Below are 144,179 nucleotides of genomic sequence, written 5' to 3'. Positions count from 1 at the left end.
AAACTAATATCTCGAAAACTATCTGGTTGAGCAAAAAACAATGTATGATGCACTTATCGCAAATTTTATCGTCTTTCCGATTCTGTAAACCTTTTTGAATTGCTTGACCTGTTCTTGAGACATACGTAATTAAAGCGAGCCATCTTTTTGATTTTTTCGAATAACGGTTAATTGCAAATATCTCAAAAACGGTACCATAGAATCAAAAATGAGCTCAATTTTCGAAATCAGGGGGTGATTTTACATACGAATTTCGTAACGGCGTTTCTGGTAAAGATAAAAAGTTGAAATTCGTGGTCCAGTGATATTAGCCATAAACAATTTTGGAATGTCAACATAAATAAAATCCGTGAGATCTTAAAAAAAACAATAATTACCCGCATACCCTAATAGAAAATCTTATACAGCAGAAGATAGCGCAAATAGAAAACAAAAGTAGCAGATTCTCAACAACAAACACTGCAAGCCAAACGAAGAAGTTCTTCGGTGTGACTTACATACCTAAATTAACAGAGAACTTCGGTTCTGATATACCATACAATACAAAATAAGCCCTATCCCCCGTTCACAACACAACAATATAGTATACGAAATACCATGTGAAGGAACCGAAAACGAAAAGTGTAATAAAATATATATAGGTACAACAAAGCGTACTTTGGGTATTCGACTCAAAGAACATGAGTCGGATATAAATAAAAAGAAAAATAATAAAGCACTATCGCAACACACAACGGAAAGCGGACACTCTGTTAATCTACGTAAAGTGAGAATATTGGACAAGGAAAGGCGGGAAAAAGTGAGATGCACAACAGAAAGCTTAAGAATTATGCAAAATAGAGAGAGAACTGTCAATAGAAAGGAAGACACATTTTCACATTCTTAGGTATTCACTGAACCCATCCTTTCATACATACGCACAAATGTAAACAAAACATACCAATTATGTTTGCTGATCAAAGTCCAGTTTAATGACAAGTGTACTACATATTACTAGTACCATTCTTATACTTTTAATTTTCATGCATAACTTAGTTAGTTTATACTAAAATTGTGGAATTTGTGACGCCTAATATAATCTAGGGATACATACATTTATATATGTAAGTTTTTTACTAAACAATCTGTTTGCTTAATTCTAACCAAAATTTCTTTTAATAACTTTCTTTCATGTACATTGTTGTTGTGATAAAATTACTTGTATGTGATAAAAATTACTAAATAAATTTAGTTTCACTCCTGATGAAGCTAAGGTGCTTAGCGAAACGATGAGCCGAAATAGTGGAGTTTAATTTAGCTTCGCACTAAGCAAATAATGATCAAAAAGCCTATTTATACTGCTATTAATTATAACATTAATTTGTTGTCTTCAAGACTAAGCATATTATTTTTGTAAAATGTATACATATTTTACAAGCTATATTATATTAAATTATTATACATAGAAAACGAGTAAATTAGAAAAAAACAAAATTCATAGACTGTATAGCCGACTATTTCAAAACCCATCACGGTTTATCATCAGCGATCCACACATTGAAGGCTTAACGTTTAGCGCATCAGGCCATCACGTTTCTATTTATAACTCGTTTTCTACTGTTTGTTGTGTAGCATAGCGTTACAATAATATAACCCCCCTGTACCTCTTTTCTTACAACCAACATCTGATGGAAGGCCAGTTGTGTATTTCTCCAGCAACAAGTGGGGTATTTCTCCAGCATTTTTCGCGCAAACCGTATAAATGGAGTGAATGCGCATTTTGCAATTCATTCCTCGCAGGTGAGCCAGCGGGAGTGGTTGTCTTTTTAAAGACATAATTACCACTCCGGCTAGCTAGATGAGCGGAGGGGGGTGTTGTCCTGGCGCGGGTCACCCTTCATCTGGCCTGGACGACAGGAGTGGTGTCTTCGGACTTTCTCCCTCCGTCGTCCTGGTTCGGTGGGGAGTGACTCGCCGCCGAACGACCGCATTTCTCCCTTCCCGCATCTCTGGTTCCAGCCGTGAACGAATGCGTGCGCGCAAGGGGCGACCGCTGTGCCGTTAAGGTGCACCTCCCCTCCGCCCACGGATCGATCCACGGTGTTTCGGTTTGTACAATCACGCCCCTTGCGTGCAAGTAGGGAAGCGGGAGTGTCCAGCGGTGGAGCCAGCACTAACGAGTCCTCGCAGTCTCTTCCGTAGGTCACCGACCCCGCCGACTACATATCCCGCCGACAAATACCGATCCATCCACCACCGTCACTGAGTGCGCCAATCAGGTGCTATTATATTTTTCTATAAGCTTTAAGAATAAAATGGTGGGAAATGATAGAAAAGTGCCAACGAGTTGGAAAAATTATTTCACGTGCAAAGTTTGAATGCACTCATAGCCAAAATATTATACCCTTTCTGTGGCAAAATATGCCGTTCTCTATGCAAATAGTTGTAATCCGTCAATGCGTGATGCTGCACCAAAAATCTTTTTTGACAGGGAAACAACGAGATAATGGCGTCGGAATAAAAATAACCGTAATCTTGTTCCAAGACTTCGATATGTAGCTCAGTTATAGGCAATTTGTGTAAATGATGGCCAACCAGCCGCAGGGGATTTCTTAAGAATTTTGAAGTTGCATAGCGATAGCCCACATAAGTTGTCTTTGTTACGTGGTTATGGCAGGCATTCCTGCTGAGCCAACTATCGTCGGCAATGTAGGTAGAGGCTCGTGTGCAACCGATACGAACAGAGAGTCATTTCCTAACACAACACTCCAAGGGAGCAAAATTCTTGTCTTGTTTTTTGTTTTTTCATACTTAAAATTCGACAAACACACCTTATACAGCACCCAGTCCGAGTGATGTTCACTCCTCCTGAATTTATTAAGGGCTGCCCACTAGAGCTCTAAGGTCGTCAAGAGATTCCGACCAACAAGTGGCCTTGTCCTGCAAAGCCCGGCAACCAGAGAAAGTATTCTCCTAAAAGGTATTCAAATTCTGGCTACGGTGGTAATTTAGACCGACGATTTTAAACAAGCCTTCCACATCCACACCTCTCATGTGATCCCCGGATGATGGAGCCTGTACGTTTAATGATTTCGCTGAATATCCCAGTGTCCCCACCTACTCGGCTTCTCTTATTCAAAAAGGTGTTGCCCTCACTTAACCTCTGCCTTTTTCAGGGCCGTCAAACAAAGGACGCTGCTGCTCACCCGCATCATTCGGCAGGTATGTTACCTTGATTACATAGGACGCTCCCGGCTCAGTGTCTGGGCATGCTTCTTAGACATGTGAGAGACGTCCTTTCCATCGTATCGCTCCAGAGAGAGCCGTCCTTCAGGGCATCGATCGTTTGCACCTACCGGTAGTCTTCTGCATCGAAGCACTAATGGCCGTAGCGCAGTTGGATTGATCTTAACTCTTTCTTCACTACAAAGATTCTCCCACTCTATAAGACTGGTTCGTCGCATTCGCCAAACCTTGCCTAAACTCCACCGAATATTGGCCAGGTTTTAGCCGAGCTACTCAGCCCTTCACACCCGAGGTTTGAAGGGGGCCTGATCCGTAACGTCAAACCTTTTGTCTTGCCACCAAGGACAAATTCCGGAGCCTTTTCACCGCTTTTTCTGGGTCGACAAGGGACCTGGATCCGCCACTACAGGACACAGGTGCACCTTTTGCAAGAAGTGACATCTTATCACTTTGGTCGGTCTTAACTGATCCGTATGAAATCCTGACATAGCACCTTAATCCCCTTATGTTTGTAAGCGCTACAAAATAAAAAGAGTGGCCTGTACTAAAGAAATCGAAGTGAATGTAGCTACCCCCTGATCTGAAATCAATCCGGAAAAAATATCGGGATCACATCGCTGCTGATCCATTTGCATGTAAAATTTGTATCGGGATCTGCATCACTGTCCATTGGGGCCGTTTTCACCATTTTCGGTTAACGCTAACTTGTACTTAAGTTATGTTTGGTGGTAGCTACCCTGATAGGGGAGGCTTACTTGGACAACATGAATGTACGCTGTGATACCACATACAATAAAATAAAATAACGGTGACGTAGATAAAGCTACTTAGAGAATCGTTGGGTAGCAACGATAAAGATCCGAATGATACCGACCTCAACATTGGATAAATCCTAGTGAGATCCAAGTGAATCGCGACCAAGGTACCTTCGCCTTGTTCTGGCAAAAGCTGGGCAATCAAGCATAAAGTGATGTGATGATTCCACCTCATCATCCTCCATACAGCTGCAGCATGTTGGAGTTGGCAGTATATTGAGACGTACCGCATGGATACCCATGGGACAGTGCCCTGTCAAAATGCCAATTACCATTGAGAGGTGAACCTTGGTGAACCCAAGTACTTCGGCAGACCTCCTGCCATCGACTTTCGGCCAGAAAGATCATGCTACCCTGCAAGAGGTGGTGTCTGCCCAACGCTGGCTGAGCTGACTCGAGGCCCAGCTATGGAGGAACAAACCACAGTTGGCCAGTGGAATCCCGAGATACCTACAGCCATTTTAATCCGGTTCTGTTGTACCGATGCGGGCTAAGAGATTCGCTTGACAGTTTCCCGGGATATCACTATGGCCCGGGACCCAGAAAATCTTAATTATAAAATAGTTCGATGCAATCGCAAGCGAGGTCAGGCACTCCCAGACCACCCTCGATCTCACTGTAGTTGACCTCAAGGCCTTGATAGGCGCTTTGCTATCAGAGTAGATGTTGAATTTCCTAGCCGTAGTAACACTGGATAGCATTTTATCCACCGCATCCTTAATCGCAGCAACCTCCACTTGGAATACACTGCAGTGATCAGCCAACTTAAGCTTGACGCATACTTTTAGCTCTTGACAAAAGACCAGTTATCGGCATACAATAGTCCGTTCTGTCCGGGATAAAATCGAAACTGGTAAGAAGGCCAGAGTGTTCTAAGTCAGAAAGCCCATAGCCCATATCACGTAGCCTCACTTATGACCGGGGCGCGGTCGCCTTTCCCGCAATATCTACTGGATATATGTTCCGCATGACGTTCGGTGCCAAGGTAGGCGTTGTTCTGAGAGCGCCACTGATACCGATCAGCGCCGTCCGTTGCACTGACTCTAACATTTTGGAGGTGCTCGCAGTGTCAAGTGACTTCCACCAGACCAGCACCCCTTAGAGCAGAATAGGTTTGACTACCATCTCATAAAGGTAGTGAACTACTCCTGGCGAGAGCCTCATTTCTTTCCGATAGCCCCCCTGCGGCAGTACAAGGCAACCGCGGCCTTCCTGGCCCTATCTTCCACATTAGGTCTCCAGGACACTTTCTTGTCCAATATAATCCCCAAATATTTATCCCTATCCGAAAGTAACAACGGTACCCCTCCAATCTATGGAGTTCTGAAATCGGGCATGTTATACCTCCTTGTAAAAAGAACCAATTCCGTTTTTCCCGGGTTGACCGCCAATCCGCATTATTCAGCCCACCTAACCACAGTATCCAGATAGCCCTGCAGAACTTCGCGCAGGGCGCCCAGAAATTTGCCTCTCTGCATAGCCAACCACGCGACATCCATTGGCTTCCAGTTCCACAAGGAACCCGTTGACTACCGCAACCCAGAACAAGGGAGATAATACACCCCCCTGTGGCGTGACCCTGCACTCCTTCCTCTCAATTATGTCCCCTCCCCACTCCGCTGCGACAATTCTGCTGCATAGAAATTTTCTAAGAAATTCAACCAGAGCCCCTCGACTCCTAAACCCACCAGAGCTCTTTCGATTTCCCCCGGTAAGACATTGTTAAAAGCCCCTTCGATGTCTAGAAAGGCACACAGAGCAAACTCTTTGTGTTCTAGGGACACCTCTATTGGCTTTACAATGGAATGGAGAGCCAATCGATCTGCCCTTGCAGTAGGCATGCTGTGAAGCCGACAGTAACCCCTGAGGGATCCTTTCACATAGGTACTGGTCAATCAGCCGCTCAAACGTCTTAAGAAGAAACGACGACAGACTGTTTAGCCTGAAGTCCTTAGGTGATACATGAGAGCTTCTGCCGGCCTTCGGAATGAAGAAGACTGTAACCGCGTGCTAAGGCTTCGGGATATAGTTTAGCCTGAGGCAGTTGGTTTAGATAATGGCTAACCAGCGGCAGGAAATCTCTAAAGACTTTTGAAGTTGCGCATGAATGACGCCATCCGCCCGGAGACTCATAGGGCTTGAACGAACCTATAGCCCAAGTAATTTGGCTTTCCCGTAGTGGAATGGCAGGCATTTCTACATGGCCAGCGACCACCGACCATGCAGGCGAAGATCCCTGCGCAACTGGGACATCGGGAAAATTATTGTCCAGTAGAAAGTTTAGGGACTCCTCGCTACTCATCGTCCATTCCCCACCATCATCTCTCAGATACCCCAGAGGGGCGGGATTCCCAGAGAGTATTTTTCTAAGCCTAACGGATGCATTGCATCCTTCTACGTTTTCGCAGAAACTTCGCCATGAATCTTATATGGCTATCCTTATTTCATATTTATAAATCCCCAGACTCACCTTATAGAGCTCCCAGTCCGAGGGTAATTTACTCCTGCTGTAGGCGCCGCAGGCAATAGCTCGCCCAGCTTCCTACAATACAAGTCCCAGTTAGTACTTTTAGGGTTCCTAAAAGATATTTTACCGGGACGTTGTTCGTTCACCGAGAACTGAAAATATCGATGATCAGAGAAGGAGTGCTCGTTGAGAACCCTCCAGCCAGATATCCGATCTTCCAGTTCTCTGCTAACCAGATTGAGGTGCAGGACATCCTCCCATACCGCAGTAATAAAAGTCGGGTCATTCCCCCTATTACATATACAAAGTCCGTCATCTACACTAAAAGTATATAAAGACATACCTCTGGTGTTCGTATTCGAGCTACCCCAGATGCTATGGTGGGCATTAGCATCGGCACCTATGATCACGCCAACACCTCTCCGCCTTGCTTCAGCGGTGATTTTGCCCAGTATCGCAGGTGGTGGTCCCTCTACGTCCCCATGGGGCATGTATGCTGAGGCCACCTACATGTCGTTACTGCCTCACTCGAGGCAGACCTTGGTTAGGTCAGCATTGCTGAAATTAGAGAGAATAAAAGCTTTAAATTCCTTTTTAACAAGCATACAGGCTCTAGACCTACCTGCCTCCCCATGCACGAAGGTGTTGAATTTTCCCGTCTCTAATCCAGAAATCTTTCTTCCTTTACTACTCAGCCACGGCTCCTGGACATGAACTATATCCACTCCGCCTTTCTCAAGGCAGAGCAACAAATTTGCGGAAGCCGCCTTAGAGTGCTGAAGATTGATTTGACGGATTGTCATCAATACCACTCTTCTTCCGCACCCCATCCTTGGCGGATTCACCCTCGGAGGATCGGAGATCCACCTCCCGAACAGTCTCTGGGAAAGAGGAGCCATCTCTCACCATCTGGAATCGGTGTGGTAAATTTTGAAGACCACATGCTCGAGACCATAGGAGATTATTCCCCTCATGTCAGAGAGAGGACCGGTGGAATCTGCGTTTAGCAGAATCAGCACTTGCCGACTTGGCCCAACGGCCTCCTCCACTCTGAGGACCCTCCTGTTATACGTCAGAAAGTTCGGGTTGCAGCAACGCATCAACTCCAATATTTTCTCCGGCTGAGGGGGTCCGGCAGGAAACCACACTCGAGCCCTTGGTCGAGAGGGGAGATCCCTCCTTTCCACGTCCTCGAGCCTAGCTTCCTTCAAGACCTCCCCAACCAAAGAAATTATTCTCTTGAAGATGCAGGCCGACTGCTCGTCAGCACAAGTAATCAATCTGAACCCATGATACCACCCCGAGTATTCGAAGCATGGCCGAGGGCCTGGGCTCTCCATGGCAGCGGTTGTTGTTGTTGCTGTTGTTGTTGTAGCAGTGCTTCGCCCCACCTAATAGGTGCGACCGATCACAACCAAAGAAATTATTCTCTTGAAGATGCAGGCCGACTGCTCGTCAGCACAAGTAATCAATCTGAACCCATGATACCACCCCGAGTATTCGAAGCATGGCCGAGGGCCTGGGCTCTCCATGGCAGCGGTTGTTGTTGTTGCTGTTGTTGTTGTAGCAGTGCTTCGCCCCACCTAATAGGTGCGACCGATCACAAATTGTTATTGTATAAAATTCACTTTATTTAAATATTTATATACGTGTTTATAATTCACTCACAATTACACATTTATAAATTATAAACCAATTATGTTAATTAAATATTAAAAACTTTTATTAAAACGAAATATTGCGCGACGGCGGGCGGGCGATAAAAAACTGCACGAATGATGCGGGCACGATCCGTGTTCGATGATAGTTTTAGGTAAACTAAACAATTGATAGTGAGCGCGGTGGTGGTTGGCAAGCCACAGCTGAGCTGCACTGCCTGCGCTTGGCCGCACTGGCCGGGTGTTGCCAGACGGCGGGGGCGGACTTAGTCCGAAAACTCGATCATGTCTTCAGAGGTAGGGTTGGCATTACTAGGAAGTTGGTAGCACGCACAGTTTGGCAATATTTCGGGTTATTAGTCCGTTTTGGATTTTTAGTTCCACAACTCGAACATGGTTATCCGATCCAGGGTGTAAAGTGATTACCCGTCCCAAACGCCATTCGTTCGGGGGTAGTAAATCATCCTTTACCACGACTAAATCTCCAACTTGAATATTGCGTTGAGGGCATTTCCATTTGTACCGCTTATGGAGCTCCTTGAGATACTCGCTCTTCCATCGTGTGCTGAATTGGTGGTGAAGCACTTTCAGTTTCTGCCATTTGTTGACCAAGGTGAGATGCTCTGCAGTTGGCTCCGGTAACGACAAGAGCGGCGCACCACGTAGGAAATGCCCTGGGGTTAGGACTAGGGGATCCATTGGATCTTCGGACATAGGGGAGAGCGGTCGGGAGTTGAGGACCGCCTCTATGCGTACTAAGAGGGTAGTAAGCTCTTCGAAGGAGAACTTCTGGTTTCCTGCTACTTTCGTAAAGTGTATCTTGAAGCTTTTCACGGCCGCTTCCCATAGACCACCCATGTGGGTAGCGTATGGTGGGATGAATTTCCATGAGAATCCGTGAGTTGCATACTTTTCGGCGACGTCTGCAGCGACTTCCTTGAGGAATGTGGTGAATTCTCTTTGTAATCCGCGTTGTGCGCCGACGAACGTCTTTCCGTTGTCAGAATATATCTGGTGGGGTAGGCCACGGCGGCCAGTGAATCGGGCAAAGGCTGCGTTGAAGGCATTCGTGGCGAGATCAGAGCACACTTTTAAATGAACAGCCTTTGTGGAAAAACAGACGAACACACAAACGTAAGCTTTCACATACGAAGCTCGGCGGAGGGAAGAAGTTTTTACCAAAAATGGTCCGTCAAAGTCGACTCCTGTTGTATGGAAGGGTAGAGAATATGTTGACCTCGCGGGTGGCAAGGGTGCCATTATCTGCGTTTTCATCTGCTGTTTGTAGATAGATGGTGCAGGTTTTGCAGTGGAGGATGAGCTTTTTGACATTTTGCTTCAAACGTGGAATGTAGTACTGTTGCTATATCATTCGGATCATAAGCTGTTTGTCGGCGTGCAGCAGTTTCGAATGGAGAAAGTCAAACAGAAGAGAACAAAATCGAGAGTTTCCGGGTAGGATGATTGGGTGCCGCTCATTAAAGCTACCTGTGGCATAGGCTAATCTTCCGGAAACTCGCATGATTCCTGAATCATCTAGCACAGGGTTTAATGTCCGAAGGGTGTTCTTTTTGGGTAAGGGTCCTGCTGTTTGAAGCAGCTCTATCGTATCTCCGTAATAATTTCGTTGAGTGTGAGTGATGATTTTGATTTTGGCATCATTCACTTCGGCATGGGTGAGGTTGAGCGTGGCTGGGACTTCTAGTTTCTTGGTTTTCGGATAAACCGCAACAAATAGGCCACAACTCTAAGCGCTCGAGAAAATGACGAAAAACGGTCGGCGACATACGTTTTCCAGGTATGGGGTGGTTTTTCTAACCAGGCCAGTACGATGGCAGAATCGCACCAGAGAATGAGTTCGTGTGGGGGTAGATTCAGCTCACTTCGCAGCTGTTTCACTTACTTGGAGAGTAAAACTGCTCCACAGAGTTCCAACCGTGGAAGTCTTATGATTTGGAGGGGTGCTACTTTGCTTTTAACAGCTAGCAAATGGGATGAAAAACCATTTTCATGGGTTTGTACTCGTAAATATATACAGGCACAAAATGCCTTTTCTGAAGCATCTGAGAATCCATGCAGCTGGATTAGTTTATCGGGGGAATACTGTACCCGCCTAGGGATTTTAATGTCTCTGATGTGAGGTAAATTTTCATAAATTGAGATCCATTTTTGGAGAGCTCCGGGCTTCACGTCTTCGTCCCAATCCGTTCCTTCCATCCAGAGTTGTTGCAGCAACATTTTTGCAAGAATCATTATTGGCGAAAGCCATCCTGCGGGGTCAAACAGTTTTGCAACTGCTGAAAAAATCTGCCTTTTTGTAGTCGTGTTTTCTTCTGATGGTGGATCATACGTGTAGGTGAAGGTGTCGGTTAGCGCGTTCCACTTAATTCCAAGGGTTTTTGTGGGGCTCGAATCATGGAATTTAAGGAAGTCGACGTCTAGCAAATCAGGGTCGGGAACGGGTTTTAAAATTTCAGGGTGATTTGCCGACGTCTTCCTCAAAGGGAACCCTGCCGATTTTAAGGCTTCGATAACTTGAGTCATAGAGTTCAAAGTGGACTGTATATTATGACCGCCGGACAAAATATCGTCAACATAACTTTCATTCAATAAAATATTTTTAGCGAGCGGATATTCGTCTTGACAGTCGTGGGCGAGTTGGTGTAGGGTTCGAATCGCCAAATATGGCGCGCAATTTACACCAAAGGTAACTGTTTTTAGTCGAAAATCTTCTATCGGCAGATTTGGGTGTTTTCGAAAAACGATTCGATGAAAATATTTATCTTCTTCATGGATGAGTATTTGGCCATACATTTTCTCAATATCGCCGTTAAAAACAAATGTATAAAGTCGCCATTTAAGTATGACGAGCATTAAGTCATTTTGTAGAATGGGGCCTGTATGAAGCACGTCGTTCAACGAGTTGCCAGAATGCGACATTTTTGATGCATTGAAGACGACTCGCACTTTTGTGGTTTTGCTGTTGGGTTTTATGACAGCATGATGGGGTAGATAGAAAGATAGATATTTACCATCTCTAATTATCTCTTGTTGGGAGGCGGGTTCCATGTGATCCATGGTTAAATAAATAATACAACGAGTTCCACCTTGGAAATTAAAACAGGCGTACCGCAAGGATCAAAACTAGCGGCAACTCTGTTTATAATATATATTAATAATGTACTAAGACTAAATCTAAAGGTGTTCCCCAGTTTTATGCTGATGATGGAACCTTCATGTACTCTGCAAGTACGTTAGAAGAATGAATCACCAACATTAGGACAGATTTGGATGAGATAAAAAAATGGTTTGATATTAATTTATTAAAAATTATTTTGGAAAAAAAACACTTCATTATTTTTAACAACTTCAAACCCATACCGAGCATTACAGATTTTCCTGGTTTCGCATTTGATAACAAAATTATCACGAGGGTATACAAGTTGAAATACCTGGGAATATGGTTCGACACGAATTTAAATTGGCACGAACATATAACTAGATTGAAACTTAAGTTAATACCGCTAAATTAAGCAATATATATAAGTAGAAATAATATACCCAGAAAACAATTGTGGCTATTATACGATGCGTACTTTATGTCACGTTTAACATATTTAAACCCAATCTGGAGCAGATGTGCAGAAAATAAAATAAATAAGTTACAAATACTTCAAAACAAAATAATAAAAAATATCCTGTTACTACCCAGAATAACTCCCACTATCAAGCTTTATGAAAATAGGTTAGACGTTAGAAAATACAGTATTCAACAGACACTGCTCATTGTTTTCAAAATCAAAAACAATCTGATTAAACATAGTCTTGACTTAAATTACGCAGGAAATCTAAGCTATAACTTTAGAAATACTCTATATATAAAAACCTGTTTTTTCCGTATTTAAAGAAGCACAAATTCAATACGTAGCTATGGTGCTAGAATGTTTAATAAATTGCCCGACAATGTTAAAACATGTTCGAATTATTTGCATTTCAAGAGGCAAGTTAAAAGCCTCTGTTACTAGATTATAACTTTAACCTGTAAAATACAAATATATGTAATTTTTTCTTATATGTTTTTTATAAAAAAAAACACAGTAAATAAGTATGTTAAAATAATTCGGCGCCAGTATATTTAAGCTGGCACAACACACTTGTTAGTATGTACTAAAATAATTTAAATGTAAACTAGTGTACTTAACGCAGTTGACAGCGTAGGAAGCAAATATGCATACATGTTAAGCTATCTTCTCATACAAAATGTATTTTTTTCGAGAAAACATTGTATTATTTTTAAAATACGCCATCAATAAAGAAAAAAAAAAAAATATTCATTAAGGACTTCAAAATATCTGTCTCTTAATTCGGGTTTTCTTTCGAGGGTTCGTTCGATGCTGATATACTGCTGTTGTGCTGCGGGTCGTGAATGACCGAGTGCGAGATTTGCTGGAAATTCCGATTTGAATGGCAGTTTAACTCTGTAGCGTCCATCTTCTTTGCGAACTGTGGTTTTCCTGTAGAGTGCTTCACAGTATTCGTCCTCAGCTGATCGTTGTTGGGTTTGGTGAACTTCTTCCTGTTCCCAAAATTGTCTCAAAAGTTGATTGATGGGGTCATCGGTGCATTCCGTGACATGAGTGCTGAAGGTTGATACCTTTTCAGCTACAGGGCCGCATAATATCCATCCGAATATTGTGTTTTGGGCAAGTAATGTTCCACTCACATTTCGTAGGAGCCCTTCGGTGAGGATTTGCGGGGTGATATCGCTGCCGATTACCACATCGATTTTCGATGGTATCGAATACTGTGGATCGGCTATCGGTAAATGGGACAGTTCTTCGAGATCGATGCTTGAAACTGACTGTGGGCAAGAACTGCGTTAGTTTTGGCAAAATTATTGCTTGTGCGTCTATCATTTGGGTTAAGTCTGCTAAACAGAATGTTATCTGGCAGACTTTATTGGCATTTTTCACAACCGTTCCGCCCATTCCAGATATCTGGTGGAGAGACTCTTTTGTGGGTAGACCAAGAAGCTTTTGTATACGGGATGATACAAAGGTTTTTTGTGAATCTTGGTCTATTAGGGCACGAATTTTATGAAATTCGCCAGCATAGTATATTGATAATACTGCTGTTGGTAGTAGGGTGGTTCCATGATTACTTGAGAAGAGTGTAGAAACCGGGTTTTTGTCTTGAGACTGTTGGGAGGAGGTGGCTCTTGCGGCGGCTTTCGATGTTGAGGCTCGCTCGTCGTCCGTTCTCCTAGAGGTGCCGGCTTGGGCATTTTGAGCTCTGGGGTTTGGTTGTGATTGTTGGGGTTTAGGCTGCAAATGCAGTAGTGAATGATGACGCCTTTGGCAATAAACGCACGTGAAACTACTTTTACATTCGTTCTTGGGGTGTGACGTTGATAAAGAGTTTTCGCAGTAACTATTTTCTCTCACAAATTTGATTCGGTATGATACCGATAAATTCCTAAACCTGACGCAAGATTTGACTACGTGGTATTGGTTGCACAATCAACACGAAGCCGTTTTATTGAACTCGGTGTGATATGCATGGGTTTTATTATTATTGGGTTGGGTCGAGTTTTGATTCACCATTCGTGGTGTAAAAATCGAAAATTGGGGCTTCGCCTTGCCTGGTCTGTAGGTACTTAGTCTTTCTACTACCTCGTATCTACTGGTGAGGAATTTTTTCATGTCCTCCCAAAGGGGCAGCTCCTTCCGGGAGATGAGGGATTGTTCCCATAGTGAAAGGCTTTCACTTGGCAGCTTTGATGAGCACAGATAAACGAGGATCGGGTACCAGTCCGTTGTCGGGATTCCTTGGGTGTTTAAAGTTGACATGCAATTGTTGATTGTTGTCTGCATCTTCTGGATTTTTTTTAAATTTATTTGGATTAAAGTCGACACAGACACAATTCGGTCGACTACTAAGATATATAAAACATAAAATTAATGTTATAATTAAAAATATTTAAATTCAACCATACATAGGAAAGAAAGTACAAAATATCAGGCCAGACGTGACAGTATTAAATTATGCAACTCGGAAAACGAACATTCAAAACTGATGCAGTTATACAAGTTGTTGTAGTGCGAACACCAACTTCGCAGTGGATTATTTTTGGCAAAATTTTGCCGGCAAAGTGGTAAATAAAAAGGCACAAAGTGCCTGGACGTTCTACCAGGAACAGCAAAATTTAGTCGACTAACAAGATCAGATGAGTCGATCTCGCCCATAATGAGCTTGTGAATGAACATTACCCCGAGTAAAGTTCTTCGATTTTCTAAAGTTGGCAGATTTATAAGGAGAAGCCTATTTCTATATGGTGGCAAATGCACACTAGAATCCCAGTTAAGATCACGTAGTGCAAATATAATGAATTGCTTCTGTACTGACTCAATACGCTTTATAAAGTTTTGATACCCTGGGCACCAGACACACGAACAATACTCTAAGATTGGTCGTACCAACGATGTGTAGAGGGCCTTAGTCAGATACGGATCATTAAACTCCTTAGCCCATCGCTTCACAAAACCGAGTATACGCGTTGCTTTGCTTACCATTGATGAGATATGCGTATTAAAAGTCAGTTTAGGATCAAAAAGAACGCCTAGATCACTTACGACAGATATACGCTCCAAAGGCGTGCTGTTTAACGTATACGATGTCAAACTTGGCTTTACTCGGTGAAATGTCATTAGTTTACACTTCGAGCAATTCAAAACTAGTAAATTTGCAGTACACCAACATTGAAATGAGTCCAAGTCTGCCTGAAGAAACACCACACGGGAAGACTCCGAAGGCAAGTATGAGTAACAAAGGTTAACATCATCTGCATACATAAGAGTTCGGGAATGTATGAGAGTTTGTGGTAAGTCATTTATAAACAAGGTAAAAAGTAACGGACCCAAATGACTACCCTGAGGCACACCAGACGTTACATCAAACAACCTAGAAAAGCTGTTTTTAAACAAAACTTGTTGAGTCCGATTCGCGAGATAGCTTTCGAGCCATGCAAGCAAATGCTTTGGAAATCCAAGTAAATCAAGTTTGTAAACTAAAAGCTCATGATTGACAGAGTCAAACGCTTTACTGAAGTCGGTACAGATCACATCCGTTTGCCTATTGTTTAAAAATCCACCCACTACAAAAGAAGTAAACTCTAGCAAGTTGGTAGTAGTTGATCTACGCTGCACAAACCCATGCTGGCAGGGCGATAATATGGAGCTACACATGTGTTGAAGTTGACATGTAATTATTCGCTCAAATGTTTTGGGAATAGCTGAAAGCTTAGCTATACCTCTATAGTTCTCGATACTAGACCTACTACCTTTTTTGTGTAAAGGTATAATAAATGATTTCTTCCAAATCAATGGAAAAGTGGCAGATTCCACAGATAATTGGAATAATTTATGTATCGGCTCAGATAAGTTAACTGCACAGTATTTGAGTACACAACTAGGAACACCATCTGGACCCGGAGAAAAAATCGGTTTCAAACCGAGAAGGCTCTGAAGAACAGTATTCTTATCAATTACTGGATTAGGAATGCAATTAAAACTTTCCAAGTTGTAGGAGTGTTGACCGGGTTGAAAACGTTTTGATGAGTAGGTCGACCTGAAGAATTCTGCAAATAATTCCGCAATATCATTATCAGAACTAGCATTCTTGCAACCAGAAGAAAAAGTAGCTGGAAAACCAGATGTTTTCCTCTTGGAATTTGTTCTCCGTTTTCTGTGAATATTGTGGGCAGGTTGAACAGCGTCTTTAGTTGATTGTCGACGAGTATCCTTTTATTTTCGTACCTCGATCTAAGTGCTTCCCAGGCAAGCTCGAATTATCATCGCTCAGTGGGTATTGTTTTATAATGAGTCCTGCTTGCCCTTTAGTTTTGAGGCGTTGGTGGTATAATTTTTGAGCGGGTGATAATTTAGGGTGGTTTTTATAGACTGCCGTTAACATATCTCTAAAGGATGGCCAGTCTTCGTATCCACCATGAAATACTTCGGTGTCGCTTGGTGGTACTTTTAAATAAAAACCGTTTGCGTTTGAATTGTTCATTGGGTGGGCGGGTATTTGTTGTTGTTTGGTGCTAGCAGTATTAAAAAGCTGTAAGGCTTCTAAAATTTCTGATTTGCATGTTTGGTACGTTTCCATTCATAAAATTCAGCCATTTAATTACACCATTGAATATACCATAAATAAATCGCACTTAGTCGCGACAATGGTTATTTTCAACAAATCATAAAGATATCGGAACATTATATTTTATTTTTGGAGCTTGAGCAGGAATAATTGGAACTTCATTAAGAATTATTATTCGAGCTGAATTAGGTCATCCAGGTAACTTAATTGAAAATGACCAAATTTATAATATAATTGTTACATCTCATGCTTTTGTAATAATTTTCTTTATAGTTATACCAATTATAATTGGAGGATTTGGAAATTGACTAGTACCCCTTATACTAGGAGCTCCTGACATAGCATTCCCTCGAATAAACAATATAAGTTTTTGATTATTGCCCCCATCCCTTACATTATTACTCATCAGCAGTATGGTAGAAACTGGAACTGGAACAGGTTGAACAATTTACCCTCCTCTTTCATCTACTATTGCACATAGAGGGGCATTAGCAAATTTTTGCTCAACCGAGCCGCTGACATCTGCATAATTATCAGAGAAACTTATATCTCGATGGGACTCTAGCACCTTTGCCCATATTTTATCTAGGTCTTCTAATTTGACCTTAAGCATACACTCTGATAAATCGGTAGCTTGGGAGGGTGACCATCTTGAGCAGTAAACTTCTACTTTGTTACCGTCATATATGAATTTCTGCAGGCATTTATCTGCAGTGGTCAATTTTTGGGTTTCGTCCGACGATTTCGGCATTATAAATTAGTTTGGTTTATTAAAAGGGGAGCTTTTATTAAGCTGTGAAAATCGAAAAAAAACGTTGTCAAAAGGGTTTTTAATACGGGCTTGTCTCAGCGCTTCTGAGTACAAGTAATGTGAGTATATAATAATATAAATATTATAATATTTGTTTTCACTGGGTTTTTTATTTTTTGAGACCGGCCTAATGTGTACCGGCTTTTTGGTTTGTTATATGTACTTGTCTCAGCGCGTCTGAGCACAAGTAATATGGGTATATAGTACGTATGTATGTATATATATAAGTGGGTAAAATATATTTGCCGGTAAACTGTGATGTACCAACAACCTTTTGTTTGCCGTGCCAATGCACTTGATCTGTATTGACAAAGTAAATGTATGCAAAATATGTAACCGATGATCTTTTTTGTTGCTTCCTTCTATTACGTAGTTACATATGGCCATGCAATTACTCTGTTGAGGGTGGTTTTTGGCTTATGCAAAAAGATATAAAAGTGCGTGTGGATTTTATGGGTGCATATACTTGTAGATTTGTATGCAAATTTAATCTTGGGTGCACCGGTAAAATAAACTTTAGGAAAAGTGACAAAATTTGGCAAAGTTCGTTGCTATGGGTTTTTTATAAAATGTATTTTATGTAATATATGTATATATGGGTAACTTGGGCAGCGGTGAATTTCACGCTGGAAAAATATATATAGGTCGTGGATGATTACCGAACTAAGTGGGTATATATATATATTACATATATACGTATATACTTTTATAATTAAGTAGGTACGGGAATGCAAATTTACTTGTTGAAAAATTTATATGGGTTTTTTGAAGGGACTGTACCTGTTGGTAACAGTGAGTAAGCAAATGAAACATTTTGCCGTTTAGGCTTTTTGATGTGGGTTATATACCCAGGGTCCGGATCTTTAGATCGGAGGGGTATATAAATTTGGGGATTTTAGATTTGGGGTCCGTACTTTAGACGGAGGGAATATATATGGGAATATATTGGGTAAACGGTGTACTCACTCTGACATTTTTTGTTGGTTTTATGTGTGACTTGTGATATGCTGTGTTGTTCCTCCTTGATGTTGTGTGTCTTTGGTGTAATTGTGATGTTCTTTTGATGTATGTATGTGTTTTTTCCAATTATGTTTTTCAACTTTTATTTTATTTTAAAAATTTGTATTTTCCTTTGATTTTTTTTTTTATTTATAAAACGTGAATTTTTCTGTTCTTTTCTTTTTTTCTTCAAAAAAACCCTTTTTGTTCAAATACTTAAATTTTTTCTCAAATAATTTAAATTTTTCCAAACGTATTTTTCTTTTTCTTAAAAAAAAATTTTTTCTGTTTCCACCAAACTTCTTTTTTTTCGCACTTTACTTTTTCTCAACTTTATCTTCTATTTTTTTTTTTTGTATTAATATTTTTATATTTTCCGTGTTTTGTGTTTTTGTGCAAAATTTATATATATTTTTCCGAAAATTTTCTTTCTATCTTTTCTTTTGCTATTTTTGTTGAAACATCCCCACTTTTTCCTCCTTTGTATTTTTGCAAGGATTTTATTTTCTTCTCCTCAAAATTATGTATATTTTTTTCTTTTCACCCTAATGTGTCTTTTTTTTTCGTGTTTCAGATTTTGTTTTCACTTTTTTGTATATGTATATTTAAGTACATAGTTTTATGTTTAAATTTAAGCACTTTGTTTTTTTTTGTTGTTACGGTGTCCGTATCGGCCCGCGTTTTTATTTATTTTTATGTAAAATTTGTTATTTTTCTCTTTGTCTTATTAAATTTTTTGATTTCTCAATTTATTTTTTTTTTCTTCACGCCTTAATGTTTTTTTTGCATGCACATATATGTACGTATACTTTGTCTAATTTATTTTAAATGATTTTTGTTTTTAACATTTGTTCTCACTTTGTGTTTTTATTGCCAATCGCGTTTTTTTCGTTTTTATATACAAATTTGTGTTTGTTTGTTTTGAATTTTAATTAAATTTTTTCTTTTAACTTTTAATTTTTGGTCGCTGGTGAAACTTTGGCCGCGAAAGGACCATGTATATATACATATAAAACCTTCGCTAACACAGCACTTTTCCAATTAAAAGAGGGCACACATATATGCAAATATTCAATATATATTGTCAAACACACCGAAAGTATAACACTACGGAAATGAAATTAAATTGAAATATAAAATAAAAAAAGACTGAATTTAATATATTTAAATACAATTTGAGCTGCGCGACGGCGGGTGGGCGATGAATAGGGCGAACGATTGCGATTCGGTCGATACGTTTAGTTGGGCAGTTTTAAGCAAACTAAACAATTGAGAGTGAGCGCGGTGGTGGTTGGCAAGCCACAGCTGAGCTGCACTGCCTGCGCTTGGCCGCACTGGCCGGGTGTTGCCAGAGGGAGGGGGCGGACTTAGTCCGAAAACTCGATCATGTCTTCAACAGTCATCAATGTCCTCTAAGGGGAGTCCAAGGAATCTTGCAGTTTCAACAGGGGTGGACCATAATGAGAGGGGTGTTAGAGGCGTTCGTTCCACATTACAATTAAAGAGATGGTTGGTGCCATGTGAGGACATTGTAGCATTATGCGTTATGCCCATCTATGCAATACATTTGCGGCATTATGCATTATGAACTTCTATTCCAATGCATTTTTTATGAACCTACCACACGCAGTCATAGTGCAGTCATATTACAATATTGTTCTACATAAATTATATTGACCCGATACAGCGGGAAGTCAACATCAGTGGAATGCCGAATACGAAACCCATGTCATTTCACACCTTCATAGAATTTTGGGAATTCTGCCGGCGGGAATGAAGCGAGCCGAGGCGAATTCAATGATCTTGCGGAAAGCACGATTCCCTTGGCGGGCACCAGTCGGGATAGGGAGGGCAGCAGAGCGGTTTTCTGTAAAGGATTTGTATTCGTCCCACTCTACTACGGAAATTGTAGGTATGAGTAGGTGCGCCTGTATGTGTTGGTGGCGCCGTGGGGCGAGAGCATCAGCGGTTACTTGTTGTGGCTTGCTGAGCAGCGACCGGGGGTAGGAGACGAACCCGGATTGGGTTCGATACCTTCCCGGAGCAAGAGAATATGGAGCACACCCGCTTCTAGGAGCTGCTGGGAGGATGACAATTTGTGGGAGGGAAATGACAGTCCTTGGTCGGGACAAATCCCGAGTCGCTCCGGTACATAGAACCGACTGCCTTGGGAAGCGCCATAAAAGCGGTCATATAGGCCGCTAACATGGTGCTGGCGGCCCACAGCCACTTCTCTCCGGAGATGGCACCATCCTCCCTACTCCTATCCAGGACACCGAGGGTGATGGAGCCCGCTCGTTTAACGATTTCTTTAAGCGCAAGTGCGTCCCCACCTCTTCGGGCCTTTTTTGGCGTTGAGGCAATCCGCTCTTCCGAACATTTCCGCTTATTTGGCCCCAAACCCTGCTGATCACCCGAATTGTTCGGCACCAGTGTGTGATCGTCGCCAGCTACAACGCTCCTGGCCCACTCCAGCGTCCGGGTATGCTTCTCAGAAATCTGAGCTGCATCCCTCCCGCCGTAGCGCTCCAAGATCTTCTCGGCCAGGCGCCGATCACCCAGAGCTTCCCCAAGTGGCATCGATCGTCTACCTTTCCTGGCAGAATTCGACCCCAGGGCTTCCTTTGGTATGCTCCTCGCGACACGACCCCCTTACTGGTGCTGGGCTGGTCCGTCGCATTCGCCGGACCTCTCCTTTCCCAGTCACATCCCCATATGGGTCTCCATTGAGTGTCGGTTTCGACCTCTCCTCCACTACCCGAACTACCCGTACGATCCACCTGATCAGCCCTTTTGATCTGCCTGGAGTTTTCCCGGCTGCCAGCGACCTGCTTCGGAGCGGTATCCGCGCCTGTCGCGCCCTGTGCTACGCAGGGAGGCCACGCGAGGGTTGACCCATTACCTTATGGGTAATGCGTTCAGAGCCAGAGCGGACGCAATGCGTCCTACCAGCCGTTCCGATAGGGTTTCACCCCGAATGGCAGAATACCGCACCTACCAGCCCAAAGTCATCAAGTCCAAAAACAATGTCTAAATCAAAAACCCTAACAATCCAGGTCGTCACCGTTGTGTACCGATACTGACACTTAACAGAGTCATCCCTCCCCTGAGCTCGGCACAATGGCTCAGGGGTGCGGATACGCCATTATCAGTAGAGGCAGGGGCACCTCGTGCAGGACGTGATAACTAATCACGCGTGTCAATCCGCCACTATGGCCGGTCTAAGATTGATAACAGTCCCTGATCCAGAGCATAGAACCATGTATAATATCCAAGCCAAGAATCTTAACCTCCTTAACTGGTACTTTATTTGACAAAAATCGTTAATACATTATCGGCACTATTTATTAGGATTGTAAGCCTGATTACATTTACGACAGCGGCTATAAAGCGACATCTGTCAAATTACACAGGCCGACAAGAAATTCGACCATAAACCAGACCATACTTTCCTAAAGGTTTTCGATGCGCTGAATTCAAATCTGGACGCAGAATTGCTCTATCACGTCAGGATTTTGAGAGAGAAAAATACCGTTTTTGCCTATTTTTGAGGTTATATATAAACGACAGACTTTTTTTTAAAAGCACACATAGTATATTAAAGAAGAAGTCTTTCTCTAACGAATGGCGTTGAGTTTGCTGAAATATCTTTTGTTTTCGCTAAGATAGAGCAATTTAAAGTTTATAAATTTGCTAATTTTCCTAAAGCTGAAAACCACTGAATTAACGTAGATATGATGCAGTAGTAGTGTCTGGTTTATGGTCAAAAAAATCGGTCTTATTTTGTCGGCCTGTGTTATTTTTACACATTTTCTTATGAAGGTCATTATTTTCGGCGCGACATATGTAGCAGCACGACATTCAATCAGGAATGCCGTCGTAGCCAGGTTAAACCTAATTATATTTTTGAGTAGCAACAGTGAGCGGCGTTCGATTTATTTTGTCAACAAAACTAAAATAGAAGTAAATAAAAGATATTAAAAGCTAAAATAGTTCTTTTGGGCGTTTTTAAAATATAACGCTGGTCGACACAGGTTCTGTTGCATGGGATTTTATGCGTGATTTTTAAAGTACTTATTTCAAATGTAGAAGTCGTTTTTCTCCTGGCAGCACTACCTTTAGAAATATTGAATTATAAACCCGCGATCTTATAAAAAATACAGATAATAATATTGATATAATAGTGAACAACGGAAGTACTGCTAATAAAGCAATACTATAAAAAATCCAATATTACTAAACTCTTAAGCGCGCATAAAAATAGTCCACACAATTAGGATTAAAAGAACAAAAAACAAACAAAAAGCATATAGAATTAGTATGTATCTACCTAAATGGTGAGTACAGGAATAGCAACACAAAGGCAATACTTAGGGACCAACCGCAAAACGAGCAGCGGGGCATTCATATGGCTGAGTGGTTAAAGGCATCTGCCTTTACACTAGTATAAAGTATGAATGTTGGAGATATCGAGTTTAATACTCAGCTCCCGAGAAAGTAGCTGATGAAGAAGTGAAATTCTGAAACATGTCCTAGTAACCATCGACGTTTGTAAACTTTGCAATTTTTCTCAAATATCAATTATAAAACTTTTAGTAAAAATAATTTATTTTAATAAATAAACTTTTTTAATACCCATTGCAGTGAGTTATACTTTCTTTTATGAGTAGCTTTAGGACCACTACTCTGAATTCTTTAGCAGAAATCAGGTAACATTGCGCGTTCAGGTATCCTTGATATCGTTCATCCATTGTGCGGAGGTCCTGGTAAAGCACTCGACCTGCTCTGCACTGAGATTTTCCAAATTTTCAGGGAAACGGTCCAGGTGGATATGGAGAAAGGGCATCTTGATACTCATGTTTACATCCAGATGTTAAAAGTGTGCCATCAGTTGGTCTATATGCTCAGGCAAGTTGGGCAACTTGCCAAACGACCCGTCTCATGCAGATTTTTCAGGTTCTTTCATATGGCTTGGGAACTCTGGATAACAAAAAAGATTTCAAATCTGAGTCTTGAAATCAAGGGTTTGTTATTTGGAGAATAGAATAAGTTTATATAAATTCGTTTCACTAGGTCCGACGGACTCAAACGAAATTCCTTGAACATATACGCGCCAAAAATAAAACAAAAACTCTATTGTTTACACACATTCTCCCTGATGAATTCACAATTAATAAAGCAATGGATTACAGAAGTTACTCCCTCAGCGGGTTAGGGGCTTGGCATATACCCGCGGCAAGTATACCTGTCGTAAGAGGCAACTAAAATACTCAAATGATTAAAGGGGTTGTGTTGGGCAACCTTTTCAAGGGGCTGCCAGCGCAATTGCCAACCCCACCAGCCCATGGCGTATCCTGTTTCTACAGCAGCCAAGGCTCTGGTGTCCCCGAGTTCCTCATGGAAGTAGGAGTTGGTGGCGGGTGGCCTAGAAGGTTAATGGGGTCATATTAAATCGATATTAAATGGTCGGGTTTGTATTTTAATGGTACTTGTTACCAGAGCGTATCGGACCTATATCCGACAAAAGACCAATAACGTGGACAACACTCCCCAAAACCTTGGGGCATGTTTTTATTACAACAACAATAACACCACCAGTTTCTACATCTACTATGGTAATATGACAACTGATAAGTGTTTTTATATGATACCTGTATTTCAAAAACTCCAGCTGCTAGAAGAAATTTGAGGGCGGATTTGAAATCAGCGACCCCAAATTAGTGAGGAACAAATGGAAAACTCGAGGCAACAGATAAAAAGTGCGATTTTGTCCACCAGGGGAATTAAATTTTTTTTTTTTAATTTTTCGCTACAGTTTGCTATAATTTAAGTTTGTGGTTGCAGCGTTCAAGGTAATCAAGTAGCCAATGCTTGGCTACAGTTGTCGTCAAGCTTCGCAGTGTTGAATGTAATCAGACTTTGTGAATGTGTTAGTAAAAATATCATTGTCTCTTGTAGGGTCTACATACATAATTTTAAAATTTTGTCAATAGTAAATAAATGTTTTTCTTTCAGATAAGCGACATTCATCAATTTTACACAAGAAATCACGACCTACTTCTCGATATAGATATGGAATACAAAACGGGGATTTCCAATGGGACGAGATATTCGTTTGTTTACCTTATTTTGAATGGAATAGTTGCTTGTCTTTTTTTTATTGTTTTTTAAAAGAACATCTGTACTACTTAAGAAATCTAGTAAATTACTATTTATTAAGAAAATGTGCCTTACAATTCAATTATAAATTTCATTAAGTATTCAGTTGGGCTTATTGTATACTAAGAGCAATTTTCACTATATTAACTGAGTCAATTTTTTCTAAGTAATCGAAATTATCATTTTCTCCATGCTAACTAAACATCGACTGTCAGTTAGGTGCAAGCAGGGTTCGCATTTGCACCCAAATTACCAGCACTCCTGCGGAAAATAAATTGTCACTGAGTTAAATGCTCATACACATGAACTGTGCAAAATTGAATAAGCATGGAGCACACAACTCGTGTGCGCCATATGAAATAAACCACGCGCGCCCAGGTGTCTTCTTTGATTCAAAAATCGTATGTCACGCTGGTGTGTGTGCTGCTTAATTCAATGCAATCGCTCAGATAAATAAGCCGAGTGCAGTTAAAATTTTGCACAATATCAGTTAAAAAAGCGTAGCCTGACTTTCGAAGGGAGATGCTGATTCTGAATACCTTAAAGAATACCACGAGATTATTAATATTTCAATACTGTGGCGACGCTATAGTCATGAAAGAATACCAATAGGCAGCCCAATTGAAATTTTTGGAGTTTTCTCCTCTCTTCCCTAGAGTCTCAAATCCAGGGTATTTAAAAGGCTGTACACAAATTCATATCATACATATTTGATTGAAAAAAATTAAACTTTTCTGGCGGATTTTGAAAAAAAAATGGTTTGCTGTGTTATTTTTTTGATATGTACCTATTTGTTTATGAATCCGAAAGGCAGGTAAAAATTGTGTGTGTGTTTTTTTTTTAAGAAAAGTTCTCACACAACTCAATTTTTATTTTTTACACAGCACATAGCTATGTGTGTAAATATTTTATGTACAAGGCACACATATGTGCATTTACGTTATTCGAGTCAGCACACATATCAGCTGTGTCCAAAATCTTTTTTCTGATAACACAGCTCATGTGCATGAGCGAAAAACATACAAATGTGCTGCACGTGTGTGTGTAAATACGAACCCTGAGTGCAAGGCAAAAGTGAAAAGAAAATTCAACTGTTTCGTTGGCTTTCATGTGATCGAAATACATTTTTTGCACTACAAGATATTCAAAATGTCAAATGAAGCTATCTGAAGGACAGCTATCGTTCACTTAAATTGTAACTATGGTGAAGTCGGTTTTAACCGGGTTTAAGTGCATTCGAATCGAGGTCAAAAAAGAATTGCTATTCAAAAATTTTACTCTAAGCTATGTATATTTTCGGTAGGTAAAATTAGTTCAGGAAACATAAAATTTTCTCTAAAAAATTCTCGACAATTATTGTTCAATACAGGACATATTTAGAGTGGTGCAGCTTATACAACCGACTTTCAGAATCATAACAAGGCATAATCCAGAAGAGTTCAAAGATTTTGGGTCCGGATTAGGTTTTGTGGTATTATCGACACTAACTGTGTCGTTTTTGTTTTATTCATCCACTTAGAGGTATGAGTAGTTAAAACTAGACTTAGGACCGTTTTCACCATCTGCAATTAGTCAACTATCTACAACTCATCGACATTGTCGTTTCTTCATGCTAACTGAAGCATCCTCTGTCAGTTCAGTGCAAGGTAAAAGTGTAAGAAAGTAAGATATTTTGTTTAGTTTCATGTATTCACAATAGATTCTTACGATTTGTTCTAAAAAATATTCACAGTTATAGCTTTAACTGCGGATTGTCAAATTGAAATATCGGAAGGATTGCTATCCTCCAGTTGAGTTCCAACTTAACTAGAGCTCTTAATAACATTCCGGTTTCGTTTTTATATATTTATTTTAATTTTATTGTATTAAAAATATGAGCCCGAGTTTGTAGACATAAAAATATTAATTAATTAATATGTACATATGTATGTGAGTGTATAATGCAGGTCAGGCTTTATCGTCTATCAGACATCTTATATAACGGATGCATACGAGTATATGTATATAGGCGTAGTATATGTTATGGGATAAACCTGATATCATGCCTAGGCTATAAGCTAGGCTCCCCTAGCATATACTAGGTATCGTAAACTGAATAATTAAATTTACGTATAAGAAGTCGTATCCATACAAAATATTATTAAGAAATGCATTTTCTGTGCCCAAATACCAAAATGTCTTTTAGATTCTTAGCCTGAGAATAAAATATGGTTTAAAAAAAATTAACATTATTTTTGTACACTTTTCTACGAAATTTAACATTTTTTCACGACGTATGGCCCTGTCTACTGAAGGATGCATTATAAAAGGCCGACAGAAGGCGTTCGTGCATTTCTTCGAATCCGATAAAGTTTTATCGCCCAAAAGCGATGGACAAGGATTTGACGGTTGACCACAGTTTACTAACATCCGCAGACAGGTTGAAGTTTTTTAGATAATCCTCATTTGGCACGTTTGTGTTCATTTACCAGCCGCATAATATCCAAGCTGAGACTCCTAATATGGGCGTCTCTATGGTCGAGTTGTCTCGCCAGGTAACGTTCCTTTGCTAAGTTTACAGCTTCAGCCAGCCGGAATTCGGTCGGCCGGAATAAAGTGTGCAAAAGCTTAAGCGATGACCGTGCGGAAGGCACGCTCGCCTTTCAGGTTATCAGTAGGAATGGGGAGAGAAGTAAAAGATTGATTTGTGAAAGTTAATAATTAAACGAGCGAAGTTTATGGTAGAATCATAAGTTTCGATTGAGTTTTATTTTGAAGATACTTTTCCTTTATACAAAACATTCCTACTCTACAGAAACCTATTTACACTAATACTTACATACTAAATGTAAATGATTTCCTCTATATAAACTCAGCATATTACAATGACCTATTTAGACACATGAGTACATATGTATGTATAATGTATTTGTCGGTCAATGCGACAAATAGACAAGCATGACTAATTGACCGATGTAAACAAATATGTGCAACCAAGGCAGAAATGCATGCTGGGTTCGAATAGCTATTTGGGTTATTAATATTTGGCTACATATGTGTAAATATGTAATGGACAGTTGCATGCGGTGAAAGTGAAACGAATTCTAAGGCACGTTACACCATCCGCCTTTGAAGAATGGCCATACATAATTGCGCGCCAATTTTGCAATGCTATTCATGTGACATAATTAAATCTTAAGTGTGCCGTTTTATATCGTTTTACATATGTGACCCATTTAAAATTTGCTTGTGTTTACAAAATTTCAATTGTCTTTCACATTCAATCGTTGTGTGGTCGTAATTTATGAGATAATGGTAACTTGACCGGTGACATCTTCAACCTCTTTGGCGGTGATGACAAGTGGTGACTCATTGAATTTATGTTTATGTGCGTGTATATTAGCCCTCCGTCTATCTTTGTACCATAGAATGCATTATATATTATCTGCAGAATGCGCTCGCGTATTTTTTCGCTTCCGACAGCACTTTATCGCTAAAGGCGATGGAAACTTTGTCCTTGTGCCTAGAAGGATTCGATAGGGACTTTACAGTGGACCAGGTTACAACCGCTTAGGTGTTCCTCCCATTTCGTCCGCTTGTGTTCATCCACAAGCAGTCTGATAGGTTGGTTTATATCCCTTATTTGGGGGTCGCCGGGATCGAGCTGTCTTATACGGTCACGTTCTCTTGCTAAATTTGCGGCCTCCGCCGGAAAGTGGGGCCGAATTTTTGGAATTCTGCCGGCGGGAATGAAGCGAGCCGAGGCGAATTCAATGATCTTGCGGAAAGCACGATCCCCTTGGCGGGCACCAGTCGGGATAGGGAGGGCAGCAGAGCGGTTTTCTGTAAAGGATTTGTATTCGTCCCACTTTCGACCGGGGCAGGGGCTGATGTGTTGGCATTTCTCCCGACTCTACTACGGAAATTGTAGGTATGAGTAGGTGCGCCCGTATGTGTTGGTGGCGCCGTGGGGCGAGAGCATCAGCGGTTACTTGTTGTGGCTTGCTGAGCAGCGACCGGGGGCAGGAGACGAACCCGGATTGGGTTCTATACCTTCCCGGAGCAAGAGAATATGGAGCACACCCGCTTCAAGGAGCTGCTGGGAGGATGACAATTTGTGGGAGGGAAATGACAGTCCTTGGTCGGGACAAATCCCGAGTCGCTCCGGTACATAGAACCGACTGCCTTGGGAAGCGCCATAAAAGCGGTCATATAGGCCGCTGACATGGTGCTGGCGGCCCACAGCCACTTCTCTCCGGAGATGGCACCATCCTCCCTACTCCTATCCAGGACACTGAGGGTGATGGAGCCCGCTCGTTTAACGATTTCTTTAAGCGCTAGTGCGTCCCCACCTCCTCGGGCCTTTTTTGGCGTTGAGGCAATCCGCTCTTCCGAACATTTCCGCTTATTTGGCCCAAACCCTGCTGATCACCCGAATTGTTCGGCACCAGTGTGTGATCGTCGCCAGCTACAACGCTCCTGGCCCACTACAGCGTCCGGGTATGCTTCTCAGAAATCTGAGCTGCATCCCTCCCGCCGTAGCGCTCCAAGATTTTCTCGGCCAGGCGCCGATCACCCAGAGCTTCCCCTCGTGGCATCGATCGTCTACCTTTCCTGGCAGACTTCGACCCCAGGGCTTCCTTTGGGATGCTCCTCGCGACACGACCCCCTTACTGGTGCTGGGCTGGTCCGGCGCATTCGCCGGACCTCTCCTTTCCCAGTCACATCCCCATATGGGTCTCCATTGAGTGTCGGTTTCGACCTCTCCTCCACTACCTGAACTACCCGTACGATCCATCTGATCAGCCCTTTTGATCTGCCTGGAATTTTCCCGGCTGCCAGCGACCTGCTTCGGAGCGGTCTCCGCGCCTGTCGCGCCCTGTGCTACGCAGGGAGGCCACGCGAGGGTTGACCCATTACCTTATGGGTAATGCGTTCAGAGCCAGAGCGGACGCAATGCGTCCTACCAGCCGTTCCGATAGGGTTTCACCCCGAATGGCAGAATACCGCACCTACCAGCCCAAAGTCATCAAGTCCAAAAACAATGTCTAAATCAAAAACCCTAACAATCCAGGTCGTCACCGTTGTGTACCGATACTGACACTTAACAGAGTCCTCCCTCCCCTGAGCTCGGCACAATGACTCAGGGGTGCGGATACGCCATTATCAGTACAGGCAGGGGCACCTCGTGCAGGACGTGATAACTAATCACGCGTGTCAATTCGCCACTATGGCCGGTCTAAGATTGATAACAGTCCCTGATCCAGAGCATAGAACCATGTATAATATCCAAGCCAAGAATCTTAACCTCCTTAACTGGTACTTTATTTGACAAAAATCGTTAATACATTATCGGCACTATTTATTAGGATTGTAAGCCTGATTACATTTACGACAGCGGCTATAAAGCGACATCTGTCAAATTACACAGGCCGACAAGAAATTCGACCATAAACCAGACCATACTTTCCTAAAGGTTTTCGATGCGCTGAATTCAAATCTGGACGCAGAATTGCTCTATCACGTCAGGATTTTGAGAGAGAAAAATACCGTTTTTGCCTATTTTTGAGGTTATATATAAACGACAGACTTTTTTTTAAAAGCACACATAGTATATTAAAGAAGAAGTCTTTCTCTAACGAATGGCGTTGAGTTTGCTGAAATATCTTTTGTTTTCGCTAAGATAGAGCAATTTAAAGTTTATAAATTTGCTAATTTTCCTAAAGCTGAAAACCACTGAATTAACGTAGATATGATGCAGTAGTAGTGTCTGGTTTATGGTCAAAAAAATCGGTCTTATTTTGTCGGCCTGTGTTATTTTTACACATTTTCTTATGAAGGTCATTATTTTCGGCGCGACATATGTAGCAGCACGACATTCAATCAGGAATGCCGTCGTAGCCAGGTTAAACCTAATTATATTTTTGAGTAGCAACAGTGAGCGGCGTTCGATTTATTTTGTCAACAAAACTAAAATAGAAGTAAATAAAAGATATTAAAAGCTAAAATAGTTCTTTTGGGCGTTTTTAAAATATAACGCTGGGCGACACAGGTTCTGTTGCATGGGATTTTATGCGTGATTTTTAAAGTACTTATTTCAAATGTAGAAGTCGTTTTTCTCCTGGCAGCACTACCTTTAGAAATATTTAGTTATAAACCCGCGATCTTATAAAAAATACAGATAATAATATTGATATAATAGTGAACAACGGAAGTACTGCTAATAAAGCAATACTATAAAAAATCCAATATTACTAAACTCTTAAGCGCGCATAAAAATAGTCCACACAATTAGGATTAAAAGAACCAAAAAACAAACAAAAAGCATATAGAATTAGCATGTATCTACCTAAATGGTGAGTACAGGAATAGCAACACAAAGGCAATACTTAGGGACCAACCGCAAAACGAGCAGCGGGGCATTCATATGGCTGAGTGGTTAAAGGCATCTGCCTTTACACTAGTATAAAGTATGAATGTTGGAGATATCGAGTTTAATACTCAGCTCCCGAGAAAGTAGCTGATGAAGAAGTGAAATTCTGAAACATGTCCTAGTAACCATCGACGTTTGTAAACTTTGCAATTTTTCTCAAATATCAATTATAAAACTTTTAGTAAAAATAATTTATTTTAATAAATAAACTTTTTTAATACCCATTGCAGTGAGTTATACTTTCTTTTATGAGTAGCTTTAGGACCACTACTCTGAATTCTTTAGCAGAAATCAGGTAACATTGCGCGTTCAGGTATCCTTGATATCGTTCATCCATAGTGCGGAGGTCCTGGTAAAGCACTCGACCTGCTCTGCACGAAATTCCTTGAACATATACGCGCCAAAAATAAAACAAAAACTCTATTGTTTACACACATTCTCCCTGATGAATTCACAATTAATAAAGCAATGGATTACAGAAGTTACTCCCTCAGCGGGTTAGGGGCTTGGCATATACCCGCGGCAAGTATACCTGTCGTAAGAGGCAACTAAAATACTCAAATGATTAAAGGGGTTGTGTTGGGCAACCTTTTCAAGGGGCTGCCAGCGCAATTGCCAACCCCACCAGCCCAAGGCGTATCCTGTTTCTACAGCAGCCAAGGCTCTGGCGTCCCCGTGTTCCTCATGGAAGTAGGAGGTGGGTGGCGGGTGGCCTAGAAGGTTAATGGGGTCATATTAAATCGATATTCAATCGTCGGGTTTGCATTTTAATGGTACTTGTTACCAGAGCGTATCGGACCTATATCCGACAAAAGACCAATAACGTGGACAACACTCCCCAAAACCTTGGGGCAGTGTTTTTATTACAACAACAATAACACCACCAGTTTCTACATCTACTATGGTAATATGACAACTGATAAGTGTTTTTATATGAAACCTGTATTTCAAAAACTCCAGCTGCTAGAAGAAATTTGAGGGAGGATTTGAAATCAGCGACCCCAAATTAGTGAGGAACAAAAGGAAAACTCGAGGCAACAGATAAAAAGTGCGATTTTGTCCACCAGAGGAATTAAATTTTTTTTTTAATTTTTCGCTACATTTTGCTATAATTTAAGTTTGTGGTTGCAGCGTTCAAGGTAATCAAGTAGCCAATGCTTGGCTACAGTTGTCGTCAAGCTTCGCAGTGTTGAATGTAATCAGACTTTGTGAGTGTGTTAGTAAAAATATCATTGTTTCTTGTAGGGTCTACATACATAATTTTAAAATTTTTTCAATAGTAAATAAATATTTTTCTTTCAGATAAGCGACATTCATCAATTTTACACAAGAAATCACGACCTACTTCTCGATATAGATATGGAATACAAAACGGGGATTTCCAATGGGACGAGATATTCGTTTGTTTACCTTATTTTGAATGGAATAGTTGCTTGTATTTTTTTTATTGTTTTTTAAAGAACATCTGTACTACTTAAGAAATTTAGTAAATTACTATTTATTAAGAAAATGTGCCTTACAATTCAGTTATAAATTTCATTAAGTATTCAGTTGGGCTTATTGTATACTAAGAGCAATTTTCACTATATTAACTGAGTCAATTTTTTCTAAGTAATCGAAATTATCATTTTCTCCATGCTAACTAAACATCGACTGTCAGTTAGGTGCAAGCAGGGTTCGCATTTGCACCCAAATTACCAGCACTCCTGCGGAAAATAAATTGTCACTGAGTTAAATTCTCATACACATGAGCTGTGCAAAATTGAATAAGCATGGAGTACACAACTCGTGTGCGCCATATGAAATAAACCACACGCGCCCAGGTGTCTTCTTTGATTCAAAAATCGTATGTCACGCTGGTGTGTGTGTGCTGCTTAATTCAATGCAATCGCTCAGATAAATATGCCGAGTGCAGTTAAAATTATGCACAATATAAGTTAAAAAAGCGTAGCCTGACTTTCGAAGGGAGATGCTGATTCTGAATACCTTAAAGAATACCACGAGATTATTAATATTTCAATACTGTGGCGATGCTATAGTCATGAAAGAATACCAATAGGCAGCCCTTTGAAATTTTTGGAGTTTTCTCCTCTTTTCCCTATAGTCTCAAATCCCGGGTATTTAAAAGGCTGCACACAAATTCATATCATACATATTTGATTGAAAAAAAATTAAACTTTTCTGGCGGATTTTGAAAAAAAAAATGGTTTGCTGTGTTATTTTTTTGATATGTACCTATTTGTTTATGAATCCGAAAGGCAGGTAAAAATTGTGTGTGTGTTTTTTTTTTAAGAAAAGTTCTGACACAACTCAATTTTTATTTTTTACACAGCACATAGCTATGTGTGTAAATATTTTATGTACAAGGCACACACATGTGCATTTACGTTATTCGAGTCAGCACACATATCAGCTGTGTCCTAAATCTTTTTTCTGATAACACAGCTCATGTGCATGAGCGAAAAACATACAAATGTGCTGCACGTGTGTGTGTAAATACGAACCCTGAGTGCAAGGTAAAAGTGAAAAGAAAATTCAACTGTTTCGTAGGCTTTCATGTGATCGAAATACATTTTTTGCACTACAAGATATTCAAAATGTCAAATGAAGCTATCTGAAGGACAGCTATCGTCCACTTAAATTGTAACTATGGTGAAGTCGGCTTTAACCGGGTTTAAGTGCATTCGAATCGAGGTCAAAAAAGAATTGCTATTCAAAAATTTTACTCTAAGCTATGTATATTTTGGGTAGGTAAAATTTGTTCAGGAAACATAAAATTTTCTCTAAAAAATTCTCGACAATGATTGTTCAATACAGGACATATTTAGAGTGGTGCAGCTTATACAACCGACTTTCAGAATCATAACAAGGCATAATCCAGAAGAATTCAAAGATTTTGGGTTCGAATTAGGTTTTGTGGTATTATCGACACTAACTGTGTCGTTTTTGTTTTATTCATCCACTTAGAGGTATGAGTAGTTAAAACTAGACTTAGGACCGTTTTCACCATCTGCAGTTAGTCAACTATCTACAACTCATCGACATTGTCGTTTCTTCATGCTAACTGAAGCATCCTCTGTCAGTTCAGTGCAAGGTAACAGTGTAAGAAAGTAAGATATTTTGTTTAGTTTCATGTATTCACAATAGATTCTTGCGATTTGTTCTAAAAAATATTCACAGTTATAGCTTTAACTGCGGATTGTCAAATTGAAATATCGGAATTATTGCTATCCTCCAGTTGAGTTCCAACTTAACTAGAGCTCTTAATAACATTCCGGTTTCGTTTTTAAATATTTATTTTAATTTTATTGTATTAAAAATATGAGCCCGAGTTTGTAGACATAAAAATATTAATTAATTAATATGTACATATGTATGTGAGTGTATAATGCAGGTCAGGCTTTATCGTCCATCAGACATCTTATATAACGGATGCATACGAGTATATGAATATAGGCGTAGTATATGTTATGGAATAAACCTGATATCATGCCTAGGCTATAAGCTAGGCTCCCCTAGCATATACTAGGTATCGTAAACTGAATAATTAAATTTACGTATAAGATGTCGTATCCATACAAAATATTATTAAGAAATGCATTTTCTGTGCCCAAATACCAAAATGTCTTTTAGATTCTTAGCCTGAGAATAAAATATGGTTTAAAAAAAATTAACATTATTTTTGTACACTTTTCTACGAAATTTAACATTTTTTCACGACGTATGGCCCTGTCTACTGAAGGATGCATTATAAAAGGCCGACAGATGGCGCTCGTGCATTTCTTCGAATCCGATAAAGTTTTATCGCCCAAAAGCGATGGACAAGGATTTGACGGTTGACCACAGTTTACTAACATCCGCAGACAGGTTGAAGTTTTTTAGATAATCCTCATTTGGCACGTTTGTGTTCATTTACCAGCCGCATAATATCCAAGCTGAGACTCCTAATATGGGCGTCTCTATGGTCGAGTTGTCTCGCCAGGTAACGTTCCCTTACTAAGTTTACAGCTTCAGCCAGCCGGAATTCAGTCGGCCGGAATAAAGTGTGCAAAAGCTTAAGCGATGACCGTGGGGAAGGCACGCTCGCCTTTCAGGACATCAGTCGGAATGGGGAGAGAAGTAAAAGATTGATTTGTGAAGGTTAATAATTAAACGAGCGAAGTTTATGGTAGAGTCATAAGTTTCGATTTTCCTTTTATACAAAATATTCCTACTCTACAGAAACCTATTTACACTAATACTTACAAACTAAATGTAAATGATTTCCTCTATATAAATTCAGCATATTACAATGACCTATTTAGACACATGAGTACATATGTATGTATAACGTATTTGTCGGTCAATGCAACAAATAGACAAGCATGACTAATTGACCGATGTAAACAAATATGTGTAACCAAGGCATGCTGGGTTCGAATAGCTATTTGGGTTATTAATATTTGGCTACATATGTGTAAATATGTAATGGACAATTGCATGCGGTGAAAGTGAAACGAATTCTAAGGCACGTTACACCATCCGTCTTTGAAGATTGGCCATACATAATTGCGCGCCAATTTTGCAATGCTATTCATGTGACATAATTAAATCTTAAGTGTGCCGTTTTGTATCGTTTTACATATGTGACCCATTTAAAATTTGCTTGTGTTTACAAAATTTCAATTGTCTTTCACATTCAATCGTTGTGTGGTCGTAATTTATGACATAATGGTAACTTAATGCCTATTTTTATGAATTATTATTTCGTTATCTTTACTTGTTCTATCGCTGTTTCCTATTCTATGTGGTATTAATGTAAAATTGTTATTTTTATCAATATTTTTGACTTTATTCGGTTGATATTGAAATTATTTTCAATATCGATATTTTCTACTTTAAGGAGATTAAATGTAAAATTATTTTTCCTATCAATATTTTCTTCTAAGGGCCCGCATATATCTACTATCTAACCTAAGACCTCTCTAAAAGGCGTGGTTTTCCTTGATGAAACCGGTCAAACTTATATTTATTTCTTTAATGTGACATTTCTAGAAAATAATAAAGAAAAATGCTTTAGATTTGCTTACTTTAACTATTTCAATTAAACAAAGTTTTTTCATTGTTATTTCATTTCATTTAGGTTCTATTAAACTTAGAACATATAAAATAAGAAATCTGTAATTAATTATACAGAAAATTGAGATGTTGTAAACAAATATAATTTGGTGGAGGAGCAAGGTAATTTATAGTAGTAGTAGTAAAACAATGGATCGAAGGAGGTACAGTGGATGCAAATTTTATTTCTAAATGTACTTTTTATGTTTTTAATTTTTTCCAGCTATATCGTCATGATATTAATGAAGAATTTCTTTTAATTTTAACCGGGATTTTTCACATTCACAACCTCTAGGGTTAGTGTAATTATTGGATCTTTGAGAACTTGGGTACCTATTTTATTTTTAAATTTGCCTACTGCAGTATTCATTATTCTTGACCAATTTGTCTCCTAAGAATAACTGTCTTTTTATTTTACAAGTCCTAGATTGCCGGCATTTGTACAGAATGTGTACAGCCTGGTAAAATATTGACCTAAGTCAATCTTTTCCTCAAAAATCAGGTTGCTTGTATTTTTTATGCTACCATTTTCTACCCTTTGGGGAATTGAAACCAGCGCGATTAGTCTTTTGCAAATTTATTTAGCGCTTTATATATAATCAGGTTCTCTTTTTGACTTTTTATTTTCTTCACTCTGGTTGGTAATATTATTATTGGCTGGTTTTCTGTTCTTTTAGAGTTTTGCATTATCCACTGACGCAAGATTTTTAATCATGAATTATTTGTAAAAAATTATTATTTTATCAGGGCTGTGGTCTAAATCTTCTGCTTTGACCAACTACGAAGGTATTTTGATAACTTCCATGGAAATTACTGTGGTATCTAATGTGAAGTTTGCTATTGCTTCATGACTTTCTTTGATTTGTTCAAAGATATCAGGAGCATTCAAACAAATTATGCTAATTCTGGATTTGCAATGGAACTTAGACAGTGCTAAATGTGTAGCTGCCCTTACTGTCGATTTAGACATTTTGAGGGTTTCTGTTTAAAGGTTTATTTTTCAATTGTTTGCTGCTCTTCCTCTACTTCGAGTTGAGTTTTAAATAAGAGGGTAAAAGCTTTATATAATAGAGTACTAAAGTTGCTATTTATATCGTGCTTAAATGAAATTCTTAGATACGATCTTGAATGTTTTTTAATTGTCTATATTTATGCTTCGTATAATTTTTGAGCATCATAGCAATAGTAATAATCAATAGCATGAATGTGCAAGTTATAACTGCTAGCCAAACATCTGGAATGTTTGAAAAATTTTCGCGTCTACTTCAACTGGTGGCTCATATTTAACTATTCTGTTCTCTGATGTTTCAGAGCTTCCTTTTCTTCTTCATATCCGGCTATTGCTATCACAATGCCGTTTGCTATTTTTTTTCACCAACGACATTTTGAAGAGAAAATAAAAATTTGCTTTCCTCTTTCTTACAAAAAGAAGTAATTAATATTTAGTTAAATTTCTTTGATCTTATTCTTTATTCTATGCATTCCATTTTACTTAAAATTTTTTTTAATTAATATTTTTTTATTAACATTACAAAAATTATTATAAAAAATTTTATTTCTAAGATTTTTAAATTTCTTAATTAAAATTTTTATTTTACGTTAATATTTTCCATTTCTAATTTAGATACTTAAAATTTATCTTAAAAAATGTTTAATAAATTAATAAATTATTAATAGTTAAGTACAGTTTATTTTCTCTAGTTTAATTCATTTTACAAAATATGTTTAAAAGCAATGCCATTTTTTTCTATGCCACTTTGGGCTTTAAACTTTTTAGGCTGGGTTTGTGTCATTTTTCGAAGAAAATGTTTAGTTTATACATTTTATTAAATTTTTAATTTTTTTTTTGTAATGTAAAAAAATTTCCTTAGCAGAAATCAAAGATATCTGCCAAATGTATTCTAAATTTTATATTTATTTCATTTTAAATACTTCTGGGCATCTTGCTGTCAGTCTTGTTCTTACTGCCAGTCCTGTTCCTGCTGCTAGTCAAAATTGTTAGTCCTTGTTTATCCTTTTAAAAATCGCCTGCCATGAAATATAAAAATAAAAAAATCTTGTTTGGTTCTGGATTCCATCAGTTTATTAATTAACTTTAAAAACATTTCTTTTTAACAACTTGGTAATTGACAATTTTAAACTGGCAGGGTCTTTATCCAGCAAGGTCTTTAGCAGTTTGCTTTTGAACTAGCACTTTTGCTTTTTCTTCACCAAGCTGGCAAGATGGCCATGTAAATAATTAAACGAGCGAAGTTGATGGTAGAATCATAAGTGTCGATTGAGTATTATTTTGAAGATACTTTTCTTTTTATACAAAATATTCTTGCTCTACAGATACCTATTTACACTAATACTTACAAACTAAATGTACATGATATCCTGTATATAAAGTCATATTAAAATTACCTATTTAGACACATGAGCACATAGTATATATAATGTATTTGTCGGTCATGGTGACAAATAGACAAGCTTGTCAGTCAGCGCAACTAATTGACCGATGTAAACAAATATGTGCAACCAATGCAGAAATGCATGCTGAGTTCGAGTAGCTATTTGGGTTATTAATATTTGGATACATGTTTGGGCTGCATGTGTTTAAATATGTAATGGAAAATTCAATGCAGTGAAAGTGAAACAAATTCTAAGGTACGTTACAGCTTTCCCAATTAACTTTTTTGAAATTAGTAAAAGTCTGCTTTTCTGAGGTGGTAAAATAAGCTGGTCGCTACAATGGAAGGAGTATGGGCATGTGGTCATATCCTAAAGTAAACATCGGCTGCCATTCGACGCAGTGACGATGGACATGTCTGGCCAGCTGACGTGGGGATATATGGGCGATACCCACTTGGCCAGCAGGTGACAGGAGGGATATATATATTAATAATTTCTAGGTTAACATCACTTGTCCGTATGGTTATGCCTTGACTTTACAAGGTTTTGTCCCTACGGCTGATGTTGGGTTCAAATAGACTGCATTGCACGGTGTGGTGGGTGATAAAGGTAAGGCCACCACCCTTCCGCAATCTTTCCTGTGGATATTTTAGCTATCGCAAGCTCGGAGGTCCCATCTGGCAGCTGGGTTTGTTTCTTGAATTTCGCCTATACGGATATTATTTTTATTAATGTAGTCAACTATCTCGCGATCTTTCCGGTTAACCTGATCAATTAGCTTGAATAATTCTGAAGTTTAAGGAGGGCAGTCGTCACTCCGGGTGTTAGAGATGGGTTGATACGCCTTGAAGGAAATAGGCTTTGTTGAGTGTGCTGTCCGGACAATTGTATAGCCTTCTGAACAGCGTTGCTACTAAAAGGTTAGCGGAGGTGAGCTCGAGAGTTAACCGTGGGACGTCCTTGGATGAAACTGCAGGGAGTCACAAAGGTGTTGCAGAAATTTCGGGGGCGACGAACATAGTGTTCTAACCCAGACCAACACCAACAATGTAACCATCTTTTACACGTAACACACTGGCAAGAGTGTGGCCGTCTGAGGTAAGTCCTTTTCTGACATATGCAGCAGAACCGCAGCCTGGGACTGTGGTTAGAGTCAATAGCTCCTGGAGCAGGAGAGTATGGAGTAGTCCAGCTGCAAGGAGCTGCTCCGAGGATGACAATTTGTGGGAGGGACGCAACAAATTAAATGGGGTTACAATGAAATGACAGCCCTTCTGTACATATAATGGGGTTTTATCCACAGGCTGACTGATGCGCTTTTTATGTCCCTTATTTTGGGGTCGCCAGGGTTGCGCTAGAGTTGCGGCTTCGTTTGGAAAGCCTGGCCGGATTTCGAGGTTCTTCCCGCTGGAATAAAACGAGCCGACGCGTATTCAAGGTCCTTGCGGAAAGCACGCTCCTCTTGACGGGCATCAGTCGGGATTTGGAGGGCAGCAAAGCGATTGTCTGTACATATTTTGTAGTCTTCCGACTTTCCTTCTGAAGTTGCTGAATTTTTAGGTGATAAATTCGCTCGAGCGAAAAGAGTATGGGTAGGTGGTCAGTTACCATCGGCTGCCTGTTGCCGCAGTTAACATGTTCTCGACTCAAGATGGAAATTTCTGGCGAACTATGACCGCTTCCTACTATATGTGTGGGGGCGTCCCCGTTTATCATTCGGAACGCTGTGTCTTCTATTTGGTCCGCCAGCATCTCACCCCTGAGAATTCAATAATGTAAACGGGCATACAACATTTCCAACTAACAAATTTGGGAGATAGCCTACTTTTTAATAACCTCAATTTTTCATTTCATGTAATCATGTATTTTTTTTGGCCATTCGTAAACACGATTTTATAAATTGTGTAAATAACTGCAACCAAGGCAAAAAAACATGAAAATTGAAAAATTTTAACTGACATATTTATTTTATTTTTTAAAAAAGCTTTGTAGATAAACTAGAAGTATACTAAACATCCTATGTCTAGTAGAGCTGCAAAAGTATCGATATAGATATTGATACATCGATACCATGTTCGTGGTGCGATTATCGATGTTTTTTCTAAATATCGAGTACTTTATTCCCATTTCTTATTCCTTTTTCTAGCGAAGAATTACCACCGTCTAAAACTTTGGTAAGACAAATAAAACATGGATTAATAAAATTATATAAATTATGTCAGATATGTGTTTATTTTAGATGAATACCTAACAAGTTGGTGGCTCTGAATATTGAAAAATTCTTACAAAAGTTCAATGTGAAAGTTAGGTTATTTTTTTCATATTATATACACATATATACATGTATTCGTATATGTAGATATACACGCAACAGAAGACATCATTGAGTTTGAAGACGAAAATTGTATTGCCAAAAAGCTACGAAGTACAAAGTCAAGCATTTGGACCCATTTTGACAAAATCAGTAATACTATTGCAAAAAATGTTATACAACTAGTGGTAATACGTCCAATTTGTTTCACCATCTAAAACGATCGCATACAACTGCAAATTTAGATTCACATAGCTCGGCAAATAAGATTAATTTTTATATGAAAAAACATATGAAGATCCACCATGACGTAAAAGGCTTTTGCCAGCACCCTACTGGGGTTTAGCCACCGCAGACGTTCGACCTTTTTCCATAGTGGATGACAAATGGTGTCGTAACTTTGTATATACCCTCGCTTCGCTGTATAAGCTACCATCGCGGACAACTTTGCAGAATGTGTTTTATGATCGTTTCGAAGTTATGAAGACAATATTACATATATATATACATTTATATATTATATTTACATAAATGTCTGATATATACCTGATATTGCTTTTAAATTGAGTAAGCGCTTTTCACTATAACCAAAAATTCGATATATATCGCGATATATCGATACCCTCCCTCTTAATTATCGAAAATATCGAGTATGCCGAATATCGATACTTTTGAAGCTCTAATGTCTACGTATGTGGCCTTTTGGGTAGGAACGTAGGGGAATGTGCCTATTGTCATGATAAAATTTCAGTTCTTGCTAGATAGCAATCATTCTTGTCACCTTTAATTTTCTATTTAGCCATAGAGTTCTTTTAGATTATGCAATGAATTTTGCTCTCAAATAACCTTCAAACAATCAATCAATTGAAACGTTTGACCCAAATTTTTTTTGTCGTGTAATTGAAATTCAATTGAAAATTTAACAATGTCAACGCTCCTTTACAAACAAAAGAAAACAAAACATTTGCGCTTTGTATATCAAGTTAAATCATTGAAAGTGGTTAAATAGTCTCGGAGTGATACAAAGCTTATGTGAAGCCGGATTGAAATCCAAAGATTTGATATATATTTATGGAAAACTGGGTTCTTCGAACGAGTTTTTGATTGCTTTGTGTAATAAAATGATAAATAAATGTAAGGCGCAATAAGTTCCGAAGAGATTTTAGGCCGAGCTTCTCTACCAATTTGCGTCGTGCTCCTTTTAGTTTTTCCTACAAATTGGCGGGACGGACCTACTGACTCCGAACAGCATCTGCAAGCAGGGCCGTAGAGAGAAAATCCGGGCCCGGGACTAAACAACTTACGGGCCTCCTATAAAAAAACTACTAATACATTTTATTAACTTGAATTAATGTCGTCTCATTCATGAATCATTATTGACGGATTACATCAAAAAAACTTTCTGCCACATCATCTAAATTATTTTTGTACTAAGAGCTGAAAATAAAATTAACATAGAATATTTAAAATTTATACTATTTTATTGTACCGTAGAAATAAAATTCTCTTTTAACAGCCACATATTGCTTCAAATAATCTTTTCTAGTTATTTGGTAACATTTTAATATATTTCTGATAAATTTAATGATGATTATAAACTTTAATTATTCAATATAGAAGGTTCGGATATCAAAGAGTGGCTTTTCTTGCTTTTTGGTGATGAATCAACCACAGCAGAGTAATTAGAGTGAAAAAATTAAGCGAAGAAGTTTGCAATCTCTTTATCGTCGCTGGAAATGCTGTATCTAAATTTCATGGCAGAAGGAAACCCGTTAGTTCTGCGTTTAGAATTTACGAAATCATAAAAAGACTTCGGGTGGCAAATAATGTTTCTTTTAATTTTACATATGTAAGCTTTATAACACTTTTTATTAAGAATTGTTTTTGTTTTTATCGGCCTATTGATAAATCATTCAAGGTTCGAATCGAGCTCAAGGCCAGAACAATAATTTTTTTCTAATGATAATTATTGTTATTTTTTTTTTATTTTTCTAAATTTGAAAAATTGTATTTTGTTTTTGGAATAGTAAGTAGAAAATTTTTCAGACAACCTGCCATAGCTGCGCAGATAGATCCATTTCGAAGGGTGCTAAGCCTTCATCATCAGTACGCTTTAGGCATGCTGCGCTAACCATTTAGCTATATAGCGGTGGTTTGTTTGACTGGCAAATTTGCTACTTCTATTCCTTTTTACCAACTATATTTATTCAGTGTTGCGCCATCTGGTGCAAATCACTGATAATGCTGGATTTTTGTTTATTGTCAATTACTTTGTTTGACATTCCCAAGTGCTCATGGTTTATTAACAATTGTTTTTGTTTTTATCGGCCTATTGATAAATCATTCAAGGTTCGAACCGAGCTCAAGGCCAGAACAATAATTTTTTTCTAATGATAATTATTGTTATTTTTTTTTAATTTTCCTAAATTTGAAAAAATTGTATTTTGTTTTTGGAATAGAAAGTAGAAAATTTTTCAGACAACCTGCCATAGCTGCGCAGATAGATCCATTTCGAAGGGTGCTAAGCCTTCATCATCAGTATGCTTTAGGCATGCTGCGCTAACCATTTAGCTATACAGCCGTGGTTTGTTTGACTGGCAAATTTGCTACTTCTATTCCTTTTTACCAACTATATTTATTCAGTGTTGCGCCATCTGGTGCAAATCACTGATAATGCTGGATTTTGGTTTATTGTCAATTACTTTGTTTGACATTCCCAAGTGCTCATGGTTTATTAAAAATTGTTGTTGAGGGGTAAATAAAAGCAATGTTGTCGTTTGAGAATATTTTTAATTCTGACTTGTAAAGTTATTTACAATAGCTTTAAAGAAAATCTTAAAAATATGTTCCTAAAACTAATTATATGTGTATGTGTGATTGTTTATATGTATGATGATAGAGATTCATTTATTATTTGATTAATGCTAGCCTCTTGATTTTTATAATCGTAATGTGGGCATTTGTAGCATTTACAAGTAGGCAAACATTTTAAAACTAAGATAAGAAACGTATCTTGTGTTTGGCTATAAATATCAGACAGTAAAATGATTTAGGTATATTTGTATATGTATGTAAACATTTGTAATTTTTATGTGTTGTGAACGAAGTGATCGTTTTGATAAATATATGTATGTACATGCGTTTTGTTGGAAATATCAGTTTACGTGTCAATATTACTTCTCAAAAATATCTACGGATTATATTACTAATATTTGTTCACATGTGTATATGCATGTTCAATTTTTATTTGAACATATTGCGAGGGGAATATTATCGTTTAGGTCTAGGTATGTTTTTATTGAAATGGATGTGTGTGGACTGTATGTATTTTTCTATTTTACTGTGTGTGTACATGTTTTTTATATTTTTATGTTTGTGGACGTGAAAGATTTATAGTGATTTTATCTTTTGACTTGCATTTTTATATGACATAAAATATTAAAAGGCAAATGATAAGTAAAATTATTAGTATTAGAGACAAATGTCCGCTATGATTTTTTAAGTTTAGGTTGCTTATCTTTAGTTCATTTTTGGCCAATTTTTCAATATCCCTTTTGAGTTTGTCTAACTCCTTGTTACTGCTTATATTGTTGATTTGTAGTGGAGTTATGTTGTCCTCAGAAATGTTGTGTATGGCTGTAGCTATTGGATCCTGTTCTGGATTGATTGTGCTCTGCATTTTAAATATTTGTAAACCTGATATGGTTATACCTTCGTGCCTGGCAGTGCAACAGTATTTGATGGAAAGAATTCCTTGGGCTGGAACAGTTGACAGTTCACAGGTTTGATCCAAGCAGATTTCCACGGTGTTTTTCCTTGGCATATGAGGTGGCTATTTAAACCTCTAGTACTCTTATTCAGTTCTGCTTGAGAAATCAAAAAATACAAGTGCAGCCCGAAGTTGTATACTAAGAAATTATTTTTTGTTTTATCTTTATGATTTTTCCTTTGTATTCAAATGGGATCTCTATCAGTTTGTATATTTCTGACGATTCGCTGTGCATAAGTGGTATTTCTGCTTTAATTACCAGGTTTTTGTCGATTATGAGTCCATTTGCTGTCATAAGATTGTATACATCGCGTAGTTGGTTGTTATCTTGCTGTCCAGGTATTTGAAGTTTTGATGGAAGTTTTTCTTTAATCAGTACCAACTCCTTGTTCAACTGTGTTGGAGTGATAAGAGTTGGATTAATTCGGCCATGGTTCAAGTCTATCAATAATTGAATTATAGAATTTTGAATAGTCTCACATTCGCTCAATAAAATGGTGACTTGGGTTACTAGCATTTGAAATTGGATGGCCATTTTATCTTTGTTAATGTTTTTTATTAATTCTGACTGAAACCTGTTGATTTGACTGGCTATTTTTGTAAATTGCATATTGACCTCATTTACATTTTTATTTATTATGTTTGCCGTGGAATTTATTATTGAAAATTGAGCCTTTAGTCTCTCTTTGATGTTATGCTGGTTATTCAGTAGTAATCTGAAGTTGGATTCTATTTGCTCTTCGCTGTCAGCATCCATTAGACCAAATAGCATATTATAAATAGAGCCAATGCATTCAAAGGGAGCCCTTCGTTGTCTTTTATTGGACACGATTAAATCGTGACTACTTTTTGTCGCTTCATACCGCCTTCCTAGTGACAGCGATATAACCGTGCATGCTTCCTCGAAATCTGACAACAGATTGCAGTGATTTTTTATTCGATGTAGACAGCCTGGCATCATATTCATTTGTTCAAAATATGAATGGAGATCATAATAGATTACCAAATTCCAATTTGAAGTTAAGACGTCCATCTTTCCCAGTGAATCCAAATAGATAGCTGTGTTATTTGGAAGTTGAGCAACTACTCCATTGCTTCCTGTTTGACTGCTGACTGCTTTGAATCCATTTATTGGTGTAATACAAAACAGAACCATAAGTAGAAGTACACATATGTTTGCACTTGGTCTGTGCTTTGCCAATTTACTTGATTTAAATGTAGTTAGTACCTGTGCTAGTGATTCATCCGCTCGCTCTTCTTGATTAGTGTCTGGTGATATAACTAGCGGACATAACTTCTGAATCGGTCGTTTCAGCGTACTATTCTGTAGCTTCAATGTGGCGACTCGAACTCTACCATTAAGTCCTGGATGGCACTCTATTATTCTACCAAGAGGCCATATAGCTGGTTGGGTATTCTCATTACTATGACTATGTCACCTATTTTCATATCTTCTGCTGGTGTTTTCCACTTATTACTCTGTTGAAGGGTGTGCAGATATTCATCCTTCCAACTAGCGGACATAACTTCTGAATCGGTCGTTTCAGCGTACTATTCTGTAGCTTCAATGTGGCGACTCGAACTCTACCATCAAGTCCTGGATGGCACTCTATTATTCTACCAAGAGGCCATTTAGCTGGTTGGGTATTCTCATCCTTTAATGACTATGTCACCTATTTTCATATCTTCTGCTGGTGTTTTCCACTTATTACTCTGTTGAAGGGTGTGTAGATATTCATCCTTCCAACGTTTCCAAAAATCTCGCTGAATTTTTTGTATCAGCTTCCATTTATTCAAAGATGATATATTGTTGTCATCTTCTGAAGATGGTATCGATACCAATGGTCTCCCGATTAGAAAATGACCTGGGGTCAAAGCATCCATTCCGTTTTCATCATTAATGGCATATAGTGGGCGTGAGTTTAATGATGCCTCGATCTGTGCTAGAACAGTAGACATCTCCTCAAATGTTAGTTTTTTGTCTCCGATTGCTCGTTTCAAATGATATTTCATTCCTTTTACACCAGCCTCCCATATTCCACCAAAATGTGGTCCTGCCGGGGGAATAAGATGCCAAGTAATTTGCTCATTGGCTAAGATTGGTGCAACTTCACAATTTTGTTTTACTGCTTTTTTAAAGTCTTTGTCGAGCCATCTGCTTACACCCACGAAATTAGTTCCATTGTCGGAGTAAATGTGTAGAGATTTTCCTCGTCTGCCAAAAAATCTTCTTAGTGCTGCCAAAAATGCTTCTGTTGACAAGTCACTGACGGCTTCCAAATGTATAGCTTTGGTTGAAAGGCAGACAAATACTGCGACATATCCTTTGAACGATTTTTGTCCTCGCCCTTTAGAACACCTCATTTGAAAAGGTCCGGCATAGTCTACTCCAGTATATGTAAAGGGACTGGATATCGACACTCTGGCTAATGGAAGATCACCCATGAGCTGCGTCGCAGCAGCTTGCTTGAATCGTATGCATTTACAACAGATACGTATGCAATGTTTCACTGCATTTTTTAATCCGATTATCCAGTATTGTCGCCTGACGACTGCTTCTGTTAACCGATTTCCACCATGTATTGTCGCATGATGAGCATCTTTAATAATTAATCCGGCCAAGTTTGATTTTGGTACGACTATTGGGTGCTTTTCATTATAAGGTAGCTCTGAATTTGTAAGCCTGCCTCCAACCCTTATTATGCCATTTTTATCCAAGAAGGGGTTGAGGCTTGCTAATTTGCTTGAACTCTTGACTGCTTTTCCATCAAGAAGTTTACTTAATTCTTCTTTATAAAAGTTCTTCTGTGTTTGCCGGATGACCGTTAATGTAGCTGTCTGAAGCTCCTCTGCCGATAAATGTGAAAATTTGCGCGTTTCTTTCTTTTTACGAAAGCGTAAAATGTATGTTACCACTCTTTGTAATTTTAGCCAACTTGAATATTTGTTTATTAAATTGTCCATAAAAGAATCTTGGTCTCTGGACGTCAATAAAACCGTTACTTTGTTGCATGCATTTATCGTTTTTGACTCTTGATCTTCTGTTGACGATAGCCACTTGGGTCCATTCCACCAAATATCCATATTTAATAATTTTGGAGATGGAATACCTCTTGACGCCACATCTGCTGGATTGTTTTTCGTGTTCACGTGTCCCCATGTTACTTGTGGTATAAGTTTTTGAATGTCTTCTACCCGATTTCTGCTAATTTATCTTTGTTCTTCGGATTTGCAATCCAGCCCAGGGTTATTGTTGAATCACTCCATGCATAAGCTTTATGATCCCTTGCAATGATCGCGCACACTTTATTCAACAATTTTGCCAATAAATGAGCAGCACAGAGTTCCAGGTTTGGTAAAGTTTTCCGATTTTTAAGTGGATTAACTTTCGTTTTGGCAGTTAAAAGCTTTACGGAATCGCCAACTTTTGCATAAATTACTGCAGCGTACGCCTTTTCGGAAGCATCGCCGAATCCGTGAATTGCTACTTCACATTCCATGCTAGTTTCAATCCAGCGTGGAATTCGCACTTCTTCCAATATGCTAACAGTGTCAATGAAAAGCTTCCATTCGTTTTGTAGGTCATCAGAAAGCTGTTCGTCCCATCCAGTCTTTTCAATCCAAAGTTTTTGCATATATAGTTTTGCAACCACAGTAATTGGCGATAACCAGCCCAACGGATCAAATATTTGGGCGATTTGTGATAAAATACTTCTTATTGTTATTTTCTTCGGCATTCCCAAATTAATTTTAAACTGGAACTCATCTTTCTTTGGATCCCAGTATAGCCCAAGTGTTTTCACTGCTTCATTTTCTTTTATTTGAATTATTTCATTTTCTCCCATAGTGGTGATATTTTTGGTAATACTGTCGCAATTCGATAGCCATTTCATCAAATGAAAACCAAATAACTGAAGATGCTTGCTGATTTCTTTCTGGATCATAATACATTGATTAACCGTATCTCCACCAGTCATTAGATCATCCATATAAAAATCTTCCCTTATGATTTTTTGTAGCCAATTGTTTTCACTTGAGCATTTGTTGGCAATTTCAAATAATGTACGCAATGCTAAATATGGTGCTGAAGCGGTACCATATGTCACTGTTGTCAACTCGTATTCCTCTATATTATTTGAAGGATGTTCCCGCCACAAAATTCGATGATACGCTTAATCTTTCTCCGAAATTTTTATTTGCCGGAACATTTTTTCAACATCTGCTGTGATTACCACTTTCCATAGTCTCCACTTGAGGATGATATCAAACACATCCCTTTGAAGTTTCGGTCCTGTTAACATGATAAACGATAGGCATTTTCCATTTGAAGTTTTGGCTGACGCATCGAAAACAACACGAAGTTTTGTAGTTAATTTATCCTCGCGTATAACAGCATGGTGTGGCAAATAATACTTCTCATTTACCTTCTCGTTTGCTTTTATCATGTGCCCAAGGTTTTGGTATTCGTGAATGAACTCCTTGTAATCATTGCAAAGCTATTCACTCTTTTTAAATTTAGCTTCCATGGATAGCAACCGAGCAACTGCCTGTTTACGAGAGTCACCCAGCTCCATGTCATCTTTAAATGGAATTTCCACAATGAATCGCCCATCTGCCTCTTGTGTAGTGGTTTCCTCAAGCTTTTTCAAACACATTTCGTCTTCTACTTTAGCTTCTTCATCCTGTTCTTCCTCTAGCTCCCAAAATCTCTCAAGATTGGTTACTGCCGATGTGACTTTGCTTGATTTCTTTTGCTTAATTATTCCAGACAAAATCCAGCCAAACTTCGTAGCTTGTGCAAGAACTCCATTGTGTGTTTTTATGCCTTTTTCTATTATTCTGCCAAATATATCACCACCAATCACCATGTCAATTTTATCAGCTTTGTTAAATAATGGCTCAGCAAGAGTATAGTTTTCCAATTTTTTAAAATTGAACCTGAACGATTGATCAGGTTGCGCAGTTGTAAGGGTTGATAAAACTATGGCATCCACTTCTTCTACGTGCTGGCTCAGAAAACGTGGTGTAATTTGCACTTTAATTTTAAACTTCGATTCACCAACCACAACATCTTCTAGACCATGAAGCTTTGTCATCACTTTTTTCTTTGGTACACCTAATATCTGTGCTGCCTCTTCGGAAATTGATGTTATTTGTGACCCTTGATCAATAAGAGCCCTTAATAATATGTGCTCACCATTCGCAGCTTTTGCTCTCACTTGGGCTGTGGCCAGAATTACCGTTGTTAGACCTGCTTTTGTGGACATTGCTGCCTTCTTTTGAACGTTATCGAAATTAAGGAGCTCATGATGACTGCTGAAGTTGCATATTTTACACTTCATAGTACTAGCATAAGTTTCCCCTAATTTGTGAAACAGACATCTGTAGCAGATTTTATTGTCTTTGGCATATTTATGCCTTTCATCCGTTGATATGCTCTTGAAACTTCTGCATTCGGTTATGATATGATTTGGTATTTTGCAGTAAGTACACTGCCTAAATGATTTCCTCGTGTTGGTTGACGTGTGATTTGCTTTAAATATTTGTTGCTTTCGTATTTTGTAACCTTGCTCCTTTTCGGCTACAGCTTTCAATGTCTGGAAGTGTTGATCCAGAAAATCTCTAATATCAGATAATGTGTTACGGCGGCAAGACCGCAGATAGGGCGCGCTCGTAATAATGGTGGGGAGAGAAGAAAAGAAAATACACAAACGAATTCGTTATAGAAAAGTGAACAATAATATTTATTAAAATCAATGGAAATGCAAATTCAACGCAAGATAATCCACTTACATTCAATGTTTCCGATGACGGAAGTGCAAAAATGAACTTTTTTAATGTTAAAAAGAAGTGAAGGGCTTACCTTTGGTGGCTTGGCTGCTGGCGGTTTCTTAGACGTTCGCAAAAGAAGTGAAAGAGGTAGAAAACCTTTTGTTCGCGGTCACCGCCGAATCCTAGGCTTAACTATTATCCGGCGGGGTAAACGGTTATCGGTATAAACCGATATGTATAAATGAAAGATGTGAGGTAAAGGGACAACGAAAAGAAAAAGTTAAGTAATACGAGGGTGCACCGCCATATTTAGGCTTGTGGCCTAAACATGCCGGCCCCCTTGCGGCGAGCAACTTCGAAACGATCGCAACGCCCCAACAACCAAGTCCCCAAGGGCTCGCGAGAACGATTCTCAACTTAAAATTAACGAATCTCAAATTAAATTTAGGCCATGCTGTAACTGCATATGGCAGATAAATAGTGTGACCAGAGTACATAATTCGCCGACGCCAGACGCTTCTCCGTGGGATTCCTGTGAATAAAGAGATGTTAGTCGAAATAGACATGGGTTGATTTTAGTGCACTTTACTTATTGAATGGACATATACCCGATTATTGCTGGTGGGCTCCAGACACTACCAACCCGAATATGGTGGCTTGAGTCAGCAGCCCGCCGACGTTCGACGGTGGTGTGCCGCTAACCATTAGGCTGGCGTAGACGTCGGCACCTAGTGTGAGCCGGACAGGTGTAGACCGGTGGAAAGATGGATCCGCCAGCTTCATAAATTGGAATGGCGTGGCTACCGATGGATCCAGAGTTGCTGTCGGAGTAAGCCGTGAATATCGCGACACCACTGTGGCCTGGGTCGTCACTGCTCCCGTTACCCCGTATTTCCCTCGCAGAACAAGCGTGCACTTCACGTGATAGGACGTGCCCGTTCGCTCTAACCCGAGGTCCTTCGCGAGATTCGCATCGATGATTGAATTGGGAGCGCACGGATCGATAAGGGCGCGTACTGCGTGGAGCTTCCCTCCTGCTGCTATCCGGACGACCGCCGTTGGAGCTATGGCTACGAATGCGCGTGTAATGGTCGTTGATAGAGGAGTCTCCCGGAGGCGTCCCGTTCTGAAGCCGGCTGGCGTTGTTGGTTGGCGCGCGAGCGTTGTTGGTTGGCGCGCGAGCGTAGTTACTTGGGCACGAGCATTATACGGGGCCGCCCTGCCAATTGAGCGGCGTGACGAGCGGGACGGACGCGGTTCCGCGTCGCCACGGCGCCGCCCGGCAGAGCGGTGCGATGGGGGGAAAGGACGTGTCTCCCCGCCATCCCCGCGTTGTAAGTTTGAAGGCCTTTCATGCCGTAGGAGCGGTCGGAAACGTTGTGGTCCTGAACCGCCCGGTGGTGTCGTGGCTAGCATTGAAGTAGGATCTTCCCGTCGTTCGACCTCTTCCTCGGCGACGTCCGCTTCCCACCACAGGGTTTGTTCCGTGACGTGGATGGATAGGGCTCCGTCGGAGCTCTCTTCGCCATCGCTCTCGTGGGACGGTGGTGGAACGTCGTCGAGGTGTGTTGACGTGTGGTGCTGCTCGTTGCACCGATGACAGCGATCTTCGCTGGGACATGTCTTCCGTTGGTGGAATGGCGATAAGCAATTTGTGCAATATCGCAAATCTATGATCGTCTTTAGTCGATCCATGTTCGTCATGCCCCGGTAAATCGGGCAGAGCCTTATGCTGTGCGACTTTTGACATAGCCGGCAGGGGGCGCTGAATGAGTTGCCGCGTGCCTCCGTCTTGGCGCGTTTGTGGGACAATCCAGTCATTATGGAATATCAAATTGTTAGTAAAATATTCGTAGATGCCCTTAGATTGGGTGGCTTATGAGCGGAGACAAGGAGCTCAATTGGCTGAGCTTGTGGTTGGCGTACTCGGGATAAAGGGTTGTGTGGAACGAATAATCTTATGAAGTTATTATGTCGATGTAATGATGTGTTTGTAGTGGTTGAAACCACTGTTATATTTCATATAGTTTGATCGAGATACGCCTAAAGGTATCTTTAGTGTTGGTAAATATTGTCATCATAACGAAATTCTGATGTTGATAGCAGTCACCAATGGTGAGGGAAAAATATAAGTAAAAAATTAACAAATTGTTGAATATAGACTGAAGGCAAACTATATTCTTTAGTGTTTGCCTAATACAGGCAATATGCGGTAATACACGCCACATTTGTGTCGCAGATGGTATCACGAGTTACCCGTGTATTTTCACGGCTCCTTGTAGTTGCCCTACAAAAATTTCGTCACAAAACTCACCCACGCCGATACAAATGTGGCTGTGAATATAACCGATGAATCCCTGTAAAATGACTAGTCAAATGACGTCGTGCATATAAATGTGCAACAAATGTAAAGAGGCCTTTACTCGCTGTCTGGGAACACTCTTTGTGTTGATTTGGGCCATGTTGTGTGAGAATCACAAATTGTGGTGTGTTTGTTGATTTCAACACAAATCTGCGGGAATAGCCTATACTAAAGAGTGTGGCAATTTGTAGAGCTGTCAGTTGTTCATTCTTCCAATCGTTGGAAGGAGACAGCTGTGTTGTGTGAGAATCACAAATTGTGGTGTGTTTGTTGATTTCAACACAACTCTGCGGGAATAGCCTACACTAACGAGTGTGGCAATTTGTAGAGCTGTCAGCTGTTCACTCTTCCAATCGTTGGAATGAGACCGCTGTGCGGTGCTGCCCATTGCAATGTAATGATACATAATGGTCATGTCATGCCGGTATTTAGGGACAGCTTGCGTCTGAGTCCTTACGCGACATTAAATTAATTTTGTTCTAAAAAGTTTAATTTCTCCCTTGTTTGTAACATCGAAAGCATAGATGACACTACTTTATTCCTGCTGGGATTTCAAGCTAAAAAAGGGACTGACGAAAGTCTGTCGAGACTTTAATACACAAAAAAGCAATTTTCGTCATGAAAGCGAGACCACTATTGAGTGTGACATGTTTAAATGTAAAACACAAACAAAATCATGCACAGATAGACCGCGAAAATTATTTCGGTCTCGAGTGGTTAACCCCCCTTTTTTCCAAGCAGGCTGATTTTGATTGTGTTTTTATGCCCAAATTTTCAAACTAAAAACTTTTCTCAAAAAAAGAAAGAAGCAAAAAGACGGCCGAATGTCAGGAAAACTATCGAAATACAACCTGGCGCGTGTGTTTTCAGTGAACCCAGGCTGTATCTTCACGGTTTTCGTTAGTTGATTTTTTTGTTCGGTTATTAACACTCGAATTTGTTGGGTCCCGCGGATCCGAGTTGTAATACTCTTTGGATCGCGCGCAATGTGCTTACTGTGTAAGAACCGAGTGGCAACTTTGTTTCGTTCATTCAAAATGTCATTCATTCATGGAAATGAGTATAGAGACATTTTGAATGAATTTTCACTATGAAGAAAACTGGTGATGGGTAAGTATGAGTATCGTTCCCTTTTTTGATAATTTAATAAATATACTAATTTTTTTTATTCTTTTATTTCATTTAAGGTACACAGCTACGATTTAATGATAATGTGGGTAATCTTTTAATGATCGCACTTGTGTAGATAGTTCATCTAGATAGTAGTTGTGTCTTGGTATATGTCACACATGCGGTGATAAGGGCAAGGGTGCTGGTCAAGCTTGTCAAGCTATGAGAAATTTATATCATACCAATTGTTTTATTTGTTCTTGTGGGTTTGCGCATATCGACATAATATTCCCCACTTGCAACACTATACTTTCAGTCATGGGCGTTGAACAAACGCTAGTGCGTCCAATAAACCGGGATTTGAATCCGTTTCATCGAAATTTATAGACGCAATTCCCGATTCCGGCAAATCTTTTGAGCTGCTCATGTTCTTGCGCTGATGCAAAGGCAAATGTGTAGGGCGGATCATTAGGGATTTTGGACGCATGGTGGCAGGCGTTTGTGGTGGCACTGCGGCAGGTGCGGCTGATACGCACTCCACATTTTCTCCAATTGTTGTAGAAGAACTGCCACCAACAGTGCTGCTACCTTCTTCTGGTATATTAGTGAATATTAAAGATTTATCCCGTTTAATTTTACGTTTCGCATATTGAAAGGGCGGCAAACCCTGTGACAGCTGTGTTGTTTATAAAGCTTGTGCGCGTTGTGCATCAGCGTATAATCGGTTATTATGGTACGTCGACATAAACGATGAACATTTGTACGCCATTAGGTATATGGAAGTCATTGATGTGTATTTGTTCGGCTGTGGTGCGTATATGCAATGGATCGGTGAGTACAAGTTGTTTGGTAATATCATCACCCAATTGGGATGCGACAACTTTATTATGGTAGAGCACGGCTCCGCCTAGTACACCCTTTGTTTGCTGACAACATTGTAATGTTTGTATAGCATCCAAAAATATATTGCTGGCCGTCTTCGGGCTGCGCAGTTTTGGTACGTCTTGAAAAACATGGCCATTACGTTGCAAAATCGGTAGATGTTTCGAAAATATGATATAACTTTTCGGAGAGATTCTTATACTGCGCTTGCTGTGGAAATTGATCGAAAACGCTTTGCAAATCACGATGAAAAAATTTTACCAGCGAAGCGAGCAAATCGGCGCGTTGGTCAAGTAAACGACCGGAAATATTGCGATCGGTGCCGACGGCCAACGTAAATCTACCAAATTCTTTAAGCACAAATTTGCCATTTTGCAACGCCATAATTTTGGGATTGAAGAAGCAATCTTTAAGAAAGTATGAAGTTCCCATTAGTTGACCACACAATGCCACTTTCTGGGTATCCGACACCCAACTGGGATGGAAATAGGGTACTGCCTTAACCGGATCATCTGCTTCATCTTCGAGGCACTCAGTATCGTAGACAAAAAACGATCATCGTCTCTTTGGCCATTTTTGCTCCTTTAATTTTCCGCACCGTATTTCTCTGCTACGAATCTTCTTTGTGTGCACTTTTAATGCAACCAAATTCCCTTTTAATTTAATACCATAATCTCTGTACTTTAACTTTCCCTGCACGGCTGGTCGAACTCAAGAGGGTTGGAATTTTTCTTATCAGTGCTAATTTCTACCTTTACTTTTAGAGTTGCTTGCACAATACGGTGACTTGTTGTTATAGCTAAGGACATATGTATATGCATGCTTGGCAAAAGATCTGTTTGTACCTATGTTTAATAGCTTTTAGTCTTATCTGCTATGAATATCTTTTAGGATTCGGGGTGCTCCAACATTTGAAAAACCATTCCGAATCTAAAATAATAACATTGAAAAATTTCGAGTGCATTTAAGCAACCTTGATGTGCGTTCGCTATTACTGATTGGTGGTGTTAAGTTAGAAACGCAGAAAAGTTCATTACAACAAGGTGTTCATATTGTAGTCGGTACACCTGGACGGCTTGAATGATTAGTAGTGGGTTTGTGTCGTTGACACATTGCAGATTCTTTGTTCTGGATGACGCGGATGCATTGCTAAAACAGGGTTATACCGATTTAATCGATCGTCTTCATAAGCAAATACCAAAAATTACATCCGATGGGCGTAGTTTACAAATGGTTGTCTGCTCGGCTACACTTCATGCATTTGAAGTGAAAAAGATGGCTGATCGTTTAATGCCTTTTCCTACATGGGTTGAGCTTAAGGGTGAAGATGCTGTGCCAGAAACTGTACACCACGTTGTGTGTATGGTCGACCCTCAACAAGATACCACTTGGCATAATCTAAGACAACATATACGAACCGATGGTGTACATGCTCGTGATAATGTACAACTACAAAATCCTACACCAGAAACATTATCAGAAGGTGTTAAAATACTTAAAGGCGAATATTGCATATCTGCAATTGGGCTACATAAAATGGATCGTGCCATTATCTTTTGTCGCACCAAATTAGATTGTGACGATTTGGAAAAATATTTTAAATCGCGTGGTGGAGCTTGATGTTGTTGTTGTGGTGGCGATTGATGCTGTTGTGGCGGTTGCCGTTGTATCTACCAGTTCCACCCGAAGACAAGCACCCCGATGATGGGAATTAATTTATGATGGTAAGTAGGTAGTAACGATAGCTAAAATCACCTTAATTTCAAAATCAGTTAATTTAACAGGTGGAACAACGTTGACAAAACAACTACCTCAAGTGCTACTACAGCCAAACCACAGGAACGTGCAGAACCTGCGCACCACATGACGGAGATTGATACGCCAAACGGATTTAAAGGTATGATGGTAAACTATATTACGTTAAGGTAATAAAATATTAGCAGCCCAATTCCCTTCTTCCATTCCTCGTATTCTAAATAAAAATTCCTTGTGAGTTTTTTTTCACTTCTCGCTTTCCTCCTATTCGGAACAATATTCGAAAAAGAGGAAACTAGTTATGGGAGAAGAGTAGGTATTATGAATGTGAGGGAGAGGGATATTTCCTTGCCATCATAGGAGGTTTTCCACTAGTTAAAGGGAATGCATCAAAATAGTTAAAGGAAATTGGTTCTTTTAAGAAAGAACACTTAATTGTACAAATGTGTGCCAAAATATGTATTTGCATTGTACCACAATATTCTCACGGTTAATACAACCGCATCAACAACCACAATATTCTTTATTTTAAGTCAAAAGTATCATAAGCAACGGGAGAGCTCTTTGTATACTTGATGTAGCCATCCAGAAATTGCGCAAGGATTTTAAGAAGGCTTAATTAGATTTTTGTATATGGCGAAGGGCGGACTCAACTCGACGTGGCCGCCGGAAATTTGCTTTGCAAAATGAGAGCAGGCCTCTCCGGCGGATTTGTGTTATCCCGCCGTCTTCTTCTTATGCTCCTCAGTTGATGTTGCTGTGGCACCAATTCATTACTCATTTCACATGAAATGCAATAATGTGCGTGGTTTACACCTTATTTCTTAGTTTAAAACAAATTAGCAACAATCATTAGACCTTAAAAAAAATTTTTTTTTTTTTTTTTTTAAACAAAATAAGAAATGCGCAATGAGATTTCAATTGACAAAACAGCTGACTTCGAAAATTCGAAATTCCTATTCCCCAATTTTCTTCTCCCTAGGAGAAAAGAATTGGAGGAATTTTTCCACGGGAATATTTAGAATTGGTATGTAGATGTTTTAAGACAAAATCATGATTATTGATTCACTGGTATACTGTGGCAGATAGCGGATTTGCGGTAGGGTTCTGTTGGCCTCGTTCGTGGTGAACGAGAGCTGGGTTATGGGATTTGTTGGCCTCGTTCGGGGTGAACGAGAGCTGGGTTACGGGGTTTGTTAGAGCGGTTGGGAGTTACAAGTCTCCCTCACCCTCACTGGAGGGTGGCAGTAGGACCAATTTCGTGATTGGTCTGGTGGTTTGTCCCCTTGCCGTATCCAGTTCGACGACTCGAACTCGGTTATCGGGGCCATAATGAAGGGTGGCTATCCGACCTAGTCTCCATTCGTTGGGGGGCAGATTATCCTCCTTAATGACGACCAGGTCCCCCTCTTTAAGGTTTGATTGTGGATGTTTCCACTTGACGCGCTTCTGCAATTCGGTGAGATACTCAGTTTTCCACCGTTTGCAGAAGGTTTGATGCAGCGCCTTAAGCTTTTCCCATCGATTGACGAGTGATGCGCGATTCTCGCTGACGTCGATCTCTGGTGGAGCTAACAGGTGCCCTCCCACGAGGAAATGGCCTGGAGTAAGTGGCTCCAAGTTGGACGGCTCGTTGGAAGAGGGGCTTAACGGTCGAGAATTGAGACAGGACTCGATTCGACAAAGTAGTGTGCTGAACTCTTCAAGGGTAAATTTGTGATCCAAAGCGATCTTCTTGAAGTGGTTCTTGAAGCTCTTGACCCCTGCCTCCCATAGTCCGCCCATGTGAGGAGCTCCTGGTGGTATGAAATGCCATGTCAGGTTTTGGTGACTGTACTTAGATAGAGTTTGGTTGCGAGCGTCCGCCAGGAAAGCTTTGAGTTCTGAGCGGAGAGCTCTGGAGGCTCCGACAAAATTGGTTCCGTTGTCGGAGTAGATGTTCTTTGGACATCCTCGCCGCGCAACAAATCTGTCGAAAGCTGCCAGGAATGCGGCAGTGCCGAGGTCACTAGTGGGTTCCAAGTGAATAGCCTTGGTTGCAAAGCAAACAAAGAGGCAGACGTAACCCTTTGACATGCGGCATCCTCTTCCACTATGAGATTTGATGTCAAATGGTCCGGCAAAGTCTACTCCCGCATTGGTGAAAGCCCGGGAAAAGGTGGTTCGTTCTGAGGGTAGGTCTCCCATAAGTTGGGTTTGGGTCCGCTTGCGGAATATTGTGCACGTTTTGCAATTGTGTATGACCGATCGGATCATATTTTTGACCCTAGGGATCCAATATTGTGTGCGTAGGCGACGAAACATAAGTTGGTTCTCCCCGTGCAGGGTGTCTTTATGGATGAACTGGACAAGAAGTCGTGTGAGCCGGCAGTCATACGGCAGAATGATCGGGTGCCGTTCACTGTAGGGAAGATCCTTGGCCCCTGACAGACGACCGCCAACCCTCAATATGCCCTTATCATCGACGAGGGGGGTAAGAGGGAGGATTTCACTCTTTGAACCGATGAGCTTCCCGGAATTTAAGCTCGAAAGTTCCTCCGTATAGTGCCTCCGTTGGTAGAAAGCTATTAACTGACTTGTCGTGGCCTGGATTTCATCGGGTGAAATGAAGTGCGATGCCGGTTTAAAGGAAGATTTTGTCTTAGGATTGGTTCTTTGGATAAATCTTCGAACATACGATATGACCCTCAAGGCCCTGGACAAATTGGAAAACCGTTCGAGGATGTCGTCTTTCTCTTTTATTTTTGAAGTTGTATGAACCTGCACCCGTTTTTCCTCTATGTTAGTCCGATAGTCCTTTTCTTGTATTGGCCATTCTGTCTTATCTTCTTGTAACCAAGAAGGTCCCTGCCACCACAAAGAGTTATTCACTAACTCCTTCGCTGATAGTCCTCGGCTAGCCAGGTCTGCAGGATTGGATGCGGATTCTACGTGGTGCCAGGATTTGTTTCCTACCTTTTCTACTATTTTCGTTACTCGATGAGCGACAAAGGTTGACCAAGAACAAGGGGGTTTTCTTATCCATGCCAAAACAATCGTGGAGTCTGTCCATAGGTGTAGATTGAAATTTTCTAAATGCAGATTTTCACGCACTGCTTCGATGGTTTCGGCCAGCAACACTGCACCGCATAGCTCTAATCGGGGTAAGGAAACTGTTTTAACGGGTGCTACTCTTGTTTTTGCTATTAATAGGTTAACGTAGACCTCATCCTTTATCTTTGCTCGTAAAAAGACTGTCGCGGCGTAAGCTTTTTCCGAGGCGTCGCAAAAGCCGTGTATTTCAACATCGTTGGTTGGCGTAAAATACACCCAACGTGGGATACGAATTCCGTTAATGGAGGGGTATTCCTGCATAAAATTATGCCATCGGTCTAGGGTTCCTGCCGACACTGGTTCGTCCCAGTCAGTCCCCTCTAGCCAAATGTCTTGCATAATGATTTTTGCAACAATGACGACTGGGGCGAGCCAACCTAGGGGATCGAAAAGTTTAGCGATTGCAGAAAGTATTGTCCTTTTCGTTAACATATCCCGATTTTCAATTGGTTTTGCCGTGAAGTAAAAATAATCCGCATGCGCGTTCCATCGAATACCTAGGGTCTTGACCGTACTCGTGTCCTCGAATTCCAAAAAGTCTTCATTGAGCAGATGAGGTTTGGGTATTCCTTTAAGTATTCTTGAGCAATTTGACGTCCATTTGCGGAGGGAAAAACCAGCGGACTGTAATGCATCTGTGATTTCATCGCGAGCTTTGAGTGTGGATTCGATGCTATGTCCCCCGGCTAGAACGTCATCGACGTACATACCTGTCCGTAAGATATCTGCGGCAATGGGTAATGAAGTTTCAACGTCGTCTGCTAGTTGGTGCAGTGTCCTTATCGCCAGATAAGGAGCACAATTGACTCCAAAGGTGACTGTCTTTAATTCGTAGACGCTGATAGGGTCACTAGGATTGTTGCGAAAAACTATTCTCTGGAATTGTGTTTGGTTTGGCTTTACCAATATCTGCCGGTACATCTTTTCGATGTCGCTATTAAAAACATATTTAAAGAATCTCCATCGCAGGAGTAGAATCGTTAAGTCGGCCTGAAGCACTGGGCCTGTATAAAGTACGTCGTTTAGGCTTGTGCCATTGGATGTGGGACACGAAGCGTTGAACACCACACGAACTTTGGTCGTGGTGCTTTCCTCTTTTATAACCGCATGATGGGGTAAGAAGTAGCAATCGGTCACGTGGGGTGGTATGATCTTTGGAACTTTTGACATATGTCCCAATGTCTCATATTCCGCTAGTACCCTATTGTACTCTGTCTGTAGGGCCGGTGTCTTGGCTAGGCGCGTCTCATTCCGGTAGAATTGGGAGCAGACGCCGTTTAGGGAAGGCCCTAAGGAGATGTTGTTGGGAAAATCCGGTTTAAAAGGAAGGGCGACAGTATATTTGCCATCGGAATTTCTTTCTGTTGTAAGTCTGAAAAGTTCCTCGCAATAGACATTATCTTCGTTAAGTGCCCTTTTCTTAGGTACGTTTTCAAGTTCCCAGAAAGCGGTTAGTTGCTTGTCTAGGCTGATTTCATTAAAAAAAGATACTCGTGTATTGGTTGGGTGAGGTGCATCTGCACGACCGGTTAAAATCCAACCGAAGACGGTTTCTTGTGCGAGAAGCGTATTTAGAACGTTCTTCCGTATACCGTTTAGTATGATCTGGGGATAAATATCGCCTCCAAGTATGAGGTCGACTGGTTCATTAACGAAGAACCTCTGATCTGCCAGAGTCAAATCAGGGAACGCTTGCTGAGTCGTTGCGCTCACTTGGCAAGTCGGAAGGTCCCCTGTTAATCGAGGCAGGACTAGGGCCACTGTATTGATGCTTACTAAGGGGTCTGTAAGCGAACCTAAGTTAATCGAGCATGATTCCTTTACCTGTGCAGATGGTGTATTACTTATTCCTGACACCTGCACATGCAAACGTTTGGACGGAAGGTTTATTCGCTTCTTTAGTCTTTCAGTTATGAAAGAGCATTCGGACCCAGAGTCTATAAGCGCTCTGGCGGAAAATTTCACTCCGTTGTGGATTATATTAACCCGTGCTGTTCCTAATAACACCCCTTTAGTGGTGTTAGCATGACACGAAGAGACGTTATTAGTATTATCTTGTCTTTTTTCAGACTCCATCCTTGCCCTAGCCTGCTGTGAGGTTGAAGGTGAATTGTCGGTGGCGTTTTGAGTCCACCTTTGAGGAGTTGTCTTTGATTGTGCTGTCGGAAGATGGAGCAAGGTGTTGTGCCTTGCATGGCACGTGCTGCAATTAAATTGGCTAGTGCATCGTGTCACGGTGTGTCCACCCGACAGACAATTCAGACAATAACTATTGTTTTTGATAAATTCTATTTTTCCTGACGTGGACAACCTACGGAATTTTTGGCAATTTCGTAATTTGTGCTCTGTACTGTTGCACATCTTACATGCCGACTTTGGTACGCTTGCTTGGTAAACCCCAAGTTTCGTAGAATTTTCCCTAGAATTCGAACTCTGACTTTTGGGTGCTTTTGTTGTTTTATTACCCCTAAGATCGGAAACCGTCTCCAATGTCTGGAAGCGATTGGACAGGAATTTGTCCATATCCTCCCATTTCGGGATATCTGTCTTCCGTTCTACGGTCTGTTCCCAAAGAGCCAATGTAGATTCAGGGAGTTTTGTGGAGCATAAGTAAGTTATGATTGCGTCCCAATTTGTGATGTCAATATTATGACATTGTAGCGCAGAAATGCAATTGTTGATCTCACGTTGCAATTTTTTAATTGATGTTCCACACTCCTGCTCGACTGCCGTCAGATTAAATAAAAGTTTTAATTGTGTGTTGACGAGGATACGTTTATTTTCGTACCTGTCGCTTAGATTCTTCCAGGCGGTTGCAAAACCCTCGTTTGTTAATGAGCACCTGCCCACTATTTCTTTTGCCTCCCCTTGAGTTTTTTGTTTTAGATAATATAATTTCTCGACATCTTTCAGATCAGTATTGTGGATGTATATCGCGGTGAACATATCTCTAAAGGCTGGCCAGGAGAGGTAGTCGCCTTTAAATACATCGGTGTCACAAGGCGGCAGCCGCATTTTATGTCCACGGCGCGAACAGTCGTCATCCTTTGCTTCATCTTTCGCCGGCTGTGGGGTGATAGCTTCGGCTTCAGCCGCCACAGCAGACATGCATTGTAGGTAGCATGCGAAGCAACTTTTGTTCTTTCTTCTTAGCGAGCTGAGTTCCTCTTTGGACAGCTCAGGATTGCTGAGAAGACCTTCATATGTGGATTTGGTCTTCTTCCATAGTGCCCTTAGCTCCTCTTGCAGTAGTGCAAGGGTGTGCTTGTTCCGGGATTCGGCCGGGGTGGAGTTGAACTCTTGTTCAAACTCCACTATGGAATCAGCCAATCTAATGTAAGTCTCCATTGATTTTATTAATTTGAATATTTTGTCTCTTTGAAGGTGTCGAGCTCGGAGTAAACGACTTAGTGGCTTTGGTGTAAATGCAACCACAACAAAAAATTATAAGAGTGTTTTCGTTTTTGCTGTGATTGCGCTGTATAAGTAAAAGCTTTAGGAACACACGAATTCTGATTGAATGTGTTAACACAGATAGCAATCTTATGTGAATAGTGCTAAGCAAAAATTTAATCAAATGTAAATTATGATATGAACCACTTATAGAAATCCTCACGAGGATTGTGCAAGCCGCAGATAGAAATCCTGACGAGGATTTAATGTGTATGCAGTGATATGGAAATAAACACAAATAGAAAACCTGACGAGGATTTAGTGTGTATAAAATGATATAAATGTAGTGATATGCAGCACAGATAGAAATCCTGACGAGGATTTAATGTGTATGCAGTGATATGGAAATAAACACAGATAGAAATCCTGACGAGGATTTAGTGTGTATAAAGTGATATAAATGTAGTGATATGCAGCACAGATAGAAATCCTGAGGTTCTAGTCGGTGCAAAGTGATATTAAGCACGGATAGAAGTCCTGAAAGGATTTAATGTGTCTACAGTGATATGCAATGCAGAGAAGAGAATTCGTCTGCAGGTATTTAATGTGTCTAAAGGGTGTGTTGGACACAGATAGAAATATTTTCTGAAAACTTAGTGTGTCTAAAAAAAGTTTAGAAAACGCAGATGTAATCCCGATGTGGATCTGATGTGTAATCCTCGAGATTTGAAACACAAATAGAAATCCTTATGTGGATTTAATGTGTTTAAAAGGGTGAAATTTGACCCACAGATAGAAATCCCGACGAGGATTTAATGTGTATACAAGTGAAAGTGAAACACAGATAGAAATCCTGACGAGGATTTAATGTGTATACAAAAGGTGTTATGTGAACGTTGATGAGTATCGCCGAGTAGCCAACCAGGGTATCTTTCCCAATATAAATAAGACAATAACTTTGTTTATCCAACTTAATGTGGAAAATCACTTTTAATTATTTATTATAAAAAAAAAACGCTGAGAACATACAGCTATGTAATAGTAAACGATGAGTATAAATTGTGTTTGTGACCAATTGTGATGAGCCACTAGCCACTCAACGCAGTGCTAAATTTTGGCTTTATGGTATTATTTCAGTTCGCAACTGATTAAGAAACTGATTTCCGTTCAAAGATAACGCAATTGATTATATGTATATAATTCGGTGAAAAAATACTCTATATCAAATGCCTCCGAATTAATCTGAATTAAGTGTATTCACAAATGAGCGATTTGCAACAATGTTATTGATTGTCGCAATTAAGCAAAAATGACTACAAGCCACCCAACGAAGGTGAAATGTTTTTGAAAAAAATTTTTTTGTGGTTGCAGAGTATTATGACTGCGTGAATATTGTGGTATTTCTTTGCAAGTTCATCAACCAAGTGAGAGTGTATGTAGATTGTTGCCGAAAATCAACAACCGAAAAGACTGTCTATAGAAACCGAGTGTGGTTGCACAGTGCAGTGATAGTTTTGTTGCAAAAGGAGAAAAAAAAGATCCACTGACTGTCTTGCCTTGAGTTGTGTCGGAAAAGTCTTACCACTGGTGGGGGACTTAGCCGATAATCAAAAGGCGCTAAGTGTGCGTTTAAAACACAATGAACCTCCACTTGCTTTGACTTGCAAATGGATATCACAAATCCACTCGATACGTGAGTTCGTATATATAAAAAAAATGTGCACCAAAATCAACCACTTACCTTACACAAGTTTTGGTAATGTATGTGATCTGATATGATGTTATGTGGACTGTTGATGTGATAAATGGACGTGATATCGTATGATGAGTTGATTAGTGGACTGTTTGATGTTGTGATGATGATGTGATAATGTGATGTAGATGAGTGGACTGTTTGATATGCTGATGATGTTTTAATGCTAATGGACTGTATGTATGTGTGTGATGACGAGTTGATATACGCTGCTCGTTCGTTTTGATGGCCAACTTTTTTCACTGCTGGTTGATTTTAATATATTTATAAATAATTTTCTAAGCTCTTAGGCTTTCCACATGTGCTGATTAATTTCTTATTTATTTGTGCATCGATTTTATTCCTTCGATTTGGCAATTAGGTCGCTTTGCTTTGATTTCGGGGAGATGGACCAAATGTTACGGCGGCAAGACCGCAGATAGGGCGCGCTCGTAATAATGGTGGGGAGAGAAGAAAAGAAAATACACAAACGAATTCGTTATAGAAAAGTGAACAATAATATTTATTAAAATCAATGGAAATGCAAATTCAACGCAAGATAATCCACTTACATTCAATGTTTCCGATGACGGAAGTGCAAAAATGAACTTTTTTAATGTTAAAAAGAAGTGAAGGGCTTACCTTTGGTGGCTTGGCTGCTGGCGGTTTCTTAGACGTTCGCAAAAGAAGTGAAAGAGGTAGAAAACCTTTTGTTCGCGGTCACCGCCGAATCCTAGGCTTAACTATTATCCGGCGGGGTAAACGGTTATCGGTATAAACCGATATGTATAAATGAAAGATGTGAGGTAAAGGGACAACGAAAAGAAAAAGTTAAGTAATACGAGGGTGCACCGCCATATTTAGGCTTGTGGCCTAAACATAATGTATGCACCTCTCTTGTCTTTTTAACCGTTTGTTCATATAATTTGAGTCCATCTTTGTCCAATTTGCGAACTATGACTCGAGCAATAGATGGATCTGCGTTTTCAATTTGTATTCCTAGTGACTGTATTGCGTTAAGGCACTCATTTGTAGTATCGAGCAATTGCCTTACGCTTTCAGCATTGTCACTATTTATGGGCGGCTGATCCATTATCCTATCCCACTGTGTTGTAAATAATATACGTTTATTATCGTATCTTTGTTTAAGCAGATTCCACGCTGCTTCATAATTTTCGGTTGATATTTGCAGGTGTTGTATTAACCTTGCAGCTTCACCCTTCAAACAAAGGCGAAGGCGTAGCATTTTTTCTGAGCTTGATAATTGCTCATTTTTATGGACCATCTCCTGGAAAACATTGTAGAAATTGGTCCATTCTTTTATCTCGCCATAAAATATTGGAATTTTTAATTTTTCTAATTCCAAATTAGGGCGATAATTTATTTTTGGCTCTTCTTTCACTAGACATCTTTCCAAATGCCCCAGATTTTCAAAATATTCTGCAACTACCTTGGCATAGGCATCTTCTATTTCAGCATTGTAGTATTTTGAAAAATCATTTGTGTACGCATTTTTGATGTCGATATATAAACTTTCTAAATATTTTATTTGATTATTACCGATCGTGCTCTCGAAGCGCATATCAGTCATTTTGTTTGTTATTGTTTGAATTTTCTTCATGAAAAATTCAATTTTGGGTCATTTTTACCCATGCTTGTAGTTTGTGCTGCTGTTGTTGGTGTTTGTGGCATGCGGTTATCTGCTAAAGAAGTATGCAATCTTCTTGGTTGAAATGACACTTCATCACTAAGGGATTGTTTGATCCCTTGAACTACTTCGTCAATTTGCTTTCTTATGGCACTGTATTTATCTTGCGTGAAATAATCCTCATTACCAACGCCATCCGACAAAAGTTTCTCGTTGTTGGCGTCCAATTCTTTTTGGAGCTTTTCTATTGCTTTTATCACCTCCTCGGCCTTCGACCTAGTTACTTTTTTTCCTGCAACATTATTGTACATCTGCAGTACTTTTTCACTTATGTCTATCTGGGATTCAAGGACTTTTCCTCTGTTTATTCCCATATTGCTTTTTTTTTTTTTCACTATTCAAAACTAAACACTGAGCATTATTTAAAACACTTCACTTTTTATTTTGACTTGTTTTTCTCCAAAGGAATCGTTGGAAGAAATTGGTTTGGTCGCCCGGTTGATCTTGCTGTGCCTCGACTCACAGCTGATGTATTCCTTGGATTGATTACAAATTACTTTAATTTCGTATAATTTTTTATATTATACAGCTTATTTCCACATTCGTTGCAGCTCAATTTGGCGGCTCGTATGGACCAAATGTTGAGGGGTAAATAAAAGCAATGTTGGCGTTTGAGAATATTTTTAATTCTGACTTGTAAAGTTATTTACAATAGCTTATAAGGAAAATCTTAAAAATATGTTCCTAAAACTAATTATATGTGTATGTGTGATTGTTTATATGTATGATGATAGAGATTCATTTATTATTTGATTAATGCTAGCCTCTTGATTTTTATTATCGTGATGTGGGCATTTGTAGCATTTACAAGTAGGCAAACATTTTAAAACTAAGATAAGAAACGTATCTTGTGTTTGGCTATAAATGTCAGACAGTAAAATGATTTAGGTATATTTGTATATGTATGTAAACATTTGTAATTTTTGTGTGTTGTGAACGAAGTGATCGTTTTGCTAAATATATGTATGTACATGTGTTTTGTTGGAAATATCAGTTTACGTGTCAATATTACTTCTCAAAAATATCTACGGATTATATTACTAATATTTGTTCACATGTGTATATGCATGTTCAATTTTTATTTGAACAATTGTTTTTGTTTTTATCGGCCTATTTATAAATCATACAAGGTTCGAATCGAGCTCAAGGCCAGAGCAATAATTTTTTTCTAATGATAATTATTGTTATTTTTTTTTAATTTTTCTAAATTTGAAAAATTGTAGGCCGATAAAAACAAAAACAATTGTTAATAAACCATGAGCACTTGGGAATGTCAAACAAAGTAATTGACAATAAACAAAAATCCAGCATTATCAGTGATTTGCACCAGATGGCGCAACACTGAATAAATATAGTTTGTAAAAAGGAATAGAAGTAGCAAATTTACCAGTCAAACAAACCACCGCTGTATAGCTAAATGGTTAGCTCAGCATGTCTTTTTCAAATTTAGAAAAATTAAAAAAAAAATAACAATAATTATCATTAGAAAAAAATTATTGTTCTGGCCTTGAGCTCAATTCGAACCTTGAATGATTTATCAATAGGCCGATAAAAACAAAAACAATTGCTAATAAACCATGAGCACTTGGGAATGTCAAACAAAGTAATTGACAATAAACAAAAATCCAGCATTATCAGTGATTTGCACCAGATGGCGCAACACTGAATAAATATTGTTGGTAAAAAGGAATAGGATAGGATAGGATAGGTTAGGTGGTAGCTGCCCTGATAAGGATAGCTCACTTGGACAACACGAAGGTCCGTTGTGATACCACATACACCAAAAATAACGGTGACCTAGATCCAGCTACTTAGAGAATCGTTGGGTAGCAACGATAAAGCTCCGAATGATACCGATCTCAACTTTGGATATATCCTCGGGAGATCCAAGTGAGTCGCTACCGAAGTACTTTCGCCTAATTCTGGCAAAAGCTGGACAATCAAGCATAAAGTGATTTGGTGATTCCACCTCATCATCCTCCATACAGCTGCAGCAGGATGGAGTTTCCAGTATATTGAGACGTACCGCATGGATACCCATGGGACAGTGCCCTGTCAAAACCCCAATGACCATTGATAGGTGAGCCTTAGTGAACCCAGTTATTTCAGCAGACCTCCTGCCATCCACTTTCGGCCAGAAAGATCTTGCTACCCTGCAAGACGTGGTATCCGCCCAACGTTTGCTGAGCTGATTCGAGGCCCAGCTATGGAGGAGCAATCCACAGCGGGATCCCGAAGTCCCTACAGCCATCTTCATCCGGTTCAGTTGTACCGATGCGGGCTAAGAGATCCGCTTGACAGTTACCCGGGATATCACTATGGCCCGGGACCCAGATAATCTTAATTGTAAAATAATTCGATGCAATCGCAAGCGAGGTCAGGCACTCCCAGACCACCCTCGATCGCACTGTAGTTGAGCTCAAGGCCTTGATAGCCGATTGGCTATCAGAGTAGATGTTAAATTCCCTAACCGTGGTAGCACTGGATAGCATTCCATCCACCGCATCCTTAATCGCAGCAATTTCCGCTTGGAATACACTGCAGTGATCAGCCAACTTAAACTTGCGGCTTAAATTTAGCTCTTGACAAAAGACCCCCCCACCAACCTTTCCATCCAGCTTTGACCCATCCGTGAACAAGTTAACCGGTCCCATGCCCCAGATAATTCCTCTTCCCCAATCCTCTCTCTCTGGAATAACTGGGGTGAAGGTTGTATAGGGAGCTGTTATCGGCATACAGTAGTCCGTTCTGTCCGGGATGAAGTCGAAACTGGTAAGAAGGCTAGAGTGTCCGCGGTCAGAAAGTCTATATCCCATATAACGAAGCCTGACCAACGACCTTGCCGCGGCCGCCTTTCCCGCAATATCTACTGGGTATATGTTCTGCATGACGTTCAGTGCCAAGGTAGGCGTTGTTCTGAGAGCGCCACTGATACCGATCAGCGCCGTCCGTTGCACTGACACTAACATTTTGGAGGTGCTCGCCGTGTCCAGTGCTTTCCACCAGACCAGCTCCCCATATAGCAGAATCGGTTTGACCACCATCTCATAAAGCCAGTGTACTATTCTTGGCGAGAGTCCCCATCTCTTTCCGATAGCTCCTCTGCAGCAGTACAAGGCAATGGCGGCCTTCCTGGCCCGATCTTCCACATTGGGTCTCCAGGACAGTTTCTTGTCCAAAACAATCCCCAAATATTTAACCCTATCAGAAAGTACCAACGGTACCACTCCAATCGAGGGAGTTCTGAAATCGGGCACCTTATATCTTCTTGTGAAAAGGACCAATTCCGTTTTTCCCGGGTTGACCGCCAATCCACATGATTCAGCCCACCTAGCCACAGTATCCAGGTAGCCCTGAAGAACATCGCGCAGGGCGCCCAGAAATTTGCCTCTGACTAGGATAGCGAGGTCATCTGCATAGGCAACCACCCGACAACCATTGGCTTCCAGCTCCACAAGAAGCTCGTTGACTACCACAACCCAGAGGAGAGGAGATAGGACACCCCCCTGTGGCGTGCCCCTGCACACCTTCCTCTTAATTATGGCCCCTCCCCACTCCGCTGCGACAATTCTGCCGCATAGAAGTTTGCTAATAAATTCAACCAGAGCCGCCTCGACCCCTAAACCCACCAGAGCTCTTTCGATTGACCCCGGTAAGACATTGTTAAAAGCTTCCTCGATGTCTATAAAGGCACCCAGAGCATACTTTTTGTGTACTAGACCTTTGAAGCTGCGCAGGAATGATTATGAAAGGAATAGAAGTAGCAAATTTGCCAGTCAAACAAGCCACCGCTGTATAGCTAAATGGTTAGCGCAGCATGCCTAAAGCGTACTGATGATGAAGGCTTAGCACCCTTCGAAATGGATCTATCTGCGCAGCTATGGCAGGTTGTCTGAAAAATTTTCTACTTACTATTCCAAAAACAAAATACAATTTTTCAAATTTAGAAAAATTAAAAAAAATAGCAATAATTATCATTAGAAAAAAATTATTGTTCTGGCCTTGAGCTCGATTCGAACCTTGAATGATTTATCGAGCTCAAGGCCAGAACAATAATTTTTTTCTAATGATAATTATTGTTATTTTTTTTTTTAATTTTTCTAAATTTGAAAAATTGTAGGCCGATAAAAACAAAAACAATTGTTAATAAACCATGAGCACTTGGGAATGTCAAACAAAGTAATTGACAATAAACAAAAATTCAGCATTATCAGTGATTTGCACCAGATGGCGCAACACTGAATAAATATAGTTTGTAAAAAGGAATAGAAGTAGCAAATTTGCCAGTCAAACAAACCACCGCTGTATAGCTAAATGGTTAGCGCAGCATGCCTAAAGCGTACTTAGCACCCTTCGAAATGGATCTATCTGCGCAGCTATGGCAGGTTGTCTGAAAAATTTTCTATTTACTATTCCAAAAAGAAAATACAATTTTTCTAATTTAGAAAAATTAAAAAAAAATAACAATAATTATCATTAGAAAAAAATTATTGTTCTGGCCTTGAGCTCGATTCGAACCTTGAATGACTTTTTATTAAGTTCAAAATACTTATGACGGAAAATAGCGTACTGTGCATAATGAGAATGTAAACCGGTTCTCTTATATAATTTGAATAAACGTGATTTCTTATTTTTTAAAGCTTTTAAATCTTTAGTAAACCAAGCTTGCACTGGTTCAATGTACGAGCATGTGCGTTTGGGCACATGTTTTTCAAATAAAGTATAAATGGTTTTATTAAAATGTAAAACGTTTTCTTATACATCCTCTTTATATCGAGGCCACGTTATCTCAGAAAGTTCATTATTTAAATTGTTGAAATTAGTTTTGGAAAAATCAAAGCATCTGGTAGAGACACGTGTTTTGTTAGTGCAGCCGACTTCGTTGCTTATGATTTCGTAAGTTATCTCAAGAGAAGGATGGTAAACGTCTTCTGGCAAAACAAGAGGTTCACACCGATTTATAGAGAATTTAGATATGTCGTCAACAAATGCTAAGTCTAAGAATTTTCCATACTTATTCGGAAAGAAGTTGATCTGATTAATGCAAAGATCAGTTATTCCATCCAAAAAGTCATTGTTATGCATCTTGGATGATACGGGGACAATATTGTGATCAACGGGATTCCAAGATATATGTGGCAGGTTAAAGTCGCCTAAAATACTTATTGAGTCCGTGGGCTTTATCATCGAGTTGACTGATTGTAACAGTGAAATATGGTGCATATACACTGATAGATCAGAAGACGGTGGAATATAGCAAACGGCTAAGTAAATATGACCCCGGCCTAGTAAGATTCGGATGCATTTAAACTCGATGGAATAAACTCCGGCTAAATTAACATCTTCAGATGGAATTGAAGAATGTACAGCTAGCAAGACACCACCTCCGGTCCTATTTAAGCGATCATTTCTATAGGTCTGATACTCACCGCAAAAAACTTCGGAATTTAAAACATTGGGTTTCAGCCATGTTTCGGTAAAAGCAATAATATTATAGTTACAGTGAATGGTTTTCAAATATAAGTCAGTTAATTTAGTATTTAAGCCTCTAACGTTTTGATAGTAAATGCTTAAGCAAGATGTTAAATTAAGTTTTTTGGATCGGAACTTTGAGGAAGAATTTTTGCTACATTTTGAGTAATCTCAATAGTCTTATGCACAAATTCGCGAACAAAAGCCACTGGCGGCCAAAATGCGCTGTCCAAAAGATTATCAAAATCTTTTGAGTAAAAATCAATTCCAAATGAAGAAATGTTTCCTTCGTAATTAAATTTAAATTTTCTTAAAGTCATGCCGTCAGCCTTAATTTTCGAAGTGACATAAGACTTGATATCCTCAACGGAAGTGTCTTTGTCAAAGCGAGATACAAAAATCGATTTTTTGAGCGGGACTACAACCAGCTCCTTAGCCGGTGCTTCTGAATAAGAAGTCACAGAATGAGAAGTTACAGTTTCAGAAGTTACAGTTTGAGACTCTAAGGTTTTTTCCGCGGCCTTAGAAGTGGATAGAACCACAGCTTGCGGATTAGGGGAAGCCAAGTCTATGGGCTCCACTTGCGGAAGATTAGTGTTCTGAGCAGGATTAAGATTCAAAGCGTTAGGTGAGTCTGCAGAGTGTTTTTGTTTATTATCGCGGTTGTCTTTTTTTCTATTTAAACAATGCGGTAACTCATCCAAACACTTGAAGGATTTGAACAAGCTATCCTATTGATTGAACTTTTCCGTGATTATGGAAAACTCTTTAGCAATTTCAGAAAACGCATTTCGTGTTTGTCTAAACAGTTTAAATAGGTCAACCTCAGTTGATCTGCATTTAATGCATGACCAACGTCCTCCCTTCTCCCCATCATTGACAGTGTCAACAACTCTAGCCGTCAGTCTCGCGCACTTTCCATGGGCGAGCCCATCGCAAAGCCAGCAAGAGACAAAACGTTCGGATTCGCTTTTTACGTGACAGTTTTTGAAAATGCAAGTCATTTTTTATAGAAAGGTGAAAATAGACTAGTATAAGAATATAGAAATGGTAAAGATATGTTTGTAAATTACAAAGAAAAAACCGTTGAAATAGCACTGAGAATGAGAATGGTTATATATAAAGCAACTCTGAAAGTTTGGGAGCTTAGCGGTAGCTAGAATTTTGATCGTCATTCGTTGTCAATTGAAGAAAAAATTACGATTTCGTCTTTGAAAAAATTTGTTTATTGTTGAAAATTTAGACAAACTTACTGAAATATCTTACAAAACGTAAGTGTACATAAAATATCACATAAAATATTACATGCTAGTTTTTAATTATCATTTATCTACAGGTATTTACATTGTTTACCACAAATATTGGAAAACTGCGGCGGTCTAACTCGCAATCCTAGCAATACACAATCCCTGTATTCGGACTGGGTGTTTTCTATGGAAATAAAAGGTGAGTTCACTCTTTGTTCATTGTTAAAGACTAACTCTGTTTACATTTACCAAAAATGTACTAAAATTGCATTTTTCCTTCTGCAGATTTCGTTTTCCATCACCTAAAGCCCAGCCTGTTTAAAATTTTAATTGCACATTGCGGAGTGAGTTACTAAAATTACTGGTACTTCTTTACTTTAGATCAGAACTTCTAAAACGCGTAAATAAAATATTGAGGGAATTGTCAAAAGGCGCGCTTTGGAACCAGGACCACGAATCCGAAAGCAGAAATTGAAAAAGTTGGCAATTTTCAAGTGGTTGTTGTAATATTTTACACATGAAACAATTTTGTGTACAAAGAGATTTTGCACAGATTTAATTTTGATCCCACCCCCGGTTTCGGAGGGGCCCGGGGTCATTTTTCTTTTGAACGCGCTAAAATTTTTCGGATTGTTCATACTGATGTCAAGACCTCTTCCAATAATTTTGGACGAGTTTTAGCAGTTCTGAGCTAACGTGAAGAATTACCAAATTTCTCTAAAAATATCAGCTCCATCAAATCTTTAGTAAAGTAGCTAAATATTTGAACCTATCGAATGTGTGGAGTTTCCAACATTTCTACCTTTAAACCTATGGTGAGTGAACTATGATAAAAAGTGTTATTAAATTAAATTTTTGGGAAAATTGCATCCTAAATAATGTCTTTAATTTTTTATTTAAGTTTGTGTGCTACTGCTTTTCCATCGTTCGAGTCCCTTCCGGTATATAACAGCAATCTCTTATATAAAGGTTCATCACGTTCAACATTTGTACATTCGTGGTAAGTTAATTTTGTGCTTACAAAGTTATACAACGCGAAAACGATTTTGTACATAAATACATGAGACGCTGCACACACACTACATCAGTAATTCAGCAACAATAGCGCTACACTATTGGAAGAGTAAACTAGAATATCAGCACACTGTATGCATTTAAGTTGACCTGTTACAAGAACGACGTATAATATTCTAAGATTTATGAGTTGGTGCAACATTACAATAGGATTGCGCAACTGTTAAGAATGCAATGACTCCCTTCTTCTACAGTACAAATCTGTTTTTTAATTTTATTCGAATAAATATAAAATTATTTAATGTAATTTTTAAATGAGAAATAAATTATCTTTCAACTTATTACACATCTTCATATAGATGTTTCTTTTGTACGTGTGCATGTGACTGAACTGGTCCTTAAAGACTGGACCTACTTTGATGCAATTTTGTGTGTGTGTGTTCAAGGGATTCGAGGATGCATTAGATTCACAATTTGGTTCGTTTTCTTTTTTATCTATCTGAAAAGTGAACCAAGGGCAGACCCCTTCCAAAAAAACTAATTTATCACGCGATTTGCTCAAAATCCGGTACAGGGAGAACTCATTGACCAAGTTAATATTTGATAGACTCTTCTTTCCGGGAAAAGAACCAGGAACCGACCTATTATAAAATTTTATTTGGCTAAGAAAAAGATCGAGAGGGAAATGGAGAGTTATACAAAAAGCCATAGGCTGAAAAGAGAAGAAGAAAATCACAGATTGGAATGGGATTTGGCGATGGAGGGGAAAGAGAAGAGTGAGAGGAATGAAAATGGAGAGAGGGTGACGGAGAGGAAATAAATTAGGAGTAGGAAATGGAGAAAAGGTGGGAAAGATAAGAAGGGGAGACCTAGAGAAGGGAAGATGATACATAAAAACAGGAAGTTTGGGAATTAAGTCGGAGCAGAAGAGGACAAGGACCAGGGGAAAAACGATCGTAACTTCCTTGGTGTGACAAATTGGCTCCAGTTGGCAGAGAAGAGAGCAAAATGCGTGGAAAGAAGATACACATTTTTTTTGCAATATGACAAATATCTTTGTTCACTGAGGATTATGCGATGTGTGCATAGAGAAATATTATAGGACAGGAAAGCGTTTCAATTATATATCTCTATCTTATATTTAAAGATGAATACGATTCTAGAAATTATACCCGCGTTAATTTCATATATGTAGTTTTAGTGATTTATAAAAAGAAAGGTATTTCATGTTTGGTATAGAGATTCAATGAGGACTTTCAGGAGAGAAAGATAGAGGGAGTGGAGTAGGAATGAGAGTGCTAGTAGGTTAGATAAGGTTGAACTTGCAGGTACGTGATGACCTCATATAGACTGAACGAGACCTGAGTGTTACCAGAAGTTGGTTTAATGACCATACTGCCAAACCCCATCCTCTTCGCAAATAGTAGACGTTTTCTAGGACCTAGGCCACTTCCTGCTTCTAGATCTGACAGCTGTATCACTCCTATAGCAGCAGTCTCAGCCCCAATTCTTTTCAGGGATTGCTTACACTCTAACTAAAAAATAACTGAAGCCAACACAAATTGTTTAAGTATTAAATTTTCATGAACAATTTCCAAATTCTTCACTCTCCGATTTCTAAAATTATATACGTTTTTAGTTTGCAAGATGCCTAAAGCAAGTTGTGCTCTATGCCATAAAACTTGGAAACACGAAGATTTCAAGATGCACCACGTTCCTAAAAATATTATAAAAAGAAAACAAGTAAGAAAGGTTATGTTCGGGTGTAACCGAACATTACATACTCAGTTGAGAGCTATGGTGACAACATAAGGGAAAATAACCATGTAGGAAAATGAACCGAGGGAAACACTGGAATGTGTTTGTATGACATGTGTATCAAATGAAAGGCATTAAAGAGTATTTTATGATGGAGTGGCCCATAGTTCTATAGGTGGACGCCATTTAGGGATATAGCCATAAAGGTGGATCAGGGTTGACTCTAGAATGCGTTTGTACGATATGGGTATCAAATGAAAGGTGTTAATGAGTATTTTAAAAGGGAGTAATCCTTAGTTCCATAGGTGGACGCCGTTTCGAGATATCGCCATAAAGGTGGGCCAGGGGTGACCCTAGAATTTGTTTGTACAATATTGGCATCAAACGAAATGTGTTAATGAGTATTTTAAAAGGGAGTGGGCCTTGGTTCTATATGTGGACGCCGTTTCGAAATATCGCCATAAAGGTGGACCAGGGGTGACTCTAGACTTTGTTTGTACGATATGGGTATCAAATGAAAGGTGTATATTGTTGATTTGTAGTGGAGTTATGTTGTCTCCAGAAATGTTGTGTATGGCTGTAGCTATTGGATCCTGTTCTGGATTAATTGTGCTCTGCATTTTAAATATTTGTAAACCTGATATGGTTATACCTTCGTGCCTGGCAGTGCAACCGGATTTGATGGAAAGAATTCCTTGGGCTGGAATTTCCATTATTTCGGTTTTGCTGTTACCGCAGTCTAAATGTAACGTGGAATTTTTAAATACTTTGTAAATCCACTTATTGTCATGGTATAGTTCTGCCCATAATGGAGTTTTCTTTGTTTCCTCATACTGGCATGGTTTGATGCAAGCAGATTTCCACGGTGTTTTTCCTTTGCATATGAGATGGCTATTTAAACCTCTAGTACACTTATTCAGTTCTGCTTGAGAAATCAAAAAATACAAGTGCAGCCCGAAGTTGTATACTAAGAAATTATTTTTTTGTTTTATCTTTATGATTTTTCCTTTGTACTCAAATGGGATCGCTATCAGTTTGTATATTTCTGACGATTCGCTGTGCATAAGTGGTATTTCTGCTTTAATTACCAGGTTGTTGTCGATTATGAGTCCATTTTCTCTCATAAGATTGTATACATCGCGTAGTTGGTTGTTATCTTGCTGTCCAGGTATTTGAAGTTTTGATGGAAGTTTTTCTTTAATCAGTACCAATTCCTTGTTCAACTGTGTTGGAGTGATAAGAGTTGGATTAATTCGTCCATGGTTCAAGTCTATCAATAATTCAATTATAGACTTTTGAATAGTCTCACATTCGCTCAATAAAATGGTGACTTGGGTTACTAACATTTGAAATTGGATGGCCATTTTATCTTTGTTAATGTTTTTTATTAATTCTGACTGAAACCTGTTGATTTGCTTGGCTATTTTTGTAAATTGCATATTGACCTCATTTACATTTTTATTTATTATGTTTGCCGTGGAATTTATTATTGAAAATTGAGCCTTTAGTCTCTCTTTGATGTTATGCTGGTTATTCAGTAGTAATCTGAAGTTGGATTCTATTTGCTCTTCGCTGTCAGCATCCATTAGACCAAATACAATATTATAAATAGAGCCAATCTATTCAAATGGAGCCCTTCGTTGTCTTTTATTGGACACGATTAAATCGTGACTACTTTTTATCGCTTCATACCGCCTTCCTAGTGACAGCGATATAACCGTGCATGCTTCCTCGAAATCTGACAACAGATTGCAGTGATTTTTTATTCGATGTAGACAGCCTGGCATCATATTCATTTGTTCCAAATATGAATGGAGATCATAATAGATTACCAAATTCCAATTTGAAGTTAAGACGTCCATCTTTCCCAGTAAATCCAAATAGATAGATGTGTTATCTGGAAGTTGAGCAACTACTCCATTGCTTCCTGTTTGACTGCTGACTGCTTTGAATCTATTTATTGGTGTAATACAAAACAGAACCATAAGTAGAAGTGCACATATGTTTGTACTTGGTCTGTGCTTTGCCAGTTTACTTGATTTAAATGTAGTTATTACCTGTGCTAGTGATTCATCCGCTCGTTCTTCTTGATTAGTGTCTGGTGATATAACTAGCGGACATAACTTCTGAATAGGTCGTTTCAGCGTACTATTCTGTAGCTTCAATGTGGCCACTCGAACTCTACCATCAAGTCCTGGATGGCACTCTATTATTCTACCAAGAGGCCATTTAGCTGGTTGGATATTCTCATCCTTTACTATGACTATGTCACCTATTTTCATATCTTCTGCTGGTGTTTCCACTTATTACTCTGTTGAAGGGTGTGTAGATATTCATCCTTCCAACGTTTCCAAAAATATCGCTGAATTTTTTGTATCAGCTTCCATTTATTCAAAGAGGATATATTGTTGTCACCTTCTGAAGATGGTATCGATACCAATGGTCTCCCGATTAGAAAATGGCCTGGGGTCAAAGCATCCATTCCGTTTTCATCATTAATGACATATGGTGGGCGTGAGTTTAATGATGCCTCGATCTGTGCTAGAACAGTAGACATCTCCTCAAATGTTAGTTTTGTGTCTCCGATTGCTCGTTTCAAATGATATTTCATTCCTTTTACACCAGCCTCCCATATTCCACCAAAATGTGGTCCCGCCGGGGGAATAAGATGCCAAGTAATTTGCTCATTGGCTAAGATTGGTGCAACTTCACAATTTTGTTTTACTGCTTTTTTAAAGTCTTTGTCGAGCCATCTGCTTACACCCACGAAATTAGTTCCATTGTCGGAGTAAATGTGTAGAGATTTTCCTCGTCTGCCAAAAAATCTTCTTAGTGCTGCCAAAAATGCTTCTGTTGACAAGTCACTGACGGCTTCCAAATGTATAGCTTTGGTTGAAAGGCAGACAAATACTGCGACATATCCTTTGAACGATTTTTGTCCTCGCCCTTTAGAACACCTCATTTGAAAAGGTCCGGCATAGTCTACTCCAGTATATGTAAAGGGACTGGATATCGACACTCTGGCTAATGGAAGATCACCCATGAGCTGCGTTGCAGCAGCTTGCTTGAATCGTATGCATTTACAACAGATACGTATGCAATGTTTCACTGCATTTTTTAATCCGATTATCCAGTATTGTCGCCTTACGACTGCTTCTGTTAACCGATTTCCACCATGTATTGTCGCATGATGAGCATCTTTAATAATTAATCCGGCCAAGTTTGATTTTGGTACGACTATTGGGTGCTTTTCATTATAAGGTAGCTCTGAATTTGTAAGCCTGCCTCCAACCCTTATTATGCCATTTTTATCCAATAAGGGGTTGAGGCTTGCTAATTTGCTTGAACTCTTGACTGCTTTTCCATCAAGGAGTTTACTTAATTCTTCTTTATAAAAGTTCTTCTGTGTTTGTCGGATGACCGTTAATGTAGCTGTCTGAAGCTCCTCTGCCGATAAATGTGAAAATTTGCGCGTTTCTTTCTTTTTACGAAAGCGTAAAATGTATGTTACCACTCTTTGTAATTTTAGCCAACTTGAATATTTGTTTATTAAATTGTCCATAAAAGAATCTTGGTCTCTGGACGTCAATAAAACCGTTACTTTGTTGTATGCATTTATCGTTGTTGACTCTTGATCTTCTGTGGACGATAGCCACTTGGGTCCATTCCACCAAATATCCATATTTAATAATTTTGGAGATGGAATACCTCTTGACGCCACATCTGCTGGATTGTCTTTCGTGTTCACGTGTCCCCAGGTTACTTGTGGTATAAGTTTTTGAATGTCTTCTACCCGATTTCTGCTAATTTATCTTTGTTCTTCGGATTTGCAATCCAGCCCAGGGTTATTGTTAAATCACTCCATGCATAAGCTTTTTGATCCCCTGCAATGATCGCCCACACTTTATTCAACAATTTTGCCAATAAATGAGAAGCACAGAGTTCCAGTTTTGGTAAAGTTTTCCGATTTTTAAGTGGATTAACTTTCGTTTTGGAAGTTAAAAGCTTTACGGAATCGCCAACTTTTGCATAAATTACTGCAGCGTACGCCTTTTCGGAAGCATCGCCGAATCCGTGAATTTCTACTTCACATTCCATGCTAGTTTCAATCCAGCGTGGAACTCGCACTTCTTCCAATATGCTAACAGTGTCAATGAAAAGCTTCCATTCGTTTTGTAGGTCATCAGAAAGCTGTTCGTCCCATCCAGTCTTTTCAATCCAAAGTTTTTGCATATATAGTTTTGCAACCACAATGATTGGCGATAACCAGCCCAACGGATCAAATATTTGGGCGATTTGTGATAAAATACTTCTTATTGTTATTTTCTTCGGCATTCCCAAATTAATTTTAAACTGGAACTCATCTTTCTTTGGATCCCAGTATAGCCCAAGTGTTTTCACTGCTTCATTTTCTTTTATTTGAATTATTTCATTTTCTCCCATAGTGGTGATATTTTTGGTAATACTGTCGCAATTCGATAGCCATTTCCTCAAATGAAAACCAAATAACTGAAGATGCTTGCTGATTTCTTTCTGGATCATAATACATTGATTAACCGTATCTCCACCAGTCATTAGATCATCCATATAAAAATCTTCCCTTATGATTTTTTGTAGCCAATTGTTTTCACTTGAGCATTTGTTGGCAAATTCAAATAATGTACGCACTGCTAAATATGGTGCTGAAGCGGTACCATATGTCACTGTTGTCAACTCGTATTCCTCTAAATTATTTGAAGGATATTCCCGCCACAAAATTCGATGATACGCTTAATCTTTCTCCGAAATTTTTATTTGCCGAACATTTTTTCAACATCTGCTGTGATTACCACTTTCCATAGTCTCCACTTGAGGATGATATCAAACACTTTGAAGTTTCGGTCCTGTTAACATGATATCGTTTAGGCATTTTCCATTTGAAGTTTTGGCTGACGCATCGAAAACAACACGAAGTTTTGTAGTTAATTTATCCTCGCGTATAACAGCATAGTGTGGCAAATAATACTTCTCATTTACCTTCTCGTTTGCTTTTATCATGTGCCCAAGGTTTTGGTATTCGTGAATGAACTCCTTGTAATCATTGCAAAGCTATTCACTCTTTTTGAATTTAGCTTCCATGGATAGCAACCGAGCAACTGCCTGTTTACGAGTCACCCAGCTCCATGTCATCTTTAAATGGAATTTCCACAATGAATCGCCCATCTGCCTCTTGTGTAGTGGTTTCCTCAAACTTTTTCAAACACATTTCGTCTTCCACTTTAGTTTCTTCATCCTGTTCTTCCTCTAGCTCCCAAAATCTCTCAAGGTTGGTTACTGCCGATGTGACTTTGTTTGATTTCTTTTGCTTAATTATTCCAGACAAAATCCAGCCAAACTTCGTAGCTTGTGCAAGAACTCCATTGTGTTTTTTTATGCCTTTTTCTATTATTCTGCCAAATATATCACCACCAATCACCATGTCAATTCTATCAGCTTTGTTAAATAATGGGTCAGCAAGAGTGTAGTTTTCCCATTTTTTAAAGTTGAACCTGAACGATTGATCAGGATGCGCAGTTGTAAGGGTTGATAAAACTATGGCATCCACTTCTTCGACGTGTTAGCTCAGAAAACGTGGTGTAATTTGCACTTTAATTTTAAACTTCGATTCACCAACCACAACATCTTCTAGACCATGAAGCTTTGTCATCACTTTTTTCTTTGGTACACCTAATATCTGTGCTGCCTCTTCGGAAATTGATGTTATTTGTGACCCTTGATCAATAAGAGCCCTTAATAATATGTGCTCACCATGCGCAGCTTTTGCTCTCACTTGGGCTGTGGCCAGAATTGCCGTTGTTAGACCTGCTTTTGTGGACATTGCTGCCTTCTTTTCAACGTTATCGAAATGAAGGAGCTCATGATGACTGCTGAAGTTGCATATTTTACACTTCATATTACTAGCACAAGTTTCTCCTAATTTGTGAAGCAGACATCTGTAGCAGATTTTATTGTCTTTGGCATATTTATGCCTTTCATCCGTTGATATGCTCTTGAAACTTCTGCATTCGGTTATGATATGATTTGGTATTTTGCAGTAAGTACACTGCCTAAATTGTTTCCTCGTGTTGGTTGACGTGTGATTTGCTTTAAATATTGCTGCTTTCGGATTTTGTAAACTTGCTCCTTTTCGGCTACAGCTTTCAATGTCTGGAAGTGTTGATCCAGAAAATCTCTAATATCAGATAATTTCTGCACCTCTCTTGTCTTTTTAACCGTTTGTTCATATAATTTTAGTCCATCTTTGTCCAATTTGCGAACTATGACTCGAGCAATAAATGGATCTGCGTTTTCAATTTGTATTCCTAGTGACTGTATTGCGTTAAGGCACTCATTTGTAGTATCGAGCAATTGCCTTACGCTTTCAGCATTGTCACTATTTATGGGCAGCTGATCCATTATCCTATCCCACTGTGTTGTAAATAATATACTTTTATTATCGTATCTTTGTTAAAGCAGATTCCACGCTGCTTCATAATTTTCGGTTGATATTTGCAGGTGTTGCATTAACCTTGCAGCTTCACCCTTCAAACAAAGGCGAAGGCGTAGCATTTTTTCTGAGCTTGATAATTGCTCATTTTTATGGACCATATCCTGGAACACATTGTAGAATTTGGCCCATTCTTTTATCTCGCCATAAAATATTGGAATTTTTAATTTTCCTAATTCCAAATTAGGGCGATAATTTATTTTTGGCTCTTCTTTCACTAGATATCTTTCCAAATGCCCCAGATTTTCAAAATATTCTGCAACTACCTTGGCATAGGCATCTTCTATTTCAGCATTGTAGTATTTTGAAAAATCATTTGTGTACGCATTTTTGATGTCGATATATAAACTTTCTAAATATTTTATTTGATTATTACCGATCGTGCTCTCGAAGCGCATATCAGTCATTTTGTTTGTTATTGTTTGAATTTTCTTCATGAAAAATTCAATTTTTGGGTAATTTTTACCCATGCTTGTAGTTTGTGCTGCTGTTGTTGGTGTTTGTGGCATGCGGTTATCTGCTAAAGAAGTATGCAATCTTCTTGGTTGAAATGACACTTCATCACTAAGGGATTGTTTGAACCCTTGAACTACTTCGTCAATTTGCTTTCGTATGGCACTGTATTTATCTTGCGTGAAATAATCCTCATTGCCAACGCCATCCGCCAAAAGTTTCTCGTTGTTGGCGTCCAATTCTTTTTGGAGCTTTTCTATTGCTTTTATCACCTCCTCGGCCTTCGGCCTTGTTACTTTTTTTCCTGCAACATTATTGTACATCTGCAGTACTTTTTCATCTTCTTTCATGTCTATCTGGGATTCAAGGACTTTTCCTCTGTTTTTTCCCATATTGCTTTTTTATTTTATTTTTTTTTATTTTTCACTATTCAAAAATAAACACTGAGCACTATTTAAAACACTTCACTTTTTATTTTGACTTGTTTTTCTCCAAAGGAATCGTTGGAGGAAATTGGTTTGGTCGCCCGGTTGACCTTGCTGTGACTCGACTCACAGCTGATGTATTCCTTGGATTGATTACAAATTACTTTAATTTCGTATAATTTTTTATATTATACAGCTTATTTCCACATTCGTTGGAGCTCAATTTGGCGGCTCGTATGGACCAAATGTTGAGGGGTAAATAAAAGCAATGTTGTCGTTTGAGAATATTTTTAATTCTGACTTGTAAAGTTATTTACATTAGCTTATAAAGAAAATCTTAAAAATATGTTCCTAAAACTAATTATATGTGTATGTGTGATTGTTTATATGTATGATGATAGAGATTCATTTATTATTTGATTAATGCTAGCCTCTTGATTTTTATAATCGTGATGTGGGCATTTGTAGCATTTACAAGTAGGCAAACATTTTAAAACTAAGATAAGAAACGAATCTTGTGTTTGGCTATAAATGTCAGACAGTAAAATGATTTAGGTATATTTGTATATGTATGTAAACATTTGTAATTTTTATGTGTTGTGAACGAAGTGATCGTTTTGCTAAATATATGTATGTACATGTGTTTTGTTGGAAATATCAGTTTACGTGTCAATATTACTTCTCAAAAATATCTACGGATTATATTACTAATATTTGTTCACATGTGTATATGCATGTTCAATTTTTATTTGAACAATTGTTTTTGTTTTTATCGGCCTATTGATAAATCATACAAGGTTCGAATCGAGCTCAAGGCCAGAACAATAATTTTTTTCTAATGATAATTATTGTTATTTTTTTTTAATTTTTCTAAATTTGAAAAATTGTAGGCCGATAAAAACAAAAACAATTGTTAATAAACCATGAGCACTTGGGAATGTCAAACAAAGTAATTGACAATAAACAAAAATCCAGCATTATCAGTGATTTGCACCAGATGGCGCAACACTGAATAAATATAGTTTGTAAAAAGGAATAGAAGTAGCAAATTTGCCAGTCAAACAAACCACCGCTATATAGCTAAATGGTTAGCTCAGCATGCCTAAAGCGTACTGATGATGAAGGCTTAGCACCCTTCGAAATGGATCTATCTGCGCAACTATGGCAGGTTGTCTGAAAAATTTTCTACTTACTATTCCAAAAACAAAATACAATTTTTCAAATTTAGAAAAATAAAAAAAAAATAACAATAATTATCAATAGAAAAAAATTATTGTTCTGGCCTTGAGCTCGATTCGAACCTTGAATGATTTATCAATAGGCCGATAAAAACAAAAGCAATTGTTAATAAACCATGAGCACTTGGGAATATCAAACAAAGTAATTGACAATAAACAAAAAACCAGCATTATCAGTGATTTGCACCAGATGGCGCAACACTGAATAAATATAGTTGGTAAAAAGGAATAGAAGTAGCAAATTTGCCAGTCAAACAAACCACCGCTTTATAGCTAAATGGTTAGCGCAGCATACCTAAAGCGTACTGATGATGAAGGCTTAGCACCCTTCGAAATGGATCTATCTGCGCAGCTATGGCAGGTTGTCTGAAAAATTATCTACTTACTATTCCAAAAACAAAATACAATTTTTCAAATTTAGAAAAATTAAAAAAAAATAACAATAATTATCATTAGAAAAAAATTATTGTTCTGGCCTTGAGCTCAATTCGAACCTTGAATGATTTATCAATATGCCGATAAAAACAAAAACAATTGTTAATAAACCATGAGCACTTGGGAATGTCAAACAAAGTAATTGACAATAAACAAAAATCCAGCATTATCAGTGATTTGCACCAGATGGCGCAACACTGAATAAATATTGTTGGTAAAAAGGAATAGAAATAGCAAATTTGCCAGTCAAACAAGCCACCGCTGTATAGCTAAATGGTTAGCGCAGCATGCGCAGCTATGGCAGGTTGTCTGAAAATTTTTCTACTTACTATTCCAAAAACAAAATACAATTTTTCAAATTTAGAAAAATTAAAAAAAATGGCAATAATTATCATTAGAAAAAAATTATTGTTCTGGCCTTGAGCTCGATTCGAACCTTGAATTATTGTTATTTTTTTTTTAATTTTTCTAAATTTGAAAAATTGTAGGCCGATAAAAACAAAAACAATTGTTAATAAACCATGAGCACTTTGGAATGTCAAACAAAGTAATTGACCACCACCGCTGTATAGCTAAGTGGTTAGCGCAGCATGCCTAAAGCGTACTGATGATGAAGGCTTAGCACCCTTCGAAATGGATCTATCTGCGCAGCTATGGCAGGTTGTCTAAAAAATTTTCTACTTACTATTCCAAAAAGAAAATACAATTTTTCAAATTTAGAAAAATTAAAAAAAATAACAACAATTATCATTAGAAAAAATTATTGTTCTGGCATTGAGCTCGATTCGAACCTTGAATGACTTTTTATTAAGTTCAAAATACTTATGACGGAAAATAGCGTACTGTGCATAATGAGAATGTAAACCGGTTTGTTTGAGCGACTGTCGTAGTCGCCAACAGCCAACCCTTCTATTTAATAGAACTTAGGCTTAAGAAAACCTAAACATGAATTTAAATGAATTTAGCTGAATTTTATATTGAAGTTTTTTACATATGTACCTTTTACGTATAAGTATGCATCGTGAATTATTTGCATGTACAAATACGTATATTCTATATTACGTACATATTCCTTATTAACGTTAAGTATTTGAGACGTTTGTGTTGTACGCTAACACGCCAGCGTATTTCACCTCTCTGGCAACCCCAACAATGGGTTGACAGATGTGACTATGTACGTACATACATACATTTATTATTGCTTTGACATTTCCTTTTATATTTTTATCATTCGAAAATTTTCTCCATCCCGTGTGTGACACAGTAAAAAATGTAAATCTCTTTATATTAAAGGAAAATAGTTTCTTTGAAGTTAAACAAACCCCGGTGCCTTTGTTATTTAAAATCGAAAGTATATAATCGTTCTCATTGCTCGCGTGTGAATTTTCTTTACAACTTTTCGCATTTATTACTTGCCTTTGCAAATAAGTGTGAAATACATTTTACTCGGCCGTACATTGCTTCATTGGAGCCTTTGTATGATCAACCATTTAGTCTGTGCCGAATTTTAACTGTGGCTATTAAAGCATCAGAGCATAAATTATCCACATAAATGCCTAGGCTTTCCGCCAAGTGACTTTAACTAGGCGCAATTCATCCATCCAACATTGAAGACCACCATCATCAAAGCGCCGCCATATAACCATCACCACCATCATCAAAACGCCACCGCCATCACAACCGCTATATCCCGCCAGGAGAGGAAGGTAAATTTTATACTACCACCCCCTTAAACAGTGGTCCTTCGACGCCACCAAGGAACCAGCGACAATAAATACCCATTTGCCAAAAAACCGTGAGTATTAAATGACATTTGAATACACCCTAAACACGGAAAAATATACATAAAAGAGAAAAATCAAGGCAATTTTCATTTTCGAGGATTAGAATTTCCCGCCAATAATCCTCATTTCCCGCCAAATTTTCTCAAGTTCCCACTAAAATTACACATACCATTTCGTATATATATATATATATATATATATATATATACATATAGCAATAACCCCATATTGCAAAACTCAGTACGGTATATGTGCAAAGCAAAATAAGAAAAACTCAGTAGTTAGCTACAGTGGGCACACTTGCTAAAAGCACCCCTTATATTTTAATGCGACAAATCTCTTAATAATTTAAAATTTCCTCATTTTAAATTAAAATATCTCTTGTCGTTAATTAAATATATTGCACAACCTCTGCTAACTTCTGATTTTTCCCAATTTAAATTAATACGAAACGCAAAAAATATTTTCAAATCTCCATACTTGCGTATACATACATACGGATATACAAAAGAAAGAAAACGACATAAGCGGTGAAATAAAATATCGTGCACAGTGGTACAAGAGTGGTGCAGTGCGTATTATAGCACTTTTCTCGCATTAAATTTGCACGCTATAAATTCTCAATCCCCATTAAGAATTTCGATAAGCTACTAATTTCTCTCTCCTCAAAGCCCCTACAGTCCAACAAATCGAAGCTAAATAAGACTCCTCTAAGTCACACAAAAAAAAAAATAAAAATACACATTTTTAGATAATCTCATACGTATCAAAATTATAATAATTTACCCCCGAGATACTTTTAATACGTATATATACATATATCTCACATAATTTTTCCCACGTATATTTAAACCACCCTCATATACATATATTAAATATAGTGCAAACGCAGCACAGTGGTAAAATTTTCTCAGTCTGACCCTCAAATAAATTTAGCTTAAAAACTTTTTTTTGGTTTTGAAAAGTACTCTCTCTTGCTATTTAACGTGAATATTTTAACGTAACTCCCTCACATAGTTAAAAGCAAATACTCTCTCTTCAAAAAAAAAAAAAAAGTTTTCTCTCTGAAGTTAAATTTTTTGTTGATTCTCAACTCTAAGCGACATAAAACAAAGCTCAAAAATGAGTGACGATGAAACCAAAAAAGGTGGCTCCAAAACTCAAGGAGTTAAAAAATTTAAAATCTCGTCTGCCCCCAAAAAATTTACATCCGAAACGGACAATTTTTTGGAATATTGTGCTCGGTTTAGGTCGACGTCGCTCCAAGACAACACGGAGTCCTCACTCAAAATAAAAAACGCCAATATAGACAAATTTTGGAATAGAGTCCAAACCGTCTTCGATAAGATTGTCGAAACCCCAGATCAGGACCTGCCCGAAGATTTTCCAACATCTGCTAATAGCATATACAGGTCCTGTCTCATAGCATACGAAGACACAAAAGCCCAGATCGAAGACCAGCTTCAGTTGCTTAAACAAGCAAACGCCCCCGCTCCCTCTACCGTCACAACAGGTCCACCCGATAACTCCGGTATTTCGCTAAAAATCCCTCCCTGCGATACCGAAATATTTTATGGTGGTTATGAAAAATGGCCCTCATTTCGTGACATGTTCACAGCCGTTTATATTAACCATCCCAAACTCTCCCAAGCGCAAAAATTGTATCACCTCAGATACAAAACCCAAGGAAAGGCAGCTCAAATAGTCAACCAATTTCCCTTGACTGACGACAACTTTGCCTTAGCGTGGGAAGCCCTAAAGGCCCGATACGAGAACAGACGAGTTCTCGTAGATAACCAAATACGGGCCCTGATGAACTTAAAAACTATCACTACCGAAAACAGTGAAGACATTCAAAGGTTGCAATCGTCGGTAAATAATTGCCTTCAAATTCTCGCCACGCAACAAGTCTCCACAGATAACTGGGACCCCATACTTATTTATCTGGTTACCTCTAAACTCCCTGAAAATACAGTCACGTTATGGGAGCAGTCTCTGACTTCAAGAAGAGAACTTCCTAACTGGTCCCAAATGGACCAGTTCCTCACAACTCGATATGAAGTCGTAGAGCGAGTCGATCAATGGCGACCAAATAAATTTAAAGCCACCCCACAAGCTAGGCCACCATTCAAACCCCAGCAGTCGCATCCCTTTCAAAATAGATCGACCTCCCACACCCAATCTCATATGACAGAGCAGCGAACAATGTACAAGTGCGCTTTGTGTAAAACCTCATCTCACCCCCTTATAAGTTGCTTCAAATTTAAGAAGCTGTCGACCTCTAATCGCAGAAGGTTTGTGAGAGAAAACAATATGTGTTTCAATTGTCTCTCTCAGTCACACATATTGAAAGACTGTTCCAGTACTCAAACTTGCAATCAATGTCAAGATCGGCACAACTCAGTTCTTCACGAAGATTCATCTCAAGTGCCGAAAAGACAACCCTCACGATTGCAAAGGACAGCCTCACAAGCCACCACCACGAATTCCACAGTCTCACCCGGCAATACTCCCGATCAAGCCAATGCTCTGGATGAAAGCCCTTCATGCTCGCAGAAAAGCCAAGTGCAATCGTTTTATTCCGAAAACGATTGTGAAATAATTTTACCCACGGCTATCGTTCCCGTAGAGCATAAAGGAGAAATTTTTAAACTACGAGCTCTTGTGGATCAGGGATCTGAACGAACCTTTATCTCTACCAGAGCCCAAGATAGACTCAAACTCCCATTCAAACCCTCTAGATTTGAAATATCAGGGATGGGCGGCAAGGTAGTTCAGACCTCAAACAAATTGTGCTCTCTGACTTTGGTATCCCCCGATTTCAAAACCAGAATAAGTGCAGAGGCAATAGTATTACCCCGGCTAACAAAAATGCTCCCCTCGCTTAAGCTCACTAGCGAGCTTCAAGCAAAATGGGCACACCTCAACCTCGCAGACTCGAACTGTCACTCCCCCTCGCAAATAGATCTCGTCCTAGGCAGTGATGTAATACCGCAAATCATCCAAAATGGCGTTGAGAAAATTTCCCCTCATCTTCTAGCGCAGAAAACCATTTTTGGATGGATTCTGAGCGGTAGAGCCCCTGTGATGGTAAACGCTTTCTGCATGCAAGTGTCAGAAGTGTCGAACGAAGATCTTAACTCTCTATTGCGTAAATTCTGGGAATTGGAGGAAGTTCCCACCAAACCCCAAATAATCCCAGAAGACGAGTTTTGCGAAAATTTCTATGCAGCCACAACCTCACGCGATGATAACGGTCGTTATATCGTAAGGCTGCCGTTTAAACCCAGCTTCCCAGAGTCAATCTCATTATCCCACTCTCGGTCTTCAGCTCTAAGCCAGTTTCTTGGAATGGAGAGAAGTCTGCAGAAGAAAGGGGATTTAAAGACTCAATATGATAGTGTTCTAGAAGAATACCTCACCCTCGATCATATGGAGGAAACCGGCTCCTATGAAAAATTTGACGGAGGAAAATGCCTCTCATTTTATCTTCCTCATCACGCAGTTGTCAAACCCGAGAAAAAGACATCAAAGGTGCGGGTCGTGTTTAACGCCTCAAAGAAGTCGGCATCTGGACATGCGCTCAACGACGTTCTTTATACCGGCCCTACTCTCCAGCCCGATCTGATGCTTCTGATTCTCAAGTGGCGTACCTACCAATTTGTTTTTAACGGAGACGTAGAAAAAATGTATCGTCAAATCATAATGCATGAAGACGACAGAGACTATCAGAGGATCGTCTTTCGCTCATCTCCGAGCGACCCCATAAAAGACTATCGTCTGAAAACAGTCACATTTGGTGTGAACTGTGCCCCCTACCTCGCCATACGTACTCTTCACCAACTGGCCAAAGATGTAGAGGAAACTTTCCCCAAAGCCGTCCCTGTTTTGACGAAAGAAACATATGTAGATGACATTCTCTCTGGCAGCCATGAAATTCTCTCTGCTGAAACATCTCTCTCCCAAGTCATCCAAGTGTTAGCGTCAGCAGGATTTCCATTACGGAAAATAACGGCCAATCACCCCAGTATAATAAAAAACATCAAAGAAGAGGACTTGCTAGATACCAATCTTTTGGAATTCGAGAAAGCAAGCAACATCAAAACTCTCGGCATACAGTGGAACGCTCTGACCGACACGTTTTCGTATACAGTGGACTCAATACCCCTCTCGTCCGCTAATACAAAACGACAAATTCTCTCCTCGGTCGCAAAACTTTTTGACCCCGCAGGGTGGCTTACGCCGATTATGATTCAGGCCAAGATTTTACTCCAAGAGCTATGGATAGACGGAACTGGCTGGGATGAACCAGTGAAGCCCCTCCGCTTCATTAAATGGACGCAGTTCGCAAAAAATTTACCCAACATCTCAGATATAAAGATACCTCGATGGGTTGACTACATGCCGAACCAGCAGGTTGAACTGCATGGTTTCTGCGATGCGTCAGAAAAGGCATATTGCGCCACTATATATCTGCGAACAACCCACGGTGCCACCACATCGTCCCACCTTCTGGTCGCTAAAGGCAAGGTTGCCCCTCTTCGCACTACCAGTCTTCCAAGACTAGAACTATGTGCAGCTCTACTCCTTGCCCGACTAATCGCCGTCGTACAATCCCATCTCGAGCTCTCTCTTACAAATCTTTACATGTGGTCTGACTCGGAAATTGTGTTAGCATGGCTCGAAAAGCCTCCCCACGCTTGGAAAACTTTCGTATCCAATCGAACAGCTGAAATTATGGATCTCGTCGGAAGCGCCTCCTGGAAGCATATAGGCAGTCGCGACAATCCAGCAGACATGGGCACTAGAGGATGCAAACCCATGGACTTGGCAAATTCTTCGCTGTGGTGGAATGGCCCTGCGTGGCTGACCCAGCCCCCCGAAGCTTGGCCAAACCCATCTACCCGCAGCATCAACCCGCCTGAAATGCGCCGAGTCGAAGCACTATACTCAGCTGAAGATGACCCCGATGTATTGGATCGATTTTCCTCATTTCCTCGCGCCCTCAGGGTCATGGCATATGCCTTCAGGTTCATTAATAATCTCAAGGACCGAATTCGAGGCATTAAACCCGCTTACACTCCCTCTCTGTCTCATGAAGATCTCCGCAAAACGAAAAATAAACTTGTGACGTTAACACAAACCCGATATTTTCCTCGCGAAAGAGCATGCTTGGAAAAGGCAAAACCCATTGATCAAAGAAGTTCTCTACTAACCCTCAACCCATACCTCGATGAAAATGGGCTCCTCAGGGTTCATGGTAGACTAGTTCATTCGACGTTGACTTACAATGAAAAACATCCCGTTATTATCCCAGAAAAATCAAGATTCGCTGTCCTCTATATACAGTACCTCCATGAACTTCTTCTCCATGCCGAAATACGTCTCATGCAGCAATGCCTCAGACAGGATCTCTATATTCCACGACTTAAACCCCTCATAAAGAGATGCATACATCAGTGCAAAACTTGTACCCTCCACAAGCAGCAAATGCGATCGCAAATCATGGCGGCTTTGCCCCCGGAACGATGCACATATGCTCCGCCTTTCACCACTACCGGTGTCGACTTTGCGGGGCCTTTTCAAATAAAAGCCTCCTTGCTAAGGTCTCACACCTTACTGAAAGGATACGTGGCCGTTTTTGTCTGTTTCGTGACAAAAGCTGTCCACCTTGAGCTGTGCTCGGACCTAACAACAAATGCCTTTCTCGCAGCATTCGCTCGCTTCGTCGGACGTCGTGGATATCCTGCCACAGTGATGAGTGACAACGGCAAAACGTTTATTGGAGCTAAAAGAGCGACGGAAAAAGAGTTCGTTGACTTCATGAAAACTGCCTCTCAAGAAGTAATCGCAAAATACTCTCCCCAGGGCATTAATTGGAAATTCATTCCACCCGGAGCTCCCCACATGGGCGGCTTGTGGGAGTCTGCAGTGAAGAGTTTCAAACTGCATTTCAAGAGGACTGCAGGAACCCACAAGTTCACATTTGAAGAATTTACCACCCTCTTGGTAAGAATTGAAGCCGTATTAAACTCTCGTCCTATCTCACCTTTATCCCAAGATCCCACAGAGTTTACCGCGCTGACCCCCGGCCACTTTCTCCGAGGTAGCCCCCTCCTCGCTATCCCTGAAGTGGATCACGCGGATTTATCTCTTATAAACCGATGGGACAGGGTAAAAAGCTTACATCATCAATTCAGCAAAAGGTGGAAGGAAGACTACCTAAAGGATCTCCAGAAAAGGCAGAAGTGGAAAAATCCACAACCCCAACCCAAGGTCGGTGAGTGTGTCTGCATTCACGACGACTCACTTCCCCCGACTGAATGGCGCCTTGGACGTATTGAAAAAGTATATCCCGGACCTGACGGCCATATACGTGTTGTTGACGTTCGTACTCAAACCGGCACCCTCACACGACCACTTGTCAAGCTCTGTTTCCTCCCTCAGATTGAAAGCCCACCCTCTCGGGCATCCCCGGAGAATTCGTAGCTACTCTCAAACCACCTCTGACCACTCTTACCACATCACCGTCTCCAATAGTCGTATTTCGCAACATAATGCCAACTGAAACTCCCTGCCTTAGCATTTCTCTCACCTAAAAGGCATTTATAACTGTACTTCCAGATCGCTATGGATCGCGCTCAACCGGCATCCCGGAGGTCATTGAGATCGGAGATCATCGTTCCGAACCACGCCGGCGAGTCCCGAATCTCGCCACTGCTAGTGGACTATAGACGATGCCGGATTTGCACACGTCAGCACGCCCTCCGAAATTGTGCTATATTTAAGAAAATGACGCCGCCACAACGATGGATACTCGCGAGGGCGCATAAATTCTGTTTGAATTGTTTGGCGCTATCGCATGCAACAGATGAATGCAGTTCGTATGATCGCTGTCGAACTTGCGGATTAAGGCACCACTCTCTGCTGCATCGGCGGGATGCAACCCCGAGCATCCCACGTCATACCCAGGCACCCCGGCCTGGTCGCCAAGTAGTACCACCTCAGGTACCCTCTGCCCCCACCGTGCGACCCCGTTCTCGCCCAGCTGTCTCTCGTTCTCGTCCAGCTACCGACGCACCATCGCCAGCATCTACTGCCGCTCGACGCACCATTCGGTGCACTGCTCAAGGGCTGCAGACTGCCACTTTCAGGGGAAAGGTGTCAGACCTCCTCGTACGCGATGCTTTACGGACTCTTCAAGAGCTGCAAGAGGCTCTAGCCGCTGAACGCGCCTAGGGCGGGGACGATGTTTGAGCGACTGTCGTAGTCGCCAACAGCCAACCCTTCTATTTAATAGAACTTAGGCTTAAGAAAACCTAAACATGAATTTAAATGAATTTAGCTGAATTTTATATTGAAGTTTTTTACATATGTACCTTTTACGTATAAGTATGCATCGTGAATTATTTGCATGTACAAATACGTATATTCTATATTACGTACATATTCCTTATTAACGTTAAGTATTTGAGACGTTTGTGTTGTACGCTAACACGCCAGCGTATTTCACCTCTCTGGCAACCCCAACAATGGGTTGACAGATGTGACTATGTACGTACATACATACATTTATTATTGCTTTGACATTTCCTTTTATATTTTTATCATTCGAAAATTTTCTCCATCCCGTGTGTGACACAGTAAAAAATGTAAATCTCTTTATATTAAAGGAAAATAGTTTCTTTGAAGTTAAACAAACCCCGGTGCCTTTGTTATTTAAAATCGAAAGTATATAATCGTTCTCATTGCTCGCGTGTGAATTTTCTTTACAACTTTTCGCATTTATTACTTGCCTTTGCAAATAAGTGTGAAATACATTTTACTCGGCCGTACATTGCTTCATTGGAGCCTTTGTATGATCAACCATTTAGTCTGTGCCGAATTTTAACTGTGGCTATTAAAGCATCAGAGCATAAATTATCCACATAAATGCCTAGGCTTTCCGCCAAGTGACTTTAACTAGGCGCAATTCATCCATCCAACATTGAAGACCACCATCATCAAAGCGCCGCCATATAACCATCACCACCATCATCAAAACGCCACCGCCATCACAACCGCTATATCCCGCCAGGAGAGGAAGGTAAATTTTATACTACCACCCCCTTAAATTATATAATTTGAATAAACGTGATTTCTTATTTTTTAAAGCTTTTAAATCTTTAGTAAACCAAGCTTGCACTGGTTCAATGTACAAGCATGTGCGTTTGGGCACATGTTTTTCAAATAAAGTATAAATGGTTTTATTAAAATGTAAAACGTTTTCCTATACATCCTCTTTATATAGAGGCCACGTTTTCTCAGAAAGTTCTTTATTTAAATTGTTGAAATTAGTTTTGGAAAAATCAAAGCATCTGGTAGAGACACGTGTTTTGTTAGTGCAGCCGACTTCGTTGCTTATGATTTCGTAAGTTATCTCAAGAGAAGGATGGTAAACGCCTTCTGGCAAAACAAGAGGTTCACACCGATTTATAGAGAATTTAGATATGTCGTCAACAAATGCTAAGTCTAAGAATTTTCCATACCTATTCGGAAAGAAGTTGATCTGATTAAGGCAAAGATCAGTAATTCCATCCAAAAAGTCATTGTTATGCATCTTGGATGATACGGGGGCAATATTGTGATCAACGGGATTCCAAGATATATGTGGCAGGTTAAAGTCGCCTAAAATACTTATTGAGTCCGTGGGATTTATCATCGAGTTGACTGATTGTAACAGTGAAATATTGTGCATATACACTGATAGATCAGAAGACGGTGGAATATAGCAAACGGCTAAGTTAATATGACCCCGGCCTAATAAGATTCCGATGCTCGATGGAATAAACTTCGGCTAAACTAACATCTTCAGATGGAATTGAAGAATGTACAGCTAGCAAGACACCACCTCCGGTCCTATTTAAGCGATCATTTTTATAGGTCTGATACCGCAAAAAATTTCGGAATTTAAAACATTGGGTTTCAGCGATGTTTCGGTAAAAGCAATAATATTATAGTTACAGTGAATGGTTTTCAAATATAAGTCAGTTAATTTAGTATTGAAGCCTCTAACGTTTTGATAGTAAATGCTTAAGCAAGATGTTAAATTAAGTTTTTTGGATCGGAACTTTGAGGAGGAATTTTTGCTACATTTTGAGTAATCTCAATAGTCTTATGCACAAATTCGCGAACAAAAGCCCCTGGCGGCCAAAATGCGCTGTCCAAAAGATTATCAAAATCTTTTGAGTAAAAATCAATTCCAAATGAAAAAAAGTTTCCTTCGTAATTAAATTTAAATTTTCTTAAAGTCATGCCGTCAGCCTTAATTTTCGAAGTGACATAAGACTTGATATCCTCAACGGAAGTGTCTTTGTCAAAGCGAGGTACAAAAAGCGATTTTTTGAGCGGGACTACAACCAGCTCCTTAGCCGGTGCTTCTGAACAATGCGGTAACTCATCCAAACACTTGAAGGATTTGAACAAGCTATCCTATTGATTGAACTTTTCCGTGATTATGGAAAACTCTTTAGCAATTTCAGAAAACGCATTTGGTGTGTGTCTAAACAGTTTAAATAGGTCAACCTCAGTTGATCTGCATTTAATGCATGATCAACGTACTCCCTTCTCCCCATCATTGACAGTGTCAAGAACTCTAGCCGTCAGTCCCGCGCACTTTCCATGGGCGAGCCCATCGCAAAGCCAGCAAGAGACAAAACGTTCGGATTCGCTTTTTACCTGACATTTTTTTGAAAATGCAAGTCATTTTTTATAGAAAGGTGAAAATAGACTAGTATAAGAATATAGAAATGGTAAAGATATGTTTTTAAATTACAAAGAAAAAACCGTTGAAATAGCATTGAGAATGAGAAAGGTTATATATAAAGCAACTCTGAAAGTTTGGGAGCTTAGCGGTAGCTAGAGTTTTGATCGTCATTCGTTGTCAATTGAAGAAAAAATTACGATTTCGCCTTTGAAAAAATTTGTTTATTGTTGAAAATTTAGACAAATTTACTGAAATATCTTACAAAACGTAAGTGTACATAAAATATCACATAAAATATTACATGCTAGTTTTTAATTATCATTTATCTACAGGTATTTACATTGTTTACCACAAATATTGGAAAACTGCGGCGGTCTAACTCGCAATCCTAGCAATACACAATCCCTGTATTCGGACTGGGTGTTTTCTATGGAAATAAAAGGTGAGTTGACTCTTTGTTCATTGTTAAAGAATATCTCTGTTTACATTTACCAAAAATGTACTAAAATTGCATTTTTCCTTCTGCAGATTTCGTTTTCCATCACCTAAAGCCCAGCCTGTTTAAAATTTTAATTGCACATTGCGGAGTGAGTTACTAAAATTACTGGTACTTCTTTACTTTAGATCAGAACTTCTAAAACGCGTAAATAAAATATTGAGGGAATTGTCAAAAGGCGCGCTTTGGAACCAGGACCACGAATCCGAAAGCAGAAATTGAAAAAGTTGGCAATTTTCAAGTGGTTGTTGTAATGTTTTACACATGAAACAATTTTGTGTACAAAGAGATTTTGCACAGATTTAATTTTGATCCCACCCCCGGTTTCGGAGGGGCCCGGGGTCATTTTTCTTTTGAACGCGCTAAAATTTTTCGGATTGTTCATACTGATGTCAAGACCTCTTCCAATAATTTTGGACGAGTTTTAGCAGTTCTGAGCTAACGTGAAGAATTACCAAATTTCTCTAAAAATATCAGCTCCATCAAATCTTTAGTAAAGTAGCTAAATATTTGAACCTATCGAATGTGTGGAGTTTCCAACATTTCTACCTTTAAACCTATGGTGAGTGAACTATGATAAAAAGTGTTATTAAATTAAATTTTTGGGAAAATTGCATCCTAAATAATGTCTTTAATTTTTTATTTAAGTTTGTGTGCTACTGCTTTTCCATCGTTCGAGTCCCTTCCGGTATATAACAGCAATCTCTTATATAAAGGTTCATCACGTTCAACATTTGTACATTCGTGGTAAGTTAATTTTGTGCTTACAAAGTTATACAACGCGAAAACGATTTTGTACATAAATACATGAGACGCTGCACACACACTACATCAGTAATTCAGCAACAATAGCGCTACACTATTGGAAGAGTAAACTAGAATATCAGCACACTGTATGCATTTAAGTTGACCTGTTACAAGAACGACGTATAATATTCTAAGATTTATGAGTTGGTGCAACATTACAATAGGATTGCGCAACTGTTAAGAATGCAATGACTCCCTTCTTCTACAGTACAAATCTGTTTTTTAATTTTATTCGAATAAATATAAAATTATTTAATGTAATTTTTAAATGAGAAATAAATTATCTTTCAACTTATTACACATCTTCATATAGATGTTTCTTTTGTACGTGTGCATGTGACTGAACTGGTCCTTAAAGACTGGACCTATTTTGATGCAATTTTGTGTGTGTGTGTTCAAGGGATTCGAGGATGCATTAGATTCACAATTTGGTTCGTTTTCTTTTTTATTTATCTGAAAAGTGAACCAAGGGCAGACCCCTTCCAAAAAAACTAATTTATCACGCGATTTGCTCAAAATCCGGTACAGGGAGAACTTATTGACCAAGTTAATATTTGATAGACTCTTCTTTCCGGGGAAAGGACCAGGAACCGACCTATTATAAAATTTTATTTGGATAAGAAAAAGATCGAGAGGGAAATGTAGAGTTATACAAAAAGCCATAGGCTGAAAAGAGAAGAAGAAAATCACAGATTGGAATGGGATTTGGCGATGGAGGGGAAAGAGAAGAGTGAGAGGAATGAAAATGGAGAGAGGGTGACGGAGAGGAAATAAATTAGGAGTGGGAAATGGAGAAAAGGTGGGAAAGATAAGAAGAGGAGACCTAGAGAAGGGAAGATGATACATAAAAACAGGAAGTTTGGGAATTAAGTCGGAGCAGAAGAGGACAAGGACCAGGGGAAAAACGATCGTAACTCCCTTGGTGTGACAAATTGGCTCCAGTTGGCAGAGAAGATAGCAAAATGCGTGGAAAGAAGATATACATTTTTTTTGCAATATGACAAATATCTTTGTTCACTGAGGATTATGCGATGTGTGCATAGAGAAATATTATAGGACAGGAAAGCGTCCAATTATATATCTCTATCTTATATTTAAAGATGAATACGATTCTAGAAATTATACCCGCGTTAATTTCATATATGTAGTTTTAGTGATTTATAAAAAGAAAGGTATTTCATGTTTGGTATAGAGATTCAATGAGGACTTTCAGGAGAGAAAGGTAGAGGGAGTGGAGTAGGAATGAGAGTGCTAGTAGGTTAGATAAGGTTGAACTTGCAAGTACGTGAGGACCTCATATAGACTGAACGAGACCTGAGTGTTACCAGAAGTTGGTTTAATGACCATACTGCCAAACCCCATCCTCTTCGCAAATAGTAGAAGTTTTCTAGGACCTATGCCACTTCCTGCTTCTAGATCTGACAGCTGTATCACTCCTATAGCAGCAGTCTCAGTCCCAATTCTTTTCAGGGATTGCTTACACTCTAACTAAAAAATAACTGAAGCCAACACAAATTGTTTAAGTATTAAATTTTCATGAACAATTTCCAAATTCTTCACTCTCCGATTTCTAAAATTATATACGTTTTCAATTTGCAAGATGCCTAAAGCAAGTTGTGCTCTATGCCATAAAACTTGGAAACACGAAGATTTCAAGATGCACCACGTTCCTAAAAACATTATAAAAAGAAAACAAGTAAGGAAGGTTATGTTCGGGTGTAACCGAACATTACATACTCAGTTGAGAGCTATGGTGACAACATAAGGGAAAATAACCATGTAGGAAAATGAACCGAGGGAAACACTGGAATGTGTTTGTATGAGATGTGTATCAAATGAAAGGCATTAAAGAGTATTTTATGAGGGAGTGGGCCATAGTTCTATAGGTGGACGCCATTTAGGGATATAGCCATAAAGGTGGATCAGGGTTGACTCTAGAATGCGTTTGTACAATATGGGTATCAAATGAAAGGTGTTAATGAGTATTTTAAAAGGGAGTAATCCTTAGTTCCATAGGTGGACGCCGTTTCGAGATATCGCCACAAAGGTGGAACAGGGGTGACCCTAGAATTTGTACAATATGCGCATCAAACGAATGGTGTTAATGAGTATTTTAAAAGGGAGTGGGCCTTAGTTTTATAGGTGGATGCCGTTTCGAAATATCGCCATAAAGGTGGACCAGGGGTGACTCTAGAATGTGTTTGTACGATATGGGTATCAAATTAAAGGTATTAATGAGGGTTTTAAAAGGGGTGGTGGTTGTTGTATAGGTGGTCGCCTTTTCGAGATATCGCCATAAAGGTGGACCAGGGGTGACCCTAGAATTTGTTTGTACAATATGGGTATCAAAAGAGAGGTGTTAATGAGTATTTTAAAAGGGAGTAATCCTTAGTTCCATAGGTGGACGCCGTTTCGATATATCGCCAAAAAAGGTGGACCAGGGTTGACTCTAGAATGCGTTTGTACAATATGGGTATCAAACGAAAGGTGTTAATGAGTATTTTAAAAGGGAGTAATCCTTAGTTCCATAGGTGGACGCCGTTTCGATATATCGCCATAAAGGTGGACCAGGGGTGACCCTAGAATTTGTTTGTACAATATGGGTATCAAAAGAAAGGTGTTAATGAGTATTTTAAAAGAGAGTAATCCTTAGTTCCATAGGTGGACGCCGTTTCGATATATCGCCATAACGGTGGACCAGGGGTGACCCTAGAATTTGTTTGTACAATATTGGCATCAAACGAAATGTGTTAATGAGTATTTTAAAAGGGAGTGGGCCTTAGTTCTATAGGTGGATGCCGTTTCGAAATATCGCCATAAAGGTGGACCAGGGGTGACTCTAGAATGTGTTTGTACGATATGGGTATCAAATTAAAGGTATTAATGAGGGTTTTAAAAGGGGTGGTGGTTGTTGTATAGGTGGTCGCCTTTTCGAGATATCGCCATAAAGGTGGACCAGGGGTGACCCTAGAATTTGTTTGTACAATATGGGTATCAAAAGAAAGGTGTTAATGAGTTTTTTAAAAGGGAGTAGGCCTTAGTTCTATAGGTGGTCGCCTTTTCGAGATATCGCCATAAAGGTGGACCAGGGGTGACCCTAGAATTTGTTTGTACAATATGGGTATCAAAAGAAAGGTGTTAATGAGTATTTTAAAAGAGAGTAATCCTTAGTTCCATAGGTGGACGCCGTTTCGATATAGCGCCATTAAGGTGGACCAGGGGTGACCCTAGAATTTGCTTGTAAAATATTGGCATCAAACGAAAGGAGTTAATGAGTATTTTAAAAGGGAGTTGACCTTAATTCTATAGGTGGACGCCTTTTCGAGGTATCGCAATAAAGGTGTACCAGGGGTGACTCTAGACTTTGTTTGTACGATATGGGTACCAAATGAAAGGTGTTAATGAGTATTTTTAAAATGGAGTGGACCTTCGTTCTATAGGTGTTCGCCTTTTCGAGATATCGCCATAAAGGTGGACAAGGGGTGACTCTAGAATGAGTTTGTACCATGTGGGTATCAAATTAAAGGTATTAATGAGAGTTTTAAAACTGAGTGGTGGTAGTTGTATATGTGAAGGCGTTTTCCAGATATCGACCCAAATGTGGACCAGGGTGACCCAGAACATCATCTGTTGGATACCGCTAAGTTATTTATATATGTAATACCTGCCAAGATTTTAAGGGTTTTTTATTTCGCCCAGCAGAACTTTTTCATTTTCATGCTACTTAATATGGTAGGTGTCACAACCATTTTATAAAGTTTTTTCTAAAGTTATATTTCGCGTCAATAAAACAATCCAATTACCTTACCATGTTTCATCCCTTTTTTCGTATCTGGTATAGAATTATGGCATTTTTTTTTCATTTTTCGTAATTTTCGATATCAAAAAATTGGGCGTGGTCATAGTCGGATTTCGTTCATTTTTCATACCAAGATAAAGTGAATTCAAGTAAGCACGTGAACTAAGTTCATTAAAGATATGTCGATTTTTGCTCAAGTTATCATGTTAACGGCCATGCGGAAGGACAGACGGACGACTGTGTATAAAAACTGGGCGTGGCATCAACCGATTTCGCCCATTTTCACACAAAACAGTTATCGTCATAAAATCTATGCCCCTACCAAATTTCGAAAGGATTGGTTAATTTTTGTTCGACTTATGGCGTATTACTTATAAACTGTAAATATATTAAATTTTTTGTTAAAATTTTTCCTGAAAAACAAATTTTTTTTTAAAAGTGGGCGTGGTCCTTCTCCGATTTTGCTTTTTTTTAATTAAGCGTACATATAGTAATTGGAGTAACGCTCCTGCCAAATTTCATCATGATATCTTCAACGACTGCCAAATTACAGCTTGCAAAAGTTTTAAATTACCTTCTTTTAAAAGTGGGCGGTGCCACGCCCATTGTCCAAAATTTTACTAATTTTCTATTCTGCGTCATAAGTTCAACTCACCTACCAAGTTTCGTCGCTTTATCTGTCTTTTGTAATGAATTATCGCACTTTTTCGGTTTTTCGAAATTTTCGATATCGAAAAAGTGGGCGTGGTTATAGTCCGATATCGTTCATTTTAAATAGCGATCTGAGATGAGTGCTCAGGAACCACCAAATTTAATCAAGATACCTCAAAATTTACTCAAGTTATCGTGTTAACGGACGGGCGGACGGACGGACGGACGGACATGGCTCAATCAAATTTTTTTCGATCCTGATTATTTTGATATATGGAAGTCTATATCTATCTCGATTCCTTTATATATGTACAACCAACCGTTATCCAATCAAACTTAATATACTCTGTGAGCTCTGCTCAACTGAGTATAAAAATGGACAGATGCCTGTGGTGTGGACCTATCACCAGAGGCAAAATATGCAGTTCGCATTTTTCTCCAGAAGATTTCACGTATAGCTCTGATGGCAAACGCATTAAATTTTGCTGTGATGCGATTCCCATAAAAGTTGATTTCGTGTATGATGACCCACAATTTCTTGAGGCATCAACTCAAACTGAGTAAGTTTGCCATGTTTTGTGAAGCTTTTAATATGTTTACACAAAAGTTCCAGTTAGACGCAATACGAACCGCGAAGAGCTCCTTGAAGCTCGATTAAAAATCTTTGAGGGGTCAGCAAAAGAACTAGACAACCTTCGGAAAAGCCTCAGTGCTCATTTTACTGAAGGTCAGCTCAAGAAGCTTGATAACCCTTCTAGAACAATACATTGGAAGTGGAATGACATGTCGTCGGCTATAGCCCTTCATGCGGCTGGACCTAAAGCGTATAGGCATTTATTAAAGACTGGATATCCTCTTCCATGCGAGTCCGCTGTAGCAAAATGGTTACAGAAAATGAAGTTCGAGGACGGTGTTTTGGGTTTTTCGATCGAAGCAATGAGAAGTGTACAGAACATGGATGTGGAAGACAAGATATGCATCCTTTCGTTCGACGAAATGCACTTAGAGCCTGCATATGAATATTACTCACTCGCGGATACAATGAAAGCGCCCAGCAAAAACGCTCAAGTGGTAATTGCTCGCGGTCTCAGGCGTTCCTGGAAGCAACCTGTCTTTTGTGCGTATGATTGTAAAATGAGCAAATCAATATTAGAGAATTTAATTACTATCCTATACGGAGCAAGATATACCGTTGTTGGAGTTGTTTCGGATATGGGACCTGAAAATCAAGGCCTCTGGAAAGAGCTGAATATTTCAATCGGTAAAATTCAACTTAAAATTAATGTGCATTTTATTTACATAGTTCTATTTTCTTATTAGACCAAACGTGGTTTGCAAATCCGGTGAATAGTGGAAAAGTTTTTGTTTTCACTGATGCACCACATCTGCTAAAGCTCATTCCGAACCATTATTTGAACACCGGTCTGAAAATTCAAGACGACTTTTTGACACCGCGGAGTATTGCTGACGGGGTTTATATATTTATGTTAAGAAACATTTTGGTATGCAATACATTTTGACATACCGGTTGAATCAGGACATTGTGGAAAATTTTTTTTCGGCAATGCGCGCGAAAGGTGGTTTATATGATCATCCAACAGCAATGCAATTCAAATACAGATTACGAAAATATTTATTAGGTAAAATATCACTTATTTTGGTATCTACTCGTCGGTAAATACAAATTTTAATAACATTACAGCACGAAATACAGAGACTTTGGCTGCACTTGGAAACGTTGAAATAGACGAAACGGAATGGTTAGATTTCGATCTGGACAACGAATTGTTATTTTATAATGAGAGCATTGAGGACAAAGATGTCAACTGCACGATTCCAGAATCACAACTTATTGAAATCGAAGGCTTGCACGAGGATGGTCTAGAATATGTAGCTGGCTACATAATAAGAAAGTTGGGACTCTCTCATTATGTCAGTAAAGAAACCACCTCTCAGCATGTGAGTGAGGAAAGCTTCTCTTCATATGTGGATTTGTTATCCAAAGGTGGTTTAATAAATCCTTGTCGTCAATTTTTAAATAAAATAATGGAGTTGGAAACAATTTTTTATCAAAATAATGGAGCAATAATAAAGACAAAGAGCAAATTTGTTGAAGGTTTAATAAAAAAAAGTGAGGGTTGCGACTGCGAAATTAAAGTAAAAAGATTATTCTTTAAAAGTCGAATGTATTTTCGCATAAAAAGCCTTAACAAAGCAATGAAAAATAAGTAGTAAAATTCGCATAAATGTAAATAATCAAAAAAACTCCATAATGTTCTTTGCTTTTTTTTAATATGTTTTACAATATATGTCAATTATCATGTTTCGTTTGTTTAATTAATTGAGAGAAAGTATTGCAAAAAATATATGATGAATACCTATAAATAAAAGGCATTTTAATATGATTGAAATTTTCGTAAACAAATGAAAACAAAATCAGTTTCTTCGCCGATTTTATTTGAATACATTTATACAAAAAAGTACCAAATTTAATACTATTTTACAAAACGGCCCTCTATTCTTCCCCTTTCTCTCATCATTTGTATTGTATGGGAGTTTTCAAAATGAGCTGTCACTACATAGACCACCTTGTCGTTATTACATCATGGGTGAGATGTTCAATTGAATAGCAACTGTTTTGCATTCGTTTAAAATTGTTTCCCATTGGTTCCTGATCAACTTCAAAACAGCTAATAAGGCATCTAGATGTCGGGGTGCCCCCATAAATTCAGAAAAGAAAAATTCTGAAACACATTTTTTCAGAAAACATTAGACAGAACCCTTTTTTCAGAAAGACAAAATTCAGAGGTCAAAACTCAGAAGTCAAATCTCAGAATTCAAATTTCAGAAGTCAAATTTCAGAAGGCAAAATTCAGAAGTCAAATTTTAGAAAGCAAAATTCAGAAGTCAAATTCAGAGAGTTATCAGACGACAGAAAAAACATTAAATTTTTCTGAAAATTCAGAAACGTTCATTTATTTGGAAGGAATTATGCATTCCGGAATTGTTGTATTTGTAATCGAATTAAAAAAAAAAAGTTTGATGACGTAGCGCTTTTGAAGTTTTTCGATTTATTACATTTCTCTCATATTTCGCTACCAGTGTTCGGAGTATTTAAAACTGTTACCTGAGTAAACGACTACGGCAGAGTAAAAATAAAATTTTCGGAGCATATATTTTTCCTTTTTGAAACGGGCGAACAAATAACATCAAATTGATATAGTGGCTTGGCAATCCCTTCGATAGTGTTTTCGTCATGAAAAGTTTCTCAGCAAAAAAGTTATCTGCCTTATCAGATGCACATGGAGTCTGCCTAAAACGTGTAGGATTACCAAATAATGCTCCCATTAACACACAACATTCTGGGCTCTATCTCTCCGGATATATATCGCGAAAAATATTATTATTATTTTTGGTTTATCATACATTTTTCATACTCTTTTAATGACAGAAGGTTTCAAGACCGGGCAGATTTCTGTAGGAATGATAATGGCGACCTGGTAACTTACGTACAGAGTGTGGAGGAAGACGAACCCGATAACCCGATTGCCGATGATGAAAAACACGCTCCGGTATCCAACTTTGGCGAAGTGAGAATGGCAATATAAAGGCTAAAAAATCACAAGGTGCCAAGTAATGACGGGATACCCGTCGGGCTGTTCAAACATGGAGGCGAAGAGCTGGTATAAGATAAAGAAGCAAAAAAGTGGGTCTTGCAGTAAATGTGGAAAAGACGAAGTACTTGCTGTCATCGTGGCCTTTGTAGCCACGTCACTGTTGACGGATTCAAAATTGGAGCTGTGAAGGATTTCGTCTATTTGGGCAGCAGCATTAAAAGCAAAAACAATGTCGGCCTAGAAATCAAACGGAGAATAACTCTTGCCAACAAGTGCTTTTTAAGCAATTGAAAAGTAAAGTCCTGTATCGACGAACAAAATTCTCGCTCTATAAGTCACTCATCATAACTGTTCTGATGTATGGCTCGGAATGATGGAAGGTGTCGAGGGAAGATGAGATGGCTCTTGGAGTATTCGAGAGAAAAGTGCTCCGGAGGATTTATAGTCCTATCCGTGATGTCGACGGCGAGTATCGAAGGAGGTATAATGATGAGCTTTTCGGAAATATGACGATAGTGCAGCCAATAAAAACATAAAGCTTCGATTTGTAAACATAGGAAAGAGAAGACCTTCACTGAGTTTGGAAAGACAGTTGGAGGAAGCTTTGACCTCGCTTGGTGCTTTCAATAGCTGACCTCACTGACTCAACGTACTTCATTTTTTATATAAAACTTCAAGAAGAGCAGTAAGTTGAATTTAGGCAGGATTTACAGATCGCGTCCGGACACATTTTTTGCTTGCATTTTACTCCTATTCTGATTCCATACGAAAAATGTGAACAAACATGTCTTAAGACACGAACAATCATTTCGTCCAATCGTCACTTGCAAACAATCAGCTTTTCATACGTACATATGCATTGAAAACTTCAACCAAAAGATATTAGGTAGTAATACTATTTAGTTTTCCACTCGACCCAAATAAACCTTTAAGATAAAAAATGTAGTAGGAGGTAAGAACGGAGCAAAATTCTCCCATTGGAATAAAGTCTGAACACTGCGTCAGCAATAAAACATGTTGTCAAAAGCGTGACGTCACGCCGAGAAATTTATTTCCAAGCCAACTATGATTTTTTTGCTCTCTCATCTTTTAATGCGGGATCTGTTTATTGGTTCATGGCAATTATGTATAAAGAAAAAGTAGTAAAACCTAAAATTTTAAATTGCGTGCAATAGCAAGCATGTAATTAATTAAATCTTTTCGCGTTTATTCTTTTCAAATGAATTTACAATATTAAAAAAACGAAGTCTATATTTTATCTTGCGTTTCCTATATGGCTCGCCTCCAGCTGAAAATTGCTGCAGTTTTGTTTCTGTTATTGCATATTCGTTTTTTATTTTATTTATGAAATTAAATACATTAGCGTATGTCCCAAACGCACTTCGAATGACGTTGTGCCACTTTTCGATAGAATTATTTGTACGGGCTTCAACCAATTTGGTGATATTATACATACTCCATAATTCGATTGGACTTTGTGTGTTCCAGGCTGAAAAAATTTCAGAAGTCAAAATTCAGAAAGTAATCAGACAGCAAAAAACATTAAATTTTGCTCACAATTTAATGTTTTTATGCTGTCTGATTACTTTCTGAATTTTGACTTCTGAATAGTGATTTCTGAATTTTTGTTTCTGAATTTTGGCTTTCTGAAAAAAGGGTTCTGATTAATGTTTTCTGAAAAAATGTGTTTCCGAATTTTTGCTTACTGAATTTATGGGGGGACCAGATGTCGGACCTCGACATCTATGGTGGCGTCTCTAGCTTGGAGTACGACGTTTCTTTCATTAATGGTAGTCAGTATTTTGAACCAAATTGAGGACAGCAAGATACATTCGAACTTGTTGATTTACTTGCGAATGCCGGTAATATCTCCGTATGTTTGTGCAGTCAAATTTAGCTTAAGTAATGCGTTTAGTGCTTGTGTTAATCCTGGAACATGGTTTGCGAATGGCCTAATTGCCTCAATTCTAGCCGAGCACCTGAAAGACTGTGAAGAGAGCTCAGTACGTTTTTTTTGAGGATGTCCCATTGTTGTGGACTGCTGCTGAAAATCGTAAAACATTTTTGTATCAGTTTTTTTTTACCAGTTTTTTGGTTACAATCCACGAAAGCTAAAAACCGTTCTTGGATTGTAAAATTTGTTGCTTTCGAATTGAAATGGAGGGAGCGCAAAATGAACGTAGTCAACGTGACTAGCATCAGGCATAGCATCAACGATAATGGCAAAATACTTGGCTTCCTTGCCTTGATCTAATATAGTTTCCCTCGCGTGCTTTGCACAAATTTCTATAAACTCGTTCTGAATGTCTGGGGAAAGATAGTGAACTGGTAAACGTTTGTGCTGCTGCTGTGAAATCCTAACTTTGTCCAAATGATCTCTAAGTATCGCATCATATTGGCTTATGAGATCTTAGATGCTCAAAAACTGTCCATCGTTTTGTTCACCAAGATATATACTTTCCATTTTGAAAGCTGGGCCTCTTCCACCTAAAAATAAAACAGTGTCCAAAATTCTATATAAAATTTCTTTCCACTTTTGAGTTTCAGTGATTAGCTTGTGATTGATAAGTGTATCAATTGTAGCCTCCTTTTGAATTGGATTTTGTAAAGATCGTCATTGAATATAACATTTAATGTGATCTTTAGTATTTTCGTGTGATGGCAGTTTATCGTATAGCTTCTTCCATACCTGGAATTTCGAATATCCGCAAACAAATTTTAGGTCAATTTAAAGTATTGGTGCTTAATAGATGACATGTTAGGCAATAAAAAACATTGCTACTGGAACTCCATACTAACCAGTCACACTCCACTTTTTCTCCATTTCGCAGGATTCTGTTAACAACGAGGTAGGAAATGCCTCGTCATGCCAATCACGTGGAAAAATAACAGTACACTCTTGATGAAGTCGACGAATTATTTCGTTGACTTCTTCAGATTGCAAAAACTCATTATTCACGGTACCGATGTCGAATTCGTTTAAATAATCTGGGCTTTGATACAGAGTTAGTGGTATTGTTGGAAGACTTTTTGAAGATGAACCTTCATCAGTGTCACAGCGAAAACTTTACGATTTCGGATTCGTGTAAACTTATATTTTTGTATGATGTTTTTATTGTCTCCTCAGGCCCAGGCAAAAAAATTATGATCAATATTCATTGCGTTTGAAATTCGGCTTAATATTTGCACATGGAACAACTAAAGACTCTCCTGAATTAAAAATAATGTCTTAGTACCTCTAAATCGCGGGTCCCCTGAGAAACACATTTTTGTTTGATGTTTTTATTGTCTCCTCAGGCCCAGGCTTTAATTGAGTACATTTCGGCTAAATAGCCCATGGAGGTTCTCGAGGGGACTCAAGGCTTTTTATTGATCAAATTAAAGCTTCCCATGCAACAAACAATTATAGCCAGTTATGAAACATCAATGGGGACTGACAGCTGAGATCGCTACTCAATACCAATCAACCTTGGGCTTCAAGATGTATTCCCCTTCTCAAATAGGAAGGTTCGTTGGGTTTGTTGCTCTAGTTTGGCACTCTTCCATACTAGGCAAAGTGTGTTTTTTTTTTGTTGTGCTTGAATATAACTGTTTTAAGTTAGTAAATGGTTTTAAAAAAAATTTACCTGATAATGAGTGTTTTATATTTAAAAACAAGCGTTTATGCCAATTGATTATCATAAAAAATATAGCCAGTTATATATTTGCATTGGATTTGTTTTTCCGAACACTGTATTTAAGTGGACAGCGTTTTTAAATTAGTTCCGCTCCAAGAAGCTAACGACGCTTTGCGACAGCATCTCAATTGCAGCCACCTTCTTTTTCTCAATTTCAATTAGATCAGCAGTCAATTTATTGTTTTTTTCATAGCTGTTTTGATAGTTTCGTTCAACTCGCTAATTTTTTGATTTTTCTTCATTACAGGTGTGGAGGCTTTGCTGACAGCTGGAGACGATGGTTCGGGAGACGAAGTGGACGAACCGGCTGTGGATGCCGATGTAACCGACTTGGGGTTGCTATTAATTAGAAAAAAATTTTATTAATTTATATATATATAAGTGAAAGTATGTGTTTTATATATACATGGCAATACAAAATCAAAACTCCTGAACATTTTTAAATTAGTCACTTCTAATAAGGGTGCACTCAACCATCGATAGGAAAAAAACTTAGTGTTACCCTTGGAAAGGTATTTCAAAAACATACATGCCGAAGTTGTTGATTAGTCTGAAACTTATCTTTTTTCAAACATAAAACTATAAACTAAATAATTTAAATACCTTTCCAACGGTACCAAGATCTTTGAAATCGGTGGAGCTATTCCAAAATAATAACAGCTTAAAGTACCTATCACCGTCGTTTTTCAAACATTTCTATTTCCGCCCTCTATCTCGAAAAAAATTCGAGATATGAAAAATTTTAAGTCGTTCAAAAGATATTAACGAAAAACCGAAAAATGACCCACGGGTCCCTCCGAAACCAGGGGTGGGATCCACAGTATTTTGCGCAGAACACCTTTATAAATTGGCGGCCTTCGGCCGCGCTTATAAAAAATTACCCTGGGTGGGTCCAACACCGATTTGAAGACCAAAACTATATCCGCGCAAAACACTTATGTTCACAATTTTTTTTGTGGGTACCCCAACATTACAACAACCACATGAAAATCGCCAACTTCAACTGCAAATATCTCCGGACAGTTTTCCGGATAAAGCTTTTCTTTTCCGGTTTCGGATTATTAATACTGATGTCAATACGCGTCTTTTGACACCTCTCTCGATATTTTTGGATGCGTATTAGCAGTGTCATGCTGTCGTATAGAATTACCGAATCAGCTGTTGTCCTAGATTACTACCCCATATTTCTTACCTGTATCTCATTGTAAAATTGTGTATTTTATATTTTATATCAATGGAACGAATGTCGCCAACCAATCCTGCCAATGGCTGGGCCATTTCTCCATATATGTGAGAGTATTTGCGTGGCCCACGCAACTCGCTGACCTTTTCCTCCCACAGGTCTATAAATGCCTCGTCTGCTGCAGGCGTCCATAGTATTTTAGTTTTTTTATTCATTATTTGCGCCATATTTGTGGTTTTACCGCTTTTTAACTTTTTTAAATTTTTTAATTTTTAACATTTTTGACATTGTCATTGACAATCGCAAACAATGTTGCCATGGCTTCGAGAAGAATGTGAAAACAAAAGAGAAACAATTGAAATAAATGAACATTATTACCATCAGTTAATAATAAAAGGTATGCAAACCCAACACAAACACTCTTTCAAAGATGGGTTTGGGATGAGTTTGGGTTTCGATTTTTGTATGGAATTTGACAAGTGTTTCGACTTGTGTTTGCCCTTAAACACGCTCTTAGAAGGCAAACACGGTGTTTGCATTTGTTGGAAACATGCTATAAATTACACCCCAACACTAATAATTACTGTCATAAATTTTTTTCTGGTTCTACCAAGGTCGCAATTTTTTTAATAGCTGAATATATTTATACACTTTATTTGTAGGTTCATGCTGGTTAGTTTCAGTTTTACCGTTTAGCTAAACGGAGCGTCTAAATTTCGGGTGGGGTGTCTGTTGCACCCCGCGAGTAGCCGCGTAAAAAAAGTGTTCAATAGTCGAGATCGAAATTGCCATCTTTACTCAAAAATTTGAAAAGGTTATTAAATGCTTCCATGTCTCATACTAACTCAGATTCGGAAAACAATCAAAACAGGATGAGGTGTTCTGTGTGTGCCCGTTCAAATGACATAAAAGTTAAAACTAAATGTGATTTTTGCCAAAAATATATGTGTAAAAACCATATGTGCAATATCTGCAAAGTTTGTACTACGTTGGAGTGAGTTACCGTTCGATTTTTTTTATCAATAAATAATTTATGTTCATTACTATTACTTGCTAAGAAGGCGAAAATCAGTTAATGTTTCACTCAGGTGAGTGGTTTTTTAAAATGTAGTCTTATTTCTTAATTTTTTGTACCTTGTTTTATGTCTAAAATTGTTCAATAAAAATGTATACGTATTTATTAAAAGAAATATTAATTAGTATTTTCGTGACTTTGTGTAAAACATTTATTAGTTATCAATCTCTAAGTTTTCACCTTTCCAAAAAAAATACATTTTAGCTTGGGGTGTATATGAGTGCGCGAGTAACGGCGGGTTAATCATCGGCTTAATGAGAACGATAAATACCAGAATAATAATATTTAATAATCCTATTGAGTGTAAGTATATAACTCGCCCTCCGTTAATGAATTCGCGTCCCTGCGAATTTAGAAGTTACAATGTTATATATATATTTTTTTTTTTTTTGTTTTTTTTGTGTAACTTTTAATTGTTACAGAATTATTCAAATTTAAATTTTTTTCATGTATCTATATATATAAAAATGAATGCCATTTTTCGTTGTGATTTTATAACTCAAGAACGGGCTAACCTATCCAAACCAAATTTTTAGGCTTTGTTCTGACTATTCAGCAGATGGTTTGTGTTTTGAAATTTTAAGAATCGGATACCAGGGTCTGGAGATATAGCCCAAAACGCGGACCCGGGTAACCCTAGGATCTGTTTGTACAAAATGGGTATCGAATGGAAGCTGTTGATGAATGCTATAGTATAGAGTATTTTTCATGCCGCTCCGTGACTAAGGTCTCGCGATATAGACCAAAATGTATACCCGGATAACTTTAGGATGTGTTTGTACAATATGGGTAGCAAATGGGAGCTGTTGACGATTGCTATAGTATAGATTATTTTGCATGCCCCTCCGTGACTAGGGTCTCGAGATATAGACCAAAACATGGACCCGGATAACTTTAGGATGTGTTTGTACAATATGGGTAGCAAATGGGAGCTGTTGACGATTGCTATAGTATAGATTATTTTTCATGCCCCTCCGTGACTAGGGTCTCCAGATATAGAACAAAACGTGGACCCAGATAACTTTAGGATGTGTTTGTACAATATGGGTAGCAAATGGGAGCTGTTGACGATTGCTATAGTATAGATTATTTTTCATGCCCCTCCGTGTCTAGGGTCTCGAGATATAGACCAAAACGTGGACACGGATAACCCTAGGATGTGTTTGAACCACTTGAGTATCCATTGTAAGTTGTTGATAAATGCTAATGAAAAGAGGGCTTTTCTTTTCGCTGGGTAACTAAGGACTCGAGATATAGACCAATTGGGAACTCACCTTCAGGTTAAGAGATTGCATTCTTATGTGCTACAACCACTTAAATTGGTATATTCAATCACATAACAATATAATCTTTTTACCTGAAGGCGCTGAAAAGCGCTCATTTTATGCTGAAATTATTTTGAAAAACACACCAAAAACCCATTTGTTTGGTCAGATTCATCCCACTTAGCCAGCGGATTCTACGTTTTCATATTAACATACATACATCAATAATAATTTAATCATTTACTAAACGATTTGTTACCTACTTAGCTATACTCTTTCGCTCTCAAAATTTATGTATTTTCGTCTTGACTAGCTTACTTATTATTCCCACCTACAAACTTACTTGCATTATATTTATATCAACCTGTATGTATGTAGCAGGCAGATCGACAAACAAAGTAGGCTTTGAAATGACATCGAACAATATTACGGTGAATTTTTTTGCATAGAGAAATACATGAATATTTTGTATAGATAGGTATATAGAGCTTTGGCTCTTAGCATTAAGAAAATTTAGATTAGGAGAATAAATGACATTGGAGTGTAAACGTCGCTGTAGCGTTTTCTTTGGCCTCAACACCATTCGTTAGCAGAATAAATGAAGCAGCCCAATACGTTCAGCAGTGTCCGAAATTACCGCGGTGCAAATTATTACATAAAAATGCTAATAGTGTTTTTGTTTAATAATTATTGAAGTTTGGGTGAATTTGTGAAAAGAAGAAATATATATCGCAAAGCGAATTTCCGAGCAAAAAACCATAAGTTTTGAACTTTTGAAGTGAATTACACAAATGCATGTGTGTTTCCTTATTTGAAAAAACATATGGTGTACGACTATTAATGTAGAGATTTTTTTTAATTAAATTTTTTTAAATTGAAATTATGCGTGCTGCTTTTAATTACAACAGTCAGATTGATTACATTATGTACGGATATATTGGAATAATGGACGCAATATGTCCACATTGTGATGCGTCTAAATTTGCAGGTGAAACGCCCGGCATGTGTTGTGCTAATGGCAAAGTGAGACTGCCAGCATTAGAAACTCCACCCGAATCATTGTCTTCATTAATTTTTGGACTTCTGAATTCTGAATTCGAAGCACTTTTTCAGTCATATTAAACAATACAATTCGGCATTTCAAATGACTTCTTTTGGTGCTACCAAAGACTCTCTAAATATAAGATGGTACATTGTAGAGTTCTAAAGCTTTGTGGAAATTGTGGGACGGCTGTACCAGGAATTCACCATACTTTTTGCTATGCTGTCCGCCTCAACATAGCTGATTTTATAAGGCTGTTTAACTTTGTAATTTATTTTGCCTTTGGAAAAATTACCTATTTGAAAATAAGGTGGCTGAAAAATATTGGCATAACAGCTTAAGTTAAATCAACAAATGAAAATCTCAGCCAAGCGATTTGTAAAAAAAAGCTAAGTTGTCTATTTCTTACTTTCTCGATATAGGGTGTGTTCGAGCTGCAGCAGTGTTACTTTTTATGACAGCGGATAACGCTCTTCAGCAACATTTGAGCAGATGTGGCAATTTCGCGCGTTCGTTGAACGAAATGTTGACCAATCTATTGATCATCTCTAGGAAATTAGCGACATTCCATCAACTAAGCAGCACTTTAGCAATACTACTGTTATTATTTGGCTGCTCAAACACACCCATATCAATTGCGCATTAAATCTAAAATGTAAAACTCAAAAATGACTCTGCTTGTTATGTCCGCAACATTTATTTAGTTCAAAGTCACAGCCAATAATAGCCAAAGCCACAATAATTTACACGGGTCATCAATTCTTTCTCTGATTCAAAAGCTGAACTACCAGCGCTACCGTCATCAGCTCAGTGTCATCATTGCCAGTAGCGCCAATAACACCAAACTCGTGCCTGACACACAAAAGTCGTTTCACACAATAGCGCAAGTGAAATGTCACTACTAAGTAGCGTCAAAAATTCGCTTGGAGTAATTGCGTCAATGAGTTACCATTGAGCTGGCACCGCATTGGCGCTGGCGCCATGCAATTTACATCACTAAAATTGCGCGAATGCCCAGGCTCATGACTTTTTTAATCCAGATGGTGAAAACGAAGCAGGAGCAAAACGTATGGTGTATTCCTGGTGCAGCCGTCCCACTCTGTGGAGAATGAACGACTCTACAATGCTCCCTCTTATTAATCTACTCTCTTTGGTGCTACTAACATTATTAGAGATAATTTTATGCCGACGTTTAAGGTAAATACTTATACAGGATTGTCCCAATCAATCTCAATCATAAAAGTATTCTATAGTTTTAAAAATTATTATGAAACATTTACCTAAAATTGCATACATGTTGCAGATTCAAGGCCAAATTTATCATCAAGCTGGCCATACCCCGACACTGATTATAAATTTTTGCAAATTTATTTTATTGGTGATGATAATCGTGAATTGGATCAACGTTGTGCAATTGTTTTGAATACAAGACGAGAAATTATCTGTGAGCTACAACGGTTTTTCCATCAGCATAACGCATTAGTTAAATTGTTCAGAATTGCTCTCGATCGTATGCCATCTGATAATCAGCAAATCGTAATAAGGGCTGATAGAACACCTTTTGGAGAGCATGAAAGGCGATTCAATGCACCGACAATTGATGTGGTTGCAATTGTAATTCTTGGTGATCAGTTTCAATCCCGTGATATTATACTTCATTGCAGAAATGAGCAATTGCAACGTGTTTCGGTATTGCATTGGAAAGGTGACGATGGCTACCATATCAATATACCAATGATTGATACACGAACAAGTAAATAATATTTTCAGTGTGTTGACATTTCATCATTTGTATAAATTTCTTAAGTCACATTTTGCACTTATTTTCAGGTCTACATATACAGAAAATATACGGAATATGAACGAATATGCACAAGACGCAATTTGTTATGTACGAAAATACGGTCGACCGGATCTGTTCATTACATTTACATGTAATCCGCAGTGGGATGACATCAAAAACAATTTATTTGCAGGACAGTCGACAACCGATCATCACGACATTACTGCGCGTGTTTTTCGGTAAAAATGTTAAGCACTTATGGATTTAATTGTGAAATTATATGTATTTGGGGAGGTGCGTTGCCACATGTAATCCATCGAATGGCAGAAAAGGTGATTGCCGCACGCACATATACTAATTTGGCTGGTACATAAAATAACTCCGGATCAAATCGATAACCTTATATCAGCTGAAATTCCTGATTACACTGTTGATCCTGAGTTATTTCAAGATGTCTTTAAAAACATGATACATGGACCGTGTGGTCAACTAAATGTGAATTCACCATGTATGATTGATGAAAAGTGTTCGAAAGAATACCCAAGGCAATTTACTTCAGACACAATAACGGGCAATGACGAATATCCGTTGTATCGACGTAGATCACCTAATGATAATGGCAAAACGGCAACCATTAGAATGCATAACCAGGAAGTTGAAGTTGATAATCGTTGGGTGGTTCTGTATTGTCCATTATTATCGAAAATATTCAATGCTCATATAAATGTGGAATATTGTAATTCTGTCAAATCAATTAAATATGTTTGCAAGTATGTAAATAAAGACGGCGATATGGCAATTTTCGGTTTTGCTGGTGATAATACAAATGATGAAATTACTCAGTATGAAATGGGGCGCTATATTAGTAGCAAAGAAGCTGTCTGGATGTCTGGATGCACGAAAGACATCCTGCGGTTATTCACTTTGCTGTACATCTTGAAAATTGCCAACGTGTTTATTTTAATGTAGCAAATGTATTGGAAAGAGCAGCACAACCACCAGCAACTACGTTAACAGCTTTTTTTAAATTATGCGAAACTGATACATTTGCGATAACTTTGTTATATTCTGAATTGCCTCAGTATTACACATGGAATGTGTCTTCGAAAAAATTTCAAAGACGTAAACAAGGAACAGCAATTCATGAGCATCCTGGCATTTTCCAAACAGATGCAATTGGAAGAATATATATATTACATCCAAACAATTTTGAGTGGTTTTATTTGAGATTGTTATTAGTTAACGTGAATGGCCCAAAATCATTTCAAGAACTGAGAACAGTCAACGGTCATTTGTGACAAACAAACCGTGAAGCATGCCTACTTTTGCCGTTGTTGGAGGATGATGCACATTGGGATTCAACACTTCATGATGCATCTATTTCGGCTCATCCTCAACAAATACGAATACTATTTGCCATTATATTATCAACATGTATGCCATCAAATCCACTTGAATTATGGAACAAATATAAACATTATATTGCAGAAGATATTTTAATTCGTATGCGTCATCATGCAAGAAATCCTGATTTGTTGATAACTTTGGCAATGTACAACGAAGCTTTGATAATAATTGAAGATATATGTCTAATGATTGCAAATAAAACATTAATACAATTGGGTATGATCGCACCAAATCGTGAGATGCATGATCTGTTTGATCGTGAATTGCAACGTGAGCAGGAATTCAGTTCTAATGATTTGCGTTTATTTGTACAATCGAATATAACCAAAATGAATATTCAGCAAAAACATGTATATGGCACAATCATGCAAGCCATTTCCAATAATGCAGGTGGATTATATTTCTTGGATGCACCTGGTGGTACAGGCAAAACGTTCGTTATATCACTGATTTTAGCGACTATTCGATCGGAACAGAAAATTGCGTTGGCACTTGCATCTTCGGGAATTGCTGCTACATTATTAGAAGGTGGTCGGACAGCACACTCTGCATTAAAATTGCCATTGAATGTACAGGTGATTGGAACTCAAACTTGCAATATTTCAAGAAATTCTGCTATGGCAAAAGTTCTGCGATTATTTTATGGGATGAGTGTACAATGGCGAATAAAAAATTACTAGAAGCATTTAATCGAACAATGCAAGGGGATTTTCGACAAACATTACCTGTCATTCCTCGATCAACTCCTGCTGATGAAATAAATGCCTGTTTGAAGTCATCAGTTCATTGGAGATATGTATAAAAATTGACACTGAACATTAATATGCGTATTCATCTACAAAATGATTCAGCTGCCCATGAGTTTTCAAAACAATTGATAGAATTTATTAATAATTTGTTAATTGTTAGAAATTGGTGATGGGAAAAATACAAATCGAAAGAACCAACGGATTGATCACTGTACCGAACAATGTTTGTACAATTACAAAATCGATAGATGAATTGATTGAATGTGTTTTTCCAAATATTCTTCAGAATTAGAGAAATCATGATTGGTTCAGAGAACGCGCCATTTTAGCACCGAAGAACATCCATATCAATGCCATTCATTTTCAAATTCAAGCAAAACTCCCAGGTGTAGTCATGACATATAAATCAATTGACAGTGCTATGAATCAAGATGAGGCAATGAATTATCCAATTTTAAATTCATTAGAACCGGCTGGTATGCCACTGCATTGTTTGAATCTGAAAGTGGGTTCTTTGATTATATTATTGCGAAATATTAATCCACCAAAACTGTGTAATGGCACCAGATTGGCAGTGAAAAATGTATTGCCAAATTTGCTTGCAGCTACGATTTTAACTGGTAAATCAAAAGGAGAAGTTTGTCTAATACCGCGTATCCCTATGATTCCAACTGATATGCCATTTGAATTCATACGTTTATCATTTACGATGTCCATCAACAAAGCCCAAGGACAAACACTTAACATTTGTGGTGTGAATTTGGAGGAATCATGTTTTTCACATGGCCAACTTTATGTTGCCTGTTCCAGAGTCGGTACCCCCAGCCGTTTGTTTATTCATGCTCAAAATGGAAAAACAAAAAATATTGTTCATCCAAATGTTTTGGATTAAGTTTTAAAAAAGCTAGCAATCAATAAAATATCTTTTTTTGTAATAAATGAGTTTGATTTAATATTTCAATTTATACGTAGCGAAGCACATACCGTAAATGCTTGGGCATTAAATATAATAAAATATATTTTATATCTGAACTGTGATAACAATGTTAATTTTTGTTTTCTTTTTGTGCTTTACATAATAAAATTGTTTCTTTTGTAAATTGGAAATATTAAACATCGCTATCTACAAAATACTACAGATCGAATAATTAACAAACCTTAGATACATAAGAGCCGTTCCATATTACGAAAGCACGACATTAATCATATTAATTTCATTTTTTGCAAATACATTTTTAGGTTTTACCGTATTTTTTTTTTTGTTTATTTAACCATTATATATTATAGCTTAAGCTTCAACCGTGTTAACTTTTATGTTGACAGTCAAGCAGCAATTAAGGCAATAATCTCCCATAGCACAGCATCTAAATGCGTGTTAAGAGTGTAAGCAGTCTATGGAGAGAATCAGGACAGGGAGAAGCATACATCTATATTGGGTCCCAGGGCACATGGGAATAGATGGGAGTGAAAACGCGGATGAACTAACTAAAAAGGGCGCATCCCTTGAAGCTTGCTGCGTAGGCGAAGGCGAGAGGTGCACATGATCGACCAAGCGGGAAAGGCGTGGGTTCAAGCGCGGGGTCACACTCTGTTCAGTGTGTCTCGTGCAAGGGATGGTTGCATCGGACAGGTTGTTCTGGGCTTGATCCAAAAACCCGACGTCCACGTAACTTTTATAAATCTTTTGTGGCTCCTTGCTGTTCACGTCCAAGGGCGTCCCGTAGTCTACGCCTTAGCTACCTCGCAGCAGCCCAGCTGCTCAGCAAGCCACAACTAATACCCGCTGCTGCTCGCGCCCCGCGGCGCCAACACAAACAAACAGCTGCTACCACTCATAAATACTATCTTCGTAGTAGAGTCGGTAGCAATGTTGAGCATCAGCCCCTGCCCCCGTCTTCTCCCCCCTCTTTTCTCCCCCTTCCCTCACTGTAGCTCAGGGAAACAGACTCTTAGACCCTAACCCCGTTTGCACCGTTTTCCAGCACAGAATATATATGTTTGCGACACCCGCCCAATGCAGCTCCTGCCTTGGGCGGTGCCACTTTCCTAGATGTTCTGGTCTCCGCGACGGCAACCCCCCGACCGGTTTCATTGCGCCATGTTTCCAGGTCGCAAACCCCAATCTACCGAGTACCCCAATGCTTGCCCAAAGACGCCCAGTCCCAGGCCGCAACAGCAGTTGTGTCCTGGCCTTCCTCAACCCAGGCGTACTCACCCCTCACTTACTCCCAGAGTGGCGACGTCTCCCCCTATGCACTTCAGAATTCTGCAGTTAAACTGTAATGGATTAACTGGGAAGATCATGGAGATAGTCGATTTCATGAAGCGGCACAACATCCGCATTTCTGCGATTCAAGAGACTAAACCCACAGCAATATCTGCACTGCAAGTGTTCGGCCTGAGTGCGTCTGGAAATGGCAGTGGGTAGGCGCACACGGGTCGATCTCGGGTTGATAGTGCTCTCGAAAGAAAATAAAAGAACAAAACGCAAAGAGGATTTCCTCGTTATAATAGTGTTTTAATTAGAGTGTAGGAAAATATATACAAGGATACAATATTACCTTTGAGTGTAAAAATGATGACGGTGGTCCTCGGCGATGTGTGCTGGTTGGCGGTCGATCGAAAAAGAGGCCGGTTATCCCGTTGAGGACAACCGCTAAGCCGCGAAAAAGTCCTCTGGTGTTAAGGAGGGGAAAGGCCACACATACAACCACCCCCACATATACGTGCATGGGTGCTGACAACCTGCACACACACACGTGCATGTGTATGAAACGCATGCATGTGCATGCATGCACACAAATGCGGCGTGAGTGTGGGTGGCTGGAAATATTATTAAAACATTAGGGAGGGGCGCCGTCAATCAGGTAAAAGTTAGGCATTGGGCCTAAACATGCCACCCCCCCTTGCGGTACGCAACGTCACAGTCCGCCAAGGATCACCGGCCGTGAAGAAGGAAAAAAATAAAAATAAAAAACTTATAGCTAATTATATCTAACTTAGCATAACGCCGGCCAGTCCACCGGCTTGGCGACACGCAAGATGGTTTGCGCAGTGTGCGAGCTTGGTTGCTGATGCCTCGGTCATTCGGCACTTTCCCGTTCTGGTTCAAGGCCTGAGCCAGGTTTGCCTAGAGCAAGGGATTGCGAAAAAAGTAAGAAGATACATGTGTTGATATTTCTTGCCATTTATTACAAAGTCATTGGAAATGAAAAAGCATAGAATTTTGTATGAAGAAAATTCAATAAAAATAACTTATTGTAATGATAAATGATTGCAAATGCACACCTCTTGCGACTGTGTACAACAGAAATTCAATAAAATAAAAAGGATAAAAAGTGTAAAAATTCATGTATTTCGGTCGTTACCGAACATTTTGATGTTAGGCCTTCGTTGTGCCCGAGAGTACCCAACCGAAGATGGTACTCTGAGCTAACAAAGGGCCAAACGTGGTGGGCAGAATCCCTGGGAGTATTATCTCGGCATATACATCTGTGCCTAGGACGAGGCGGATCGGGGCGGATGAGTAGAACTGCGGATCCGCCAGACGAAGATGTGCGTACGGGGCTGCGATAGCGCTGTCGATACTGGTCGTGGGTGTCATGTGCCGAAAATTGGATACGACCGCAGCATGGGTCGCAAGCCTTTTGTTCTGTCCGTGTCTTCCTCGGATACGCAGCAGACATCCTGCTTGCCCGCTAATGCTGCTGGTAGGAAGTTGGAGTTCCTGGGCGAGCTCATCCGCAATCGCTGTGGTGGGGGAGCATCCATCGATTAAGGCGCGAACGAGGTGTAGCCGCCCCCTGCTTCTATTTTCACGACCGCGGTGGGGGTGATCGCTACCGTCGGTATCATGGTGGCGGTGGCAGCTGAATGCGGGGCTAGAAGCCCTGCCCGGAAGGCGGACACGGTGGTGAGCTGCAGCGAGTTGGATCCGTGACTGCGATCTCGTGGTTGATGATGGGTGTGATGTCGTTGTTGCAGGCGAAGAGGCCTTGTCTCCGCTCTGCGATCGCGCGGTGGTTGTCTTCGTTGAGAGTCCTTAGTTTGCCGGCGAAGAGACCGAGTCTCCGCTCGGCCGTCACGAACATGGCGCTGGACTGTAGATGGGTTGTGCTGGAGCCGCTTCCATTCATGCTGCAAAAGCGGTCGAAACGATTTGGCTGCTGGTGTTGTGTTCGGGCGAAGAGACCGAGTCTCCGCTCCGGTTCGGTGGATTCGAGCTGGACGAAGAGAGAGAGTCTCCGTTCCAGCATCTGACGCATATAACGATATGGAGTCGTCAATCCGCTCACGGGGTGATTCCAGCTCCTCCTCAACTTGTACACTCCATGGCTTGGAGCGGGCTTCGTGGAGTAGCTGTTCCTCTTCATCAATCGAGGAGATGTGAAGCATCGTGTGATGTTTTTCGTCGCATTTTTTACATCGGCCTTGGCTTGGGCACGCGTTAGAGCTGTGGTCTAGAGCCAAGCAATTTCCACAGCAGCTCCCGCGGATCGCTAAGTAAAGACGCTCCTCGGGTTTTTTGGCCCGAAAGATGGGACACAGGCGTATGGGATGTTGCTTAAAACAAGCGCGGCATTCCGACGTATAACGCATGACGTTCTTGGCAGCGTTTCGTTGTATAGCGGCAAAGCGACCCATTTTTCTGAAAGAAATGCAATATGTTTGACTGGGTCGAGTCATTCTCGAAAATGCGGGGGCGAGTGGTCCCTAGTTGTATTATTGGGGATTTGGGAAATTTTATTAGCGCGCGAATAAGGGGAAACATCTGTCGCTGCAAAAAAATATTCTTATGTGGCGTGCATTATATGCATGGTCTCTTTCCCCGCACGTTATGTACCTGGGTCTTTAGTGCCTTATTTTGTTTATTTTGTGTCACCCGGTAGCGTTTTAGTTGGCCACGGGCACACTAGTGCTGCAGAAAATGAGCATTTACGATTTTTCGGTTCGAACATTCTGGCGCCGGACCGGGTAGAAAGTGTATAGCGTGGGTTCTTTTGATTCGCTGTTATTTGTGTTGTTGGTGCTGAAAAAACTGCCCGCCACAAAAAAATGTTTGGACAGCAAATTGTTTGCTATGTAAAGAAAAAATAAAAATCTTCGTTTTGGACGAAGAGAAAAATTTGTAGAAGGAATCATTTTTTTTTTTTTTTTTTTGTTTGCCCTGCTCTTATTTCTTCACCTTTTCCCCAAGTACGCTTGTAGTCCTGTTTTATTGATGGCCTTTAGCAAAAGGCACGGTTCCAGAAGGGTAGTTGGCTCCGATACCGATTTGCCAGAAACGGGTTTTTGGGTACCCGTTTGCCTCCTTTTATGCATCCCTAATATAGTGTACATTTAAACTCGGCATGTATATGTAGAGACGTTGGTGTAAGTATATGGACAGTCAGTGCACGGACTTTACCGCATTGGTAGGTTTACTAACTTTTCTGGTTCATTTTCGTTTTTTACTACTACTACCACCGAGGCCGAAAATCTACCAATATTTCAGTATCATCGCACTGTAAACGTATGATACTGACCAACTCAGTCAATGTTGAAAAATTTCTGAAGAACTTAAACAGGAAATAAATTTTTGAGTAGAGAAATTTTTGAATGATTTGAACGAAACTAAAAGGTTCTACGGAAACGATTACCTGCCGAGATCGGTTATTTTGTGGCAGTACCTTTGGTAATTTGGAATATTGTTGTTGTGATTAGACGTTTTGGTCATGTTTGTCGGTATTTCTCACTCACGATACAGGAAAAAAGTGAGTATCGTATAGGCATAAGCAATGTACATAGGTATATACAAATGTACATGTAATTTTGTCTTGTTTACGAGTTTTAAAGTGTCATCTTCTGAAATGCGCGTTATTTGTTTTACAATAAATTATTAAGTGTTTGGGACAAATAAGAACTATAGCTGTTGTTTTCTTGGTAACAAAATGTACCAACTACTACTATTTTCATTTTTTTGTCTACCAACATTTTCGTCTTAAAAAGTCCGCGTACTGGTAGATATTTACCGGCAGCAAAGACAAAAAAGAATTGCGAACATTCATACACGCCCGTGTATAGAATGTAAATTTCTCAGAATTGAAACAAACGGGACTAATCGAAAGATTTTTTCCGTCGTTTCATTCTTTTTACTACGGCGCGTGGCCGTAGTACAATCATTTGCAAATTTTCTTTTAGACGTCAAAAAACATTTTAAACCAAATTTCACCTTTTTCATGAATATAAGGAAAAATTAGGCCAAAAACGCTAACTACGTGTAAAACTACATGAAAGTTCAACGAAATATCGCTACTAGTGTGCTTGTTTGTAGAGTTCAAAGAGCCGCGCATTGGCGAAAGAACGTTTGCAAATATTGAGGTACTACGTGCGGCGACCGACCATTCACACGGCCGTAGACTCGACAAAGCAGGGTATCCTGCAGATTGGTAACAGGAATCATTTCACAATCCACCACATAGCTGTACAGTGTAATATTTGTATTTGTACCAAACAACAAGTGTATTTGGCTAAATCGCAACGGCGCCGGTTAGAATGGACGCCAAGAATGACGATTCGGCTGGTAGCGACTCGCTGGACAAATATTGTCGCTATTGAGAATAATTACAAAATCGATGAAAATATGGGCGGCTTAGATATACAAACAACAGATGATACAAAATCAGCACAAATGTTGGTTACATACGAAAAAATCAAATGCAAACGACCCCATAACTACCGCTAACGCCAACACCAGTATTAATAACAATGCCGAACATGATGATTTTTTGTACTCACATCAGGAATGATAGCACGCATATTTCCAATATAATAATGAATGATGTTGCTAAAGCTCATTTTCTAAACATTTGAAGTATTGGTTAAGTTTGTTGCTGTTGACGCCGCTGATTTGTTGAGCTCTTCAAGAAATTTCAAACGGCGCTTTCTCAGTTCACTTAGCTCAGCATTTTCTGGTTGCTCAGATGTGATGAAATTGTCTTTATCATTTGAACTTATATTTATGTTTGGCGGATGTAATATTGGTGACGCAGTAGACAAAGAAGCTGCACTTTTACTTTTAATCTTACTGTAGTCATGCTCTTCCCCGCCAATGTCCTCAATTGCTACATCATTATGGTTTTGCGAACCTGTGCTTGTTGCCTGTTTTGCAGCGAGAGCAGCAGCTGCTGAAGCTGATGTACTTGGACCATCGCCCATATTAATAGTACCGGTATTTGTAGTACTCCTCGGTACAGTGTTTTCAGTATTTGGTGCGGTGGTGGCACCACCCGTTGTCTGTAACCGTGCAGTAATTATTTGGTAATTATTCATCAAAATTCCTGCAGCATTTAGCATTAATTGAATGTTGCGCAAAAGCTTAATACGCTCCTCAACGTGTCGACGTTCATTACCTTCCAATGATTTCAATTCTTCATGTGGGAAAAGAGGGCATGGTGCCTTTTAATGGGTTAGTAGCATTATTACCAATGTTTTCAAAGAAGCTAGGAAGACTTGCAACATTAGGTGCCGTTGCACCGTCTGCACGTTGTGTAGCAATACCACCTGCTTGATCTGTTGTTGTTGTAGCATTTGGTGCAGAAGCAGCCCCAGGTGGCGCATGTCCTACTGCTCCTCCTACTGCGGCATCGTCTTGTCTTGGGATTGCTGTAGAATTAGCATTAGGGGCCCGTAATATATTCAGTCGACATGTTGGGCACGTTTGCTGACGTTGAAACCATGATCGCAAACATGTGGTGTGAAAAATATCGCCACAAGGTAATTTTTTTGCATGATTCACCATGTCTTCCCTGCAAATGATACATATATTATCCGATAGACGCAATTCTTCAGGTGTAGCATTTGGATATAGAGTATTCATGTTGCGTATAGCACGTCGGGACATGATAACATCGCTTAGTGCCTTCTTGAAGTTTCTTATTGTGAAGAACATCGGACGGAATACAAACATTGGTAATGCATATATTTTAGCCATTATTACAACAAATAATACATATAAAATAACTTTAATTAACCCAATCACTAGCTCAGTGTATAGTAAGAATACCGCTTTATTCTCCCATGGTATGTCAGTGCGCATTTCGGCAGCATGTAAGACGTATTTAATTGCAGTGCTTGCGACTACTGTTAACAATATAGCATATTCAAAGCCAAATACCAGTTGCACTGTGGGTCCGCGAACAAGCGTCGAGATATAAGCGTGCATAAGTAAAACGTAGTCTAATGCGCCTAAAACCACTAAGAGACTTGCGACACGTGTATGAAATAGTAGGCGTTTCCAATCACGACGCTCGTCAACGCCAGACATATTGATGAAAGTAACAGTTGCATTTCGCCGTTGTTGGTAGCACGCACAGCCAACAGGCTGATTGACTCCAAAAATATATTAATTTTGATGGAAAATGTTAAGTTTTAATAGAATTTTTTTTCGAAGACACGTAGTTTTCCACTTTTTGCTTTTTGTTCGTTTCGTTGTTGGTAATAGTGTTGCGGTTGGTACCGAAGGTTGGTGGGATTTGGATCCCATAGACCGGGAATTACTTCTGTTACTATTGACTTCGTCACTTACATTACAAAATGATGTTCCAGTTTATTTGCCGAAACGAGATGCAATGCTAGCATATAGATTTGTACCAATTCCATTGGCTCCAACAAATGTGATATGTGTAATATGTGGAGCAGTTCCAAGTCTTCGTGAGTTGCGTGCTATGGCTCATAGCGTATTTTTTAGTTGCAACTCAACTACAGAATGTGGAACGGTGCATGGCTCAGAATTTACCACAGCATTTTGAAATTGACCAATGTGTTCTGGCTATGATTGTGGCAAACATAAACGTTTGGAATATCATAAGTGTTATGCACACTATGACCAATTTGGGAATGCAATATTCATATTATTTATGTCCTCAATACCGACGCCTGCGATGAGATTTATTTGGCAAAGGCTTTTGTATTCCATTTTACAAGATCAAATAATCGATTGGTAAAGTTTTCTATACATTTCCTTTGACGGCAAAGAAATGATTTTTTTTCATAGCGTTATATTAAGTTGTATTGGATATTCATTTAATATAAACGGCCGCTTAAATAATAGTAAACCTAGCACAACATAAATCATTGCCTATTAGTTTATTTAATATTACAAGATTTTTAACTTGAGCGTACAGAGAACTTGAATGTAGACCTGACAGAGAGCACAATAGCTTACGGTTAGTAGAATTTGTAATCTAAAATATATATCGTCGGTGAAAGTTCCGACCAACTGTTCTTGTTGTTGTATTCTTTGAGTTTTTGAAGTGATTATATCAAATCGCCTCCAAGACTGTCGGCTTACTACCGGGCTATGGGATTATTTCCACTTTTTGTTATTAAGGCCCATCTATGGTAGAAAACTTTTATATGTGGTTTGAGCTTTCATAGACGATATGAACCGTATTTATATCAATGAATATGTGTGATGGAAAACCTCATATTTCCTTTTCCATAAATTTAGGTGTCGTGTGCTCCATAATAAAAGACGTGACGCTTATATGCATCCACAATTCATTGCGGACGTTATGAAACCAGTGAAAAGTGATGAAATTATGGATCAGGAAGTACCGAACTTATCTGGTGGTGGAACGAGTTACACATCCAGTCACAGCACGCAACTATCAATCAACGAACAAAAAGAGGGTGAGTTTAGACCTTGAATTGCTACTAATGTAGATGCTCACATAGTCCGATATGTATAAGCATCTAGGTTTGCATTTTAACTTGTTTTATAATTTGTTGCCAGTCCTTCTTTCACAAAAGTTTTTGTTTTTGTTAATTTTTCGATTTTTTCATTGGAAAACTCAAAATTTATGAGTAGAAGAAATTCTGTTTTTCTTTTTTTTTTTAACAAAAGGTTTTGGGTGATGGGATGAATTTTCATAAATTCTGTTGGCCGAGTGCCTTTGAATGAGTGCATATGCATTATGTGGCAGATCATGGATCTGCGTTAGGGTTCTGGTGTCCTCGCTCTGGGGAGTGAGTGAATTGGGGTTTGATTTTGGAAATTGAAAATAAGTATTTTGTGGCAGATGGATGATCGGTGTGAGGGCTTTTCTGGTATCCTCGTTATGGGAGAACGAGTGAGTGGGAAGATTTTTTTTTTAAATTTTAAAAAATTGAATGGGCCGGAGAATGCCCTTGGTTTCGGTGGCAGATGCGGATCTGCATTAGGGTTGTTGGTTGGCCTCGTTCCGGGTGAACGAGAGCTGGGGTTGAATTTTCTGAAAGGAGGTATGTGGAGGAACGGACGGATTGTTAGGAGGAACTCGTGGTCCTCCCACACTCGATCTCCGTAGGGTGAAGGATCAGTTTGACCAAAGGTCGTCTGACTTGACCCTTCTCGGTTATGAGGTCGACTACACGTACTCGGTTATCTTCGCCGGGGTGTACGTTGACGACTCTACCTAACCTCCATTCGTTGGGAGATAAGTTGTCCTCTTTCAGGACGGCGAGATCTCCCACTTGTATGTTTTCTTTGGGATGCTTCCACTTCACTCGTTTTTGAAGTTCGGATAGATATTCCACCTTCCATCGCCTTCCACCGATTTATCATCGAGGCAGAGCTCTCACTAGCACCTGGTTCTGGCGGAGCCAGTAGGTGGCTGCCCGTTAGGAAATGTACTGGGGTTAGTGGTTCCAGACCCCTTGGGTCTTTCGACCCTGGACTGAGTGGGCGCGAGTTGAGGCACGCCCCAATCCTGCACAAAATGGTTTGGAACTCCTCCATGGTGTACTTATGGGGAGATGCGATCTTTTTGAAGTGGCTTTTGAAGCTCTTCACTCCCGCCTCCCACAAGCCGCCCATATGTGGAGCAGCGGCGGGAATAAAATGCCAGCTTAATGCTTGATGGTTGTACTTTGAGACTGTGTTGTCTCGGCTTTCGGCCAGAATGGCTTTAAATTCGGATCGTAAAGATCTTGATGCTCCGACAAAGTTTGTACCATTGTCGGAGTAGATGTTCTTCGGACATCCTCTTCTCGCGATAAAACGCGAGGAGGCTGCGAGAAAGCATGGGGTGCTGAGGTCACTAGTGGCCTCTAAGTGAATGGCCTTAGTGGAGAAACAGACCAAAAGGCATACATAGCCTTTTGACAGTCGACATCCTCTACCGCGGTAGCTTTTGATGTCGAAAGGCCCCGCAAAGTCTACCCCGGTATTGGTGAACGCGCGGGTAAAAGTAGTCCGTTCGCAGGGAAGGGTACCCACAAGTTGGGACTGTGCCTGCTTTCGATGAATAATGCAGGTTTTGCAATTGCGGATGACGGCTCTGATCATGGTCTTGACATTCGGTATACAGCATTGGGTTCGGATGAGACGGAGCATGAGCTGGTTCTCACCATGAAGGGAGTCATGATGAGCCATCATAACTGTAAGGCGAGACAGCCTACAATTGTAAGGCAAGATGATCTGATGACGCTCGTTGTATGACATGTCTTTTGAAGCCTCTAGACGCCCCCCTGTTCTAATAATATCATCTTTGTCGATATATGGGTTGAGTGACAGTATTTCACTCTTTCAGTCGATCAATTTTAAATATTCTGTCCCGTAAAACTGTTTCTGGCAGACTCGTATTAATGCTTGAGTCGTTGCCTTAATCTCATCGGCTGAGATTATACACGCTTTTTCGTGGAACGAGGCTTTTGTTCTTGGGTGAGTTCTTTTATAAAACCTCCTAACATAGGATAGAACCTTCAAAGCCCTGGGTAAATTTGAAAAACGATCGAGAATATCTACATGATCTACCCTTGTCGTGGCATATGTTTGTGCCCTCTTCTCCTCAACGGACGTTTTGTATTCGGTCTCTTGTGCTGGCCAGTGAGAATTGTCTTCTTGCAGCCAAGAAGGTCCCTGCCACCACAACGAATTGTTGACCAACTCTGATGCAAGTAGTCCTCTGCTTCCTAGATCCGCTGGATTAGATTCCGAGTCCACGTGAAGCCAGTCCTTGCTACCGACCATATCGATGATCTTAGTGATTCGGTGTGCGACGAAGGTTGACCAGGAACAGGGCGGCTTTCTTATCCATGCGAGTACGATGGTTGAATCTGTCCAGAGGTGAACTTTTGCTGGCCCCAAATGAATGTTTCGGAATATTGATTCCATGATTTCTGCGAGCAGCACGGCGCCGCAAAGTTCTAAACGTGGTAGTGAGATGGTTTTCACTGGGGCTACTCGGGTTTTGGCTAGCAAGAGATTTGTGAAAATTTGATCGTCCCTTTTTACACGCATGTAGATTGCTGCTGCATATGCCTTTTCCGATGCATCGCAAAAACCATGCATTTCGATGTCGTCCTCGGGCGTAAAATTTACCCGTAAAATTTACCCATCGCGGTATCCTAATGTTATCTATTTCGTTATAGTGTTGGGTGAAATTTTCCCACCGTTCTAAGGTAGTTGGGGAGACAGGTTCGTCCCACCCGGTGCCCTCTAACCAGATATGCTGCATTAGTATGTTTGCCACTATGACCATTGGTGCAAGCCAGCCTAAAGGGTCGAAAAGTTTGGCTATAGCGGATAGAATTACGCGTTTGGTGATGTTCTCGCCACTCTCTAAAGCTCCTGCGGTGAAGTAAAACATGTCTGCATGCGCGTTCCATCGTATTCCGAGTGCCTTCACCGAGCTAGCCTCTTCAAACGCTAGGAAGTACTCGCTTAGCAGATCCGTTTTGGGGGTGTCCTGAAGGATTTCCTCACAATTTGATGTCCACTTGCGCAATGGAAAGCCAGCTGAGTGTAATGCTTCGCGAATCTCGTTTCTTGCTCTGATAGTTGACGCTATTGTATGTCCTCCAGATAAAACGTCGTCGACATATATACTTTCTCGTAATATACCCGATGCTATTGGGAGCGTATTTTCTACATCATCAGCCAATTGTAGAAGTGACCGTATCGCGAGGTAGGGGGCGCAGTTTAAACCAAAGGTGATAGTCTTTAGTTCGTAAAGACTGATGGGTTCGTTGGGGGATGTTCGATGGACAATCCGTTGAAATTTGGTGTGATTTTCGTTCACCCAAATTTGCCTATACATCTTTTCGATGCCGCTATTAAAGACGAAGCGATACAGTCGCCAACGTAAAATTAAAATAGGCAAGTCTGCTTGGAGTACTGGACCTGGGTGGAGTATGTCGTTTAGACTAATGCCATTTGCTGTCGGACTTGACGCGTTGAAGACGGCGCGCACCTTGGTAGCTGCCTTTACAACGGCGTGGTGGGGCAGGCAATAATTATCCGAATCGCCGGATGGTACATTATTCTTGATTTTTCTCATATGTCCAAGTGTTTCGTATTCTGACAACACCCGAACATACTCTTTCCCTAGATCTTGGTTTTTCAGTAATCGCCCCTCATTTCTGAAGAATCGTGAACATGCGCGCTTTAGGGACGGTCCTAATTTAATATTCTCAGGATAATCCTGCCTGAATGGTACCGAAACTGTATATCTTCCACTTTCATCACGTTTTGTTGTGTCCTTAAATAATTGTTCACAATACCTTTCTTCTTCATTAAGCATTTTGTTTTTGGGAACATTTTTTACTTCCCAGAAAGCTTTTAATTGGTTGTCCAACGCAACCTCGTTGTAGAATGACATGATGCTCTTCGTTGGACTCGGTGCTTCGATGCGACCGGTTAGTATCCAACCGAACACTGTCTCTTGGACCAAAAGTGTATTTAATACATTCTTTTTCAGACCGCTCAGTATAATTTGGGGATATATGTCTCCTCCAAGTATGAGGTCTACGTCTTCGTTGATGTAGAACCTTTTATCTGCCAAAACCAAGTCTGGGAATGCCTGCATAGTCATGGCGTTGATATGGCAGGATGGAAGATTCCTAGTGAGTTTGGCTAGGACTAGAACGGGTGTAGTCAGGCTGAAGCAGGCATCCACTGGTGAACGTAATTCAATTTTGGATGCCTCTTTCACCTGAGCTGACACCGCATTTGTGATGCCTGAAACTTGGGCATGCATTTTTCTCGCTGGCAAATTGATTCTGCGTTTCAGTCTTTCAGTTATAAAGGAACATTCAGACCCTGAATCAATTAATGCCCGTGCGGAGAAGTCGGTACCATTATGGCGAATGTGTACGCGAGCAGTTCCTAATAGCACGCCTGTGCTGGAATTGGCATGACAGGATTTTACATTCTGGTTCGCAGATTGTCCCGCCTGTGCCGAAGTTGTTGGGATGTTATCCGCATCTTTGAAAGGACTGCGTACAGCCGTGTGCTGAGATGTATCCGCATGCAGGAGCGTGTGGTGACGAGAGTGGCATTTGGAACAGTTGTAGGAACTGGTGCACTTCGTCACGGTGTGTCCTGGGGATAAGCAATTCAGGCAGCCACTTGTGGATTTTATAAATTTAATCCTTTCTACTGGGGTTAACTCGCAGAAGCGTGAACAGTTGCGTAATCTGTGTTCGGGGGATACTTTAGTTTGAAAAGCACCAAGTCTTTTCGTAGGGGTTTCAGACGATTGTCGCGACGCGTTTGGTTTTTGCACTTTCGAAGTGGCCTGCCCTGTAAAACCAGACACTGTTTCAAGTGTCTGAAACCGATTAGACAGGAATTTATCCATATCCTCCCACTTGGATATGTCCATTTTATGGTCTATACTTTGCTCCCAAAGAGCCAGCGTGCTCTCTGGTAACTTAGTTGAGCATAAATAGGTCAGGATTGCATCCCAATTGGAAGTGTCAATTTTGTGGCATTTGAGGGACGAAATACAATTATTTATATCATTTTGCAGCTTTTTTATTGAACTGCCACACTCACTTTCTACCTTTTTTAAGTTGAAATTTGTAGTTGTGTGTTAACTAAGATACGTTTGTTTTCGTATCTTTCACACAAGTTTTTCCAAGCCATCTCGAAACCTTCATTTGTGAGAGGGCATTTTTTTACGATATCTTTTGCTTCGCCCTGCGTTTTGTTATTGAGATGGAATAACTTTTCCACCCCTTTCAAACTAGAATTGTTTATATATATTGCCGTGAACAGGTCGCGAAAAGTTGGCCAAGACAGATAATCCCCTTTAAAAACTTCCGTGTCGCAAGCCGGGAGGCGAATTTTATGCCCATGAGGTTCTTGCTCAGGGTTGACGTTCTTTTCATCCTTCTTGTATTTGTCTGCCTCAGCAGATATAGACGCTGAACATCGCACGTAGATTGCGTATGCTGACTTTTGCTTCTTTCTGATCGCCATAACGTCATCCGCTGACACCTCATCAGATCCCAATAGCGAATCAAACGCATACTTTACCTTCTTCCACAAGAGCCGCAACTCTTCCTGCTGTATTGCAAGGGTGTGTTTGCTATGGTCGCTCTCCGGAATAAGGCTGTAATCTTTATCAAACTCTGCAATTGACTCTGCTAAACGGATGTAGGTTTCCATTTTTTTATTTACGTTAATTAAAGAGAAAATTGCCGATTATAGAAATGGAACGGTTTAGAGTAAAAATACCTGCCCAGCCGTAAATAAACACTATTGAAATTCGAAGTTTATTATTTATTTTGTTTATTGCAGACTTTGTCAGAGTAGCGACAACGAAAAGGGTTTACTTTATGGACTTTTTGTCTTGGTAGCGACAAGCGCAGGTTTATTTTTTTCAAACTTTTGGTCACAGCAGTACAACAACAAAGGGTTTGTCTTATAGACTTTTGCCTCGGCAATGATAACAGAAAAAGGGGACCACTCGCCACCAACACAGTTTAATGGTTGAATTGTAAAAAAAAGAAAAGTGCGTGCGATATTGTTTTTCGGAATTGAAAATAAGCGGAAAAAAAGTGTACAAAACGTGTTTTAAGTGACGTGAGCGCCTGCTTAACTAAACTGTACTTAATTTTGTGTCTGTGATTTACAAATCAACAACACCAAAAAATGGTTAAATATCGTGAGGTTGTTTGAAAGTGAGGTTATGTTATCCTCTTCCTTGTGCTGTGTCTGGAAAACCTTACCACTGGTGGGGGGATAGACCAGATAATCACAAGGACCGAAATAAATGAAACACAAGTGATTTAAATTTTGAACCAAGGAATTAAACAATTGGCGCTCACAAAAAAAAACTTCACTGTGTACACCTTTTTTGAACTCAATTCTTCGCGCACAATAGGTGTTTTTCTTTATTTTTAAATAACTAGCACTCGAAAAAAAAATGGCAAGAAATATAAACTTACTTCTTATGTTGTTTTTTGTGGAGAAATTGATTGTGGCTGTGGCAAACCTTTGGCAAATTGTGCTGTGTTTCCGGTGGCTGCTAATATCGTGTATTATATGCTCGCAATGAAAATCGGTGTTTTTTCCTGGCTGCTGGGGCAAATCCTTTGCAAAATTTGGTAGTAGGCAAATGTGCTGTGTTGTGGACTGTATATATATAAAGGTGCTTTGAATTCTTGGTGAGGAGGACCAATGTTCGGCCTGAGTGCGTCTGGAACCGGCAGTGGGTAGGCGCACACGGGTCGATCTCGGGTTGATAGTGCTCTCGAAAGAAAATAAAAGAACAAAACGCAAAGAGGATTTCCTCGTTATAATAGTGTTTTAATTAGAGTGTAGGAAAATATATACAAAGATACAATATTACCTTTGAGTGTAAAAATGATGACGGTGGTCCTCGGCGATGTGTGCTGGTTGGCGGTCGATCGAAAAGAGGCCGGTTATCCCGTTGAGGACAACCGCTAAGCCGCGAAAAATCCTCTGGTGTTAAGGAGGGGAAATGCCACACATACAACCACCCCACATATACGTGCATGGGTGCTGACAACCTGCACACACACACGTGCATGTGTATGAAACGCATGCATGTGCATGCATGCACACAAATGCGGCGTGAGTGTGGGTGGCTGGAAATATTATTAAAACATTAGGGAGGGGCGCCGTCAATCAGGTAAAAGTTAGGCATTGGGCCTAAACAGCAAGCCTGTTCTGAGTATAATGTCCACAGAAAAGATCGCATGAGCGGAAATGTAGGCGGCCTCGCGTTTATCATACACCACTCTGTGCAATATCATATATTTGATCCTGGCATCGACCGCAGGGACAATGTCTTAGAACGTCAAGGCCTATCTGTCCGGTCAGGCGACGCAAACCTAGAAAACATCAACATCTACATCCCTCCTGCCACCTGTTGCCCCAGTGGATACCGCCCTAATATTAGCGCCTTACTCACTGGCAGCAATCGCATTATCTTAGGCGACTTTAATGCCCATCACCATCTATGGCTTTCAAACTTGTGGGCGGACAGTAGGGGTGAGATTTTGGCGGTTCAAATAGAAGAAACGACGTTCTGCACAATAAACGGAGACGCCCCCACACGTATGGTAGGAAGCTGTCACAGTTCGCCGGATATCTCAATCGTGAGCGCAGTACTCGTAAACTGCGTCAACTGGCAGCCGATGGTAACCTGCCTATACTTATTTCATTCGAGCGTACCGCCGACTTCATCGTTACAGAAATACGCACTTTCATAAACTTTAAAAAAGGAAAGTGGGAGGAATACAAATCTTTTACAGACAACCTCTTTGCTGCCATCCCTATCCCGACTGATGCCTTCCAAGGGGAGCGTGCTTTCCGCAAGGTCATTGAATCTGCCTCGGCACGTTTCATTCCCGCCGGGAGAATTCCCGAAATTCGGCCCCACTTCTCGGCGGAGGCCGCAAATTTAGCGAGAGAACGTGACCTTATAACAGCTCGACCCAGGCGACCCCCAAATAAGGGCCATAAACCAACGCATCAGATCGCTTGTGGATGAACACAAGCGGGCGAAATGGGAGGAGCACCTAAGAGGTTGTAACCTCTCTGCCGGTGTGGGTAAACTTTTGTCCACAGTAAAGTCCCTATCGAATTTGTCTAAGCACAATGACAAAGTTTCCATCGCCTTGGGCGATAAAGTGCTGTGAGATTCGAAAAAAGCGTGAGCGCTTTTGCCGTCAATATGTAATGCATTCTACGGTCGACAAAGATAGACGGAGGGCCAACAAGCACGCACATAAACATAAGTTCAGCGCGTCACCAATTACCATCACCGCCAGAGAGGTTGAAGATGCCATTGGCCACGCTAAACCATCCAAAGCAGTGGGCCCAGACGGCATAGCCATGCCGATGCTTAAAAGCCTAGGGAAAGAGGGTTTCAAATACTTAGCAGATGTCTTCAACCTGTCTCTTTCCACCTTTGTCATACCCGAAAAATGGAAAATGGCCAAGGTGGTCCCGCTACTAAAGCCTGGGAAACCAGCTAACATAGGAGAGTCGTATCGTCCGATATCTCTCTTATCGCCAGTAGCAAAGACGCTTGAAGCCATTTTGCTCCCCTACTTCCAAGCAAATTTGCAGCTAGCCTCTCATCAGCATGGCTTCAGAAAACTCCATAGCACCACCACCGCGCTAAATGCCATCATTACCCAGATAAATTGCGGTTTAAATCAAAACCCCCACCATAGAACAGTACTCGTAGCGCTAGACCTATCAAAAGCTTTTGATACGGTCAACCATGGCACGTTACTGCAAGACCTGGAAGGGTATACCCTTCCCCCATGTATTAAAAGGTGGACCGCAAATTATCTGGGTGGTCGGCAGGCATCGGTGCAATTTAGAAACGAAACAAGAAGAATTAAACAAGAGGTGCCACCGGGTGGTGTCCTATCCCCATTTTTGTTTAATTTCTACATATCTAAGCTACCTTCACCACCAGAAAGAGTCACTATCGTTTCACACGCCGATGACTGCACAATAATGGCCACAGGCCCAGGCCCACAGATCGATGAGTTTTGCAACAGAATAAACGGCTACCTCCCTGATCTCTCCAGTTTTTTCGCCTAGCGAAACCTGGAATTATCACCGAATAAATCTTCCGCGGACTTATTTACAACATGGGCGTCCCAAATGTCGACCATTTTGAACATCCACGTCGATGGCACTACGCTACCGACTGTCCTACACCCCAAAATATTGGGTGTGACGTTTGATCAGGATCTACATTTTGGTGGGCACGCAGCCGCAATTGTTCCGAAAACCCAGAGCCGTAATAAAATCCTCAAATTCCTTGCTGGCAGTACCTGGGGAAAAGATAAAGAAACGCTCATTACTACATACAAAGCAATTGGCCAGCCGTTTACGTGCTACGCATCACCCATATGGTCGCCAAGCCTAAAAATTACCCACTGGAAGAAGTTACAGGCCTGCCAAAATACTACTCTCAGAATCGCCATGGGCTGCCTTCTTATGTCCCCAGAACAAAATCTATAAAATGAGGCGAGAATACTCCCCATCAGGGAGAGAAATGAGATGCTAACCAAACAGTTCCTGTTGAATACCCAGAAACCTGGGCATCCAAACAGACATCTGATTGATGAGCCAAAACCGCCTAGGGGCTTAAGGAGTCATCTCCGTAAGCATTTTGAGGAAATACGGCACCTGAGAACCCAGCCATATAAAGCAAAAAAACACAAGGAGGTCCTTGGTGAACTCCACAAACAGGCGCCAGACCTTTATGTCAGGAATTGTCCGGTGAATCCAGTACTCAAAGAAAAGTACCCAAAACTTGTGGAAGAGGAACGCATACTCCCCAGGGAAACGCGTGTCACTCTTGCTCAACTTCGTTCTGGATACTGTAACAGGTTAAACTCTTACCTATCCAGAATCAACCCCGACATACAAAATGTATGGCCCGCTTGCAATGTGTCCCACATGACACCAACCATTTCTTTAATTATAATGTGGAACCAACGCCTCTAACACCCCTTTCATTATGGTCCACCCCTGTTGAAACAGCAAGATTCCTTGGACTCCCGTTAGAGGATATTGATGACAATTTGTGATCGGTCGCGGCTGTTAGGTGGGGCGATGCACTGCTACAACTACAACAACAGGACGCAGTTATTTTATAACATAGGTCCTGGTTTTGATAGGTTTTTCAGTTTGGTCGTTAAAACAAACATCTGTTAACACTACGGACTCATTCATTTATGTGAGGTCCTCATGGATCGGCCAGTTCAACCTAACCTAACAATATATATATTTGTATATATACATTTGTATGAATTGAATTACATTTTTTTGTGTGGCACTCATGACGGGTATTCTGACTGGACACTGCCTTCTGGCGTCGCATGCCTTTAAATTAGGCTTGGTCAGTGATAGCAGATGTAGGAAGTGCGGGTTGGAGGAGGAAACGATGAACCACGTTCTGTGCTCGTGCCCTGCGCTTGTCAGGCTAAGACTCCAGCTATTAGGAATGTTGCTGCTATCAGATCTAGAAGCAGCAAGTGGCTTAAGTCCTAGGAAGCTTATAGTATTTGCCAAGAGGACGTAGTTATTTTATAACATAGGTCCTGGTTTTGATAGGGTTTTCAGTTTGGTCGTTAAAACAAACTTCTGTTAACACTACGGACTCATTCATTTATGTGCGGTCCTCATGGACCGGCCAGTTCAACCTAACCTAAAATTATATATATTTATGCATATACATTTGCATGAATTGAATTAAATTTTTTGTGTGGCCTTTTAATATTAGCTATGTCGATTTTGTTGGGTAAACTGTTGGTTAATTTAATAAATCTTTTAGTAGTTTTATTTCTGCTAGCAAGAGGGTTTTTCATGTAAACTTTGTTGTTATCAAAATTTGGCACGTTTTCTCATTTAGCATTAATTTTTTCTATGGTATGTTTTTTCTTTTTGTAGGTACAATTTTGGATTTTTTTAAGATCAATGTTTTTATTGTTGATAAAATCTATGGGCTTTACGTTGGTTGGGTTGTGAACTGAATTATTCGAAATTAAAAAAAAAAATTGCATGAGATATGCCGATATGGGTATCAAACGAAAGGTATTTCACTCCGCATTACAATAGGGATATTTTTGAGTAGGGTTGCCATTTAGGGTTCCCGCCTATTCGAAATTAAAAAAAATAAAAGTAAGAAATCTTCGTAAGAAAATCTTACACATGATCCGACTTTATTTTCTTAATTTCACACACGCTAATAAAATTGAAATGCCATATCAAGGCACCGTGTGCAAATTCTAGCAAAATATATTTAAATGCATATTCCTGGCAAATATGAAATGAATAATTGCAATTTCTCACAGATTACTATTAGAAAGATTTCTCACCATAGCAAAAAGATACCTCACCATGGTAATTTGCTACCGTTGAACACTAGAGGCATATATTCAATTTGAAAACGACATCTAACCATTTAACTACTTACCAACAGATGGCGCTTAGGGAAGTAAGTTGACATTTAATTAAACTAACTGATAGTTGTCATAACTGACAGTTGTCATTCGTGAAATGTTTTTGGAATGTAATAAAATTGTGAAACTTTCATACTGTAAAATAAAAAAGATTATATTTTAAAATAAAAACTTATTTTTATTAAACGATCTTGCACGATCGAGCTTAAATTTTCAACTTCAAATTCAATTCAAGTCTTTCAAAACATACAATAGAAAAATTCATTGCATACTGATTTACAATTTAATGAGTAAGAACAGTTACAGTAGGTGCCTATTTCTTTAATATAGCCAAGAAGCCAACAATGATCATTAACTACTCCCCTTCAAATCTATAGCGTCCTCGTTTAGATACTATAAATTTCAAGCTTCTTTCAAAATCATTTAAAAAAAATAATATCGGATATTTGGCTATATCTCTGTTATTTACATCAAGAAAAAATAAGCCTCTTAACCGGTTAAGCCAATTATGGATGAAGTAACAGTAATTCAAACATATAACTTCAAACATCATTAACTCAAACAACATTGTTAGCAAATAAAACAATAACCAAAATTGATCATTTAAAAGTTTAATAACATTTTCCAACTAAAATTTACCGAAGATTGCTTTTATGAATTTTTTTTTTCCATCAATTAACACTGTTGTACCAAGATCTCTTTCAACAACCTTCTCAAGAAAAATTTTATCAAACCTATTCCCAAGTCGCTTGTTTCTTTTAACAAAAACAATATCTCCAGGTGCATAGCTTTTCATCTTCCTATTGCAATTGACCCTTCTTAAGTTTATTTCCTGAGCCTTTAACAACCGTTCTCGAACCTTACTCAGTTCTTCATCTAAGCCGTTATGAAGTATTTGAATTGGTTTAGCATTTACTGTAGAATGAATACTATTGTTGTATTTATTAGTCGCAAGCAATATGATATCAATGGTATCAGTCAATTTTTGTTGTTCCTTGACACATCGCGATATTTCCATTAGTGTTGAATGAAATCTTTCAACTTGACCGTTAGATTCACTATGCAAAGTAGGAATAAAAAATTGATCTACTGAAAAATTATCTCTCAATAAATTTTTAATTACATTCGACTGAAATGACTTTTCATTGTCCGAAACAATTGTCTTTGTACCGTCAAATACCAATAACATTTCAAGCAATGCATTTTTTACATCCAATATAGATCGGGATGCAATCGGTTTAACAAGGGCAAACTTTGAAAATTTATCTATACATGTTAGAAAATACTGCCTATTTGTCATGAAAATATCAAGATGTAAAATTTCTCCTGGATAATTAGGTACCGGTGTTTTACCAATTTCTAAATTAGCCGGTTTACGCTGATATTTATTTTCTAAGCAAATTTTGCAATTTTCTATAATTGTCTTAAATCTTTCTTAATATCTGGAAAAAAATATTCACTAGAAATTTGTTTGAAATTCTCTATCAAACAACGGTGAGCACGATTGTGTTCAGTAGTAACAGTTTCAAGTTGGTCATTTCTGTTTGTCAAATCAATCACAATTGATTCAGTATGTTTAAATTTAATATGGAAAGGAGGTAATAATATAATGTTGAATTTCTGCTAAAATGTCTAAATCACAGTGAATGGCATTAGTAACACTTGGATTAACAATATCTTTTAAACATCGAACTAAATTTTTAATTGTATCATAACAAATAGTATGCCGAAAATAGTTTTTAAAAAAAACTTTTGTTGTCTTTGTTAACGAAGGCCCTCTTGACAATATCAATTGGTTTTTAAATTGGTTTACAGGGGATTTAACACTTCTAATAACATCACTTAAAGAATCTTCACTGTGTGCTGTATTAACGGAGGTACTATGATTATGAATGAACTGTCGTGAAAGAGCATCAGCAACTTTATTTTCTTTCCCTGGTTTGTAGTGAAAAGTTGGAGAAAACTCCTCTACAAATGCACGCCACCTCTTCATTTTTGAGTTAGGATTTTTTTCTGATATTGAAAATATGAGAGGCTGATGGTCGGTAAAAATTTTTATATTTTTAACACCATAAAGGTAATGACGAAGCGTTCTAAGTACCCAGACAATCGCTAACATTTCACGCTCATTCGTTGCATAATTTTGTTCCGTAGACGAAAGTGTTCGAGATATCATTGTTATAGGTCGATTATTTTGTGACAAAACCGCTCCCAGAGCGTTCGATGATGCATCAGTTGTCAGCTCAAATGGTTTGCTGAAATCTGGATACTGTAGAAGAACGTCCTCGGATGCCATTATTTTTTTTAATTTTTCAAATGCAGAGGTAGCTTCAAAATCCAATTTCAATTTAATATTCTTGGATCTTTTTGCATCAACATGTCCATTTTCTCCCCTGGAATATTTCGTTAATGGCTTAACAATTTCAGCATAGTCTCTAACAAATCTCCTATAATAACCCGCTAAGCCGAGAAAAGAACGCAAGCCACGTAATGTTTCTGGAACTTTATAATTTATAATATCGCATACTTTATCTGGACAGGTCTGAATACCATGTTGTGAAACTAAAAACCCTAAAAACTCAACATTTGTTTTAAAAAAACGGGATTTTTCTATCGATACTCTCATTCCACTATTTCCTAACATTTTAATTATTTTCTCAATATCTTTTATATGGGAATCTTCATCTTTTGAAAAAATTATTATATCGTCAATGTAAACGTGACAAGTTTTTCCTATCTCCTCCCGCAAAACATCATCGATAGCACGCTGAAAAATACTTGGGGCATTTTTGAAGCCAAAAGGCAATCGACAAAATTCGTATTTTCCATTATTGACACTAAAAGCCGTTTTTTCTCTATCCTTTTCTCGCAAAATTATTTGATGAAAGCCGGATTTTAAATCAAGTGTTGTAAAGAAGCGTGATTTTCCCAAATTAGATAAAATTACCGAAATATCAGGTATCGGATATCTATCAGCAATTGTTTTCTCATTTAGTTTTCCAAAATCAATAGCCATCCTAAGCTTCTGCTTCCCTTCTTCACCCACACCTTTTTTTGTCACAACATGAATTGGTGAATTATATGGAGAGCACGATTTTCTTATAATGCCATCCTTTAAAAGATCACTTATTTCCTGATTAATAAATTTTGCGGCTAATATTGGGTAATGATAACTTCGACTAAAGATAGGTTCATCAGTAGAAGTACGTATTGTAGCTTCCACATTCGTATTGTAAGGCAGGGCCCGATTTGGATGTGCAAAAGCGTTTAAATTATTATTTATAATTTCACGAAATTGACTACAAACATTAAAGGGAACAGATTCATCCGCAAGAGAAATAAGATTAACTTGATTACAATGTAGATGCTGAAGCTCTATTTTACCACTTCTGTAGTATAAATATCCAGCTTCTATATCGACTCTTGAATCTATTTCTTTTAAAAAATCATAACCAATAATACCATCAAAAGTGGTTAGACTTTCCAACAAATAAAATATCGAAGTATGGTTTAAAACATTAATTAAACATTTCTTATTTATTAAATTACACCCATTAATTGATTTTAATTTGAAAGGCTTTTCCAAAAATTTAATTCCTTTAAGGTAAGGAAGGTCTTTTACATAATTTTTTGATGTACCAGTATCTATTAAAAAAAGGTAGCTCCTGACCATTCACCGTTTTTTTTTTGTAATAAATGGCAGGAGCGACTTCAGTTTAAAAAATTTATTTCCTCATCAAATTTCCCTTTTTCTTTATTATCATAAAATCGATCTTCAGTTTCATGTCACAACTTGACTCCTCATAAACTATATCCTTTTCTACTGGCATACAATTAACTCTTTGATTTTTAGGTTGTGGTCTCTGAAGTGAGCTAGATGAATCTCTATGTCGCTTAATAACTTCCGGTGGATAAGACAACTGTGGTGGTTGAGTATTGTTAGCCTCATTTTTATTAAAATGATTAATATTGTTTTGTTTGGGTCTAGAACTGCTAAAAGAAGTTTGACGACGGTAAAATGATGATCCAGGATCAACTTCCATTGGAATGGGTTTACTAATAACATTTGAATTTGACGATTTGTTCTGAAAAATTTTATATGGAGCTTCCACTAGCCGAGATCTATTTGGTTTAACCAAATTACCCATGGCAAAAGTATGAGCAAAATCATAACGCTTATGATTTATCTCTAGTTCTTGTGCAACAGCTAATGCTGTTGGAAGGTTCTTTGGTCGCGAAGAAAAAAGAATGTCACAAAGTGGTCGCCTAAGCCCAGAAATGAAAACACGCAAAGCGTTTTCCCTATCACGCTCATTTAACGTATCTATAACTTCATCATTACTATATGTCATCATTTGCTTATTAATTATGAGTGTCAAATGCTTCTCAACTTCATCATAATAATCTTTAATTTGTAAATCACCTTGCCTAAGAATACTCAACTCATTTTCTAACACATAAATTGGACGTTTATCAGCATAAGTCTGATTAAGCCTGGCAATAATTGCTTTAAAATTTAAAACAGTGTTAAAGGAAGAAAGGGTTGAATTTGCAGAGCCTGTAATTTTGTTTCTTAGAATACCCATGGCAACGTAATATTTTTCAGAACCCTCATTGTAGTATTTTATAGCAAAATTTGCAGAAGAGCGCCATGCTGGATAAGAGGAAGGATCGCTATTAAACTCTGGCAAGGACTTTATTAAATCCATACTACAATTTCCAGAGTCTATTAAAGGGTCTATCGCAACGGGTAAATAAGATTCAACTTGACTATTTACTTGAATTTCTAATTCTCTTCTAGCTTGATCGCTTGCTTCTAATTGTGCAGCGAACTCCTGCCTATTTCTCTCATAACTTGATTGGATAATTTCCAAAACCTGTTCTCTCGAGACACTCATTTTATCAACTTTTAAACAAACCACTTGAGACAAGATTAATAAAATTTGTTATAAATATAATCCGACAAAAGATTATTAAAATGGATCACAGACAAATACTTCCAAAAATTTACGCAACAAATTCACTTGCAATCTTTTGCAGTTTTATATTAAACTTAAAAAAAGTCAATCAATTTTGATTACTTACAGTTTGCTGCTTTTTACTAACTAATAAAATTGGATGTACTTGGAAAGCATGATTCTTAAAATATTTTATCAATGAAACATATGTAGGATGTTGAATTCTTTTGACCCTCTATATCAAAATTTTCTGATTACTAAAGCCAAACGTTGATTGATGAATGTTAA

At 39.2% G+C, this 144,179-nt stretch overlaps 1 protein-coding gene and 2 pseudogenes across 2 annotated transcripts; 1 reads left to right on the top strand and 2 right to left on the bottom strand.

The window, feature by feature from the left end:
- Window positions 1-53,500: 53,500 nt before the first annotated feature.
- LOC137233648 (ATP-dependent RNA helicase Ddx1-like) lies at window positions 53,501-109,637 on the top strand. Of its 2 annotated transcripts, XM_067756855.1 has the most exons (4): window positions 53,501-53,515; window positions 53,593-56,121; window positions 56,182-56,294; window positions 109,470-109,637. In XM_067756855.1, the coding sequence occupies exon 2, from the start codon at window positions 55,478-55,480 to the stop codon at window positions 56,015-56,017; it is 540 nt and encodes a 179-aa protein (XP_067612956.1). In that variant the 5' UTR covers window positions 53,501-53,515; window positions 53,593-55,477; the 3' UTR covers window positions 56,018-56,121; window positions 56,182-56,294; window positions 109,470-109,637. The 2 variants fall into 2 exon arrangements, with proteins under 2 accessions (XP_067612956.1, XP_067612957.1); XM_067756856.1 differs by lacking the exon at window positions 53,501-53,515 and having other exon boundaries at window positions 53,533-56,121; window positions 56,170-56,294.
- Window positions 53,752-54,971, bottom strand: LOC137254211 (BLOC-3 complex member HPS4-like; annotated as a pseudogene).
- Window positions 109,638-124,563: 14,926 nt separating the features above from the next.
- Window positions 124,564-126,031, bottom strand: LOC137254210 (E3 ubiquitin-protein ligase HRD1-like; annotated as a pseudogene).
- Between the last annotated feature and the right edge of the window lie 18,148 nt (window positions 126,032-144,179).

This window comes from Eurosta solidaginis, chromosome 5 (genome assembly GCF_040869045.1).
Source record: "Eurosta solidaginis isolate ZX-2024a chromosome 5, ASM4086904v1, whole genome shotgun sequence".
Classification (NCBI taxonomy): domain Eukaryota; kingdom Metazoa; phylum Arthropoda; class Insecta; order Diptera; family Tephritidae; genus Eurosta; species Eurosta solidaginis.
The sequence above is the reverse complement of the archived record's forward strand: the minus strand, read 5'-3'. Positions and strand labels throughout refer to the sequence as shown.

Coding starts and splice junctions, on each gene's coding strand:
- LOC137233648 (XM_067756855.1), top strand. CDS start 55,478: ATGATTAGTAGTGGGTTTGTGTCGTTGACACATTGCAGATTCTTTGTT.